The sequence below is a fragment of the Camellia sinensis genome, chromosome 3 (assembly GCF_055761805.1).
Source record: "Camellia sinensis isolate YWXY chromosome 3, ASM5576180v1, whole genome shotgun sequence".
Lineage (NCBI taxonomy): Eukaryota > Viridiplantae > Streptophyta > Magnoliopsida > Ericales > Theaceae > Camellia > Camellia sinensis.
The window spans coordinates 145797716-145941894 of NC_138963.1; the positions used below are offsets into that span (position 1 = coordinate 145797716).

Sequence of the window (144179 nt, forward strand, 5' to 3'; positions counted from 1 at the left end):
GAACCATTGTTAGGCAGAACAATGGAGGCTTACATCGACGACATGGTGGTCAAAAGCAAGGATGAGAATGACCATCTTAAAGACCTAGACGAGATGTTCCAGATCCTGAAGAAACACAAGTTGCGCCTCAATGCGTCCAAATGCGCATTCGGAGTTGGATCTGGCAAATTCTTGGGCTTCCTGGTGACCAACCGAGGTATAGAAGCAGACCCCTCTCAGATCAAAGCAATCCAGGAGTTGGAGAGACCAAACTCAGTCAAAGAAGTGCAGCATCTCACTGGTATGGCGGCTGCACTCAACCGGTTCATAAGCAGGTCATCAGACAGACTACGACCATTCTTCCAAGCTTTAAAAGCCAAGTTTGAGTGGGATGAAGAATGCGACCGAGCTCTGGAAAGCTTGAAGGAGTACATGTCTTCCCTACCACTACTTGTTACACCAGTACCTGGTGAAGAACTCTTTCTATACCTAGCAGTCTCTCCGCACGCAGTCAGCGCAGTGTTGGTTCGTGCAGAAGGAATACAGCACTTGCCCATCTTTTATGTCAGTAAGACATTGTTGGGAGCCGAAACAAGGTACTTGCCCTTGGAAAAACTAGCATTAGCGTTAATGATGGCATCCAGAAAATTGGCGCACTACTTTCACGCCCACACCATAGTCGTCCTCACAGCCTTTCCACTAAAAGCTCTGTTTGAAAGGGCGAACTTTAGTGGGCGAATTTTGAAATGAGCAGTAGAGTTGGGACAGTTCGACATAAAATTCCAACCCAAAACCGCAATAAAAGCCCAATCTTTGGCAGACTTCGTCGCAGAATTTACTCCTGGAAGTCATCATATCTGCCTAGTCGACCTAACTGACACAACCAAACTAGGGACGAAAGTTGACGCCGGAATAGCGCAACCCCTAGTAGAAGGTAGTCAATCAAGCACCAAGGCAGACCATACTAAGGACAACAAGGAAGAGACAAACAAAGGCTCACCAACAGTTCAAACAGAGGACGAAGGACAGACAGCCAACATGGACCTTGAAGAAAACACCATTCTTGACCTCACGACATCATCTGATCCTTCAACTTGCTGGAAACTATTCGTTGGAGAGATGTGGAAGCTCTTTGTGGATGGAGCATCCAACCGACATGGTGCAGGGCTTGGCATAGTCCTCATCTCTCCAGACGGCCTGGTTATAGAGCAAGCAATCAACCTTGGCTTCCCAGCATCCAACAATGAAGCGGAGTATGAGGCGCTTCTCGCAGGACTCAAGTCAGCACACTTCATGAAAGCAACCGAACTAATGGTATACAGTGACTCTCTGCTGGTGGTAAACCAAATTTCTGGCAAATACGAAGCAAAGGACGACAGAATGGCCAAGTACCAAGAGTTAGTCAGAACAGAGATCAAGAAGTTTGATGTGGTAAGGATAGAACAAATTGGCAGGGAGGAAAACTGCCGAGCAGACGAACTGGCAGGCCTGGCCTCAATGGCAGATACATCAATCCCTCATCCATTACTCATCGACTTCTTACCAAGACCAAGCATAGAAGACCCCGAAGCAGAAGAAGTATGTTGCACAGAATTAGGCCCTTCTTGGATGGATCCCATTATCCTGTTCCTAAAAGACAGCATCCTACCAGAAGAGAAAAAAGAAGCCAACAAAATAAGGGCAAAGTCGCAGCGATTTTGGCTATCTCCATCTTCAGCATTATACAAGAAGTCATTCTTTGGGCCTTACCTCAAGTGCGTTCATCCCAGCAAAGTAGAAGCATTCTTGTTCGAAATACACGAAGGGGTGTGTGGAAGTCATCAAGGGGGAAGGTCGCTCGCTTACAGGGCTATTTCGCAAGGATATTGGTGGCCATATATGCAAGCAGACTCAGAAAAATATGTGAAGAAGTGTGAGAAATGCCAAAAATTCGCGCACCAAATACATCAACCAGCAAGAGAACTCCTACCATTAACTAGCCCATGGCCTTTCGCAATGTGGGGCTTGGACATAGTAGGACCACTTCCAACAGCGCCCGGGGGTAGAAAATTCTTTCTCGCAGCAACAGACTACTTCACAAAGTGGGTGGAAGCAGAAGCATTGGCGTCAATCAAAGAAAAAGATGTGAAGAAGTTTGTTTGGCAGAATATCATCACTCGGTTTGGTATACCAAAAGCACTGATCTCAGACAATGGAACTCAGTTCGACGGCAGAATCTTTAGAAGCTTTTGTGAAGAATACAAGATCGAGTTCTGCAATTCTACACCGGCATATCCTCAAGCAAATGGGCAAGCTGAAGCATCAAATAAAGTTGTCTTGGATGGACTAAAGAAAAGGCTAGAGAAAGCAAAAGGCAAATGGGCAGATGAACTTCCTCACGTCTTATGGGCTTACCGCACCATGCCTCGGCGATCAACTGGAGAAACACCATTCTCCTTGGCCTATGGAATGGAAGTAGTGATCCCACTAGAAGTCGGCCTCCCCACAATCCGAAGCGAAAATTTTGATCCAAACTTAAATGGAGAAGCCATAGCCTTAGAACTCGACCTTGCAGAAGAAAGAAGAGAAAAAGCACTAGTCCACATCGCCTCATACCAACGAGAGTTAATAAGAAAATACAGCAAAAAAGTGCATCCAAGACAATTCAAGATTGGGGATTGGGTACTACGCAAAGTAATGGGAAACACCTTGATCCCAGGAGAAGGCAAGTTAGGCCCAAATTGGGAAGGTCCTTATAAGGTGGTTGGGTTAGCAGGCAAAGGGGCATACCACCTAGAAGACAAGGATGGCAAGGCAATCCCTAGGCCATGGAATACAGCCAATCTCAAGTTATTTTACTTTTAGCTTTTCTTCTTCAAACAAATGTAATTTCTTTTTTCCTTCAATAAAACAAGCAATTCTTTTTCAGCACAAGTTATTTTTTGTAAGAGTTAGCCTTAGTATAGATTAGGTTTAATACAAGCATTTTATTCTAAGTTAGCTGGAAAAACTAACTTATAGGTTGGCTGGAATAAACCAACTCTTGTTACTCTTCAGCCGAAGTAAGTGCAAGGCTGAAGAGTGGTTGGTTGGAATAAACCAACACTTGTTACTCTTCAGCCGAAGTAAGGGTAAGGCTGAAGAGTGGTTGGCTGGAATAAACCAACTCTTGTTACTCTTCAGCCGAAGTAAGTGCAAGGCTGAAGAGTGGTTGGCTGGAATAAACCAAACACTTGTTACTCTTCAGCCGAAGTAAGGGTAAGGCTGAAGAGTGGTTGGCTGGAATAAACCAACACTTGTTACTCTTCAGCCGAAGTAAGGGTAAGGCTGAAGAGTGGTTGGCTGGAATAAACCAACTCTTGTTACTCTTCAGCCGAAGTAAGTGTATGGCTGAAGAGTGGTTGGCTGGAATAAACCAACACTTGTTATTCTTCAGCCGAAGAAAGGGTATGGCTGAAGAGTGGTTGGCTGGAATAAACTAACTCTTGTTACTCTTCAGCCGAAGTAAGTGCAAGGCTGAAGAGTGGTTGGCTGGAATAAACCAACTCTTGTTACTCTTCAGCCGAAGTAACTGCATGACTGAAGAGTGGTTGGCTGGAATAAACCAACTCTTGTTACTCTTCAGCCTAAGTAAGGGTATGACTGAAACTGGATTGGCTAGATTAAAACACTTTGTACTCCTCAGCCGAAGTGATTATATCGGCTAAGGAGTGGTTGGCTAGTAAGCATATTTTAACCAGCCAAAACCGAAATAACAGTTGAAGTAATAGAAGACATTACAAAATACAGGCATACATATCACAACCGGAATAAGAGTTGCGTAAAATTTTCATTCAAAGAAAAGTCATTACAAAGGGGCATAGTTCGGTTACAAAGAAAAAAAAAAAAGTACAAAATCAGGAAAAAAGTTCTTCAATATCAGCATCAAAACCTGCATCACCACCGACTTGAAGACCGGTTTCTGGAGGGAGCTCATTCACAATGGGGAGAGTCGCTTCGGCTGGAACCACGGTTTCACTGGGAAGATCAACAGTTAGGTCTTCAACAGTGGGCACCGACCGAACTGGCTGGTCCACATTATCGACCGGAGTATCTTCAGAAGAGGAGTCATCGGAATCTGAGTCTTCCAGAAACTCTTGCTGCAGGGTATCGGCATACTCCGCAAGGGACTTCGGTATAAAGTAGTCTGGAGGGTTGAAGACCTCGGTCTGTTGATCATGACCGAGCTGCTCAACAGCCGCCCTCCAGCCACACTTGAAGAACAACTCCTTGGCAGCATCGCACTGTTTCACATAGGCTTCCTCTGCCTTCTTGTAGCCCTGCTTGTAACCCTCCTTTTCGGCCGCCTCCACGCTCTTTTTTAGTTCGCTTATTTCGGTGTCTTTTCTCTTCTCAAGCTTCACCAACTCCCGCAGATATTTGTCTTTCATAGCAATGGCCGCTTTCTGCCTTTCTGCCTCCGCCGAACTAACCAGATCGGCAAGACGGTCGTTCTCCGCTTGTAGCTCGGCCATTCTCTTTTCGGCTTCTTCTAGCTCAGCCGTCTTTGCCTCGGCTTCCGCCATTGCTTGCCTTGTGGTTTTTCTCAGTTCTTGGACTTTCTTGTAAGTAATATTGTTCTTTTGTAAGGCCTGGCAAAACAAAGATTTCCTATGAGCCGAAGTAAAAGTTGGAAAATTTAGGCAGAAAAAACAGACAGAGCTACTTACCAAGATCATGGACTTCGATGTGGACCGGATTGACTTCATCTCGGTGTTTAATTGCTTTAAGTGGTGCTCCATGTCCTTGGGGAGGCACACACTTTTGGCCAGGTTAAAGGCCAATTGGTGATCTTTTTCAGCCACGACCGAGTCAGTAGCTTTGATGTCTCGGTCGTTGAAGGTCAGCGGCGGAGCCCACTTCGGAGATTCAGGTCAGTCAGTTTACTCCGGTTGAGGGGAAGGTTGAGTACTTTGGGGGATGGATTCAACCTCATCGACAAGTTGCTGTTCGGTCGATGTAGATCGGGCACGTTTGGAAGGGCGAGATGAAGAAGGCCGTTGAGAAGGGAGGGCCACAATGGCAGGCTGCGCCTCAATAGTTGGTGGTACTTCGGCTCTGGTTGTTGCGGTCAGAAGGGCCCTAACTCTGCTTTTCTTTGCCATCTCTTCTTCAGCAGTTAATGGGACAAGTCGTATTTCGGGTAAGGTGGGGTCCGGTTCTGGTGCTTCCTCAAGAAGGAAATCGGTTACCCTTGCTTTTCGGCGACCGCTATACTGATAGGTCGGCTCAAAGTTTAGAAGCTTAGCCCAACTCCTTTCTTGACACCGTAGTGCGGCTCGCAAAATCGCAAGGTTGGGATAGCTATATAGGGAACAGAGGTGGGCGAAATCTGCAAAAGGAGAACTGTTAGTTCGGTTTTTTGACTAAAAAAATATACCGAAATAAAATACAAGGAAGAGGACCGAAGTCATATTACCGGGCTCCCCCTTTTTCCAATTTATAGGCCGACCAGGAATTTGGGCTTAAAAATCCTCAAAGTTCCCAGAGACCCAGAAAAAATCATCATCATTAAGGTCTTTGTCCGGTGTGTGCTTAACTATCTTCTCTCGGCGGCGGCGAATCCTAAGGTAATAGACCCACCCAGCATCTTTTGAGCCGATGGAGTATTGGTGGAAAATTTCGGCCAGACCAAGGTTTAGTCCGGTTTGATGGTTTAGTGCGGCTATTTCCATAATAATGCGGTATGTATTGGTGGACAGTTGGGTGGGGCATAACCTAGTCTGCCTAAGAAATTCGCAAATCAATGGTTGGAAAGGAAACCGTAGTCCGGTTTCTATTATGGATTGAAGGGTAAAAGGGACGAAGCCTTCTTTTTCCCACGGAATAACATCTTTTTTGGCCAACACCAGATGAACGTCATCAGGAATTTGGTAGTCTTTCCTAAATTCGGCCATGCCACCAGGGGTCTCAACTAGATACCTATACTTACCCATCTGATGTATAATTTACTTATAATTTATATCGGTGCAAAAATCGTGCTCAGTAGCTCGGTTGAGCGCACGCAGGAGTGCCTGGGTAACCTAAGTCTGCAAAGTAAAAAACAGAGGGGGTTAAAGCACTGATCAACGGACCGTGCTACAATTTAAAAGCAAGGTATAAAAGCCCTACTTCGGCCTCAAAAAAACTGGTTCTATCTCGGTTCATCAAAAGGTTTGGTAGCTCGGTTTGAGCAGTTTGCTCGGTAGATCGGTTTAACGTCTAGGGGCAGCTTTCTGAGTTCGGTCTAAAAAACTAAGAAAGCTGGTTTAGCCCCAAGGCCTAAATCGGTTGCAGTGTGAATAGAGTTACTTCGGTTAAGCCTCTAGGGGCGGCTTTCTGAGTTCGGTTTGGGAACCAAGAAAGCCGGCTTGGCCCCAAAAGCTTAGTTCGGTTGACAACCGAGGTTCCTAGTTTGCTATATTCAAAACTTGGTGATCTTATTTCGGCTAAAGTGAGTCAGGCTCTGGTAACCCTTTGAAACTTTCAAGTTCTAGTTCGGTTATTGACTACAGAGATCTACCTATTTGGGGCAAACATGATCCTAGTTCGGTTGCTATGTGATTTTGGATCTAAGACTGGTTTTTCTACATAATAGTTCATACACACATGAAGTTCTACTGGTTTTTTTCATAAAAATACGGAAGCAAAAGCAGCAAATGGAAGAAAGTGTTGGCAAAAAACATTCAAAACAAGATATACAGTTGCATAAAACGAATGTAAAAGCAAAAACATGAAGGGAAAGTGGATTTGCTTACCAGATTAAAGAAGAAGGGACTGAAGATGAAAACTGTTGCAGTAAAGAAAGAACACGAACAGCAAGAACACAGAGAGAGAAGATGAAGAAATGGCAAAAGTGAAGGGAACCAGCCTCAGGGAGTGTTTTTGTTAGAAAGCCCAAAATTTGGGCGGGACTGTTCAAAATTCACGAAGTACGAAAGACGGCGTGACAGCCGTCCTCAGCCTATCAGAATCTGCCACGTGTCATTGGAATGGGAAGCGTTACAGTCGCTGTGATTGAAGAGACGTTTTTGACCGAACAGAGTGAAGCCCGACGTCAAATTAGCTCGGCTGAAGAAGCTAAAGGGTTTTTAGCTCGGCTAGAAAGGCTTAATAAACTTCAGCTCGGTTGGTAGACTGGTAATCCCAATCACGCTGTGCAGATGGAATTAAGGGGCAATTGAGAGGGTAATTTTTGGAGAGAATTGGACTGAGCTGTAAGATGGGTTTTATGGCCCAAAGTGTGAAGGACTCAGTAAAAGGCCGTAATGATATTCCGGCCCAGAAGAAACATAGTTACTCCGGCCCGGGAGAGGTATGGTTACTCCGGTTAGGAGAGGTGTAATTGCTTCGGCCCAAGATGGTGTAAAGCTACTCCGGTCTGGAGGTAACTTGATATTATTCCGGTCTCAAAGTTAGTCCGGTTGCGGTGTATTGTGGTTAGATCGGCCAGAGCTTGCTACTCAGAAGCTTGGTCTAAACGCATCATGGTTGAACGGGGGAAAGTCGAGATAAGGAGTTGGAGGAGAAAACCGAGCTAAGGATAGTTCGGTCTTCTCTGTGGCTCAGCATAGCCAGTGTTACTTCGGTCAAATGGTAGTTCGGCCAAAGTGAAAACCATCCCACTTGGTTTAAGCAGTGGGGGAGGGTGTAAAAGGATAAGCATTATCCTTAGGAGTATGAATCCTAGGAGGACTCTGCATGGAGAAATAAAAGTCCTACTAGGATTATGCCACTCGAAACCTATAAAGGCTCACAAACAACACCTTGGAGGAGGTAATTGAACACAATTTTTTCTGAGAACATAGAGCTTTGTCTATTTGTCAAGTTTTCTGACTTAAGCATCGGAGAGGTTTCCGGCACACACCCGCTGGCTAGCTCACGTTTGTATTTTCAGGTAACAAAGCGACGTCGTACGGAGGAGCGTGAACTTGGTCAACAGGATTATACGAGGAGAATTATTTCCTCCCCGTACACTGTCTAATCATCATCAATAATTAAAAAAATCAATTACAAATTAAGTCAATTGATAATTAAAAAATACAATAATTTATTTTTCAAAAAACATAGTAAGTTAAAAAGATCAATTACAATTTTTTTTGGGTCAAAATACAATCTTATCATCATCAATAATTTATACATTATGTGACCCTAATGAGTACAATCCATTTTGTTTTTCAGAAAACACAGTAAGTTAAAAATCAAATAATAAATTAAGTGAATTGATAGTTAAAAAAATATAATAATTTTTTTTCAAAAAACACAGTAAGTTAAAAAAATCAATTACAATTTTTCTTTTCAAAATACAACCTAATCATTATCAATAATTGGTACTTTAAAAATCAAATCAGAAAAAAATCAAATCAAATCACAAATATTTTTATACTATCTAATTACAATCATATTTTTTTCCATAAATAATTGTAAAGAAAAACCATTAAAACAGTAAATGAAAGATTAAATCACATTAAAAAAAGAATCATTGAACAAACTACAATCACATCACATTTTTCCCATAATAAAATAAATAAATAAATAAATGAAAAAAAGAACCATTGACTAACAACAACCACATTAAAAAAAAAAAAAAACTATTGAGCTAACTACAATCACATTTTTTTTTTGTGAGTGTTTATATTTATCTAACTTCAATCATATTAAAAATAAAATAGTAAATAAAAAGATTAAATAACATTTAAAAAAAAAATCATTGAACTAACTACAAAATCATATTAAAAAAAAGAGCTATTAAACAAACTATAATCACATCACATTACAATCACATTTTTTTCTTTGTGAGTGTTTATGTTTAGGGTTTAGGGTTTAGTGTGTATTGGAGAAGTTAAAAGACTTGGAACAATTTAATAAGTGCTAAGTTTTTTTTTTTAAAAAAAAAAAAAATCAAGAAATTAAAGTTCAGATATTGGAACTCCCATAAAACTTGTGGGTTAGAGACAAATATAAATAAATAGATAGATATAGATATAGATATTTATATTTGTTTTAAATTTTTTTTAATATACAAATTATTTGTTTTGGAAAAGGTACTGCAGTAATTATGAGAGAAGTCAAAAAGTCTTGTGGGTTGAGAGAAGTTAATAAATGCTGAGGTTATTTTTTTAAAAAAAAAACAAAAAATTAGAAAATTAAGATTGACATATTGGAGCTCTCACAGGCCTTGAGGGTTAGAAACATCCTTTTGCTTAATATATAGTATAGAAGTATAGATTGTCATTTTTAATATATATATTTTTAAATGTCTTCTTTTTTTCTTTTTTTATATTATATTAAAGTTTATTATTTTGATAATAATAATATGTATTGGACTTTTCAAGGAATTAAATGTTTTTTTTATTATTATATTGTATTAAAGTTTATTATTTTGATAATAATAATTTGTGTTGGACTGAAGTTGAAAGTGTAGAAGTGAGAACTAAAGAAGGGGAAAGCAAAAAGGAAAATCACTGTTAATATTAAAACAGTAAACAAAAGAAAAAGTTAAGAAGGAGAAAACAAAAATAACACTTACTGTTTGTATACGTAGTCACTGAAGTTGAAAGTATGGAAGTGAGAACTCAAGAAGGAGAAAGCAAAAAGGAAAATCACTGTTTACAATAGGTATGTGAAAAGTTAAGAAAAATATGTGTATTGGAGAAGTTATAAAGATTTGAAAGAATTTAATAAGTGTTTATTTTTTTTTTTTCAAAAAACAAAACAAAAAAATTAAGAGGGAAAAAAATTAAGAGCCATTTACACAATAATTACATGGGTCTGTTGGGGATGCAAAAAGTAATGGCGTGTAAATACCTGGGGTTTGACCGAGGAGTTTGAAAGAATTTAATAAGTGTTTATTTATTTTTTTTTCAAAAAACAAAACAAAAAAATTAAGAGGGAAAAAAATTAAGAGCCATTTACACAATAATTACATGGGTCTCTTGGGGATGCAAACAGTAATGGCGTGTAAATACTTGGGGTTTGACCGAGGAGGTAGCCCCAAAGGCAAATGCCTTTTTTATTATCATACATATACACACGACATAGCCATATAGCCACTCTCTCTCAGTTATTGCTTTATTCTAGTCAGTCGTGCTTCCCCAATAGTGTAATTGTAATCTTTGAACCAATCAAAAAGTCAATTTTTTTTTAAAAAAAATAAAAAATCAAGAAATTAGGATTTCATTTATTGCGTTATTCTCTTCCCCATCCTCTATCTCCTCCATTTGTCAATAGCGTAATTATTATAATCTTTGAACCAATCACCAAGTCAATTTTTTTTTTTTAAAAACATAAAAAATCAGGAAATTAGGATTGACATATTGGAGTTTCCACAGGCCTTGGGGGTTAAAACCCCATTTTGCTTAATATATAGTATAGATAGATAGATAGATATAGATACTTTCCATTTGAAAGTTATAAATTTAGAGATATTAAATATATATATTGCTTGAATGAGAGCTATAGAGGATTTTTTTTAATTATTGAAAATTAAAAAATTAGAAATTTTATTTTGAGGTATTGGAGCTTACGTAAGACTTGTGGTTAAAAATCTGATTTTACTTATATAATAGATAGATAGATAAATTTAATAAGAATCCCATCACAAACCATAGTGTATAAGAGAAGTTGAAAATTGTGTAGCAGTAAGTATGTGAGAAGTCAAAAAGGTTTGTAGGTTGAGAGAAATTAATAAATGCTAAGATTTTCTTTTTAATTTTAAATCAAATAATTAAAAAATTAAAATTTAGATGTTGGAACTCTCATTAGACTTGTGGGTTAAAAATCACTCTTTTCTTTTTTTTTTTTTTTTTTTTTTTAAGAGATAGATAAATGGTACTGTTAGTGGGATAAGGTTGCTTGACCCGTGTGACACGGTAGGCATTGTGTGAACACCATACCGTGGAGACTTCTTATTGATTCCAAAAATAAACCCATAAAATAAAAATATTATAATCATTAAACTTACTTAATTTTTATTTTTTTAATTTTTTAATTTTTTAATTTTTTTTTATAAATGATATACATGGTAAAACTTACAAAATAAACATTTCAAATTATTAAAATAGGACAGATGATGAATCTCATACCAGTCAAGTTTAAATTTTGAACTTGAAATAATCTCCTTTCTTAATTAATTGGGTAGGAGTGGAATTGAATAAAATGATTATTCTATTATAATGTTCAAATAAAATTATCATTTAGTATATTATCAGTAAATGATATTTCTGTGTAGAGGTTTAGAAACAAAAATTCCAGTTCATTCTCCCTTTACTTCTAGCGCTATACTAGCATTTTTATTAGGGTAATTCCTTACATTAATAACTTTTAAGGTTTTGGAAAAAAAAAAATTATATTAAGCTTTATGAATATATTTCTTTAAAACTTTATTTCATACAACATTTTCTCTTTTTGCAGCAATATTTGTATTGACGAAAAAAATTAAGTTATCATATATTTTATACTAATATATATACATATAATTTTTTATTATCTATGTCTAAACACCAGTTGCACAAAATGTGGTTCGTGTTGTGAGCATGTGGAAGCATGTTTTGAATTTATTTTCATGATATGAATTGTTTATATTATAAGTTTTATTGAGTAAATTATCTGAGAAAGAAATTAGATTAATTAGAATCTTTAGCTCATAACCATACTGCATATATGTTTAAAAAAAAAAAAAAAATTAATATGATTTTGTTAATTTTTTAAAAACAATTAGGGTCTGATCCACGATCGTGGATTTACGCATGTCTAATTAATCTTATTTTAATATGGTTGATATATTCGATGAACATTATAGTATAAACAGTTCGAATTATTAAAATAAAATTGGCACTAACTGCACGAGGTGTTACAATATGGGTGTTGTGACAACACCCAACCCTTATCCCCATTTGTATTAGTTTAGCTATTTTAATTATAGAAACAGGAAGGTCAACATAGTTATGGGAAATACTATGGTGCACACCATTCAAAATATATGTACCATATGCACCTTTTTTTGATAACTGAGTGTCCGGGCCAGCTTTCGCGCACCTCGACTAATCTCAGGGCCCTGAAGTTAACGACCGGGCAAACCTCTAGTGGCCCCATATGCACCTTATAATTAAAGAAAAATAGTATAATTTAATACTTTCTCAGTCATAATTAAAATTTAAAAGAAAATGTCATAACCAAATAATATATGAGGCATAACCAAATATCTCATTAGTTATAACTAAAATAAAATTATAACAAAAAAAATTAATCATAATTAAACAAGAAAAGACACGAAATAAACAAACAAACAAACAAAGTTCTTGGTAAGTGTCTTGTAGATCAGATGGAAAATGACCATGCGGTGAATTAAGGCCTCGTTTGGGAACAAACTAATTTAGTAAATTTTTGATTTTTTGGCTAAAATATGTGCTAAAAAAACTAGTATGTTTAGGATGACTTTTTGACTTTTTATAAAAAGATGTGTAAAAAGTATAGAGAAAAGAGAATATTTGACTTTTTGATATGGATTGTTGACTTTTTAATTTTTTTAATAATTTTTTGACTTTTTGACTAAATTAACCTGTTGCCGAACGAGGCCTAAGTAGTTATAAAAGAACAACAACGAAAAAAGCCAACTATAAATTTTTTAGCATATGAGGAAGAAGTCAAGTCTGGCAAGCCGCTCGGTCAATTTTTTTTGTCAGGTGCGATACAAGTAAAATTTTTAAAAAATATTAATAATTTGAAGATTATTGGTTGGTAACGTAGAAAGTAGTTTAATCTTTTCCAACCTGGAAACCTAAGAAAGAAAATAATAAATTCATAATCATAGAGTCTCACATACCCTCTGGAAAATCGCAACCTTTTGCACAGAAAAGGATTAGGAAACTTTAGGAGGGAGACACAGAAAAGAGAGAGAGAGAGTTTTGCAAATTAGTGACAAAATCAAGCCAATCAACCATCCCTCCACCCTCTCGACCATATTATCATACACTTGGTGTGCCTTTTTTACCTCTATAGTTCAAGATAGTGCTCGACAAGGCAAACCCCAAAAGCAAGTCCAAATATATATATATTTCTCGGTATATCGGTTCAAAAGCAAGCTCTCCAACAAAAATGAAGCCAAGAAAATGTTTTATGGATTTTTGAGGTAGGCGGTATCTATACTCTTCCATTTATGTAATTATAGTTTTTGAATTTTTTGATTTTTTTAAATGTTTGAGTGATTTTGAAGCATTTTTATGGGAGTTTCTATTTCTAGATATCATTTTAAATTATATTCTTATTAAAATTTTATCCCTAAATAAAATTATTAATATAGACATTAGTATATACTCTTTACTTTATATCTAAATTTTTTCAATTCAAAACAACACATCTGTTGGAAGTACAATATTAAACATATTAAACCTTACTTCTGCTCTCCATTGTAACCTTATTTTAGTCCTTCCATTGCCGTCAAACTCTCTCATTAGCTTAGTATTTGAGTCAATTTTCTTCTCTCAAAAACCACCCTCATTCTTCATTTGTGTTTTGGGGATTTGTAAAATGAATTCTCTATTTTTGAAAATTATGTCATCATATCACTATGCTTGGTTATGCTTAGTTTTACTTTTCAATAAACACTTTTCAGAAAATTTTATTTTTTTTATTTTTCGTATTTTTTTGTTTTTATTGATTTTTTTTAATATTGTAAACAATTTTTAAAATTTTTAAACATATCTAACTTAGATGTATCTAAAAAGTAAAAAATTTGTGAAGAAAACCTTTTAAAAATTCACTAAATACCCAAAATATAAAAAAAATATGAGAATTCAGTACATTTTTTATATTTTTATGTATTTATTAATTTTTTAAAATATTTTTTTACAAAATTTTTACTTTTTAGATACATCTAACTAAGGTGCATCTAAAAAGTGAAAAAAATATTTAAAATTAAAAAAATATTCACTACAAACAAAAAAACACGAAAACTAAAAAATTTAATTTTTAAAAAACTTAATTTAAAAAACTCAAATCAAATACACTGATTTGTTTTTTTTTTTTTAATAAATAAAAAAGGATGTCATCATTTACGATAAAGTTATCAATGAAAATATCAGGTTCACAGCCGTCCTTTTTTCTTGGCGAATTTCGTCAAACTAGTGCTGAAACTAATCAATACTTTAAACATTCAACTTTCGAAATAATTAGAACTATGGATCCCAAATAATATATCTAATTTTTTATCAAATCTCTCACATAGGTATGAGACTAAGGTTTTGAAAAGTGATTGCGGTTTCCGTAATGGTGGCGGTGGCGCGGTTGCAGTTGCGGGCTGTAAAGGCCGCAACATAACGGTTGCGGTTACTGGAACTGTGATTTTTTTTATTTTTCGCACAATTTGTAAAAAACTTACCGATACGTATATATTTTTTTAGAATCATATTTATTGGGTTTTAAAATAAATTTTGATAAATTTTTCATAATTTTTAAGTATGATCCAATATATTTCATATTTTTAAATCACTAGAAAATGAATTTTTTTATATTTTATTTCAATAATTAATGACTTTATATGTCATAAATCCATATTACACTTGTGGCAAAATTTTCTTTTATTGGACTTAGATGTATAAAATTATTTTTAATTATTATACTTGTGGAAGCATATGTACATTTTAACTCAAATAGTTTTAAAAAAGTATACATCCTTAATAGAAGAACTTGACAAAGTACATAGCATCATAGCATAAATCACAAATAACAGAGAGTACATTTTACATAATGTTACTACTAAAATTACATAATGTCACCACCAAAATGAGTGACTTGGTGTATCTTGGGATTCAAATTGTTGAGCTTAATTGTTGTTGCTACCTTCACCCCATCAAAATGAGTGACGTGGTGCATCTTGAGAATCAGATTGTTGAGTTTGATTGCTACTACCTTCACCCCATCCAATAGGAAATATATTTTTAAAAAAAGAAAATTTTGCCATAAAAATTGTTGTCACAACAAATTTTGTCATTAAAAAAAAAATTGTTATCACAACACATTACAATAACAAAATAAAAAAATATTTATAATTAAATGTTAAATGAAATGATTATAAAAAAAATTCAACCATTATTTATACATTTGGATTTTACATGCTAATGTAATTAGGAATAAAGACATTTTTCATGGCATTGTTTGAGCTATTATTTTTATTTTTATTTTTTTATTTTATAGAAAGACATTTTTAAAAAAATAAATAAATTTGTGCTATCAAAATTGTTGTCACAACACATTATAATAACAAAATTTAAAAAAAAAAATTTCAAATTAAATACTAAATAAAATAGTTATAAAAAAATGTAACCACTATTTATACATTTCGATTTTAAATGCTAATGTAATCATATAAAAATTAAAAAATGAATTATAAAGAATTTTTTTTTAGGTATTGATTTTTTCTTAAAAGATATTTTTAAAATAAAATTGTGCCTTTAACAGTGTTGTAATAACAAAATAAAAAATATTTATAATTAAATATTAAATGAAATGATTATAAAAAAAAAATACAACCACTATGCAGCACGCGCCCGCGGAGGGGCCTTTCGCTACTACAGTTCGGACTCGCGATTTTTATTGTCACGGTTCTTAATCTGAACCAAAGAGTCCAAATCTGGCAAATCGTTTTGATAAACAGATTTTTGAAAAAGTAGTGCCAAACATGGACTGCTTTGCCAGATACAGAGTCGCCACCTAAATATTTTAAAATGGGGGAATTTAGGAAGCCCTGACTCGGTGCCGAAGGCCACATGTCCGTCATCACCGGAGTTGTCTCGGCTCGGGAGCTTGGGTACGATTGGGGAAGGTCAGCTATGAGCACCCTCTTTCGCCCGGTCCGAAGACCGGCCTCTACTAACCATGATATCCGTTTTTGAAAACGTTATGTGTTCTTATTCCAGTTATTAGCCTAGAATTACTATGTTATGCGCGCAGCAAATAAGTATAGACTAGATTGCCTAATTTGGAAAGAAACATTGCATATCCGTTTGTTTTGAAAATGCTTTGGAATTTGCTACTCGCAAGTAGGCTAAAACACGGATTTCAATGAGTTTTTCCAACTCAAACAATTCAACCTCCATCCACAGGCATTTCAAACAGTTTATCATATAAGCATTTAGCCGCATGGCAAGCATACTGTCATGGCAACATTCACACGCATGCGGGATGCTAAAGCATAAATACTTACATCGTACTCCGTGCCAAAACAGTAAACTAGTTAGCAAACATGCGTGTCCTAGTTCATGTTAAATTGCCTAATGCAACACATACAGGATGCAATTAGATAGGCTTGGCTAATCTAAGCATGGCATATGAAATGCGATCAACTATCACATATTCAATTTTTGAATTGAAGTACAAATGCAGTTAGCGTGATGTACCGAGCCTAATGCATGCAATACAAATGCATGGATGCACGCATGCATAGCATAAGGTATGCTAAATTAAACGTGCCCTAATCTACCATCATAAGCAGGTAAATAAAAGGGAAGAAAGACGTGAGGTTGGAAGACATACACACACTCACGCACACTTATTATAGATTTGCCCTCACTCGGAGGGATCAAATAAATATTACAAATTAATTAACTACGCAAGCTAATTAAATATTACAAATTACCTAATCAACTAAGCAAATTTACTAAAACTAAGAAAACAGGAAAATTGCCTCGGGAAACGCGCCGCCATGCATAGGCTGCCTCTGTTTTCCCTTCCTTCACTCCTTTGGAGGTTGCCAAAACCTCAGGATTGCTTCCTTGGATGCTGAGAGACATCACCGGCTACATGGAATTTCCACCGGCAGTGTGGTGGTGGCCACCGGCACAAAGTGAAGCTGTCGGCAGAGAAATGATTGCCGGTCGGCACCTTACACTGCCGGTCGGCAGAGTGTTCCTGTAGAATCTGCAAATGACAGCAACAGAGGGCAAGGCAAAGCATGGCAGCACAATTCAAGGCATATATGCACCAACTATGTCCCTTATCATGATAATGACTCAAAGGGGCATGTGCCTCGATTCTCGGACCACCAATCACGTATTTCCATGCATGATGGCCCAAAGAACCAAGTATGCAACTTTGATTTCAAATGCATGCAAACCAAATCAAACCAAAGTCCTAATCCCTATCACCAAATCAAGGGGCAAGGAATGCATGTTGATGCAATGCAACCTAAGCATGTTAGCTAAGGATGCAACATGGCATGGCGATACACTTATGCAAGCATGCAAGCAAACATGAGGCAATGCTAGCCAATGAAAAGGTGGTCTTAAACATGATTTGGGCAGCTCTAATAGGGCCCAAAACAGTAGCCAAAATGCTATAATATGGGGGGACCAAATACATACACACATGCACATAATTGAGGGCCAACACTTAAGCACAAATTGAACAACCCTCAAACACATTTGAAAGGGGGTAATCATGGACACATAGCATGCAACATAAGCATTAAAAATCATGTCATAAAATGATGCCAAGTCATGTTAAACAAGACAAGCAAATGCATGCAAGCATGGTCCAAGTACTTGAGGCAAGTCATGAAGCTTTGAAGCACGTTTATCACAACAAACATGGCATGCATTAAGCAACTAAAAATAGGTTTTTAGCATGTTAAAACAAGGCTAAAGGACTACTTAGATGGCATCTAAGTGGCTCAAATTTAGAGGCATGCACAAGTGCCAAAACAAGGAGCATTGTTACACAAGCTTATGAGGCATTAAAGATGCATTCAAGGCAAACACATAGGCTTGAAAATGGGACTGAAATAACATATAAGGTGACCCCAAATCACCAAATCAATGCAAAGATGTCATGCTATACATTCATATGCTTAAGGCCAACAAGCCCAAATATAAAGGAGCTATACCAAGCATGCCAAAATCAACCCAAACACTTATGGACAGACCTAAAACATGTCAAGATAAGCACAAAATCTTCACAAATGTAAGCCTAAAACATGCTAGAAACAAAGGCACACAACCTAAGACATGTTAAGGCATAACAAGGCATTACATGGCAACTATGCTAAGCATGCATGGAGTACCAAAACCAAGTAAAAACAGAGGCATAACATGACATATTAAGCATAAAAAGCAGCCAAGTCATGGTCAATACACCCTCTAACATGGTGCTCCCTCAAGAGGCCAAAACATGCCCTTTTTAAGGACAACAAGGAGAGGGGGTGACCCTCTCCTTCTTGGGACTTCAAGGCATCACCTTCACCATTGAAATCCCTCAAGATTTCAGTGGTGAAGAGCCCCCAACACCAAAATCCCGGAGTTCACACAAAAGGGCACAAAATGAGGCCTTTCAAGGCCTAAGGGTATTCAAACTTACCCAAACCACAAAACACTCTTAACAAACAACCAAGAGGGTCTAAAAACAGAACTTTTTTGTGTTATACAATAAGCACGAAAACAGCTCTAAGATAGGTAGAAAATCAATGCAAAAATGGGGAATAAAGGTGTAAGTTTCTTACCCTTGATGACCCCTTCCACAATGATGCTCCAATGGCCTTCCTTGGCTTGAATCCAACACCAAAACTTCAAAATCAGTCCCTTAGAACCTCAGTTCCAAGAGGAAGGTGAAACACTAGGTGCTTGTGTGCAATAGTATGGACTAAAACACACACAAGAGCACAAAAGAGAGGGAAAGAGAGATAGGATGTGTGTCTAACCTAACCCTAGAACTCAAACCCTAACAATGGCTGTCTAAGCTCTCAAAATATCTTAAGTGTCTAACCTCTCAAGCCAAGAGACAAGCCTTCTCTATATAGAAGCTTTTGTCTTGTAAAACTTACAAGACAAGCTTCCAAGAGAGAGATCCTTCCATACACGTGTATTGAGGGGAGCCAAAAGCAAGACAGCTGTCTTAAAATATTTGCAAAAGCAGATGCACAGTAGTCGGCCGGCCAAAAATGCCATCTTGGCAAAAAAGAGTGCCGGCCGGCACTAAAAAGTGCTGACCGGCAACAAATAGTGTCGGCCGGCAATACACATTGCCGGTGGCATCAAAAACCAGCCGGTGGCCTCTAGCCACTGCCAATGGTGGGTGGGGATGGTCTACAAGCCCTACCCTTCCTTTCCAAGGCAAAACACAAGTGTTTGGTGCAAATCCAGACACTAAACAGTCAAGTTCGGAGATCCTGAGACGAGGCGCGCGAGTCGAGACCTCCGGGAACTCCAAACGAACACAAACATGGATGATCACCGAGTGTTCCAACGGTGACGTCCAAGTCTTGAGGACGGTCGAAAATGGGGTGTCTACAGTTGCCCCTCTTTGACAGAACTCGAAAGTCATAACAATGACGGGGGTGAATGTTAAAGCCCAGAGACGACCCATTTTTGACAAGGCCGAAGACTTAGACAAACATGCAAGACAATCAAGATATGCGCCTGAAGGCAGGGGCAAAATGCAAGACAATGCACGAAACCGAGCATAACTTATGATCATGCAAAGAAAGCTGTAATGAAGCATACATGCGACAGTTTTAAGCTAGCATACACCGAACTACACTACAATTCAGAAAGGATGTAAGAGAATTATGCAATTCTCAATACGTCTCACTCGGGAGATACAATACCTGTGCGGCTCGTCTGGTTGCACCAGCTTCAAATGAACCGTACATACAATATCATGCCTGCAAAGAAAACAAACTTAACAGGTACAATATTGTTAGCAACATGCATGACAATGCAAATGTGGATGCAAAACGAAATGCAATATATACAAAACAATGTATAAACAATGTAAATGAAGATGCAATGTAATTGAAATAATACAAACTACATGCAAAGCATTTGAATCATGACCCAATCATGAGCAGTTCGAAACCACACCTATGTCAAATAGATTGATGGAGGTAACAAGTCTGTCTACCATAGAACGGTCAACTGAACTATGAGCATTGTAGACAGACACAAGAACAAGTATTGGGTGGAATGACACAAGTGGGGAAACGACCCGCTGGAGAAAGGACTACGATTCTAATGCCGGATGCAAAAATTACACTACAATGTAATATGTATGGATATGCTAGGAAGATAATGATGGATATGGCACGCGGGCCAAACCAAGTCTTGCCTAGGAGAGGCATGTACGCATACAGGCCATGTGTAACACAGAAAAGGTGCCGCAACCTTCAACCAACATATCAGCGTGGAATCGGCGCGATACACATGCAGAACTGTGTTTTAACATGAACAGTAAGGGCACATACCGGACCAAGCTCAACCTGGAAAGGCGCAAGCCATAGGCGGAAGGCGATGCAATGAATGCATGCAGGCTACAATGCAATATGTACAAATATGCAATGGAATGGATATGGATACAATGGATGTGGCACGCAAGCCAAACAAAATCTTGCCTAGGAAAGACATGTACACATACGAGCCATGTGTAACACAGAAAAGGTGCCGCAACCCTCAACCAACATATCAGCGTGGAATCAGCGCGATACACATGCAGAACTGTGTTTTAACATGAACAGTAAGGGCACATATCAGACCAAGCTCAACTTGGAAAGGTACAAACCATAGATGGAAGGTGATGCAATGAATGCATGCAAACTACAATGCAAATGCATGACAATGCACTATGATTGTTTTTTTTTTGTTTTTTGAGATGCACATGATGCAAGTGCGACGCGCATGCTATACGGAATGTAAGACGATACAAATGAGACACGCATGCCTCATAAGATGCAAAAATGATATGAAAGAAGATTTTGACAATTGGACTTATACGCTACGCGAAGCCGGCTTGTGTTCAAAACAATGCAATGTACCTACAAGTACAAGCGAGGTGCGCAAGATAGCGCGAGTGAAATACAATACACAAAATAGTGCGATGCGCTAAACAGCGCGATTGAAATGTAATGCACAAAACAGTGCGACGCGCTAAACAGCGCGAATGATTTGAAATGCACAAGACAGTGCGATACGCTAAACAGCGCGAGTGAAATACAATGCACAGAACAGTGCAATGCGCTAAACAGCGCGATTGAAATGCAATGCACAAAACAGTGCGACCGATTTGAAATGCACAAAACAGTGCGACGATTTGAAATGCACAAAACAGTGCGACGATTTGAAATGCACAAAACAGTGCGACGATTTGAAATGCACAAAACAGTGCGACGATTTCAAAAGCACAAAACAGTGCGACGATTTGAAATGCACAAAACAGTGCGACGATTTGAAATGCACAAAACAGTGCGCCGGTTTAAAATGCACAAAACAGTGCGATTGATATGCGATACACATGGGGCAACTTTTGGATCTTGTAAAAGTCAAAAGGATACGAAAAGGATACACCTTGTATGAATTGGAGTGCCACGCATGGAAGCTGCAGTCCGAGGTCAAAACGGAGGCCGGTTGAGCGTCGGAGATGCACTTTCTTGCACTTTCTTGAGCTATGAAGACCAAAAACTTCTCATATGGCCTAAACAAGGCTGTGGAAACACCACCGGCCGGAAGGGGAGGCCACCGGCTGAAAAATAAATCCATCGGCACAAAATAATGCCGGCCGGCACAAAATATTGCCGACCAGCAAACAGTCGCTGAGTCGGGGCAGATTCGACTTTTCACTTTGGGTGTTTTAAAATAGGGTTTCAAAACCCTATTTTCTCATTCCTCTTCCGCCGAAATCCTTCACACTCTCTCTCTAGAGCGTTTCCCTCTCCTCGTTTCTCCGTTTCTTCGCGTTCTACGCCCGTTTCGTCGTCGGATTCGCGATTTTCTTCGCGTTTCGGACATTTTCCACCGATCACATTTTTGTTTCGGTGCCTTGTTTGGCGTTCCCGCCTTTTCGGGGTTTGTTCCCCTTGTTTTACTCTTCATTCCCGTGCCTTTTCACATTTCGGCCTTCCCGGCCATTTCCGACCTTCTCGGGGGTTGACTTTCCGGTTGACTCTTCGTATTTCGGCCCGGTTTTCCTTCCTCCGGCCATTTTCACATCATTCCTGATATGGCGGACGACATTCCACGTGGCGGGACTCCCCCGGACCACGAGATGGATCCCGGGGTCGAGCTCCTACCGTTGAGCGAGCGCCCGTTCGACCCGGCGACCTACCGACCGGCGATCCATGCTCTGCCCCCCGACGGCCTGCGTCAGTTCCGGAGCTTCGAGAGGCATGTGGCGCCTGAGCTACTACTGCGTGAGCCTACCTCCCACCTTTCATTCGGCACTTCCGAGGTAACTCTCTTTCTTCTGCTTTACTTTCCGCAATGTAGGATACAAAACTGTCATAGTTAGCTGTATTCTTTAACTGCTTGAATTTGATATACCATAGACTGTAGTTGACTGTAGACGTACATACAACTGATATCTGCTCGAGACTGACACATGCACACACACTGCACTAGCCCTGAATCATTCAAACACACTGCACTCACTGTACTTCACTGTATATACACTGGCACCCAGTATTTGTCTGAATCTGTTAAATTTGCACACAATGCTATATCTGTTCTGAAACACCCAAACACGCTGACACATCACACGTATTTCACTGTAAGCACACCGGCACCTGGTATTTGCCTGAATCTGTCAAACTTGCACATATGCTTTATCTGCTTTTTCAAAACTGCATTTTGAATGTTGTCTTGCAATTGTTATTTTCTATTTACAGGAGGGTTCCCATACCATCCGCGGGTATGGGAACACTGGCGCTCGGGAGTGGTACGATGAGCTCCCTGACGCAGTTCGACGCATCGTGGATCGAGCGGGTTTCGGCGCCTTCTGCCGAGGACTCTCTAGGCTCTCCACATGCAGACCTCTCCTTGCCGCTTTGGCGGAGAGGTGGTGGGACACCACGGATTCTTTTCACTTTTCCGCTGCAGGGGACATGACGATGACCCCTTACGATTTCTCGATGCTCACTGGCATCGGGGTAGGGGGGGATCCGATCCCTTTCGACATCGACATGGATGAGTGGACCGCCACTCAGGTCCATCTACTGGGGGAGGCCCCACCTCTCGCTCGTCCAGGCTTTGTGCGGTACTCCTGGTTCGAGGTACAGTTTCGGGTTCAGCCTGTGTTGGAGGAGGAGGCGCAGATGACCCAGGAGGACGTGGAGAGGTATGCTCGCGGCTTCCTCATGTTCCTGTTCGGGACTACCATCTTCGCCGACCGGGCGAACACCGTGCCTCTCTGCTTACTCAGCACACTGGTGGACGTTCGGGACATTTTGCATTATGACTGGGGGGGCGCCGCTCTGGCCACTCTCTACGGGTACATGAGCTCGGCTTCTCGCGGCAGCGACCAGCTGCTTGGAGGTTACTGGCGGGCTTGGGAGGTACACTTCTTCTCTGCTTTTCATTTCTGCCCTATACTTTCTGTACTCTGTACACTGCACACACTGTAGTTTGCTCTATACTTGCTGTATACTGTACACACGGCACACACATACATTCTGCTTCACACTAACTGTACACGGCTCACACTGTACACTGCACACAATACACTGCACAACACACGGCTCTACCATTTCTGCTTTATTCTGCATATTCTGCTTTATCCGATAGTCATACTGACATCTGTTTTGCAGTTGTGGGTTTACGCCTACTTTCCTAGGCTTGCCCCCGTACCAGTCACAGAGACTCCCCTGGTCGTCCCCTTCTCACGGCGCTTTGACGGCAGATGCACCCGGCGGCCACGAGAGACTTTCGGCTTTTTCCGTCGATACTTCGACACCATCACCCCGACCGAGGTATGTTTTACTTGCAGTTCATTTAAGCTTCGCTTTCCCACTGCATATTTCAAATAACAGTAGATGACAAACTGTCTGTTACTTTCAGATCACTTGGCGGCCGTGGGCTCCGTTGCCAGCTGTGACTCGAGATCGGTTTGCCGGCGCCGATGAGACCTCACGTTTCCGGATCTTGCTAGAGGGCCCGGTCTGTCGGGCTTGGTACCTGGGGGAGCGTTTCTTACGCCAGACCCTGGGGTTACCTGAGCAGATAGTCCCGGTTCACCCTCCTGCGGATATGAGGGAGACCGAGAGGCTCACCAGCGAGCAGATGGACGACTACACCATTGGCTGGGAGGAGGCCGGCTTCAGAGGTACCGGTGACTATCGGGAGTACATGCAGACGTACCTGATGCGACCTCTGAGCGGCGTTCGTCGAGCAGAGGGGGCCAGGCCTGTGGCATCGGCAGCTGGGACCGGAGCGGAAGTTGGAGCAGGAGCTGCGAGGAGAGCCCGGGTCCGTGGCAGGGGCGGAGCTCAGGGAGGACGGGGGACTGGCTGGCCCGCCCTGCCTGCTGTACTGACTTTCCAGGGACAGGGTGGGGCGACCTATCAGATCCCCTTCGCCCCTCCGCCAGCTGATAACGAGTTCGTCGGTGTCCCCGACGTACCTCCGGTATGTATTACTGCACTTTTGTATAGTCATTCATTTTCAGTCTATTTGATATTCCACAGAATATTGATGCATCTGATACTTTTGCAGGCTTCTTCTGAGTACACCCGTCAGTCGTTGGAGATGAATGCCTCGATGATGGGGATGATTCAGTGGACATTTGACCTCCTAGCCCTCTACAGCATACCGGTATGTTCTTCTGACACTGGCCTCAACCATTCATACACTGTTTCACATAGTCTGATGCACGGCACAACACCTGATACACTGATCTCACAGTATCTGATACACTGCATACACTGCATTCTGTACCGTATTCTGCGATGATAAACTGCTCACGGCATTCTCATACTATACTCATATACTGCATTCTGCACTGATAAACTGCTCACGGCATACACACACTGTACTCATACACTGCATTCTGCACTGATAGACTGCTCACGGCATTCTCATACTGTACTTATATACTGCATTCTGCATCGTTAAACTGTCCACGGTATACTGATGCATTTCCCTTTTTATGTACTTTTTCAGCCTCCTTTCCAGATTCCTATGACAGGAGGTGCTCCAGCTGGACCTTCCGTCCCTGCCCGGGGGAGAGATGAGGAGGGCCGAGTATTCCCCCGCTCCAAGGCGGGGCCCGTTCATGTCGGGAGCAGCTCGCGAGCTCCAGTCCCGGATGATGATGACGACGAGGAGTCAGAGGCAGAGGCAGAGGCGGAGTCCGAGTCATCGGAGGAGGAGACCGGAGGCGGTTCTAGCTCGGGCTCTGACGACGATGCTGATGATGCTCCTGGACCCTCGTCCAGGAAGAGGATCAGGACAGACTGATGCCCCTTGGAGTGCTCGACACAGATGCAGATTTTTGTTATTTTTCTTCTTTCTTGTACTTTTCCTCTTTTCCTTGGTAGTTAGATTACCTTGTACTGCCGCAGGCAGATTTTGTTTTCTTCGAAACTTTGTACTTGAAAAAGATTATGAAATGAACAGATTTTTGCTTAAAAAGTGTCACATTTACATAACTCATGTATTGCATCGCATTCCATCATGTTATACCTCAATGTAAATGAAATTGGTTGGTTGTCTGAAAATTGAACACTTGCACTGTAATAATCAGATAATTAAAAAGCCAACAGCAAAATAACCCAAGCAACCCACTGCCTGATTCTTGGACACACAGCCCTTACTCTGTTGGGGATTAATCTGCATACAACCCATAACACAGCATTCGGTTCATTCTACACATAGCACACCCTGAACAAATAGCCCAATCTGACAAGACGGAGCTCAAAGATGGAACTGGTTGGAGTCGAAACACGTTCAAATGTAGAGAATGGCACAGCATTCCGAGTGTAAATGATTTTTGAAATCGAATGAGGGTTTTTCAAACCGGAATATCGAGCCTACAACTGAACACAGCGGGGAGGACTCAAATATAGGTGCACGACCTAAACACAACGAGACACGCTCGAAAAAGACCTAAAACAAAGGTTGAGGTAAATAAAACCGAAGACACGACATACAGACGCGCTGACGAAGACGGGGGACCTCAGATCACGAGGAGCCAGTTTCTCTAGGCATTGTTTCCCACCCTTTCTGATTTGTGATTCTCACATCACTCGGCTCTCGAGCTCGGATTTTCTCTCAAAACCCTTTTCTCACTTTTCTCTCAACTTGCACCTCTCTATTCTTCATTCTCTCATTTTTCATCCCTCCCCGGGGTGATTGATGGATAAATAGAAAGGTGTGGGTTCATGCTCAACACCGTTAGCTCACGGCCATTTCTTCTGACGGGTAGAGCGCTCTTCTGGCAAGTACGTCGATGACGGGGGAAAGACAGAACACCTGGCTCAACTGTGCCCCTAGTTCATCATTTTAACCATTCTTTGTTTTTGCTTTCTACTAAAACAGTTTTGATTAAAATGAGAGTCGGATTAACGTACTTGTTCGATTTTTGATTTGAAAAGTATGCGAGTCAGGCTGCAAGGACTGAAAATTTTCCTTTTTGGGTCCAAGACAATGGTCCAGTTTTGGAAAATGAAATGGTTTTCGAGAAAATAGTCAACCTCAGTAAAAATTTTCAAAAACTATTTTTCAAACAGTCAATGCTTAACGAGCATGGCACTTACTTTTCGAGACGCGCAACCTTGGATCGGAGGCAGTGGAAAATTGCCCCTGGTTTGAAAAAGGGGAGAGGGGAGAGGCAACGGAAAGTTGCCCCTGGTTTGAATGGCGTCTCACGCCGGCTTGCGGCAACGGAAAGCTGCCCCTTGTTTGGATGGTGCCGCAGCAATCCGCAGACAGTCTTCATTGGCGGTGGTCGAGCTCTTGGACACAGCGATGACGAAGACGGTCACAACAAATATATGGACACAGTCGCCTTTGGAAGCGTTGGCGACTAGACTTTGGGATAAAATCGAAACCATTGCATGGACTGAGACGCTATGAAAGCGTTGGGGGCTGGACTTCATGATGAAGTTGCCTACGTATCCCAAACATGGGAATCAAGCCTCACGTAGTTCCGGTTAAGGTACACTTGGGTATTTTAACCTTCACTTTTTTTTTAGGCTCTCACTTTTGCCAAGGCGCCCGATGCGGGTTTTCGACCTTGCGAGCTTCTTTTCATTTTCTTTGGTGCATTTCTTTTTTTTTTCTTTTTTGCATTTTTTTTCTTTTTCTTTTCTTTTGTATTTTTTCTCTTGCTCTAATTTTTGCCTGGGTCGCCCTTCCGGGTTTTCGGCCCAGCGAGCCTCTCAAAGTGTAAAAGTGCAGCAAGTCCATGCCAAATGGTTCCTGAAATTGAAGCCCCTCTGTGTCTAGGAGAACGGCTGTTGCAATGATTTGCGGAAGAATCCATCCCGGTTACTCCACGAGCTGCTTCCGGCGAGATCTACTCCTTCTGATTCGGCTTCAGCGCCTCTTGGTTGAAGGCTACTTCAAAACTGGCCACACGGGCCTTCTCTGACAGTCGGCCGTTTGAATGTTCTGAAAGGGTTCAATGGTTCGAAGCGGACGGGTTGAATCTTGAGGCTGAGAGCGATCCTAGGCTGCGCAATCTCAAGAGCGATCCCACACAGGTCTTCGCAGGGCTGCGTGAAACATTTGTTTTTGAAAGTTTTTAAGAAAACGACAAATCGCTCGCGCCGAAGATAGTGTGGAACCAATCTGGATCAGGCCAGGATCCTTCCCAGTACCCACGCCGACAAGCATGGTTTCATTCATAAAAAGGCTTAGCACGCCTCTCTTTCTCTCAAAATGATCAAAATTTTGCAAAACCCGAGGAATTCCTTCATCTTCGTTTTTATCACCGCAGTGTTCAAAAGGTTTTTTTTTTTTTGAAAAACTTAGGTTAATGCAATGAGTTTGGCGCGCAGGAGAGCAGGCGAGATGTACTGTCAGCCCAATCAAATTCTCTGGCACTTATGCTGAAAGCAAGCATGAAGTTGAGATAGCAACAGTTGTTTCATTCGGATTTGTTGGTGTAACTGGCCCCTCGGCAGAAACAGACTCAAAACAAAAACAGATAATTACAAAACAAAACGGTGTTCAAGGCAACAAACCCAGAATCACCTGGTATTATATACAAAGGGGACTGACTCGATACAACAAGACAGACCCTTAAGCAAAAAGACTGACTCAAGACAAAGAGACAGACTCAAAACAAAAGACTGACTCGATATCCAAGCCAGGATTTATAAAACTCGGTTTCATCAATGCTCAAAAATGCGTGCCAGACGCTACATCTAAAATATACCAAATGTCGCCCGCAGGCGGTTCACTTTACATACTCGCAGTATCTAAGCCCTCGAAATCCAACAACTGGGTGGTAACGGACTTGGCTGAGGTAGGTGGGAGGATAACCTTGTTGTCGATCAAATCTTGCACTTCATGACGAAGGCGGGAACAACCATCGGTACTGTGGCCGGACTGTTGGTGGTACGCGCAGTACAAGGTAGCATTATGCGTGGCGGGGAGATTCTTCGGGAGTGGCCGAGGCTCCAAAGGTTTAAGATGCCCATTCTTCGCCAATATTAGTAATGCCCTAGACAAAGGCATGTAGAGGTCGTGAAAGACCCTGTGCCCTCGGGGCAGGTACTTTGAAGTTTGAGGATTCTTTCCAGATGCGCTAGCGAAAGGGTCGGCTGGCACCGCCTTGGCTTTTTGACCCTTTCCCGGTGCAGGGTTGGGAATGACAGGAATTGTCTGGGCATGACGGGGCCCCTCCCGATTTTCTACTTAGCTTGAACTGCCTTTGATTGGAGTGGGGAAAGCATCATCCACAGCTTTGATCACGATCGCAGATGTTTGTTGCTTGTTCATCCCTCTGACTTTCAGAGCCTCGACTGCCCACAGCAGTTGTTCAATAGGATCGGCATCTACCTTTGCCTTGTCTTTTCCTCTAGCCTCAGCCTGATCAAGGGTCTGGGTCGGTGCTGGCATGTCGCGGCTGTAGCTGGAAGCCACCTCTGGCTGGCTGAGCTCTATCACAATCCGCCCCAGTAGCGGGGGCTCCTGTGGTATGAAATTCCCGGCATATGGCGCCGCTGGCGGTGAAGCCGACATTCCATAGGCCAGATCGGCCACGGACCTCTGGAGGTCACCTATCATTCCCATCAATTCAAAGGTGGTGGGCTCACGAGCCTGGTATAACTGGGGAGCCCAGACCGGGTGCACAACGGGCGACCTGGGTGGATGTGACATATTGATGTTGGCCTCACTCTGCGGAGCGGTTCCCTGCTCCAATGCAGCCGTCATAACCACAATTTCTTCTGAATTTTGTGCTGCCATAAATCCTGCCTCCCCTGGCTATTCTGTATCAACTCTGCAACTCTCTGAACTGAAAGGAAAAACAGACAGCATTTCAGCCCAAACTGATCAAACACGGGTGTAGCCAAACAACTGTACCCTACTGCTGATCACTGTTCCCAGAAATCACTGTTCCCGAAAACTGAACCTTGATACCCGCAGATAACTGATTCTCATAACTGATACTAATACTGGTGTCCTTAGGTCCGATACTCAAACTTGCAAACTGACATGTACTTTCCCTGTAGAAATACATTCTAGAAGCACATAGCAAGAAAAGAGAACAAAAACACCCCTATGTTGGGGTAGGGTTTCCCTGTCCTATTTTGTCAGGAGCTAGGGTTTCACTACGCACACAGCGGTTCTCAAACAACCTAACATTGGATAAGCAACCTGTCCTAACTTGGAATGGTCACTATGGATCCGAATACGCACTAGGTCGAATGGTCGAAAAGGGTGCCTCGGTAAAAACCAGGGTTTGTGTTCCCATACTGTCAGAGCCCATAGCCGGTCAGCCTTATGGTCATGCCTTGACAAGACAAGCCTTCGGCAAACCGTTCAGGAATGGCAGATGGCAAACACTGTGTTCCTAGGCGCACCAATGCACATGCAATGCAAAGAAACACATAAATGAGATCAAAACAGGATATCACGAGTTCGAGTCAAGCTCTCTAAAATCCCCAGCAGAGTCGCCAAAAACTGTAGCACGCGCCCGCGGAGGGGCCTTTCGCTACTACAGTTCGGACTCGCGATTTTTGTTGTCGCGGTTCTTAATCTGAACCAAAGAATCCAAATCTGGCAAATCGTTTTGAGAAACAGATTTTTGAAAAAGTAGTGCCAAACATGGACTGCTTTGCCAGATACAGAGTCGCCACCTAAATATTTTAAAATGGGGGAATTTAGGAAACCCTGACTCGGTGCCGAAGGCCACATGTCCGTCATCACTGGAGTTGTCTCGGCTCGGGAGCTTGGGTACGATCGGGGAAGGTCAGCTATGAGCACCCCCTTTCGCCCAGTCCGAAGACCGGCCTCTACTAACCATGATATCCGTTTTTGAAAACGTTATGTGTTCTTATTCCAGTTATTAGCCTAGAATTACTATGTTATGCGCGCAGCAAACAAGTATAGACTACATTGCCTAATTTGGAAAGAAACATTGCATATCCGTTTGTTTTGAAAATGCTTTGGAATTTGCTACTCGCAAGTAGGTTAAAACACGGATTTCAATGAGTTTTTCCAACTCAAACAATCCAACCTCCACCCACAGGCATTTCAAACAGTTTATCATATAAGCATTTAGCCGCATGGCAAGCATACTGTCATGGCAACATTCACACACATGCGGGATGCTAAAGCATAAATACTTACATCGTACTCCGTGTCAAAACAGTAAACTAGTTAGCAAACATGCGTGTCCTAGTTCATGTTAAATTGCCTAATGCAACACATACAGGATGCAATTAGATAGGCTCGGCTAATCTAAGCATGGCATATGAAATGCGATCAACTATCACATATTTAATTTTTGAATTGAAGTACAAATGCAGTTAGCGTGATGTACCGAGCCTAATGCATGCAATACAAATGCATGGATGCACGCATGCATAGCATAAGGTATGCTAAATTAAACGTGCCCTAATCTACCATCATAAGCAGGTAAATAAAAGGGAAGAAAGACGTGAGGTCGGAAGACATACACACACTCACGCACACTTATTACAGATTTGCCCTCACTCGGAGGGATCAAATAAATATTACAAATTAATTAACTACGCAAGCTAATTAAATATTACAAACTGCCTAATCAACTAAGCAAATTTACTAAAACTAAGAAAACAGGAAAATCGCCTCGGGAAATGCGCCGCCATGCATAGGCTGCCTCTGTTTTCCCTTCCTTCACTCCTCTGGAGGTTGCCAAAACCTCAGGACTGCTTCCTTGGATGCTGAGAGACATCATCGGCTGCATGGAATTTCCACCGGCAGTGTGGTGGTGGCCACCGGCACAAAGTGAAGCTGTCGGCAGAGAAATGATTGCCGGTCGGCACCTTACACTGCCGGTCGGCAGAGTGTTCCTGCAGAATCTGCAAATGACAGCAACAGAGGGCAAGGCAAAGCATGGCAGCACAATTCAAGGCATATATGCACCAACTATGTCCCTTATCATGATAATGACTCAAAGGGGCATGTTCCTCGATTCTCGGACCACCAATCACGCATTTCCATGCATGATGGCCCAAAGAACCAAGTATGCAACTTTGATTTCAAATGCATGCAAACCAAATCAAACCAAAGTCCTAATCCCTATCACTAAATCAAGGGGCAAGGAATGCATGTTGATGCAATGCAACCTAAGCATGTTAGCTAAGGATGCAACATGGCATGGTGATACACTTATGCAAGCATGCAAGCAAACATGAGGCAATGCTAGCCAATGAAAAGGTGGTCTTAAACATGATTTGGGCAGCTCTAATAGGGCCCAAAACAGTAGCCAAAATGCTATAATATGGGGGGACCAAATACATACACACATGCACATAATTGAGGGCCAACACTTAAGCACAAATTGAACAACCCTCAAACACATTTGAAAGGGGGTAATCATGGACACATAGCATGCAACATAAGCATTAAAAATCATGTCATAAAATGATGCCAAATCATGTTAAACAAGACAAGCAAATGCATGCAAGCATGGTCCAAGTACTTGAGGCAAGTCATGAAGCTTTGAAGCACGTTTATCACAACAAACATGGCATGCATTAAGCAACTAAAAAAAAGTTTTTAGCATGTTAAAACAAGGCTAAAGGACTACTTAGATGGCATCTAAGTGGCTCAAATTTAGAGGCATGCACAAGTGCCAAAACAAGGAGCATTGCTACACAAGCTTATGAGGCATTAAAGATGCATTCAAGGAAAACACATAGGCATGAAAATGGGACTGAAATAACATATAAGGTGACCCCAAATCACCAAATCAATGCAAAGATGTCATGCTATACATTCATATGCTCAAGGCCAACAAGCCCAAATACAAAGGAGCTATACCAAGCATGCCAAAATCAACCCAAACACTTATGGACAGACCTAAAACATGTCAAGATAAGCACAAAATCTTCACAAATGTAAGCCTAAAACATGCTAGAAACAAAGGCATACAACCTAAGACATGTTAAGGCATAACAATGCATTACATGGCAACTATGCTAAGCATGCATGGAGTACCAAAACCAAGTAAAAACAGAGGCATCACATGACATATTAAGCATAAAAAGCAGCCAAGTCATGGTCAATACACCCTCTAACATGGTGCTCCCTCAAGAGGCCAAAGCATGCCCTTTTCAAGGACAACAAGGAGAGGGGGTGGCCCTCTCCTTCTTGGGACTTCAAGGCATCACCTTCACCACTGAAATCCCTCAAGATTTCAGTGGTGAAGAGCCCCCAACACCAAAATCCCGGAGTTCACACAAAAGGTCACAAAATGAGGCCTTTCAAGGCCTAAGGGTATTCAAACTTACCCAAACCACAAAACACTCTTAACAAACAACCAAGAGGGTCTAAAAACAGAACTTTTTTGTGTTATACAATAAGCATGAAAATAGCTCTAAGATAGGTAGAAAATCAATGCAAAAATGGGGAATAAAGGTGTAAGTTTCTTACCCTTGATGACCCCTTCCACAATGATGCTCCAATGGCCTTCCTTGGCTTGAATCCAACACCAAAACTTCAAAATCAGTCCCTTAGAACCTCAGTTCCAAGAGGAAGGTGAAACACTAGGTGCTTGTGTGCAATAGTATGGACTAAAACACACACAAGAGCACAAAAGAGAGGGAAAGAGAGATAGGATGTGTATCTAACCCTAACCCTAGAACTCAAACCCTAACAATGGCTGTCTAAGCTCTCAAAATATCTTAAGTGTCTAAGCTCTCAAGCCAAGAGACAAGCCTTCTCTATATAGAAGCTTTTGTCTTGTAAAGCTTACAAGACAAGTTTCCAAGAGAGAGATCCCTCCATACACGTGTATGGAGGGGAGCCAAAAGCAAGACAGCTGTCTTAAAATATCTGCAAAAGTAGATGCACAGTAGTCGGCCGGCCAAAAATGCCATCTTGGCAAAAAAGAGTGCCGGCCGGCACTAAAAAGTGCTGACCGGCAACAAATAGTGCCGGCCGGCAATGGTGGCAGCAAAAACCAGCCGGTGGCCTCTAGCCACTGCCGGTGGTGGGTGGGGATGGTCTACATGCCCTACCCTGCCTTTCCAAGGCAAAACACAAGTGTTTGGTGCAAATCCAGACACCAAACAGTCAAGTTCGGAGATCCTGAGACGAGGCGTGCGAGCCGAGACCTCCGGGAACTCCAAACGAACACAAACATGGATGATCACCGAGTGTTCCAACGGTGACGTCCAAGTTTTGAGGACGGTCAAAAATGGGGTGTCTACACACTATTTATACATTTGGAGTTTACATGCTAGTATAATCATATAAAACTTAAAAAATAAATTATAAACAATTTTTTTTGAGGTATTGATTTTTTTTTCTTTTGAAAAGATATTTAAAAAAAAAAAATAGTGACTTCAACATTGTTGTCACAACACATTATATAAAATGTATTAATATAATTATAGGTGTTATGATTTTTAGATATTATAAAAAAAAATCAATCACTAATTATTATATATAAGATACTAAAAATAAATGCATAGCTCCATATATATATATATATATATATTTAAATTAAAATTGCTAAGTATATCACATAAATTTTGTAAGTTTTACAAAATTTAAAACCTGAAAATCATTGTTAAAAAAAAATAATAAAACAAAAAACAAATGCTAGTTGGAGACCATGGTGCACACACAAAATAAAAACAAATGCTATACCTTCTCAAGGTCAACAAATGTTGTGTATCTTTCCCAGCAAGCTGAACAAACAAAATAATAAAAAAAAGAAAACAAATCAAAGGCAGCACTTCGTCTTCAACACAAAGAAGCAGCACTTCGTCTTCAACACAAAGCTGAACACAAAACAGAGGCAGCTTGAAGATTCAACACAGGTTCATCTCCTCCCTCTTCCCTCTTCTCTCTTCTCTCTTCTCTCTCTCTATTTCTCACTCATCCGTATTTTAGATTTGAAAATTTGTGATGGAATCTCACCTCGAAGTGGTTCATGTGCTGTAAAGACAAAAGAGAAAAGCTCAATCATAATAAAGGTGTGTACCACATCTTCTTCAGCCTTTTCTTTTGTTTTTTTTTTTGAAAATAATCAGCGAAAAAAGCCCTGTAACGGGTGTAACGGGCCGTTACGGCCGTTACGCCACCGTTACGACCGCTATGTCGGCCGTAACGGCCGATACACTTGTGAATTTCAATCACACTTCAAAATCGGGGGTAACACGTGGTGCCTACCGCCGAAACCGTTATGTAACGGCCGAAACCGTTATGTAACGGCCGAAATCGTTACGTAACACCGCATTTTTAAACCTTGTATGAGACTCATACAAATTTACATGTGTGGAAGTTCCACACCTATGTGAAAGATTTGATAAAAAAATTTAATAGATTATTTGAAATCCCTAGCATCACTCTATTTTGACAATCTACTTCCTAATTAGACATTATTTCCACTATCATGTTCCAAACTGGAGATATTTTTTCCATTATCAACTTTGGAATGGTTCCATAATTCAAAAATGATTTTTTTTAAAAAAATAAAAATAAAATAAAAAACTGAAACTTTTGCAAAATTATATAAATACAAGTCTATAAAAAGAAAGAAAAAAGAGTAAACTAATTGCAAATTTATAGCATAGAAACTCCAATAGAGGTAATGGAGGTTCTTCAATTGAGGTCCTAACTTCTTCAACTAGTTTTGGGTATGGAGATATGAAAATGTAGGGTATATTAAAGAATAATAATACATCTCTCTAATTTTGAAATTCTGATTGAATTCTAATGATGTGGTAGAAAATAAAAAAAATTGAAAAAAATAAAATCAAGACCAAAACATCACATCCCAGTAGGGTCCACTCCTATTAGAGCTCTCAATCATTTTTCTATATTAAATAGAAAATGTTAAAATGGTTTTGGGTTTGGGTGTGCGTACACTGTTTAGGGTGTGTATACTTTTACATGTAGGCTATATTTGAAATAGAAAATGTGTGGACCAATATTAAATGTTTACAATTTTGTAGCCCCGTTTGGGAATCCTCCCATTTAGCCAAAAAGTCAAAACGTTACTAAAAAAGTCAAAAAGCCAACAACCCATACCAAAAAGTTAAAGATTTTCTTTTCTTTCTACTTTTTGCACATCTTTTCGTAAAAAGCTAAAAAGTCATCCCAAACATACTAGTTTTTTTTAGCTCATATTTTAGCCAAATAGCCAAAAAGTTACTAAATTAACCTGTTCTCAAACGAGGCGTTAGTGTGCGAATTGAGAGGAATGTGCACAAACAGGAAATAGTACGTGGAAATAGAAACTCCCATCTTTATTCCCTAAACAATAGCTATTTTTCCTATTTCATTCTTCTATCATCGTTTTGGTCTATTTGGTTCCTAAAGTTTTGATTTAGAATAAAGTTATATGTATCAATTAGTATATCAATTAGTGTACTAACAAATGTTGTGGTATAATTTATTGGTTTTGAGTCTTTGTAATTTATATAATGTGTAGGGTCCATAGTTTTGAAATTGCAATACTATTGCATGCGTTAGTACACTAATTAGTATACCAATTTGTGCGTGTAGCATCATTGTTATTGATTCAATGATGCATACAAATCAATAATTATGAAGCTAATTTGTAATTTGTATGATGTGGAGGGGCTGATGAGTAGTTATGTGGGCAGTATTACACTAAGGGTGTTTGCCTATTTGTTTCAATGAAGTTATTTTCATGGAATAGAGACTAAAGACAAGGACAGTAACGCCCCAAAATAAATCACAATAATCCAACTCATAATATTATTTACAATCGATCAACAACATTACATCTTCTATTCCATTCATAACCTTGACCAATACAAAAGATTATACATTCATAAATTCTAAATTTTGAATTTATAACACATGACATGGGTATATGAATTAAAATAAAAGTAGAACCAAATAATTATATGCTGTAATGGCTACAACTTTTCAAGTCGATGCTTGGGTACAATAAAATGAGTTTAACTCAATACAGGTAAAGCCTGAGACTTAAACAAAAATAATTACATCAATAAACATAAAATGAAGCCCTAAGCTCCAAGTGCTCTCCAGCTACGTCCTTGGTGGAGGCATATCATCAACACCTAAAAGTTGTTTTCCACGTAGGGTGAGCCAAAACCAAGTAGAGATACTCTAACATAATATACGAATCTTAACAAAGTTATAAGGTGAATGCATATGCATGCCATTTGTCAAACATTCCTTCATTTTCATCTCAAAACAATGTCATGCCAGATTATAAATCAATTCATGAAAATAATCATTTTATAACAGAAAACAGGGCAGTGGATACAAAACACTGGGAATATCTAGGTGTCTACCAGTAGGCTATACAAGCACTACCAAAGTCATTTTACTGGTACTAACTAGAAGGATTGACACCTAACTGCATGGGTTTCTAGACTGTCACTAAGGACACACATGCCAACTTCATAACCACAACCACACCCTTTAACCAGATTCACCAAGGTATTCACCATTTGTTTTTCTCAAAATCAATACATTTACAATGTTTAATAAGAAATGATGCTCAATGCATAATGTATGAGAAATTAGTTGCAATTTAATATAATCCTCATGCAATGTCTACAACAATCAAGACTATCTTTCACCGATAGCCCAAAATAGATATTTCTATTCAACAGATAATTTCCAATCAAAAGATATAATTTCATTATTCACAATGACAGTTATATTACATATCCAACTCCACCATCATCATCAGCAAAAGCATTTTTCCAATCTTACAAAACTCAACATCATTTTTCATTTCCTTTCACAATTCTAAATATCCAACATTTTAGAATAAAATCTTATTTTCTTAAAAAATTAATTTTAAGAAAGGAGATCCACCATTTTAACATATCTCAACCATAAACACACCCTCACAACCATTTTCAAGAACCCATTTGGAAAACCCCTTTTTTTATTTCAAAATCAAACCCTAGGTTTTCCCAAAAAATTCTGAAATCACTAGCCCATTTCAAAGAGCAAATAACTAAGCTAAAAACCATATTGAATTTCAAAGAAATCCCTACCTCAAATAGAAGACAAGGGAAAGCAAAAGGTAGAACTTGGCGGAGCCGAAAATAATAACTCGTCTAATTAGAACGAAGCCCTCGACGTGCTCTATCTTTTACTCTAAAGGGCGAGGGTAGAAAACCAATGGATTAATCTCAAAACACGTTTACAACTAGTTTCTAATCCTCCTAGGGTAGCCATACGTCCTCAAATGCTTTAGTTTTGCCTTTGGCTGGCCTAATAGTCTTTAATACCTGGCATGAAACGCCATGAGCTTTGAATGCCCAGCAAATGCATACACACCCCGTCCATTTTTTCCCAATCCAATACACCATCATAATTATAACAAACAAGTAATGAAGCATGATAATCATTCAATAATAAAGGATTACAAGGTTAGGTGTTAGTAATCTAGAAATCCTCCAAAGAGATTTCATCCTCTCAACCACAAGAATTGGACAATAGATTATTCGGAACTCCCCCTTTTGCTGCTTTGTTGCAGAACTTACTTCGGATGCCTACCAACGATTATATACTGCGTAGCACCAACCACAGGGCCTCAAAAGGGACAGTGAGAAGAAAAGGTTTTATCACCCTGGATCCAACCTTATCCTTCCAAAAAAAGTTTTATCCTTTTGAATGTCCTATCTAGACCCAACCTTATCTCACCAATCAAACCATCGCAAAGAGTCTGAATACGTCTGTTCCATTCTAGGGTTTACGCGATAACTACTTGCGTACGACTTAACCTTCAATTAGGGAGCATATCCCATCAATCCATACATAACACATTATCATCTTTTCATTATCCAAGTGATCGAATACCAAATACCACCCCAATTAAGGTTTCCGTTGAGTTAGATGTCTTAAAATAAAGTTAGCACAACTTACAAGATAGTAATATCCACATAAACATGAACATCATCAATTGAAGAAGATAATGAACATAATCATAACACATGCAATATCACGCTTGTAATGCCTCAAAATTTACATAATAAAAATGCACCAACAACCAATCCTTATGGTAAACATAAGTAATTTCCAATATCCACTTCGACCCCAAAATCTCTAACATTTCATTCGTAATCATAAGAGGTTTACAAAAGGAGGTCCATATGTGAATGTACATTCAACTACCTTAGTACATGAATCTATAGCATGTGAAATAACCAATCAAGAGTAAATAAATGCCCTCAAGGGGCTACAAAGTCCAAGGCTTAAGCCCGGTAACACAAAATGGTTGCTCGAACCCACACATATATAGCCCTTGGCTTACAAAAATAATCACAACAAAAACAAGAGCCTTGTGCTCTCAAGATACACTCCACGCCCTTAATTTGGCAGAACCACCACATCTTTTCCTGCACAAAATCCCAGAGGGTGAGCATAAAACCCAGTAGGAAATTCTTAACAAAGTATATACATTTTATACAATTCTCATAAGGTGAAATGCATATGCCATTCTATGCCTTTAAAAGAAAGTCGCATCTCCATCCTTTTGAAAACCATCATGCACAATGAGATCTTGAAAATTTAACAATCCAATAATCTTAAATCAAGTTCAAGGGGCGGTAAATACAACTCAGGTAATCCCTAGGTTGGTGTCTGCAAGTAGGCATAACCAGCATTACCAAATCCTCACTTTACCAGTAGCTAATCAGAAGGCACGTGGTACCTACTCCTCGCGTGTTTTCGGTCTTTCACCTTGGACACTTAGGCCAACTTAATCAATTTCATTGACACCCCCCTGTCCGGACTTATTAACGTATTTACCCCAAAAACAAATTAATGAGATCTTGTTTAACAAATATTTCCTTTCTCAATGCAAAAGTTTTTAAATCCCAATTCAAATTTGTAACAACCAAAAGAATTTGAAATGCCAATGCAACATATATAAATGCGATATAATATTCTTCCATTTTCAACTCTTTCACACAATTTTTCCATTGTGATCAAAATTCTCATTTCTCTTTCCAATGTAATTTCACAAGATAAACATATATTCATTTACATCTATCAAAAGAGTAGTACATTTCTACATTTCATGCATTCTCAACAATTTAGTCATTTCATGACTATGCCCACATTTTGAACAATAAACTTCAAAACCAACTATTTTTCATATTCCATGGAATTTCTCATATATATATATAACAATATGAAATTCCCAATCATTTATTCATTTTAACACTATAATAGGTAAACACCCATGAATTCTCAACATCTCTTCCAAAAATCTCAAAGTTCTAGGTTTTCACCAAAACTAGACATTTCCTCATCTTTTTGAAAGAAGCTCTCCAAAGCATTTTTTCCTCACAATATAGTTCAAACTCTCAAGAAATTTTTGAAAACAAGGTGTAAACCTGCTTTTAAAATCATCAACACACTTGAGCCAAAAATCAAATTTCAATAACACCAAAGAGAGTTCCAAAATCAACATAATCTTGTAAATATATATATATATATATATATAATTTCAAGAAAATCCCTACCTCAAGTTCTAGAAGGAAAGAGAGAGAGAGAGAGATGCCCCAAAATCAACTGTACCGAAACTCGATCTCCACCGCACAAAACGTAGCCCTCGAAGGGTTTTCCAACTTTGATGAAAGAGCTATGATCAAAACTCTAATGGATTTGAAGAAATCAATGATTTGATCTAATTTGGTGTAGGTAAATGTAGAAAGAAGGAAGAGAAATGGGTTTTTAGAGAGAGAGAGAGATATACAAAAAGTGAGATACACTCATCACAAAGTGAAGAAAAAGCAGAAATTTCAGACTTAGCGTTTTCCCGCACGTGCGTGGCTATCCCCGCATGTGTGGCACGCCTTCACCGCACGTGCAGCCTCTATCCCTACACGTGTGGCCCTCCTTCCTTGCACCTGCAATTTCATGTGCAATAATTTCAGTGTTGCACCCTGTCAACCCCTTCTTTCCATAGGTGCGGCCTCACTTCCCGCGCGTGCGACCCCTCTTTTGCACGTGTGGCCCAAGCCTCCGCACATGTGGCTCTACCTCCCAGCTAGAAATTTCACCAGCTAGACTAAGATCTTCCGAATCCAACCTCATGCCTCTCAAAACATGTGAAACACGACACTAAAAAAAATAAGAACGAGAATTTTGAGAAAAGTTTTTAAAAACGATAAACCCAAACGGTTGACAAGGCCTCAAGTTAAAACCGACACTCTAACAAGAGTAATCCCAACACAAAACAAAGAAGAACAAGATAGGTTACGTACCCGGTCATCATAATACCAATATATGATCATGTACAAATAAGCATATTCATGAACACAAGAGCATAAAACACTCATGCAAAACTAAATTTCCAGATTCAGTACCATTTAAAGATTAAAATCCAAAGGGCTATTTCAGATTTTTCTCGAACTCGGACTTCCTATGGTTTGTAGAGAATTTAATCTAGTTTTTAGAATATATTTCGGAAATGGAATAGCTTTTCTAGATTTTTAGTTATTTAAGAAACACTCCAGCGCTGTCCAGATTCGTCGACCGTTACGAAAATTAGATTTTCTTACAAACCGCTCACTCTTTTTCAATGAAACAAATTTTCCTCGAAAGCTAACTCCTTATTTTGATGTAAAAATGAGGTCCAGAAGACTTTTCTAATTTTTCTAGAAGTTTCGAAAGTTGGCTGTAAAATAGTTTTTTCATGCACAATACTCAAAATAAGAAGATTGGTGAGAAAAGAGGCCAACTAAGAGAAAATTTTCACTTCTTTTGTGATGAAAATATACTAAATAATGTATCAATAACTCATATTTTTAAGGTGATGGTATGCCTTTGGAAATAATATTAGATATGGGAAGTGTGGGGATGTATTTTCTGAATACCAACATGTGGCATGGTGACGCCGACGTGTCAGCCGAGGTGCCACGTGTCCTGGTAGTTATGCCGAGGTTACCTAGGCAAGGCCGAGGTTACCTAGGCAAGGCCGAGGTGATCTCCGAAGATATCGGGATCCGAGATAAGCGGAAAAGGGACAAGAGTCCTAGAGTAAAGAGAAGACTTTGCTAAAGATAAGGATAGAACTCTTAGGGAGTTTATCTTTATCTCTTAAGGAGTCCAAAGTCAATATTGAATTGGAGTCCATAGAAGTCAGGCTTCTAGTAGGACTTGGATTGAGTAAACTATAAAAGAGAGGCACCCCCGTGGGTCTAAGGTACACAGTTTTATACTCAAGCTTGTGAGTTTAGCACTTGATTATCTTTAAGAGATATACTGACTTGATCGTCAGAGTGCCCCCGGGTGGAAGAGCCACCGCCGGAGCCTTTTCTTTCTGTTACAGGTTTGCTGAAGCCATCTATTCTGTCGGTGCTCTCTAGCTGATTACTAGGCGGGCAGTGTGGTTAGAAAATTACCCACACAATTTGGCGCCGTCTGTGGGAATCTTAGAAGAATAGATGGCCAGTAACGGACAGAAGGAAAACATTGGGGGCGACACTCTTGCTGGGAGTGGCAGACCAATTGACCTTGATGTTGAAGGAGACAACCACAATGCAGAAACTCATGACCAAGGCTACGTCGAGAAAGACGTCGGCCAGGAGGGCAACACTTCAAAAAAGACAGACCAAGGCCAGTACTATAATGAAGATTACCTTCAGGTATGGAGGGATAGGTGCCTACGGAGGGATGAGGAAGTAAAAGACTTGGCAAACAAGTTGGTGGACCTACAGTCGGTCGTCAACTTCATGATGCAAAATAATGTCATGCAGCCACCATACCCGCTGCAGGATACACCGATGCCAGCAACCAATGCCCAGAAGGGAGGAAGAAGAATAATCCCCGAAGTCCCTCAGCACACCGGGAGCGGAAGGCACTCTCACCGACCTTCCAGGGAAGGTGGATGAGAGGAACCGAGACGAGAAGAGTCCCGAAGGACGTATCACACGAAGGATCCAAAGCCCAAAGAACATCGCCATGTTCAAGGGCAGGCACTTTGCTTTGACACAACACATGGAGAGAGATCAAAACGATCCCACCACGAGGCCGAAAGTAGTGTGTCGAAAAGATTGAAATCAAAAGATAGCCGAGCTCCAGGAAGGAGTAAAGAAGATTTGAGAGATTACCTCAAGAGGAGGCAACATAATGTTGAAGCCGAGGTAACTTCCCCAGTTAAGTCGAGGACACCATTCTCGGTGGAACTAGACAAATTTGAAGCACCAAAGAGATTCAGTATGCCGAGATTCCAAATTTATGATGGTAAGTCAGATCCCAACTTTCATGTTGGACTATACCTGAACTCAATGGCATTATATATTGGGAACGAGCCATTGCTCTGCAAAGTATTCCCCTCATCCTTTGGGAAAATTGCATCCGATTGGTTCCATAAACTACCGAAGGGAAGCGTAAAGACATGGGAAGGCCTGGCCGAGATGTTTGTGGCCAGGTTTGTGACGAACAAACTACAGCCCTTGAGGGTCGATGCCTTGATGGCTTTAAAAATCACCAAGGAAGAAGGCCTTAGGGCCTACGCGAAGAGGTACTACGAGGTGTTCAATCGAATACCTGAATGTAACCAAGAAGTGGCGATCGTGTCTTTCAAGAATGACCTGAAAGATGACTGCCCACTACGGAAGTCTTTGGCAAAAACACTGCCAAAAAGCATGGAAGAACTCATGGCAAGAATCGAGAAGTACGCCAGAGCCGAGGAAGATACATTGGGAAACAAAGAGATAAAGCAGGAGAAAGGAAACGGCTCGCCGAAGCGAGGCCGAGTTAACAACGGACCGACCAAAAAAGAAACAGAATTGAAGGGTAAACAGGCAGTGACGACGGTGTTCCGAATCCCTATCCATAAAGTCTTGAATCAAATACGAAACCAACCCTATTTCAGAACTCCAGCAAGAGCACCAGGGGAATTCATGGGAAGAAACGTTGGTAGGCGTTGTGCTTACCACAATGAAGAAGGGCACCCAACTCAGGGTTGCAGAGCCCTAAAAGCACACTTAGAAGACTTGGTAAGGCAAGGCCATTTGAGGGACCTTATTGATGAGGCCAGGACAAGAGAAGAACAGGCAAGATTGCCTCAAGCACCTGCAGCTCCGCCTCCCCCAGCACAACAACCACAGGCAGGAGGACCACGGGTGGTTAATGTAATTCACTCAAAGGTGAACGAAAGCGACATTCGGGGAGAAACCCAAAGAGTAAAACACCTACAACACGTGAACCAGGTCGGACACAAAAGACCTCGGCCTGAAGAATGCCAAGTACCATTGATAACTTTCACTGAAGCCGACCTAGAGATGGTCCAGCATCCGCATAACGATGCCTTGGTAGTATCCCTCCAGGTTGGGGAATGCCAAGTAAAACGCATCCTAATAGATCAAGGCAGCTCTTGTGACATCATGTACGTCAGATGTTACAAGGAGCTGGGCCTTCATCCTGACGACCTGGAACAATCCAGCAACCCCATGGTCGGCTTCAATGGAACGCCGACATGGCCACTGGGCGCAGCAAGCGTGGAAGTACAAGCTGGTACTAAGAAGATCAAGACAGAATTTATGGTGATTGACACACCCTCGCCATATAACAGCATCTTGGGAAGACCATGGTTGCATGCAATGGGGGCAGTTCCCTCAACATTGCATCAACTACTACGGTTCCCCACAGAGCACGGGATTGAAGAAGTCAGAGGAGATCAACTGCAGGCAAAAAGTTATTCCATGGCAGCAACGAAGTCTACTTACAGCATTCGAGAGCCAAAAGAGGCAGAGATTGAAGACGAGGACATGGAGGTCCTAGATGATGTCGACAAGGAGCCAACCGAAAAGAGTGAAGAGACACTAAAGAAAATCCTTGTCCAGGAGGGCGACGAAGAACGCTTCTTTCTTCTCGGTTTAGGCTTAGCCGAAGAAGAGGAAAGAGAACTGGAAGATTTTTTGAGAGCCAACATTGAGGTGTTCGCCTGGACACCTTATGAAATGCCTGGCATTGACCCTGAGGTCACTTGCCACAGACTAAATGTCGATAGGTCCGCAAAACCTGTGATTCAACGAGCCAGAAGACCGACGTTGATGCACGTCGAAGGAGTAGAAGAAGAAGTAGACAAACTTCTGGAGGCCAGGGCCATCCGAGAAGTTCACTACTCGACATGGCTGTCCAACACAGTAGTAATGAAAAAAAAGAACGGCAAATGGAGGGTCTGTGTAGACTTTACCAGCCTCAACAAAGCCTGCCCTAAAGACAGCTTTCCTCTGCCCAAGATTGACCAGCTAGTAGATGCAACTTCAGGGCACGAAAGGATGAGTTTTTTGAATGCATACAGAGGGTACCACCAGATTGCCATGTACCCTCCAGACGAGGAGAAGACCGCGTTCATCACCCCTAAAGGCTTGTACTGTTACAAGGTAATGCCTTTTGGGTTGAAAAACGCAGGAGCAACTTACCAAAGGTTAGTAACAAAGATGTTCAAACACCTGATTGGCAAAACGGTAGAAGTCTACATCGATGACATGGTCGTGAAGACCAAGGAATCTAAGGGCCATCTTGCTGACCTAAAAGAAGTCTTTGATATACTTAAAACATACCGGCTCCGACTCAACGCATCAAAGTACGCGTTTGGAGTTAGATCAGGTAAGTTTTTAGGGTATCTGGTAACAAGAAAAGGCATTGAGGCCAACCCAGACCAAATCAAGGCCATCATAGAGCTGAAAAGCCCAACGTCGGCAAAACAGGTTCAGATGCTTACTGGAAGGGCCGCAGCCCTAAACAGATTCATCAGCAGAAGCTCAGATAAATGCAGACCCTTCTTCAACTTGGTGAAAAAAGCCACAGACTTTCTGTGGACAGAAGAATGCGAAGCTGCTTTAACCGACCTAAAGAAGTACTTGACCACAACTCCGGTTCTTTCCAATCCAGAACCAGGGGAAGAACTGTTTTTGTACTTGGTAGTTTCAGAATACGCAGTCAGTGCAGTACTAATCCGAGAAGAAAAAGGAGAGCAAAAGGCTGTTTATTATGTAAGTAAAACCTTGGCCGATGCAGAAACATGGTATCTACCACTGGAGAACTTAATGCTAGCCTTAGTAATGGCTTCAAAGAAGTTGAACCATTACTTTCAAGCGCACAAGATTGTGGTCTTAACAGAGCATCCACTGAAGTCCTTGTTGCAATAAGGAGACTTAACAGGAAGGATAGCAAGATGGGCCGTAGCCCTAGGTCAGTATGACCTGGAGTTCAGGCCGAGAACAGCAGTTAAAGGACAAGTTTTGGCCGACTTCGTGGCAGAATTCACCCCCGAAACCATCGAACATCGAGCTCCGTTGAGCCAGGATGATCATTGTCCCAGCAAGCAAGGAGAATCCCAGCCAAAGGCAAAAGAGCAAAGGAAGGAAAAGCTCAGACCCTGCAGCATCTACATCGGCGACTCATTTAGACTATTCGTCGATGGAAGTTCAAACCGACAAGGAGCAGGGGCAGGAGTACTGCTGATATCTCCAGATAGAGAAATAATAGAACAGTCCATCCGTTTGGGGTTCAAGGCCTCAAATAATGAAGCGGAATACGAAGCATTAATTGCAGGGCTAAAATTGGCAGCAGCAGCAGAGTAGATGAGGTAATAGTTTTTGTGATTCACAACTTATTGTTAACCAGTCAACAGGTGAATTTGCAGCCAGGGACGAAAGGATGTCGGCATATGCAAAAGAGGTCATCAGATTGGCAGCCTTATTTCAGAACTGCCGACTACTCCAAGTTAGCCGAGATGACAACACCCACGCCGACGCGTTGGCTAACCTAGCAAGTTCAATGCAGATTGGAAAAACAAAGACAATTATGATCGACTATATGTCGAGCCCGAGCATAGAACCAGACAACACAGAGCAGTAAGCAATGTGTGTGGACATGGGGCCAAGCTGGATGGATGCAATTGTTGCATTCCTGAAAGAAGGAAAGCTGCCAGAAGATCGTAAGGAGGCACACAAAGTCAGATTGAAATTTGCAAGATTCAGTCTGACAGAAGATGGACATCTTTACAGAAGGTCCTTCACTGGACCCCTTTTAAGGTGCGTACACCCTTTGTAGGTTGAAGATTTCCTATATGAAATTCATGAAGGAATTTGTGGAAGCCATGCTGGGGGTAGATCGTTAGCCCACAGGGCCATTACCCAGGGGTATTGGTGGCCCTACATGCAAAAGGATGCTGAAGCCTACGTAAAGAAGTGTGAACAATGCCAAAGGTTTGCACCTTTGATACATCAGCCAGCTGCTGACCTGAACCCAGTATCCAGCCCTTGGCCGTTTGCCCAATGGGGCATGGATCTTGTTGGGCAACTTCCCCAGGCAACTGGGCAGAGAAAATACTTGCTGGTAGCAACGGATTAATTTACAAAGTGGATAGAGGCAGAACCTCTTGTCAAAATTCGAGATGTGGATGTCAAGAACTTTATATGGAGAAACATCATCACCAGATTTGAGATTCCAAGAGCAATAGTTGCCGACAACGGAACACAATTTGACAGAAAACTCATCAAGAACTTTTGTGCGAAATTTAAGATCAAGAATTACTTTTCAACACCAAGTTTTTCCCAAAGTAATGGTCAAGCAGAAGCATCCAACAAAGTAATTTTGGATGGAACAAAGAAGAGGCTGCAGGCAGCAAAAGGAAAGTGGGCAGACGAATTGCCCAACGTGCTTTGGGCATATCGAACTACGCCGAAAAGATCAATAGGGGAATCCCCCTTTGCCATGGCTTATGGCACAGAAGCAGTCATCCCATTAGAGATCGGCATCCCAGGGATCAGGACCCAGGGAGTAGAGAATGGCACCAATGACATACTCTTAGCCTGAGATCTGGATCTTCTGGAAGAACGAAGAGAGAAAGCTGCAATACAGCTCGCAGTATACCAGCAACAGCTTGCCAGAGCTTACAACAAGAAGGTCAATCCAAGAGATTTTCAAGTCGGCGACCTAGTCCTGAGAAAAGTCGTCGGCAACAAGAAGGATCCCAGAGAGGGCAAGCTTGGCCCAAACTGGGAAGGACCATACAGAATTACTTCGGTATTAGGCAATGGAGCTTATCGGCTTGAAGATAACGAGGGCAAAGCACTGTCAAGACCTTGGAACACTTGTAATTTGAAATTCTTCTATCATTAGATGTGCACTATTTTTGGCTGATATCATCAATAAAATCTTGTCCCTTTTCTTTAAAACACATATGATGGATAAAGTTACATATTGGTATTTTTGGAAGACATGAGTAATGAGAACCCAAGTAGAACTCAGGGGCAGAGAGAAGACAGAGAAATTTAATTCACTTGTTGAAATTTGTAGCAATTTACAAGTTGGAATTAAGCTGATTCCTTATCTTCACTTGTTGAAATTTGTAGCAATTTACAAGTCGAAGTTAAGCCGAGATTATTCCTTAATTCACTTGTTGAAATTTGTAGCAATTTACAAGTTGGAATTAAGCTGATTCCTTATCTTCACTTGTTGAAATTTGTAGCAATTACAAGTTGAAGTTAAGCCGAGATTATTCCTTAATTCACTTGTTGAAATTTGTAGCAATTTACAAGTTGGAATTAAGCTAATTCCTTATCTTCACTTGTTGAAATTTGTAGCAATTTACAAGTTGAAGTTAAGCCGAGATTATTCCTTATCTTCGCTTGTTGAAATTTGTAGCAATTTACAAGTTGAAGTAAAGCCGAGATTACTGTTTCTCTTCACTTGTTGAAATTTGTAGCAATTTACAAGTCGAAGTAAAGCTGAGGTTATAGTTTGCACACCTATAGCAATCTACAGGTTGATCCAAACCAAAGAAGATGCTTAACACTTGTTGAAATTTGTAGCAATTTACAAGATAATGTTAAGCCGACATATGATCATCTGTTGAAATTTGCAGCAATTTACAGGTTGAGGTAAAAGCTAAGTATATTATTTAAACACTTGTTGAAATTTGTAGCAATTTACAAGTAGATCATTGTTATAACTTGAGAAAAATTTACAGTATCTGATTAACACTTGTTGAAATTTGTAGCAATTTACAAGTAGGTTAGACCAAGATCACTGTTTAAATACTTGTTGAAACTTGAGAAAAGGTTTGCAAAAGTTAAACATCGAATAGTATATGTTTCATACTTGTTAAAATTTATGAAAAGATTGCAGGTCAGTATCTTGCCGAAGTAAAGCTTATAGTTATTACACCCGAGATATGTAACCCCGAGAAGATTGCATAAAGATGGCAAAGTATGAAAGGCATACAAAATATTCTAAGTATAGAACTATGCAGAAGCAAATCAAGAGAAATTAAAACATCCATAGAAAAACTTGCAGTTGTGTACAAAAGAAAGGCACATCGGCCATGAAAGGAAGCTTACATTGTCCAGAAAATAAAACAAAGTACAAAGGTACAAAAGAAAAGGCATAAAAGCTAAGACTCTTCAGCATCAGCAACTGGCTGGATCTGAACCTGAGAAGTCTCCTGAAGAGATACCTCGACTTCATTATCTGCAGCAATCTCGGCGTCGATCTCAGCAAGGGTTTCATCAACGCTCTTGCTGACTGGAGGAACATCAGATGACGCTTGCTCAGGAGTGGTCTCCGCGATAACCTCCTCATCCTCCTTATGAGTCAAGTCTAGGACTTGATCATCCTGAGGAGGGGCCTTGATCTCACCAGCCTCCTTGGACCTCCTTACTAAAGCCTCGTCCTCACCTTCCTCCTCACCTTCCTCCTCACCTTCAGATTCAGATTCAGACTCTTCTTCAGGTTGACTTGATGGAGGGGGTGGGGGGAACGGCAGAGGAATAGCGTCGGCTTTGCGCAGTGGCGAATCGTCAGGAATGTTAAGCTTCTTGGCAAGGGCCATCCAACCAAGAGAGAAGACCCTGTTGCATGCCTGCCTGACTTGAAGTTTATATTCCTTAGTGACGTCGGCTATGCCCTGGGCATAAGCCTTCTCATCAGCTTCCTTGATTTCGGCTTTTTTGGTGGCCAGAGCCTTCTGAAACTCTTTTTCGGCTTGGGCCTTTTCTACCTCGGCCTCTTTTTTCTCGGCCTCGGCAACTTTTCTGATAGCCTCAGCAGACTCCGCTTTTTCTTCGGCCATCTGTTGGGCCTTAGTGGCAGCCTCGGCTTGATCCTCCAGCTTCTTCATCTTTGTCAAAACAGTTTTGTTTTCCTTTTTCAAGGCAGAAACCTCCCGCCTCATATCGGCCAACTTCTCCCTTGTTTCAAAAGCTTGCATGGAGAGAGAGTGCGCATGTTGAATGGCCTAAAAGAACCCAAGGGAAAAGTTATTACACAAACCTTGCAAGTATAGAAAAAGGGACAGAAAGACAAGTTACCAAATGGGGGAACTTACTTGTACAGAGCGTTGTAGCATGAGGGCATAGTTCTTGTACTCGTTCATCTTGGCATTTCGCTCAAGATCACCAGGAAGGAGAACAACAGTACTGAGTGCCACGCCGACGTTTATGTCTTCGGCACTGTCAGAAGCTAGAACAGGCTTGTCCTCCAGGGTGATTTTAGGCACCTAGGAGACTCTTGGTATTTTGGAACCCGAGGTCGTCGCAGACGATGACCTCGGCTTCTTCGATTGAGTGGACTCTGACGGCTGGGTCTCAGCAGACCTCTTGGCAGAAGCAGAAGCACTCTTTTTACTCTCAGCCAATTGTGAAATGGGCAGAGCATCCTCAGTCTCAACCTCAGTAGCTTTGGCCTTGGGCTGTGCTTTTTTGATTCTTTTTGGCTTTGGTGGGGGCATGGATTGAGCTGGAACAACATCAACATCAGCAGGTAGGTCTGCTAACAGATCAATAGCGACAGGCTTCGGGCGACCCATCTCAGCAGTCTTGACAAGTCGTCGCCGACGTTTTCTTTCTGGTATTGGGATTAAGTATGGGGCTGAAGTAGATGGCAGATCAGCTGGGTCCGATGTTGACTCTTGATCTGTTCGTGATGAAGAGGCGGTTTGAGTTGTGGCAGTAGGAGGAGAAAGGCTTTTCTTCTTTCGTTTGGGAACGTCGGGCAAAGTCGACTTGTACGTCGGAATAAAATTTAGTACTAGTGGGGCCTTGCGCTTTTGGATTGGCAGATCTAGGAGCTTCTTTAAGTCTCTGCTAGGAACGTAAGATTGGCGAAAGTCTTTTGGTAACTTACGAACGTCTGCAAGAAGAGACAAACATTAGAAACAGATAAAATATTGAAGACTTGAACAGAAACAACTAAAGTATTGACATTGGGCTCTTACCCTTGCCCTCTTTAATAGATCGGGAAAGAGGGTAGAGATGGGCATCCTCGTTTGGGCCAAACTCCCAATTTCCCGAAGCAATAACATAGTCATCTCCAGCCCCCTTGTTGGAGTCTGGGAGGTCAGTTACGATTTTGTATTCTGTCGACCTCGGCTTAAGATAATAAACGAAGCCTTTTTCCTTTAGGCTAAGGGGGCACATGGTATAACAGTACTGAATATCGGCCAGGGTAATCCTAGCGTTCTCCTGCCTAGCTAAACCTATGATGCTATTGATCACTCGATAAGAGGTTATGGCAAGTTGCATAGGGTTCAATTTGTAAAAGTAAAGAATTTCGCGAAAGAGTATGTTAAGTGGGAGCCGGAGTCCGCACTCAGTAAAAGCTACTATAGGAAAGGGCATTGAATCATCTGTGGGCATGATAGAGTCATTATCTTTAGCTAGCCTCAGATGGACATCGGCAGGAATACAGAACTCCCGCCTAAAGTACTCAAGTTTGGTCGGGGTATCTACCCTATGTCTCCACATACCCATAACGTCGGCCTAAAGACAGAGGGCTAGGTTTCAGAAAGAAAGGTGTTCTTAAGGGGTTATCGGGACCTCGGCGAAACCCTAGGTATATGCTGGTAAGGATTGTTTCAGTTTTCCCTAAAAATTGAAGGTTCTATAGACAAAGCCCAAGCCTAAATCTATGAAGGCAAAGAATGAAAGAAAGCAGAGATCTGGCAAAGACAGAAAAAAAACAGAAAACAAAGGCGAAATTTCAGAAACAAGAACCAGGATGGGCTATCAAGAACATGAAGAATATAGAAGTAAAAGGTCAAGAACAGTGGCAAGAAAAGTGTTGAAACAATGCAAATATTCAAAATATGAGTGAAATCATGGAATAGACGCATCCAGATAAATAGTTCAACAAATCAAAGGTTTGAACAGAGCAAAAATGGCAGTAAGTAAACGAAAGCACATAGAAGAAATTGGGAATGAGAGGAACAGAGGCTTACTAAAACAACCGAAGCCGGGATGAGAGTCGCCGAAGTAAGGCAACGACTGTAGACACGACAAAACGGCGAAACCCTCGCTGAAATGAAAGAATGAAGACGGTTGCAAAGCTTGAAGCCAGAGCAATGACGGATTTGGGAGAGAGAGAGAAAGCCAGAGAATCAAATGCAAAAGTAAAGAAACGAAGAAAGAAAATAAAGTTTTGTAAAAAACTTGAAACGGCGGCAAAACAGTGCATTTATTGCGCCTGGAGGAACGTATGCGTTAGACGGCGCAGACAGGTGAAAGACGGCTTACAAGCGCGTCGCAGACACGGGCCAATGAAGATAGAACACATAAGGGGAACGGTTGAGTAGAGGTGCATGACAGCTCATGCGCGTGGGGGAGTTCGTTTGAGCTCTTATTCTCTGATGAAGTCAGTCGGCCTAAAATGAATGATCTCGGCCGAAGAGTTCTCACGCCGAGGTACTGGAAGAAAATACAGATGTAGGTTCCATCACCTCAGAATGCCGAGGTAATAGAACCTAAGGGGCAGTTGTGGGGATGTATTTTTTGAATACCAACATGTGGCATGGTGACGCCGATGTGTCAGCCGAGGTGCCACGTGTCCTGGTAGTTATGCCGAGGTTACCTAGGCAAGGCCGAGGTGATCTCCGAAGATATCGGGATCTGAGATAAGCGGAAAAGGGACAAGAGTCCTAGAGTAAAGAGAAGACTTTGCTAAAGATAAGGATAGAACTCTTAGGGAGTTTATCTTTATCTCTTGAGGAGTCCAAAGTCAGTATTGAATTGGAGTCCATAGAAGTCAGGCTTCTAGTAGAACTTGGATTGAGTAAACTATAAAAGAGAGGCACCCCCATGGGTCTAAGGTACACAGTTTTATATTCGAGCTTGTGAGTTTAGCACTTGATTATCTTTGAGAGATATACTGACTTGATCGTCGGAGTGCCCCCGAGTGGAAGAGCCACCGCCGGAGCCTTTTCTTTCTGTTACAGGTCTGCTGAAGCCATCTATTCTGCCGGTGCTCTCCAGCTGATTACTAGGCGGGCAGTGTGGTCAGAAAATTACCCACACAGGAAGAAAAAGGTAGTTTTGCATTTGTTAAGAGGAAATATGAGAAGAAGAAGGATCGAAGCCCAATTCATCAACTTTGAATACATGAACACCATTATAACACATCTGAAAATATGATTTTAAACCTCTGATAACATGTATTTGACAAAAGGAAATAGAAGGAGAGATTGTGATGTGGCTTACTTTGTGCTTAGATAGGTTGATTGCACAATTATTCCTCTCATCTTATACCAAGCTCTCTCCCTCTTTCTTTTTCTTCTCTCCACCGCGGGTTGAGTGTGTGAGTGTGTATGTCTGTTAAAAAAGTGGAGATGAGTGGTATATTTATAGAGAAAAAAAAAATGATAAAAAGCCTATTTTGCCCATGGTTCCAATTCAATTGAATAGTTCTTTAATTTAGCTTCAATGTACTGGAATGAGGGGTGATTAGGAACTTAATTATGTACTTAAATATGATCTAGTTAGGCTTAGGTCTAATTTAATTTAATCTAGTTGCAAGTACAAATCTTATATGTACAAACTGGTACCAAAGTCAAAGAAATATCCCATGATTGTAGCAATTTATCCCTTTTAGTACATTACATATATGTAGCTTCTAGGGTGGCTGGCCATGTGGGTGATTTGAGGAACTTTTCTCATCTATTTATGTATATACATACTGTAGATATTTTGAAAAAAAAAAGATTATAATATTAGGGGTGTGCTTTTATATGTATAAAGAATGATTTGGGCTCAAAATGAAATTAAAATAGAATGTGTGGGTTTGGAATTGATTAGAATAGCTATTTCAAGTGTAGTATTAATTAAAATAATGTTAGGAAAAATAATTTGATTTGAATGATCTTGCTTTGAATTAAAAGACATACAACCGAATGAAAATGATAAAAATGATACTAATCTAAAATTTGAGAATTAAATAATTAATACTAGAGCATTAGAAATTATTTTTAAGTTACTGGGATCGATTAGGGTTTGTACGGGTTCATCCATGATATGTTTTTAGTTCTAAGGTTAATTTTGCGAATAAACGGGGAACTAAGGGTTTTTATTATAGTAATTCAAACGTAAGGGTCTTACTAGGATTTACAAAATTTAGGGGTCTCACAAAAAATCTTCTTCTCGAACTAATATACGCGCAGACCGCTCAACTGGCCAAAATACCGCTCGAGTGACAGATACAATAAATGACACTGCTCAAGCGACCAAAACCCCCTCTTGAGCGCACAAAGACCCCCTCTTAGAAGTTCAGACCTTCAAACGACTGCTCGAGCGTAAGAAGGACTGCTCGAGTGAAGATATCAAATTTCCAGTAGTTTTTGTAGACTGTAAAAGACCGCTCGACCACAAGAAAGACCGCTCGAGCTAACAAGAAAACATCTGGGCAACAACTCATTAAAATTTAACTTCCTTACCTGTTTCAAATGCAACCAAAACTCCCAATAGTCAAACTCAATAAGCAACAAGATGAAAATGAGATAGACAACAATTAAGTACATCGATTCTCGGATTCAAAAGAAAGAAATGGGTCGGGTCTAAGCCATAATCGTTATAATCTCCCCTTCTTGAGGAATTTCGTCCCCAAAATTTAAAATCAACTAACATTCATTGAAAGTAAAACAAATCACATTTCATCTAGACTTGTAACAAGGATACACCGAGTTTTTCAACACCAACTATTATAGTTCAATTTTTCAAAACATACACAATGTTTATATATTACAATATAAATAAAATTATCAACACAAGTCTCAAATACCAACGAGTAGGTCCGGATAATTCTCACGAACTTCTGCCTTCTGCTCCCAAGTCGCCTCCTCAACCCCGTGATGTCGCTACAATATCTTAACCAATGGAATAGTCTTGCCTCGCAAGACTTAGTCCCGAGAGACTACAACCTGTATTGGTCTCTTCTCATATGAGACATCCCCATCTACCTATAATTCGGTCCAATCCAATGCATGTAAAGGATCAGGCTCTTCCCGAGCGTATAGATATGGAACACGTCATGAATCCCGAAAAGTTGGGGCGGCAAGGCCAAATGATAAGCTACCTCCCCAATTCGCTCTAGAATCTCAAAAGGCCCAATAAATCTAGGGGACAACTTCCCGCTTCTTCCAAATCTCATTAAACCTCGTCTCAATTATATTTTCAGAAATACATGATTTCCTACCTCAAAAGATAAAGGTCTCCTCCTACGGTTGGCATAGCTGAAACCAACCTTTTACGAATAAGCAAGACATTCTCTGTCGTTTCCTGGACTAATTCAAGACCTAACATAGGTGCGTCACCCACCTCAACCTAACACACTGGAGATCTACACAATCGGCCATACAAGGCCTCAAACGGCGCATACCAATACTCACCTGAAAGCTGTTATTATAGGCAAACTCTACTAAAGGTAAATGTCTCTCCCACGATCCCTTAAAATCCGAAACACAACCCCGAAGCATATCCTCTAAGATCTAAATCGTTCACTCAGACTACCCGTTAATTTGAGGATGATAAGTAGTGCTAAATGTCAATCTAGTGCCCAAGACATTCTGTAGGCTCTGCCACAACTGAGCCGTGAAACAAGGATCTCTATTCGAAACGATAGTCACAAGGACACCATGAAGTCGAACTATGTCCCTAATATAAAGGTCGGCAAGATAATCTACTAGGTCATTCGTTTGCATATGTATAAAGTGTGCTGATTTAGTTAATCGATCGACTATCACCCACATGGCATCAATATCCCATTGAGTCCTTAGAAGACCCACAACAAAATCCATCATGACATGCTCCCATTTCCACTCTGCTATAGGTAAGGGTTGTAACAAACCTCCTGGTCACTGGTGCTCGACCTTTACTTGTTGACAAGTAAGGCACCTTGAGATAAACAAAGCTACGTCTCTCTTCATCCCCCTCCACCAAAACTGGCAACTAAGGTTGTGGTACATCTTTGTGCCTTCCGGGTGTACTGCAAAGGGTGAATGGTGGAACTCTCGGAGTATGTCATCTCTACAAGATTCTGGCACAAAAAGACAGTCCAAATACCTCACACTTGAGTCAGAATACATGTTGAATCCCTTCTCCACCTTTCCATTAGCTATCTTTCCTATGATGACCTCTACTTCGTGATCGCCCATCTGTGCTTCTATGACTCGACTCACTATTGTAGGTTGTGTAACTACAGTGTACAAAACAACTGTAACGACTCAGAAACAATTCCCTATGAACAATTTAAAACATACAACATACATCCACACAACCCAATTCAATTTCAAAGTTTCTCTTTCTCATTGAACTATAGGTTTTGAATTACATGATTACATGTTACATCTCACAGTTCAATAAGTTAGAGAAAATGACAAAATACATTGTGCCACTTAATACAAAAGATACGAGGTTTCGTAATAGTAAAAATAAAGAAATTCAACAATTATATTACAACTTCCAAGTTCACAAAAATTTAAAATCCAAAAAAAATAGTCATCATATTCCTCATTGACGGGGTTGGTGCTCTTCTTGTCCTGAAATGTTAGTAAATAGGAATGAGCAATTGCCTAGTAGAGAATATATTTAACCAAGTATATGTATATTTAATTTACTCTATGCATGATCTATACTCATTCCCATGACTTTCATTATTTCACATTTTGTAACACAACACACACAATTCAACATTCAATCTCCCCATTTTTCCGTTCTCACACAAATGGCCAGTAGACACCTCAAACCTTCCACTTTTGTCGTCCTCACATGATCCGGCAAGTGAACACCTCCTAACATTCCCATATTTGTTGTCCTCACAAGGACCGGGCAAGTGGGCACCTCAACACATTCCAAAAATAATACATCGTAAACATATCATAAGGAATCACAATGAGCCTCAAATTTTACTTATCAATTACCCTTTAAATCAAAATCCAAAAACACTCTTTAGGGTTACACATCATATTTTAGAGCTTCACCTTCCCCTTAATTCAAGTCTCTTTATGCAATTTTCCATGTTTGATTTCCCAATCCTTTATCAATTTCACACAAACCACATCACAAAATCCATGTGTCTATATATATATATATATCTATGTCATCCATCTCCATAATCACCCACACCTTAAGATTCACACAAATTTAAACTAAGATATAAATATACAAGGGTAAAGATATTCTTACCTCAATAGTTGTAAGTGAAGGATGAATATCTACGCGATAAACTTCTGAAAAAGCACGATCCAATCGGTTCAAAACGTAGCGTTTGGCAAAAGCAACAAATTTAATGATGGCCCAAAGATAGATTCTTGCTCTTGCTAGATGAAATCTAGGGTTTTAAGCTAGGGTTTTAGGAAAAGGCTATTAGAGAGAGAGAAAGGGTGTAAGCTGAAAATGTGTTTGGTTCGTATTTAACTCTGTTGTCCTGACCAAACCACTCGAGCGAACTTTCCATCGCTTGAGCGAAGTGCTAAAATACAAAGAGACTGCTCAAGCGAACTTTCCATCGCTCAAGCAGTAAACACAAGGTCTCAGAAGTTTGCAGAGCTACAGTAAAAATATTGAGAACTCGAATTGTACGCTCGGGTAACCGATCAATTGCTTGAGCGGTCTCGCCTGCAAACATGCAAGATATTGGAAGTTGCGAATCTCCGCTCGAGCGACCAAATGACCACTCGAGTGATCACCCCAAAACAGTTGTTACAACGGCTGACTCAACGAACTTGCTAAGATGCAAGTCAAACTCACCAATAACACCTAACATCTCTCATTCCCGAATAGCAATACTAGCTACACTGCTTATAATTTTCCTACTCAAGGCGTTAGCCACTACATTGGCCTATCTTGGATGATAGTGCAACTTAAAATCATAATCCTCTATAAACTCCATCCAACTTCTCTGTCTCAAATTCAAATCTTTATGTGAGATCAGATATTTCAAACTCTTGTGATCGGAAAACACTTTGAATCTTTCGCCATATAAATAAATATTGCCTCCAGATTTTTAAGGCAAAAATCACCACCGCTAGCTCTAAGTCGTGAGTAATTTAAATTTCTCTCATGTGTTTTCAAATGTTGCGAACTATATGCCACCACTTTCCCTTTTTACATCAATACACCACCCAACCCTTCTCGAGACACATCACAATAAATTGAATAGCCCAAACCCTTATCTGGAATAATCAATACTGGAGTAGTGGTGAGTCTAACCTTAAGCTCTTAAAACGACTTTTCACAAGTCTTACTTCACACAAACTTCACCCCCTTCCTCGGTAATCTAGTCAATGGTGAGGCCAACCTAGAGAAGTCTCTCACACAACGTCGTTAATACCCGACTAAGCCCAAGAAACTCCAAATCTCAAAGGCATTCTTAGGTTGTTCCAAATCTTGCACTACCTCTACCTTAGAAGAGTCTACCATCACCCCTTCCTCGGATACTACATGGCCTAAGAACTTAACTTCTTTTAACCAGAATTTGCACTTCTCGAACTTAGCATATAAACAGTGGGTTCTAAGCAACTCAAGTACAACATGCAAGTGTTCTTCGAGCTCCTCCTCGGAGGGTGAGTAGATCAAGATGTTATCAACAAAGACAACCACGAAACGATCTAGGAACTCATGGAAGATTTGATTCATCAAATCCATAATCGAAGTCAGTGCATTGGTCAGCCTAAAAGGCATCACTAAGAACTCATAGTGGCCATACCGCGTATGAAATGTCGATTTCTGAATATCCTCCTCTTTTACCCTCAACTGGTGATAACCTGATTTGAAGTCAATCTTAGAAAAGCAACAAGACCCCTTTAGTTGGTCAAACAAATCATCTATACAAGGTCATGGGTACTTGTTCTTAACAGTTACCCGATTCAACTTCCGGTAATCGATGCACAGTTGTAAAGTGCCATCCTTCTTCTTAGCAAAGAGAGTCAGTGCTTCCCAAGGAAATGTACTAGAGAAAATGAAGCCATTATCTAACAACTCTTGGAGTTGAATCTTCAACTCATACAACTCGGCAGGTGCAAATCTGTAACGCCCTGACAAATGAGCCTGTCTATTTCCTGTTTTCATCTGTGCAGTACCAATACAAGATTGACAACAAAAATGAAACAAAATAGTAATGATAGAACATTAACAACATTCCTTTCCTTTTTAACTATTTCCAAGCTTTATAACATTGTCTCATTACATTTACAAACAAAATAAAATAGTTCAACAAGTAAGGAATGATACAACAAAATCAGATAGCGTTCATCTTTTCCTCAAAGTTTGTTCCTTGTTACATCAAAATACATGTCTACACATAGTCACCCAAAAACTGCCCTTGGCATACTGCAGACGTCCCTGAATGCCCCGGGAGGAGATCCCGTTTTGCTCGTTTGTGGGTCACTACAGTTTGGACTCAAATTGTCACGGTCCTGCATTTGATCTCGCAGAGTGCAATGCAAGACCGATGAATCATCAAAGAGTCCCAAATTTGGCAAATCGTTTTGGAAAACAGATTTTTAGAAAGAAGTGCCAAACATGGACTGCTTCGCCAGATACAAAGCCGCCACCTAAATATTTTTATGGGGGAATTTAGGAAACCCTAACTCGTTTGCCTAAGGCCACGTGTCCGTCATCACCAAAGTTGCCTCGGCTCGGGAACTTGGGTACGATTGGGGAAGGTCAGCTATGAGCACCCCCGCTCGTCCGATCAAAGATCGGCCTCTACTAACCATGATATCTAGTTTTGAAAACATTATGCATTCTTATTCCGATTAATTAGCTAATCTTACTATGTGATGCGCACAACACAAAAGTATAGACTAGATCGCCTAATTTGGAACAAAGCATCGCATATCCGTTTGTTTGGAAATGATTTGAGGTTTGCTACTCGCAAGTAGGCTAAAATACGGATTTCAATGAATTATTCCAATTCAAACAATCCAACCTTCACCCACAGGCATTCAGGCAGTAAATCAACTAAGCATTTAGCCTCATGGCAAGCATGCTGTCATGTTAACACTCACATACATGCAAGATGCCAAAGCATAAAAACACTTACAGTGTACTCCGAGCCAAAACAAGAAACTAGTTAGTAATCATGCATGATCCTAGTTCATGTTAAGATGACTAATGTAACACATACAGAATGTCACTAGAATAGGCTTGGCTAATCTATGGATGGCATGTGAAATGCACAGATAACATGTATTCAAGTTAGATTTGAAATACTATGCAATTAGTATGATGCGCCGAGCCCGGTGCATGCAATACAAATGAATGAATGCACACATGCATATCATAAGGATGCTAATTGAAATATGCCCTAATACTAACCATCAAAAGCAGGTAAGTAAAAGGGAGAAAGAAGTGGGGATTGGAAGACATGCATCACACACACGCACGCTTATTACACAATTCGCCCTCTCTCGGAGGAACCAAAAGAATAATACAAATTTAACTAACTATCAAGCTAATTAAATAATTACAGACCACTTAACTAGTTAAGCAAATTAACTAAGCTAATAAAGCGGTAAAACAGCCTCGGGAAGAGGGTCCAATGCATGCGTGCTCGGTTCCGCTCGAAAATCCACCACCATGCACAAGCTGCCTCTGTTTACACTGCTTTGTGCCTCTGAAAATTGCACAAGTCCTAAGGATGCTTCAGCATCACTTCCTGATCATTGTAGGATGCCACCGGCCATAAGGAGTGGTCACCGACCATGGTAAAGTGGTCGTCGACTAGTTGTATAGCTCTCGGCCAAAGATATTTAGTTGGCCGGCACTGAGAATGGTCGGTCGACCATATCTTCTTGCAGAACCCTGTTTTGACAGCAGCAGAGGGCAAACAAGGCATGGCAATGCATTTTAAAGCAAATGTCTACAGCACCACACTCCTTATCATGTTTGTGACTCAAAATAGTTTGGTACTCGACCCTCGGGCCATCAATCACGCATTTCAATGCATGATGGCCAAAGAGGCCAAGTGTGCCATTCCAATGTCAAATGAAATGCACATAAACAAATAATGGACCTAACCTCTATCATGGTGATTCAAGAGGCAAGGTATACATGCAAAATGCAACCTAAGCATGCGAGCTAAGTATGCAATATGAGCATGCAAATAAACAATGTGTACTAGGCATACAACCTAAGCAAACAAGCATGCTAGACATGTAACAATAATGCTAACGACCAACATGTAACAACATGTGAGGGGGACTTAGCATAGGAACATGTAAAGTAACTTAACACAAGATGCATGCCAAATGCAACACCACTTAAACATGCAACAACATGTTAATAGGCTAAGCATCTAAACATACAAACATGTATAGCATGCAACAACATGCCAAACGCCAAGTGTGTAACAACATACAAGGCAAGCATGCAACAACACGCGAATGATGGACTTACACCAAGATGGACGGCTCTCTACTAGGCCCAAAACAGTGGCCAAATGTTATGGAAATGAGGTCAAATTTACATACAAACATGCATGCAAACATGGTCCAACACTTAAGCATAAAAGAGGGACTTTTAAGCACACTTAAAAGGAAACAAATATGGACAAATGGTAAGCATGATAAACGCTGAAAATCATGTTAAGGATGGTGCCAAACCAACTAAACAAAGCAAGCAAAGCATGCAACCAAGCCCAAAACTTGAAAACTAGCCACGGGACTCAAACCAAGGCTAAATGAAGCAAGCCCCAAAGGGCCATGGGGACCTAAAACAGTCCCAATGCAGGTCTAAACAAGACCAAAAACACACTTAAATGGCATTCCAAATGCCTAAGTCTAAAGGCATGCACAATGACCCAAACATGGAGCACAAAACACAAACCTTTTGAAACATCAAAGAAGCCATAAATGCAAGTATACAAGCATGCTATATGGACTGAAATGACATGACTAATGGTGCCAAACCACTAAAATGATGCAAGTAGAGCATGCTAGAGGATCTAATACTCAAGGCCTACAAGGGAGATTGCATGGTAGCTATACAAAGCAAGTTATGGATGACCCAAATGACCAAAATCAGACCTCAAGCACATCAAAACATGCATAAAAGCTTCACAAAGCTAAGCCAAAATCATGCTAAAAACAAGGCTCAAAGCACAAAGCATGTTGAGGCAATTTCATGGCATTACAAGACAAGTATGCTAAGCATGCATGGTGTGTCTAAACCAATTAAAAACAGTGCTATATCATGGCAAAATAAGCATAAATACTACTTAAGACATGGCCAACATGAACTCAAGAAAGGTGCTCACACATGAGGCTAAAATGGCAAGTATTGAAGACAACAAGGAGAGGGGATGGCCCTCTCCTTCTTAGGACCTCAAAACACCATCCTCAAGTGGTGAGGAGGCCAACACAAGGTGGTCCCGGAGCTCACAAAAAATGCACAAAAATGAGGCCAAACAAGGCCTAAGAGGGGTCAAACAACCCCAAACCTCAAAGAGACCTTAAACAACTATTTTAAGCACTCAAAATCAGAACTTTTATTAGTTATAGACTAAGCTTAAAAATAGATGCAAGGATGGCTAAAAACCTATGCAAAAATGGGGAATAAATGGGTAAAGTTTTTACCCTTGAAGACCTCTTTCAAGAACAATGCTCCAGTAGCCTCTCCAAGCATAGATCAACTCAAGAACTTTGAAAATAACTCCTTAGTACCTCAGTAGCTAAAGGAAAGTGTAGCACTAGGTGTTTGTATGCAAAACTATGAACAAAACACCTTAAACACACACAAAATGGAAGGAGAAGAAGATATAGAGATAGAATAGATACACAATCCTCTAACCCTAATCTTAGAGCTTTGGAACTTCTTGGAACCCTTGAGGAGGGAGGAGGAGCCCTCCCTTTATAGAGATTCACTCTTGCAAAGCTTACAAAACAAGCTAAGTAAAAGGGAAATCCCTCCATACACATGTATGGAGGAGGTGCATTGTGGATGCCAGCTATCACAGCTGGCATAAAATATCTGCCAAAAGCAAATGAACAGTGATCGGCCAGCCAAAAATGACAAATTGACCAAAACAATGGTCGGCCGACCATAAAGAGTGCCGGCCGGCCATTACCAATGGCCGGTGGAAACAAAACATGACCGGTGGCCTCAAGCCATGGCCGGTGAGGTGTGGGGATGGCCAAAGAGCCATTCCCTACCCTCAGAAGCAAAACAACAAGTGTTTGGTGCAAAACCAAACACAAAACAGGCAAATCGAGAGATCTTGAGGCATGGTGCGTGGCCGAGACCTCCGAGAACTCAGGACAAACACAAACATGGATGATCACTGAGTGTTCAAACGGTGACGTCTAAGTCCTGAGGACGGTCAAAAATGGGGTGTCTACACATACGCATAATATGATTTCAAACATTAGCTTTCACATCCCAAAAGTTTTCTTCAACTCAAAACATTTACTTAGGAGGCACTTTATTGTCATTTCCTGAAATTAGTTAGCTTTGTGGTGAGCGAAAGCTCAGTAGGTAATGCACTTAACAAGTTATAACATTAATTGAAAAACACATGATCATGCAAAGCAACATTTGGTAAATTTTATTATGTATGTGTATGGATGCCTTATGCATGAGTATAGAATGACAAAGTTAAGATTTTTCATAGGCAGTAAATATACTATGACATCCCTAATAAGAGCTGTAATTCAAAATACATACATAGTTATAGATTTTGTGTACTGAAAATAGTCTTACAGTTGCCAACTCCAGAAACTACGAGGCGATGGGCACTCAAAAACATTTTTCCATTCCACATTTGCCGACTCTAGAAACGGTGGGGACATGGACACCCAAAACCATGTTTTTCCACATTTACCGACTCTAGAAACAGCGGGCTCGTGGACACCCAAAAACATTTTCCCACATTCGTCCGACGATATGCGCAGACAGTGCAATTAGGCACATTGACTCCCTACACGGGTACTAAATACAATACACAACTCAAATCAACCCGACTCACTACCCGAACTCATAGACTATTTACCCCCTTTCAACTTTCCACGGTTCATACCATTATTATATCATAAAAGAAATTTAACAATGCATGTGATGCATGAATTTGTAAATTCTCGTTTTCCCCTAAAATGATTCCAATGCACAAAATTCACTATTTCACTTTTCAATAATAACCATTGTTCATTTAACAATCATCACCAACACAAGATATATGTAGAAAAACATTTCAAATCATACATTTCAACCTCAAAGTTAAGTAATTACCTTCAATTTCATGTTTTTTAAATCAATTAAGAAAAATCCCTTTTTATTGAACAATTTTCAAAACTGGGGTTTATACAGAATTTATGGATTTCCCCCCCTTTCATGAAATTGAAGCTAGTGTTCATCACAAACAATATTAATCATCAATATTAAACACAAATCCTTCCAAAACCTTGAAACATTTCTCACTCTTCTCCAATCCCTTCACTAACACAAAATAATATATATACATATATATGATGAATATCTAATGAAATTATCACATAAGAGTTTCAAATTAAAGGTATAACAAGTTAAAGACACCCCTACCTCAAGAGTGGAAGCTAAAGACGAGAATCCACGACAAACTTCGACAAAAAAGTGAAACAATCGGTAGATATCTTGGACTTGACTTACTCTTCAATTTTTTTGGAGGATCTAAGGTGGATTTAAGGCAAAAATTGAAGAAATGAAGTGTTTAGGGTGTTAGGGTTTCGAAATGGGTGAGAGAGAGAGAGAGAGAGAGAGAGAGAGAGAGAACAAGTGGATAAACTAAGAAGAAAATGAGTTAGATGGATTTTTAAGTGAGCTGTCCTAAACAGATCGCTCGAGCGAACTTTTCTTCACTCAAGCAACCATTGAAATTTCAAAGAGATAGCTCGAGCGATACTTCCACCACTCGAGCGGTAAATGCGAGGTCCCAGAAGTTTTGCAGAGCTACAGTGAAAATATTGAGAGCATGAAATCTACACTTGAGCGACCACTTCACCGCTCAAGCAGTCTCACCTGCAACATGGCAAACTACTGAGAGCTAAGAATCTTCGCTCGACTGACAAAATGGCAAACAACTATCACAACCTACCCTCCTTACAGAATTTCGTCCCCGAAATTATCATAATCCCTGTCCAAACAACTCCAACAATTCTCAAGTAAGATGATTACTATTCTTACAACATCTCTATTCATCATAACATCAACACAATATATAGATTTAAATTCTCAATGATCAAAATTCACATGTCGCTTATAATGACCACACATAACATTAACACAAGACTTGTTTATGTTCCACCAACCACAACATAATGTCACTTATATAAAGGGTAGCAAAATCGTACATCATTAAACAAATCAAGGTATTTATCACGAACTTCAACTTCTCTCTCCCAAGTGGCTTATTCTACTCCATGATGGTGGAGGGACTCTATTTGACCCCAAAATATATTTCAGTACGCCTAATTTAAATTCATAAATTTTAATTCCTAATATATCCTAATATGAATTTACTAATAAGGACAACACATATTAAACCCCAAAATAAATATTTTTTTCTTCTCATAGTACACCCTTATCAATTATTCCTATTCCTATTCAATCTCTATATCTTTTTCCCCAAGTGATCAAAGTTTTTTCTTCTTCTTTTTCTTTTTCTTCTTTTTCATCCTCCCTTCAAAACTCCAATCCACCCTACCAAAACTCACCATCATCATCAACATCATGGTTTTTTTATTATTTTGAAACCCTAAACCCTAGGAGAAAGTTTGAACAAAATCAAATAATGGATGAGAGTAATAATCAAAATAGTTTTTTTTGAAACAACCCATCAAAAAGGAGCTAAGTATTCATATAAAGGGGTTTCACAATTTTTGTAGAGCACCATCAATTATTCTCTATATTGTTTTTTTACAAAAATTAAAGGGCCTAGTAATTAAATTAACAATAACATATTATTGGAGTTGTTCTTATTTTATCATTTAAATAGTACATTATTTGAGAATTACTCTTTCTTGTTAGTGCTGAATGCTTATATGCTTATAAGTTTGGTTTTTACTTTTCCACGAGCATTCTTGTAGATAATTTATAATGTAAAAGTTTTATAATGCTTATGTAAAAGTTTTTTTTCCCCTATATTTATAATGTTTATGTACTTATAAGATTGGTTCTCTCTCTCTGTCTCTCTCTCTGTATTTGAGAATTATTTTTTTGTATTGAAAATATTTAAAATAATTTAGTTTTTTTAGTTTGTCTTTTATTTATTATTTGGGTTTACCTTGAGGGTAATTTGACAAAAATAATAGGGTGTAATGAGAGTAAAATAGTATTTTAAATAATTAAATAAGGTGTACTTAGAAATTGTGAGTACTTAATGATTTTTTTGGGTGTAAATAGAATCCCCCATGATGGTGCCGTAGTACTTTGACTAGAGGTACATTTTTACCTCTCAAGACTTGCTCTCAAGAATCTAGAATCTTCATTGGTCTCTCGTCGTAGGATACACTTTTATTTATTCAAGATCCGTCTAGTCTAAGAAATGAGATAGGTTGGGCTCATACTTGAGAAGCATTGAGATATGAAACACGTCATGTATCCCAGATAATTATGGGGGCAAAGCAAGGCGATAAGCAACTTCTCCCACTCGTTCAATGATATCAAAGGGACCGATGAACCTAGGTGATAGCTTTCCGCTCTAGCCAAATCTCATCAAACCTTTTCAAGGTGATATCTTCAAAAACACATGGTCACCTACTTCAAAACACAATGGCTGTCTTCTCTTATTTGCATAGCTTTGCGTCGTGATTAACCTCTTCCGAATGATAGCTACTTTTTTCGTGGTTTTACAAACCAAATCTGGTCCAAGCATGGGTGAATCTCCTACCTCAGCCCAACACACCGATGACCTACAAGGACACCCATATAGGGCTTCAAAAGGCACCATCCCAATACTGGCCTAAAAGCTATTGCTGTAGGCAAACTCGGCTAACGACAAATATTTCTCCCATGACCCTTTGAAATCCAATACACACGCTCTCAACATGTCTTCCAAGACTCAGACTAACCATCGGTTTGAGGGTGGGAAGCAGTACTAAAACTCAACTAAGTCCCCATAACGGTTTGTAAGCTCTGCCATAACTGCACGGTGAAGCAAGGGTCGCTATTTGAGACAATGCTCACCAGAACCCCATGAAGCCAAACAATCTCCTTAATATAGAGTTTTGCTAGGTAATCCACTGTGTCGCCCATACTCATTGCCAGAAAATGTGCCGACTTAGTTAGTTGGTCTACTATGACCCAAACGGCGTCATTACCTATCTGTGTTCTAGGAAGACAAACAAAATCCATTGTGACGTGTTCCCACTTTCATTTGGCTACCAGTAAGGGTTGTAACAACCCTGCTGGCCTTTGATGCTCTGCTTTGACTTGTTGACAAGTTAGGGATTTAGACACAAATAAGGCTACATTCTTCTTTATGCCCTTCCACCAGAATTGTCGGCTTAAATCACGATACATTTTCGTACCTCCTGGATGGATCCCAAGATAGGAGTGATGAAACTCTTGAAGTACGTTATCTCTACAAGATTTTGGCACAAAAAGGCAATCTATATAATGGATACTTGAGTCAGAATGCACCCTCAGCCCTTTCTTTTCTTTCCCTTACAAGATTTTCTTTCTAAGTGCTTTTACCTCCAAATCATTTTGTTGTGCTTCTAAAACTCGTGTGACTAGGGTTGGCTATGCTAAAATTGAAAACAAGGTATCTTGACTTGATAACTCACCAAGTTGTACATCAAACTCACTTAGATCACCCAATATCTTTCACTCCCTCATGGTAAGGTTAGCAACCGAACTCATCGACTTTCTACTCAAGGCACCGACCACCATATTGGCCTTCCTAGGATGATAATGCAATTTGAAATGATAATCTTCCATGTATTCCATCCACCTTCTTTGAGGCAAATTCAAATCTTTCTGGGAAAATAAATACTTGAGACTCTTATGGTCTGAGAATACATCAAAATTTTCTCCGTAAAGGTAGTGTCTCCAAAGCTTTAGAGCAAAAATGATTGCAACTAATTGAAGATCATGAGTGGGGTAGTTTCTTTCATGGGTTTTTAATTGACGTGAACCGTATGCCACAACTTTACCTTCTTGCATTAAGACACATCCCAATCCCTCTCTAGAAGCATGACAATAAACTGTATAATCCAACCCTCTATCCGGAATAATTAAGATTGGTGCTGAGGTCAATCTAGTCTTCAATTCTAAGAAAGAATTTTCACATGATTCATTCCAAATGAATCTCACCCCTTTCTAGTCAACTTGGTTAGTGGTGCCACCAGAATGGAAAAATCCTTCACAAACTGTCTATAATACCCAGCAAGACCCAAGAAGTTACGAATCTCGAAAACGTTCTTAGGTTGTTCCTACTTCAACACTGCTTTAATTTTTGAAGAATCTACCATGGCTCCCTCTCTTAAGACAACATGGCCCAAAATCTTCACTTCCGAAGGCCAAAACTCACATTTTTCAAATTTAGCATACAATTGGTGTTCCCAAAGAAATTATAAAACAACATAAAGATATTTCTTGTGCTCCTCTTTAGATGGTGAATAAATAAGTATATCGTCCACGAAGACTACCACGAGCTTATCAAGATAATCTTGGAAAATGCTATTCATTAAATCCATAAATGTGGCGGGAGCATTAGTTAGACCAAATGGCATCACCAGGAATTCGTAGTGGCCATATCGTGTGTGAAATGTCGTTTTAGGGATATCCTCCTTCTTCACTCGCAATTGGTGATAACCCAATCTTAGATATATTTTTGACAAACAGCGAGAACCCTTAAATTGGTCAAAGAGATCATCTATCCGGGGCAAGGGATATTTGTTTTTTATCGTGGCTCTATTTAACTTACGATAGTTGATACATAGTCGCAACAAAAAAAGTGCTGGTGCTCCCCATGGTGAGGTACTAGAGCGTATAAAGCCCTTGTCTAACAATTCTTGCAATTGCTCATTTAGGACAAGTAGCTCTACTGGGGCAAATTTATATGGCGACATAGAGATGGGCGTCGTACCAGGCACTAGATCTAGAAAATTCTACCTCATGATGAGGTGGTAACTTGGTGAAATCCTCAGGAAAAACATCTGGATACTCACAAACCACCTTAGGAAATATCCCTCGAACTGTACTACCCTCATCATCGGCAATAGTCGTAAGAACAAAACTAAGTTTTCCTTGATTTCGCGGGTCATACAATGGTGGAAACCCTCCATCGACTTTATCTCCTAGAAAATAAAAACAATCTCCACTAGAGGTACATATTGTAACCCTTCTCCGGTAACAATCTATAACAGCACGATAAGAGGACAACCACTCCATACCAAGAATGGCATCAAATCTCCACATCTGCAATAGCACCAAATTAAAAGGAAGTTGATGTTCAGCTACCTCGATTACACACCCTCGACACGCCTGATTTAGAATAGCTTAACCCCCGATTGGTGACTCAACCATGAGTGAAGACTCTAGTTATTCCACTTTTAAGTCCAACATGAATGCAAATGCAAATGCGATAAATAAATGTGATGCTCTAGTGTCTATTAATACGTTGGCCCAAGTGTTGCAGATAAGATAAGTACCTTTTATCACTGATGGTCCAGATGATTGCTCAAAAGTAGTGACTGTATAAACTGACCCTTGGGGCCTCTATTCACCCCGATCTCCTCTCAAAATGTTGGCCAGTTGTGTTGACTATGCTAATGTGGCACCTTGTACTGCCCTTGATGTCTGTCCAAACTAAACCGATTGATAATTTTACCATTGACCTTGGCCCACCTGATAACTCCCAGAATTTCAGGATCCAAAAGCAATCTCCATCCTGATTAGTTGTGGACAAGACCTCTTCACGTGCCCCGATTGCTTACAATGGTAACATGTAGGCAACTATTCCCTTCTCTGGCTTGGCTTTGAGAACGAGGTGGGTGTTAGTGACTAGGTTTATGTTTGCACTCGGCTGCTTTGTGACCTTGCTGACCACATCTGAAACAAGTAACATTGATAGGACCAGTCCTTCCAGAACTTCTCACAGAAACAGACCCCAATGACTTAGCTTGTTAGGGCACAGATGGGAAAGAAGAAGAAGAACCCTAAGATTTCTTGAAAGATCCGTTATCACCCTTAGATTCGACATAACTCGGCCTCTTATGTCTCTGCCTAGCTTCCTCAGCCTCTAACATAATCTCCATATGGTCTGCGGCCTCCACAGTCTATCATACTCCCTATACATATTACTCATCGCCTTCATTAGAATCTTGGGTCTTAATCCCTTCTCAAATTCTAAAAACCGACGCTCCTTGGTCGCCACAAGCTCAGGCACAAAACGTGCTAGACTAGTAAAAGTGGCCTCAAATTATGCCATGGGGGTGTCCAACTGCCTTAGCTCCTCAAATTATTTCCTCAACCTCTCCCTAGACGTGGGCAGCAAGAACTTCTCTTGGAAGGTGTGGGTGAAGGCCTCTCAAGTATGCTCTACACTATGTTTAACGGACTTCCACCATTGGCCGCCCTCCCCTTTTAACTGATAAGCCACCAACATCACCCAAAGTTCTCTGTCACGGATGTCTAGGATCTCAAATGACCTAATAATCTATTTTAGCCATTCATCCGCTTTCATTGGATCAGGTCCACCACTAAACTCGGCGGGGTTAGAACGGAAACATTTCTTCTTCAAGAAGGAGACTCAAGTTTCCCCCTCAATTGTCCTCGCCGCTTGCTTGGCTCGGAGTATTTCCATGTCCTCGCGAAGAGCCCCCACGTTCTCTCGGGCTAATGCCCCCATTGCATCTTGTGCTGGAGGAACAGCCGTATCATTTTGTCCTATCCCTTCTTCTTGGAAAGGTAAATCTTGCTGAGCCAGCATATCCTGACTACCTCTGTCTGGCTTGCCACGACCTTTACCGCGTCCAAACATCCTATATAGAAGTAGGAAGGAAAGATTTAACTCACAATCCATACATTACATGTTGACTCACATGTCACACACGAGTTAGACACACGCTTATACAGATACCTAGGTCACATAAAGCACACCACATAATCATAGAAACACATAGAGCACACACGAGTTACTCCCTCAAGATCATGACTAGTCCTATGGCACTCAAGGACCTCCTAGTGAAAAAAGTATTGATCAGGTGCCTTTCCAAAAGGATTTCATTGACTGCAATAGACACAAGTCATATCCCAAGAGATTAACTCCATACCCACATAATCACACAAATAGGTAAAACTCTCAAAACAAACTAACATCCCTTGCTAACATGATAACCCTATGCGGTAAAGCCACTTCCTACGAGCTCCAGGTGTTCTAACCCGGTTTGCTCTGATACCAATTTGTAACACCCTGACAAATGAGCCTCCTAGTTCCCCCTTTTCATCCGGGCATTACCAATGCATGATCGGCAACAAAAACAAAACAAAATAGTAATGCTATAACATTAACAGCATTCCTTCCCTTTTGAACTATTTCCAAGCTTTACAACATTGTCTCATTTACAAACAAAATAAAATAGTTCAACAAGTAAGGAATGATACAACAAAATTAGTTATCGTTCATCTTTTCCTCAAAATTTGTTCCTTGTTACATCAAAATACATGTCTACACATAGTCACCCAAAAACTGCGCTTGGCATATGCATAATATGATTTCAAACATTAGCTTTCACATCTCAAAAGTTTTCTTCAACTCAAAACATTTGCTTATGAGGCACTTCATCGTCATTTCCTAAAATTGGTTAGCTTTGGGGTGAGCGAAAACTCATTAGGTAACGCATTTTACAAGTTATAACATTAATTGAAAAACACATGATCATGTAATGCAACATTTTGTAAATTCTATCATGTATGTGTATGAATGCCTTGTGCATGAGTATGGAATGACAAAGTTAAGGTTTTTCATGGGCGGTAAATTAATTATGATTTATATATATAAATCATTTATATATATAAATCATATATATAATTCACTTCAGAAATTGGGAAAATTCATGCTGCCTTTAGAATTGCTCTTACTGAATATTGGCAATCAGTAATTGCTTTCAAGACTCCATTCAATTTGGGCTAGACAAACATCCATACCCGACTGGAATCCAAAGTCAGCTAGATTTTAAATCCACACATCAATACTTTTCCATCAAATGACTCAGTCAGCTATTGCAGCATCAATAACCAACGGTAATTGGAAGTTTTCTCTATCAAAATAAAGGGAAACTAAGAAAAGAAAATAAATAAAGGAAAGAAAAAAGAAAGTTCTAGGTGAGTGTCTAGTAGTAGGTGACATCCTGAGAAGGAAAATAGTGAGTAGCTCAAAGAAAAGTGACTATCTTGTGAAGGAAATGATTAACTATAGAAGAACCAAAGTAGATTGAGAAGACATATACCTGTTGGTGAAAACCAATTATGGTTAATTTCCGTTGCAGTGACAGTGAAGTTTTGCTCTAGAAATGGGAAGAAGTCAGATGTCTACTAGCCTGTGGTCTTTTCTATCTTTTGCAAACCAGCTACAGACACCGGAGAAAATGATAACATCCTCCATGGGTGCGGATGCTGTATTTTTATTCAGTGAAATGACGTCTCTAATTTCTATATCTTCTTCTTTGTCATCTTTTGTAATTTCTTGAATCTAAAAGACTCATTATTAATTGTTGTAAGGTATTGCAGAAAGTTATTAAAATTACAAGTCATTTCCTAAGTAAGAAAAGTAAGAGATTCTTAAATGTACAGTCACAGAACCTCTGGATTCACAAGCATTCTAAGCCTATAAAGAGGAGTCAAAGTAAAGGATTAGGAAATTAAACAAGAGAGCGCAGCGAAGATAGTCTTGAAAATTATTGAGAAAACCTAGCCCACTCCCATCTTCCAATTATGCACCATCAGAACACCATCTTAAAACCTTCTCTACCATATTAGTCGTTTACCGTTTTAAAAACCTCTATGCATCCTTCGAGAGTGTTGATCAAGAAGGCAAACCGAAGCAAATCCAAACATAACGGTTCAAAAAACAATTGCCAAGAAGAATGTTTTAAAGGTTTTTTCGAGGCAGACATCTATACTATTCCATCTACCTAATTCTAGTGTTTGCATTACATTGTGTGACATCTTTGAGTTTGATTGGTTTTGGTTGCATGCTCTCTACTATTATCTTTGGCTTGCTGGAAACATCGTTCTGTCATGAGTGCATATGATTGCCTTTTAAACGGAAGTTGTATGCTTTGGTTAAGAGTAGTTTAGAATGCAGGCTTAACATACAGTTTTATTTAGGCATGTTTTAGACACTTTTTTGATTTACTGGATTTTCTGCTATGGATATATGTTTTCGCTTATTAGAGTTGTTCTGTGTACATTTTTGTTTCATATTTTCAATTCTTGTTTTCATTTACTTTGAAAATTTGGTAACAAAAGCTTATTTGGTTCGTATATTTTGGTTTTTATGAAGGTAGAATTGAATAGAGAGAAGCGTTTGCCAAGAAGCTAGAAAGAAGCAAGCAAGCCATGGCTTCCTCACAAGGAATGCAATTGCAGCTACATCCCATCATCACCATGCTAGTACTAGTACAAGTAGTAGTGGTGGTGGTATTGTCATTATCAGCAGCAATAATTGCAGCACCACCAACAGAGCAAGATTTGAAAAATCTTGGCTGCTTGAACCATTGCGGGAATGTAAAAATTTCATACCCATTTGGTGTGAAAGAGAAATGTTATATTAATGAACATTTTTTGATTAATTGCACAGACTCCAAACCATATTTACGGAAAAGTGACATCCCTGTTACAAATATTTCGCTTGAGGAGGGAGAGTTAGGCATTATGAATCCTGTAACTTGTGCTTGTTATAGCGGGTCTGTGTCAAATTGTTATCAGCCACCAGAGCTTGGGTTAATTGCATTCTCCATATCTAATACCAAAAACAAGTTCACTGCTATTGGTTACGACACCCATGCAACTATCAAAGTATTTGGAGAGAATTATTTCGTTGCAACTGGGTGTGAGTCCCAATGTAGCAGGATCAATTACATTCCTGATAGACCTTGCTCTGGAATTGGCTACTGCCAGACCTCCATCCCTAAAGGAGTCGGCTATATGAACATTCTTCTACAGAGCTACAGTAATCATGAAAACGTATCAAAATTCAATCCTTGCAACTATGCTTTTGTTGTTGAAGAAGGTGCTTTTAATTTCTCCAAAAGCTACCTGAGAAATTTTACAGAGGAAATGATGCCGATATTGCTTGATTGGGCGGTAGGGAATAACAAGATGTGTAGAGACTCTCAAAGAAATCTGGAAAGTTATGAATGTGGAGAAAATAGTGATTGTTATGATTCAAAAAATGGACGTGGGTATTTCTGCAAGTGCAGGATTGGTTACAAAGGGAACTCGTACCTCTTAGATGGTTGCCAAGGTTCGTATTCAATTAGTTTCATCATATTGGATTCATTTGCTTTTGTTATTAGATATTGCTTATGATGTGATGCTTAATTTTCATATAGTCTTCTTCTCTGTTTTTTTTTTTTTTATTTTTATAATTGTTTTGCAGACATAAAGGAGTGTGAAGATCCAAAGCTCAACACGTGTGAACAAAAAAATAAATGTGTTGACATGCCACCTGGGAATTATACTTGTTCTTGCCCCAAAGGATACCACGGTGATGGAAGAACAGATGGAACAGGTTGCATTGCTAATCAATTTCTAGCGATTCAGATTGCGGTTGGTAAGTGTATATACGTCTATGCCAAAATATCCTCTTCACAAATTTTCCAACTTAACTTGAGGAAAAAGTTTAGGTGAAGAGAAGGTTTCAAACACAGAATGCATAGAATGTGACACATTTGTGCATTATGTGTTTGAAACCTTTTGTGCACATAGCACATTTGTAACTTGAGTGGTGATGGCATTTATGTTTTCCTTATGGCAAATTTAGGTAAATATAAAATGGCATTTTTGTTTTCCTTATGGCAAATTTAAGTAAATATACAAGTAAAACACATTTTATTCTTGAGTTGCGTTATACATAATGTAATTTCTTGTATCATTTTTTTATTCCAAGACATGGTAATGGAGTCCACATTAATAAATGCATATAAGGTCCATTCACTTGTCTGAAGTGAGAAAATGATGTAAGCAATATGATTATATGTAGTAATTTTCTATATTCTTTGAAGAAGAATATTTAGAATTACTAATTGAATAATGTTATACAAAGTAATAAATCATACAACTTTTCCATATTATTTAAATGAGTCATGTTATTTATAAGTTTCATTATTACATGTCACATCATTAATAAAAAAAATTATAAAATTTGTTTGTTTGTATAACATTTTTTGTACTAATAATTGTGAATTGATACCGCATAATTTTATTTTTTTCTTAATGAATTGTACCCGTGTATTGAATAAAGAGTAGTGTTACTCTACTCTAAAAATTAGATCTATTTTTCAAACACAATAGTGTGACAGTATATTAGAATATCTAAAGCAACTCTCTCTCTCTCTCTCTCTCTCTCTCTCGTCTTCTCTAATTATCAATTAATTATCTCATTTACATATTATTGGGTTTAGAAAAGTAAGCTTGTATATCGTTTTCCTTGAATAAAAGCTATGAAAAAGTTGCATCCTTGTGCAAAATCTCTTAATTTAGTTAATATAATATTCTTGATTAATTAATTTAGACTTTGTCTGAATCTTATATTTCTGAAAGAATTAGTGGAGAAAAAATAAAAAATTTATTGTACTTCATTACTCTTCCAGCACTTTTTTTTTTTCCTTCGCAAATTCAAATTCAAAATCTAAATATAGGGTTGATAGAAAGTAACGATTTCTAGTGTACACTTAATTATAGTTGGAAATTTATGAAATATTTGGATTGTGTATAGCTTTAATGTGTAAACAAATAATGTCATTGTCAGTTTGGATTATATATGCATATTTGGTGAACAGTGTAGCATCCCATACTTTATTCTCCTGCTGTCATGGGTGCAATTTCTTGATTATCAATACTAGAAACACACCAAAATAATAATAATAATAATAATAATAATAATAATAATAATAATAAATAAAGGGGCTTGGAAGTTAGCGCAAGAAATGTGGGGGGGGGGGGGGGGGGAAGGCTCATTCAAGTTGATATGTATTTCTACACTGATTCACAAGTCAGTTCTCAAGATGAAATTATCAAATTGAATGTCTTATTGAGCTAAAAATTTGATCTTTAACATATAGATGCAGTCTAATTCATCATACAATTGAGATGTTTCTATAACTAATTGTTGCTTTCCTCGAGTATAAAATTCTTTCTATGCTTAATTTTGAATCAATATGTTGGCAAGATGTTTATATTAGTTGTTACTTATGACTTATTTGAAATGCAGGTTTTGCCATTGGTGCTTTAGCTGTTTTGGTGAGTAGCTCCTGGTTGTACTGGATTTTCAAGAAAAGAAAGCTCATCGTGCTTAAAGAAAAGTTCTTTAGGCAGAATGGTGGATTAATGTTGAAACAACAACTCTCTAGACTAGAGAGATCAACTGAGGATTTGATCAAAATATTTGATTCAGAAGAGCTCAAGCGGGCTACCAATAACTATGATGAGAGTAGAATTGTTGGCCGAGGAGGTTTTGGAACAGTTTACAAGGGAATTCTACCCGAGAACAAGATAGTGGCTATTAAGAAATCCCAAATGGTGGATGAAAATCAAATAGAGCAATTCATCAACGAGGTGGTCGTGCTTTCACAGATCAATCATAGGAATGTGGTCAAACTCTTAGGTTGTTGTTTGGAAACTCAAGTCCCTTTACTTGTTTATGAATTCATCACCAATGGCACTCTCTTTGCGCATATAAATAACCAAAGTAAGGCATCTAATATATCATGGGAAAATCGTTTGCAAATTGCTGCTGAAACTGCTGGAGTGTTGTCATATTTGCACTCTGCAGCATCAATTCCTATCATCCATAGAGATGTTAAGTCTACAAATATACTCTTAGACGATAATTACATAGCAAAAGTGTCGGACTTTGGAGCATCAAGGTTTGTTCCCCTAGGCCAAAATCAATTAGCCATAGTGGTACAAGGAACTCTTGGATACTTAGATCCTGAATACATGTTCACAAGCCAGTTGACTGAGAAAATTGATGTTTACAGCTTCGGAGTAGTCCTTGTAGAGTTAATCACTGGGAAGAAGGCGTTGTCATTTGACAAGCCAGAAGAGTACAGATGCCTGGCTATGTATTTTATTTCTTGTATGAACAATGATTGCTTGAACCAAATTATTGATGAACACATGGTAATTGAAGGAAACATCGAGGAGCTCAAAGAAGTTGCTAATCTTGCAAAGAGATGCTTGAGAGTAAAAGGGGAGGAAAGGCCTTATATGAAGGAAGTAGCAATGGAATTGGAGGGGTTGATCAGGAAAAAGACATCTAGAAATGATTTGAATTCTTCAGAGATTGAGTACTTGCTTGATAAGGCGTCAACTGGATATGTAGTTGGAGGTTATAGAAGCAACACAACAACAGCTAGGGTTGATAGCATGGCGGAAGATATGTTATTGCATGGTGGGAGGTGATTTGATTGTTTTGTGCTTGTCCATGATGGTAAAAACTTCATTGATGGATTGTTACACCTGCATACAGGTGATTACTTCTTTTAAATTTCTTGTACTTTCTTATGTAAAAATTTGTTAGTGACTTGGTCACTTTTCATTAATCTTGTCTGTTCATATCATTTTGTATCATGTTTTTATTTTTGTATATCTAGACTTATCAAAATACTTATAAACAAATAAAATTTATAGAATTTGTTAGTGGGACTCGGTTATGAAATTCTTATCCATCCATTTGAATTCAATATCATTTTGTGACATCAGTTTTGTATTTCTAAAAATCAATTATTCAGATAATTCATGATATGTAAGGAGAATTTCATATATAAATGACAAATAGGAAAAGTAATTATAAATTCATATAATGGAAGTGAAAATTGTGCCTCCCAAAAAAAATTTAGGATTCAAAATAACATAAAACTATAGACCATTGATATTAAATTTTAATGACATGTTGTAATCATATGCATTGTAATGAGAATCTCCATTGTAATCATGCATAGGGAGGATCTAAATCCTTCATGAAAGTGTAAGTTTATCAGGTTTAATGTGTAATATTTTTAGGCAATTTATAGATGGTGGTAGGAAATGATTGGTTGGTGCCCATATATGCTCCAACTTGGTCTAATATATATATATATATATATATATATATATATATTATGGTAAGGTATTCTATATAAGGCAAGAATAATGAATTTACAATAAAATTAAGATGCAGCCACTTCTACCAGGAAAAAATATATATATCTATCTAATAAGGTAGGAGGGTTTTTTAATTTTGTCTAATGTGGCAAATTTGTCCTACATGTCATTTACTATCAATGGCTGAGAAATATGGCTGAAGATTCAACAGTTCAAATTTGCTTCACCCAGACAAATTCCCTCCCACTGCTTCTTCTCTCACTATCCTACTTATAATCTCTCTCACCATTGGCACCAAACCTCCTCTCTTTAGTTTCTTCCTTTCTCTTAGATCTACTTTTCCTCCCTCTTAACCTCTCTCCCACCGCAGCTCACCTACGACCTTCCCGACTTCGGCAGCTACAAGCCCTCTCTCCCATTTCACCACCTCACTACCCATTCCTAATCACCATAATTCTCTCCTTTGACTCATTCTAGGCACACCACCCATCTCTGATTGCCTAAGGGTTTCGTTCTCACTCTTGAAGTTAGATTTTAAAGAAGGTTAGTTTAGTTCTACTTTACGTCTATCTCTCTTCTCTTTAATTTCATAACCCTAACATCTCTACCAACAACCTCTCTCTCTTCTCCACTTGTGAAATTTTTAGAATTCGAGTTTAAAAGTTTTTGAATCTTTTTCATGCACAAAATTTCAATTCTTGATTTGGATATATTATCAAAACTCTGTATATGTGTCATACAATCTGAAAATTCCAAAAGTGAAATATCTTTGTTCTTTTTTTAGTAGTCAATTATATTATAACAATCATTTTGTTGTTATAATGGAAGCTTTTACAAACAGTGTGTTGTCGAAGAGATGGATGAGATCGGCGACAAAGCCCATAAGATCATTAATGAACCAAAGTGGTAATCAACGACAAACAGTGGCTTTGTTTTGGTGGTGGCAATAGTAGCACATACTAGAGATGGGTAGATTGGTAAAAAAACTACCTAATCGGACATGTTTCAATCAAAAATAAAGAACTAAACAAAACACTAACTAGTCTCTCCTCAACGCTTTTACCAACAGAATCATATTGCCTCGCAGGACTTGGTCTCGAGTATCTAAAACTCTAATTGGTCTCTCCTTATACGAGGCATCCTCGTCTACCTCTAATTCCATCCAATCCAACACGTGTGATGGATCCATCTCATACTTCCGGAGCATACAGATATGGAACACGTCATGAACCCCGGAAAGCTGTGGTGGCAAGGCCAAATGATAAGCTACCTCCCCAATCTACTCTAGGATCTCAAAAGATCCAATAAATCTAGGAGACAACTTCCTACTCTTCCCAAATCTCATCAATACCCGTCTAGGCGATATTTTTAAGAAAACATGATCTCCCACCTCAAAGGATAACGGTCTCCTCCTAGGATCGGCATAGCTCTTCTAACGACTCTGAGCTATGACCAACCTCTTACGGATAAGTGTAACTTTCTCTGTCATTTTCTGAACTAACTTTGGATCTATCATAGGTGCATCACCCACCTCAGCCTAACACACAAGAGATCTACACGGTCAGCCGTACAAGGCCTCAAACGGTGCCATGCCAATACTCAACTGGAAGCTATTGTTGTAGGCAAACTCCACTAAAGGTAAATACCTCTTCCACGACCCCTTAAAGTCGATGACGCAACCTCGAAGCATATCCTCAAGGATCTGAATAGTACGCTCTGACTGCCCTCAGTCTGAGGATGATAGGTAGTACTAAAAGTCAACCTAGTGCCCAAGGCATTCTATAGGCTCTGCCACAACCGAGCCGTAAAACGTGGATCTCTATCCAAAACAATAGTCACAAAGACCCCATGAAGTCAAACAATGTCCCTAATGTAAAGGTTGGCTAGAAATCTACCTTGTCACTTGTTCGCATAGGTACAAAGTGCGCTGACTTGGTCAATCGGTCAACTACCACCCAAATGGCGTCATTATCCCATTGAGTCCTCAGAAGACCCACAACAAAATCCCATCATGACATGCTCCCACTTCCACTTGGCTATAGGCAAGGGTTGCAACAAACCCGCTGGCCTCTGATGCTCGGCCTTCATTTATTCACAAAGAAGGCACTTCGACGCAAACACGACTATGTCTTTCTTCATTCCCTTCCACCAAAACTGACGACTAAGGTCGTGATACATCTTTGTGTCTCCCGGGTGCATCGTAAGGTGTGAACAGTGAAACTCTCAAAGTACCTCCTCTCGACAAAACTCCAGCACGAAAGATGGTTAAGGTATCTAACACTCGAGTCAGAGTGCACGTTCAAGCCTCTTTCTACCTTCCTACTGGAGATCTTCTCTCGAAGGGTTGCTACCTCGAGGTCATCCCTCTGTGCTTTTATAACTCGGCTCACAAGTGTAGGTTGTGTAACCACCGAAAACAAAGTTGCCGACTCAACGGACTCGCTAAGATGTAAGGCAAACTCACCAACAGCACCCAACATTCTTGGATGGCAATACTCGCTACACTACTAAAGGACTTTCTACTCAAGGCATTAGCCACTACATTGGCTTTTCTTGGATGATAGTACAACTCAAAATCGTAATCCTCCATAAATTCCATCCACCTTATTTGCCTCAAATTCAGGTCTTTCTGTGAGAATAGATATTTTAAATTCTTATTATCATAAAGCACCTCAAACTTCTCACCATAAAGGTAATGCCTCCAAATTTTCAAAACGAAGATCACAGCTGCTAATTCTAAATTGTGGGTAGGGTAGTTCCTCTTATATGTTTTCAATTGACGTGAGTCATAAGCTACTACCTTTCCCTCTTACATCAAAACACAACCCAAACCTCCCCGTGAAGCATCACAATAAACAGAATAGCCCAAACCCCTCTCCGGAATAATCAACACTAGAGCAATGGTAAGTCTAACCTTAAACTCTTGAAAAGACTTCTCACAAGTCACATTCCACGTAAACTTGATTTCCTTTCTTGTTAGTCTAGTCAAATGTGAGGTTAACTTAGAGAAATCCTTCACAAACTGACAATAATACCTAGCCAACCCCAAGAAACTACGAATCTCAAAGGCATTCCTGGGTTGTTCCCAATATTGCACTGCTTCTATCTTAGAAGAGTCTATAGTCAATCATTCCCTGGATACTACGTGGCCTAAGAACTTAACTTCTTTCAACCAGAATTCACACTTCCCAAACTTAGCATACAACTCGTGGGCTCTAAGCAACTCAAGCACAACTTGCAAGTGTTCTTCGTGCTCTGCCTCAAATGGTGAGTAAATCAAGATGTCGTCCACAAAGACGACTACAAAGTGGTCTAAGAACTCACGGAAGATTCGGTTCATCAAATCCATAAACATGGCCGGTGTGTTGGTTAACCCAAAAGGCATCACTAGAAACTCATAATGGCCATACTATGCACGGAATGCCGTCTTCTGGATATCTTCCTCCTTTACCCTCAACTAGTGATAACCCGACCTCAAGTTTATCTGAGAGAAACAACAAGATCCCTTCAACTGGTCAAACAAATCATCTATACAAGGCATTGGGTATTTGTTCTCAACAGTTACCCGGTTTAATTTATGATAATCTATACAAAGTCGCAATGTGTCATCCTTCTTCCTGGCAAAGAGAGCCAGTGTTCCCCAAGGCGATGTACTGGGGTGAATAAAACCCTTATCTAGCAATTCTTAGAATTGAATCTTCAACTCACTCAACTCGGTAGGTGCAAATCTATATGGTGCTATAGAAATTGGTGTCGTGCCGGCACTAAGTCAATAGAGAACTTAATCTCACGATGAGGTGGTAAACTAGTGAGATCCTTAGGAAAAACATCCGGATATTCACAAATTACCCTTGGCAAATCAATTCAAACTTCATCTCACTACCCAAGAAGTTTTCAAGAAGACAACTAAGCTCACTCCAACCTTGCGGATCACATACTGGTGATGAAGCTGTATCGGCTCTGTCCCCAATGAAATAAAAACAATCACTGCTCAAGGTACGTACAGTAACCCTCTAATGGTAACAATCTATGATAGCTCGATACGATGACAACCAATCCATACCCAATTTAGCATCAAAACTCGACATGTCAATCAACACAAATGCAAAAGGAAATCGGGGACCGACAACCTCTATCTCACTACCTTGACACCCCTGTTCCAAAACAATCTCCCTACCAATAGGTGACTTTACACTGAGTGCAGATGCTAACTGAGCCAATTCTAACCCCAATGCTGATGTAAATGCAAACAAAATAAAATAATGGGATGCACAACACATTGGCAATAGAATTGCATAACAAGAAAGTACCCTTCATAACTGAAGGCGTTGGCACTACGTTTGGTGAGGTAACAGCATACACACGCCCTATAGGTCTCTGTTCCACCTGCTCACCCCTTGGAGTATAAGTCCGATGCATTGACTAAGCCGAAGAGGCTCCATAATTGGCCTTCGAGGCCTGTGCTGACTGTGCGGACTGGTGGCTTTGTGTCTGCCTCGAACCAGACGCACCAGGTGTGCTACCTGACTGAGGGTAAAACCTCCTCACATGCCTTGACTGCCCACATTGGTAACAGGTAGGCGGTTGTCCTCTCCACTGACTCTAGCTTTGAGAATGAGCCACTATCGGTGCGGACTGTTGCCCTCCTCTCTGCGGGTAAGCTAGAGATTTGTGACCCAACTGGCCACATTTGAAACAATTATCTAGTATTTCACAGATAAAGTGTTCTAATTTTATTTTTATTGATTAAAATAATAAATTTATGTTTATTTTTGAGTGATCACATGATACATATAATGAAGTGAATGGTGTAAAATATATTAAATAATCTCTCGAAAAACATATTGGGGTTAGGGGTGAGCAACGGATATATCGATCCACCCAACCCGATCGAATCCAACTGATCCGTCCGCATTTTGGACGGATGCGTGATGACGAGCAGACGGTTACAGATTAATTTTTTCTAATCTGCCTAGTTTTGGACGGATGGCGGATTTGAGGTTCATTTGGTTGCAACCAAACCGCCAAACCGCGAGCACCTCTAGTAATTTGTAAGACTTTGTGTTTTCAAAGCCTCCATGATTACCTCTCCCTGAACCCAAACTCGACACAGGAAAGGTGGATCTAGATTGTGCAGCCTGGGACTGCTATAGAGCGGGACCTCCCTGCCTCTTACTATACCGACTCTCCCCCTGAACCTCCTGACTCTTTCTGGAGCCCCTCATCCACTCCTCCTTTTCCTGAACTAGGATCTTAAGATGAGCCGCCGCCTCCACAAGGCGTCCGTAGTCCCTAATCATTGACCCAGCTACTTTGAAAAGAAGTCAGATCCTCAATCTCTTCTCGAACTCGATACAACGGCATTCCTCTGTCACCACGAGTTTCGATGCAAATCTAGAGAGGCTTGTGAAAGCTGCCTCAAACTTAGCTACTGGCAAGCTAAGTTGCTTGAGCTTCAAAAACTAATCTCTCAACTTCTCCCTAGTAGTGGAGGGTAAGAACTTATCTTGGAAGGCGTTGACAAAAGCCTCCCAAGTCACCTCAATGCTCCTATGCGCGTACTTCCACTATTAATCCGCATCTCTTGTTAGTTGGAAGGATGCCAAGGTCACTCTTAGCCCATCGTCTTTGATGCCAAGCATCTCAAATGTCTTCACTATTTGTTCTATCCACTTATCTGCTTTCAGTGGCTCCTTAAGATCACCCAAAAACTCGTCCGGATTAGACCGAAGGAATTCCCTCTTCAAGAATGACGGCCCTGCCTCAACTACTTGGGCCTGGACTTGATTCTCAGCCTTGAGAATGTCCATGGATTCCCGCTAGGCTTTGGCCATTTCATAGGCCAAAGCGCCCATGGCTTGCTGACCAACTGGTTCAGCCACATTTGCCTAACCAACTCCTTTCTCTTGTCTCAGAATTTCATCCGGTAACGGCACCTCATGCCGTCTAAGCCTACCACACCTACCACCACCATGTCCACGTCCACATCCTGACATCCTAATGAAGATAACAAATGAGATTAGCACATTTACAAATGTGCCGAAGCTAACTCACTCGCATCCTAAAGCGATAGACAACAATTAATTCACTCCACATAAGCACATAATCACATAAACACATATGAATTTTCTTTCTAGATAATGATTGTCCCGCGACATTATCAGAGTTCCAATTAGAAATAGCAATGATCAAATGCTCTTCTAATAGGACTTTTAGAAATCCGTAGACCCAATCAATATCTTGAAAATTAAATCCCATACCCATATAGCCACATAAGCATATTATCACATAGCATACCATACCATACATGCAAATATCTTTATCAAGCGAGACAAACCCATTGTGCTAATAATGACTTCCCACGTACCAAAAGTACTCAAACCCAGTACACTCTAATACCCAAGTTGTAATGCCCTGAAATAATAGGCAATAGACCATCCATTATATACATTAAATAACTGAACTGACATGAGTAATTATCTTTCATTAATTTTAGTTGAGTTTACAAAAGAGTGACATATGCAGACATACATTCATAAGCATATCCCTGAATCTATAGCATACGTTACAACAAGGGATAAGATATGAAAACAAAATAGATAATAAATGCCCTAAAGGCTTACGACTTTCCAAGACAGAGTTTGGTTACAACAAAAGTGGACTTAAGCCCAATACAGTTAAAACCCTTGGCTTGTACAAAAACAAATATAGTAAATACACAAAAGAAGCTTTAGCTCCAAGTCCTCCCAAGTTATTGCCTTGGCGGAGGCATATCATCAGTACTAGAAATGTTTTTCCCACATAGGGTGAGTCAAAACCTAGTAAAAATAAACCAACACAGTGTACGAATCTTAACAAAGCTATAAGGTGGATGCATATGCAATTCATGTACCGAAAACATTTTATATCTCTTTCAAAATCATACAATTCTGGGATAATATCATGATTCATAAAACACTCTTCTTTCAATGGAAACACAGGGCAGTTAATCATATCTCGAGGAATCTCTAAAGTAAGGATCACATTTCACGGAAATTTTGTCTGCGGGAAATCGTAAACCGGCACCCATATAAACGTAGGCTATACAAGCACTACTATTGCCATTTTACAGATATTTCATCCGCGGGATCAGTATCCAGGTATACACGCGGTTTTCGGGACTTTCACCCTGGATACACAAGCCAACGTATTTGATGTAACAACCACTCATTTCTAGATTCACCCATTCCTCAAAACAATATACAGTTACAATGTATAATTATAAAATAATGGCCAATGCAAATGAATAAGAAATAGTTTCAATTCCCCTAATTCTCATGCAATTTCTACAACAATCATAACTATCCTCCACCGATAGCCCAAAACCGATATTTCTAAACAGATAATTAACATTCCATAAAGATAAACTTTCCAAATTTCAAGAGGTGAGTGATAATACATATCTAACTCTACCATCATCATCAATACTAATCCAATTTCATAATTTCAACCTCAATTTCATTATTTATACAAGATCAATATTTGAGGCATTTAGGATAAAATTCCTTTTCTTTCCAAAATCAATCCTAAGTATCAAAATCAACCATTTCTTCCCAACTCAACATTATTTCCAACATCAAAATCATTTCCAAGAATCCATGTGAAAAACTCCTCTTTTGTTTTTTTCCCAAAACCCTAGATTTGTTCTAAATCTTGCAAAATCTCAATATTGATTAGAAATAACAAATAGCCAAGTTAAAACTCATAAAAAGAGTAGGACATGAGAGAGAGAGAGAGAGAGAGAGAGAGAGAGAGAGAGAGAGAAGGTGAGTCTTAGAGAGAGAGGGTCTCAACTTAGGGTTTTGAAATATTTAGAGAGAGAGAGAGATGAAAGAGTGATATAAAAAATGACTTTTATGAACTGATATACGCGTAGACCGCTCGAGCGCAAGAAGTGATGTTCGAGCGTATAGACACAAAAGATGTGACCACTCAAGCGCAAGAAGTTTTTGTTCGAGCATGAAATATAAACTCCTAGTAGTTTTACAGATAGAAAGCCAACTCTCGAGTGCAATAAGGGCCGCTCGAGCCAAGATCGCTCAAGTGTAAGAAGTTTTGCTCAAGTGAAGAATACCACTTCCTAGTAGTTTTACAAACTTGTAAAAGTATTAAGAGTTCACAAAGATCGCTTGAGCGCTAGCTCGAGCGCAAGAAGTGACGATTGAGCGTAGGAGCAAAATTCTAGGCAACGACAGTTTGAAAAAAAAATAAGCTACCAACTTGTTCCAAACACGACCAACACAACCCAAAATCCAAACTCAAAGGGGTATAAGGGGGAACAAGACATGAATAACTATATAAGACAATGAAATCCGAATCCAAAATGTACAATGGGTCTAGTCTAAATCAGAGACGCTATAGACACACATCCATCCAAACAACACTACACAGGATTCCAAAGTTAGCAAGATATTTTTAACTCTCCACATCAATAATAATTTCACATCAACTCAAATAAACTCAGTCATCCAAACCAACTAAAAAATAAAATAAAAAAATAAAAATAAATAGCTATCATGAAAAATGATTTTACCAACATACTCATAAGTGTGTGATTTGTCCCAATGAAATAAACTAAAATTCTAATGTGTATTGTCTCTATTCAAACTCATGAACCAATTACTTTGGACATTATAATTTTAAAGTGTATGAACAAAATTTCACTTGCTATCTTTGTGAAAGAACTAGGAAGTATGCAAAAAATCCAAAGAACAGCCACAACAATTCACCAACAATTGACGACAATATGTGATTTAAGAAAAACAAAAGTGTTAGGTTTTTATTCTTGGAAATCCCGTTTGACAAAACTCCTTTCAGTTGTACTTGTTTTCGTACTTTTTATTTCAGTGAGACTATGAGTGTTTAGATGCGAATCCAACCCAAATTGTGCCTTGCAGAGAAATTTGTGATGTTAATTCTTTCAAGATTGCCACTTCGCTAATTATGACGGGGGTCGAGCTGCCCGGTCAGCTCGCAGGGTCGAGGGGCAGCGTCTCCGAAGCAAAATGCAAAAATGCATTCAAAGTTGCGTGTTCGCTCGAGCGGACATTCCCCCGCTCAAGCGGAGAATGCTGAGTTCCAGAAGTTTGGTGAGTCTGCAAATATACTGTGATCTGTGTTTTCACGCTCGAGCGTCCATTTCCCCGCTCGAGCGTACATTCTGGTTTGGAACACATCATATAGTGTCCCCACTCGAGCGTCCATTTCCCCGCTCGAGCGTACACCCTAGTGCGGAACACGCAATGTAGAGTCCCCTCTCGAGCGTCCATTCCCACACTCGAGCAGACCTCACGATTTTAGATTCTTTAAATTCACAAGTTGCTCCAAATCTAGGATTATGCCTCCAGATCTTCTTTTTGGGTTCTAGGGTTTATATCTGGGGATATTTTGCTAGTTTTCTTTGATGTTTTGATTGAGTATTTAACTCATGGTTTAAAGAGTATACATCAAAGGATTATTTGTTTGTTTTACACAAAAGAGAGAGTTGTTCTTCAGTGGATTTTGAAGAATTCGAGCCTGAAGCTTTGGTGGATTCTGGAGTGGCTCATTGTCAAGACAATTCTGAGGTGAAGACGGGGTTGGAAGAGGCACATAGGGGCTGGTTCAATTCGGGAGTGGATTTGCTAGGTAATTGAGAGTATACCTGTGTAATTCCTTTATATCTTCTTAGTGGATTGTTTTGTGGCTGTTGCCCGTGATTTTTTATCACAATTGGAGGTGTCCAATTGTGGTTTTTCCACGTAAAATCGTTGTGCCGATTTATCTTGATTGTTTGATTGGGATTGTTATATACTGCTTAAGTTGATACATAATCACAAATCAACATCTAGGGGATTTCTAGATTTTTCAATTAGTATCAGAGCAGGTCGTTCTATTTTTTTTAAAAAAAATTCGTTTAGAACGAGATCTTGTTTGATTTGTGATAATGGATACAATTCGTGAGGGAAATTCTATGGTTCGACCACCCCTACTTGACGGATCCAATTATTCTTTTTGGAAAGCTCGGATGAGATTGTTTTTAAAATCTATTGATGAAAAAGTTTGGCAATCTGTCATGTATGGGTGGACTGAACCAACGATTTCCGTTGATGGAGTAACTTTCCCCAAACCAATTGATAAGTGGGACACAATTGATTACAAAAATAGTAGCTGGAATAGTAAAGCTATCAATTCTCTCTTTTGTGCTGTCACACCTGAAGAGTTTAGTTGTATTTGTAATTGTCAAGTCACAAAAGAGGCTTGGGATATCTTACAAACAATTCATGAGGGCACTCCTTCTGGTAAACGCTCAAAACTTTAAAGGCTCACGTCTAGTTTCAAAAACCTTTCAATGAAAGATGGTGAGACCTTTGATGAATTTTATGCAAAGTTGAGTGACATTGTTAATTCCAGCTTCAATTTAGGTGAAAAAAAATACCAGAATCCAAAGTTGTGGGAAAAATTTTGAGATCCTTGCCCGATCGGTTCCAACCAAAAGTTACGGCTATTGAGGAGGGTCAAGATGTTGACAACCTCAAGCTGGATCATCTGGTTGGAAATCTCCAAACTTATGAGGCACATAGGAATTTTAAAAAGAAACAAAAAGATACTATTGCTTTTAGTAGTGCTCATAGAGTTGGAGAGGATTCTGATGAGGATTGTGAAATAGATTCTAAGATTACGGCTGCTTTTGTTAAACAATTTAAAAAATCTTTTTTGAAAAAGAATCCTAATCTTTTGGAATCTTCTCATACTCATAAATCTAAAGGCAAAGATAAACTCAAAATTAATTCTATAGCCAAGATGGAGAAAGGAAAGATACAAGGGAACTCTGAAAGAGTCCAATGCTATGAATGCCAAAGATTTGGCCACTTTGCTTCAGAATGCCCCACTCGTTTGAAGAAGAAGAAAGCCCTCGCTATCACTTGGGATGATGAATCAGAATCTGATGAAGATGAAAATGACAACGAAGATCAAGGCGAAGAGGGACATAAACAATTCCTTGCTTTCATGGCGGTTTCCGAAACTGAAGGACGAACAAAGTATCTGAAGAAGCCGGTTGAGAATGCCACTGATGATGAATCCTTAGGGAGTGATGATGAAGAGCTTAAGCAAGCTTATCAAAAGTTGTATAAGGAATCTCTTAACCTATCCAAATTGAATGACAAACTCACTACGAAACTCAAAGCATGTGAAAGTGAGAATGTCAAATTAAAGAAAGAGATTTCCGAGGCTAGGAATGATGCCCTTAAGATTTCTAATGATCGACAAACTCTTGTGCAAAACTCTTGACTTGTGAGACAGAGAGGAATGAGTTACAACAAATCTATGCAACATATGAAGAAAAAATGAAAACCCTCGAGATGTCTCAAGTTGCTTTGGAAGAACTAATGATCAAGAAAGAGGAAGAACTCAAGTGTGCTATGGCTACCATTGGTCTTTGGAACAGAGGATCAAAGACTTTGGACAATATCATTGGATCTTAACAAATTTGTTCTGACAAGAGTGGCATTGGCTTTGGTGGTAAGAAAGAGAAAAAACAGAGTGCTTCCACATCTCATGATACAAGAACTCAAGGAAAGAGAGAACAAAAAATTCCACATGTGGATGGACTTCTCAATCTTCCTAGAGTTGATAAGGTCAAAGAAAAGAAGGTACACTCTGTTTTTATTTGTCATCATTGTGGTATGCATGGTCATATTCGCTCTTATTGTTATGAGTTGCATGGGAGAGTGTCTCATAGAGATGGAAGAAATTTCAACATCTCGTGGGATATGAGACACTTCATTGGTCGTAATGAGGTTAAGTGCCATAATATACCTTGCTATTTTGATGTGCTTGAGACCAAACATGGAGCGAGTTTGTATTTGCCTAGACCTAGAAATAGGAAGTTGGAAACCAAGTCGAGACAGGTTCCCATTGAAAGGGAAGGGAACCACAATGTCAAGACACCACCCAAGAACTGCCATCCTCACAACTTTGTTCATACTAAAGCGGTTTAGGTGAGAAAACTTGACTTGTGTAAATTTGTTTATTAGTTTTAGTTTTTGGGGTTCTGTATGTTTTTTTTGAGTCATGTAGTGTGTGCGTGTTCGTTTTCTGTATTACTTTGTTTAGAAAAAAAAATTAAAAAAAAATCCAAAAAAATTGTCTTAGTATGGTTTTGCAAGCTTGAAATTTTTGAGTGGTCCTTGGTGCATATTGGAATTGATAAGAATATCCATTACATGTTAATATGTGTGTGTTTTCCATGGTCATTACTCATTTTGGAGTGTGTGTTTTTGATTAATATGTCTCATTCTATACACATTCTTGGATTAGCAAATTTTGGAGTCTTCCGCCTTAGTGATCTTTTTTTTCTATGGACTTCTGGCATGGTATCTTTTGTTTTTCTAGAGGAATTGATCGATACTAGCATATCTTGGGTGATGTTGAGTCTCTTAACCACCTTCCATCTTTTTGCATCTCCACGACTTTCCCTTCTGTTCTTTGTAGTCCAGCCATGAGGAAAAGGCTACCTCAGAGTCACCAACCAGGCCATCCTTATTATATCCATGCTTATCTGCTTCGGTTTCCATACTCTTGAGCGTGTCAGCCGCCAATGAGTGTGCAAAAGAATAAGAAAAAGAAAAAGGGAAAGAAAAAAAATGTGCAAAAGAAAGAAAAGAAAAAAAATGTGCAAAAGAAAGAAAAAAATAGGATTCATTGATTGAGGAGGAGCCTCCGCTTTTACTCACCAAATACCCTTTGATTCCTAGTGGTTTGGCTTTCCTTAGTTGTGCTTAGATTCTCTTGCTGGAGGTCCCGCTATCAGATCACAACTAGGATTTGAATCTTGTGTTTGTTGAACTCCAAGAGTCACACACACACTTTTATCATGGGTCTATGCTTTTCACATAATGCATCACTTTCTTCTATGAGGAATCTTCTAGAGGCTGTGCACATTGTATTTTCAAGTAATTATGCTTCTTGGATAATCTTGTGTGTTCTAAGGTACAAATATGACATTTCTTGCTTGCTCCACCGTATTATTTTTGTCGGTTTCTTCTTGTTCATTGTTTTCTGTTTTCAGTGCTTGTGGTTAGTTTTAGTAAGGGGGAGTTTGGTTTATCTTTACAAGAGATAGTTAGCATGAACACTTTGATTTGTTTGGTAAGGGAGATTGGCTTTAGTTGTTTTGCATGTTGCTTTGCATTGGCTTCTTTATTGTTTCCTTCCTGCATGCTACTGTTATTTAGATCATCATATCATTACTTGTGTGGTTTATGCTCTTGGTTTCGTTGTTTGAGTTTTCTTTGTCAATTCGTGACAAAAAGGGAGAGTACTGTCATGTGTCCTTGTGTCCTTGGATTTCATGTTTTCATGCCATGGGTCGGACGGGTGCATGCGTCTTAGTTTTCATCTATTCATGCGACATGTTCTTAAAATCTCCAATTTATATCTATTTATATTTTCATCTCATGCTTCAAGATAATCTTGTCATATGTCTATTGCTTTTTCATATACTCTTGTGGGACTAATAGTTGTTTTGGAGATTGTGACACTAATAACTATTTTGCAGATCATGACCTTGAGAAAGAAGTTGGCTTTTGTTGGCTGCTATGGGTTGGGGTGTTTAGGATTTTATTTGTTAGGTGTGTTTTGTCACGGCATTGCCAAAGGGGGAGATTGTTAGGTTTTTATTCTAGGCAATCCCGTTTGACAAAACTCCTTTCAGTTGTACTTGGTTTTGCCCTTTTTATTTCAGTGAGACTATGAGTGTTTAGATGTGAATCCAACCCGAATTGTGCCTTGCAGAGAAGTTTGTGATGTAAATTCTTTCAAAATTGTCACTTTGCTGATTATGACGGGGGTTGAGCTGCCCGGTCAGCTCGCGGGGTCGAGGGGCAACGCCCCCGAAGAAAAATGCAAAAATGCATTCAAAGTTGCCTGTCCGCTCGAGCGGACATTCCCCCGCTCGAGCGGAGAATGTTGAGTTCCAGAAGTTTGGTGAGTCTGCAAATATACTGTGATCCACGTTTTCACGCTCGAGCGTCCATTTCCCTACTCGAGCGTACATCCTGGTTTGGAACACGTGATATAGTGTCCCCGCTCGCGCGTCCATTTCCCCGCTCGAGTGTACACCCTAGTGCGGAACAGGCAATGTAGAGTCCCCGCTCGAGCATCCATTCCCACGCTCGAGCGGACCTCGCGATTTCAGATTCTATAAATTCACAAGTTGCTCTAAATCTAGGATTACGCCTCCAGATCTTCTTTTTGGGTTCTAGGGTTTATATCTGAGGATATTTTGCTAGTTTTCTTTGATGTTTTGATTGAGTATTCAACTCATGGTTTAAAGAGTATACATTAAAGGATTATTTGTTTATTCTACACAAAAGAGAGAGTTGTTCTTTGGTGGATTCTGAAGAATTCGAGCCTGAACCTTTGGTGGATTCTGGAGTGGCTCATCGTCAAGACAATTCCGGGGTGAAGACGGGGTTGGAAGAGGCACATAGGGGTTGGTTCAATTCGAGCGTGGATTCGCTATGTAATTGAGAGTATACTTGTGTAATTCTTTTATATCTTCTTAGTGGATTGTTTTGTGACTGTTGTCCGTGGTTTTTTTTTATCACAATTGGAGGTGTCCAATTGTGATTTTTTCATGTAAAATCGTTGTGTCGTTTTATCTTGATTGTTTGATTTGGATTATTATATATTGCTTAAAATTGATACATAATCACAAATGAACATCTAGGAAATTTCTAGATTTTTCAAAAAGTATGACAAAGTTTAAATTAAACAAAAATTAACAAAATTATTGCCAAAAAAAAATTAGATAAAAATTTAGGACACTAAAATTAGATTTAAAGCACAAGTCAAAATTAAACAAAGTCTTCAAATCAAAAAAGAGCAATGAGTTCGAAAATATATAAAGAAATAATAATTAATAAATAAATAAATAAATAAACAAGGAATTTTAAAATTTAATTAGAGCACAAAAAATAGATTTAGGGCAGAGAGAGAGGACTCACCGTCGGTGATACAATACCGCACCATTACTTCGTCGCGGGTAGAATTGAACTCGCCGCCCGCTCCTTTTGCTTCCCAGCTAAGAGTTGTATTTGTAATGTGGAATAGTTAAGGGGAAAATACAAGTTAGTGGGATTTTTCAAAATTAATTACATATTAATGATAAACTTTATAAATATTAATAATTAATATTATAAATTTTTCAATATATTTGAATTATTATTATTGTTATTTTTAAACCTTCTGGACTGTAGATTACCTGATCGATGATGCACTGGAAATAAAATTGATAGGATTTTATTATTTACAAACTTCACCCATTATATTTTATAATTAAATTTGTACCCCTAAATTTTTTTGGGCCTTTTGTGTTGTGTGTTGAAACTAAAGAATATTGGGCTGGACTTCGATTTGGGGAACTTACAGATAAGTTTCATACACAAAGTTCATAATCAATTTAGTCCCAAAATAAAATATTTGTACCAATTAGTCCTACATATTTTTAATTGTTACCAAAAAAATCCTTTTTTGAAATTTTTGTTTTTTTTAAAGACGCTTGCATCCCACCACCGTCGGATTTCCGTTAGACGATCATCGGAGACTTGCCAACATCATTGGGAAGTCACTGGAATATCCCCGAAAATTTGCCGGAGTATCGCTGGAATATTCTGAATATCACCGGAAGTCGTCGGAATATCTAGAATATTTGTTGGATGTCAAGAATATCATTGGAGACTCACCGAAATGTCCAGAATATTGCCAAAAAATGAATAAACTAACAGATTAAAGCGAAAAAATATAGCAAAATATGCTAAATATTGATAAACTGAAAGAAGAAGAAAAAATCTAAGAACAAGAAGCAGCAATAATGGAGAAATATATATGTCAGTTTCAATTTTTGTAAGGTTCAAGTAAATAATCTCCAATATTGATAAAACTGCAAAAGTAAGTTTTGAAATTGTAAAATGTTACAATTTCAAAGTATGATTCAATTAAACATTTATTCTTATTAATCAAACTGAAAAATATGTTACGAAACTGCAAAATTTTACAGTTTTAAAGAATGATTCATTTCAGCACCAAAAAAACTAAAATTGTAAAATTTTACAATTTTTACTACTTGTAACTAAAATTCGAAAATAAGTTGTTCAAAACGTGAAGATTTTCTCTATTATAACAGGAAAATAGAAGTGTGTAGTACAAAAAAAGTAAAAAAATTAAGAGATCAAATGAAAGAGACATATAAAAAGATGTTTTTACTCTGACAACCAATTTTTAGTTTAGATATAGCCGGATCTAATGTAGATCTACTCAGATCTAATGTAGATTTACATTAGACTTGAGTAGATCTACTCATCTTCTTCTTCGGAAATTCATCTCTTTCGCTGTCGGTGAATGCGAAGTAAAGAGTTGATACTCGATGGTTGTCGGTGAATCCTAATCAATGGTGGTTGCCCCGATGACTGTAGATTAGAAAGAGAAAGAAAAGAAGGAAAGTGTGGTCATGGTCATGGTCGTGGTTGTCGTCGATACCAAAGAAAGAGAGATAAAGAGAAGAAGTAATGTGTAGGGAAAGAGAAGAAGATAAATGAATATAGGACTTTTGGATCTATACAAAAGATTTTGGGATTAACTAGAATATACACTTTTTGAAAAGGACTTATGGGTAATCTGCCCCTTCAATTTTAGGCTACTAATATTACATGGGTAATTCTATTTGTACTCAAATATTAACTCAGTACATCCAACAAAAATTTTAAAATTTTACTTCCTATTATATCTTAATGTAAATTTACTAATAAAAATAATACACATTAAACCTTAAAATAATTTTTTTTTTCTCATGGTACGCCCTAATTACTTATGTATATTTTTCATATTCAAGTCTCTTCATCTTCTTTTCAAAACTTTAATTATTATTTTGTTTTTTTTTTTGTTGTTGATAAATCAAAGTTTTAATTATTTTTTATTCATCTTCTTCTTCACCATTATCATCAAGTAATGTTAGAGATCCCAAATATTTTATCAACATTTTTACCAAATGTCTCATATTGGTGTGGGACCCACATGGAACCCACATGGTATGGTCCCACACCTATGTGAGATATTTGGTAGAAATATTGGTAAAATATTTGGGGTCCCTAACATTTCTCTATTTCTTATTGTGTTTTTATTTACAAATAGAATAAAATTTAAATAAAATCAAACAATAAATGTGAATAATAATAATTTTTTTTAAGCAATCCATCACTCAATTATGTGTGTACTCAACACTTTATATCACCCGAGACAAAACGTGATCGAATTTCATGTCGCTGAACACAGACATTCTCTTGAACATCTCTTCTCTGCTCAAATTTTCATTTACAGCCACTTGCAATATCAAATCTAACACCCCCTAGAAATTAATGTTCATCCACAATTCCATACGCCTTACAATCTCAAATCTTCGATATAAAATCGTCTCCTTCAACTATATAAAGCTTTGGATTTTTGCTAAATGTAATGAGTTTCCCTTTCCGTGGCTCTTCACTTGGTTCTGAAACCAACGCACCAAGAGCAACAAAGACCTCTATTACTACTCAATACATCACAGACAACTAGATAATTTTTTAACTTACCCTTGTTCAATATATCATCCACCATTCTCTTCCACTGAAGCTCTGCAACTTGCCCTACATCATCAAACATGGAAGATATTGTTTAAGAAATCTGTTTAAGAGTTTTTAAATGGTGGAATTTAATATTTTTGATTTATTTATTATTTTGGTATATTATAAACTATTATTTTATCTTGAAGGGTAATTTGTAAAAAGACATAAAATATATTAAGAATAAATTATAATTTTAAATAATTTAATAAGAAACACTAAGAAATTAAGCGTATTGAATAATTTTTTAAGTGTGAATAGAAAATATTTGGAGATCTAATTTTTGTAAGAATTTGCGGGCCCAAGATGGCCGGCCTTTAATGCTTCAAACGTAGGTCAACCTGACTGCTAGAGCAAACTAATGGCTCCAATGAACCCAAAAAATTCCAACAGTGATGTAATGGTTATCTTTCATTCGAGCTTTAATTTCCTGCCCCCACCTCCCAAAAAAGAAATCTATAATTTGAATCCATTTTTATTTGGTGTAAAAAAAAAAAAAAAATGACATGTTGAATAAATTGTTTAAGAAATGTTCAATATTGCATAAAAAGAAAGGTGTCGTAGTACGCTTTGACTTTCATATCATTATTATGCCATTTCCATCATAATCTCATGAAAAATATTTTCGATAAAATCAATTGAATATAAATAAATAATAAAATAAAATATAAGAAATTTCTTATGAAAATTTTATAAAATTAATATAGATTGTGACCGAGGCCTATGTTTAAAAACTGTATTTTTAAGATTGAATTTCGCTCTCACCTCTAGTGCTTGCAATTAATGGACATCTTACCTTTAGGATACAACGATCACCCCACACAGAAATTGTACAACTTGTTGTGTATGCAACGAACCAATTTGTGTCATGCACTCTCTCTTATATACTCGACTAGACATAATGTATAAATCCTAAACAAACCTTAACTTATTCATCAAAGTTATAGAATGTGATGGTATTTATAGAAGTACTCGTGACCTTTAAAATGGTTATATCTCTTGGGTTCATATCCTTTCATACGAATAGACACCATGAAGGATTGCATCCTTTCATTCAAATGGAGTCAATTCTCATTTGCTTCTAAAATTTTCCAATAATCCCCCACATGAATGAAATTGATGGCACAATGAAAATGAAATGCAGATACTAACAAAAAGAGTACAAAATGGAAATTTCCAACATTAGGATAGGTAATTTTTGGCTTTAAACCTTCCTTAGTGAAAGACTATTGGACTTATTAACTAACCAGTGGACGTGATGCCTTGAACTGTTCAGTCGTTTATGTAAACCAAGACAATAGAATTCATACAAAATATCTCCAAAAATAGCTTGGTTCGTTCGGTTGTGCCCATTTTGGCCTTGGGTAATTCTTGGTTTTCATGAGTGCTTTAGAGAATTCAATCTTATCAATTCTCCTAGAAGTGGCCCCTTCACAATCAAACAGGTGATTCTTATTTCGAGTCTCTTAAATACTTTGCTTGAAAAATACCTCTCTAGGTTTTTCAAGATATAAGTAATCATAAAAGCATAACTTATCCTAAGTCTCCTGCATACAACACATGTTGCAGATATCACTCTCATCATAGGAATGGATAGGAGATAGACTCCCTTATGCTGTGTTTGGTTGGTGGATTTAGAAATAGATTTGGAAAGGGAAAGGGAAAAGATATGTAAAACTAGGTGAAATTTAGGTATATTTTATTCACATTTCACCTACCTTTTCCATTTTTCTTTCCAAATTCCTCCTCAAATCCCCCAACCAAATACAACGTTAGTGATTTCTAGTGAGTCATCAATAATTTGGATGTCTCTGTGAACCTAGATTTTGGGATCTCTAGTCAGGTAAGTTGGGTTGCCATTATGGCGACTCAAAATTAACAGGTTTCAATCACATACCCCTCAATGAACTTTCTCTCATTTATTCTCTGGTCAAACCTTTTATTTAGCGGCCACTATTTTCTGTTTGACTTTCTTTGTATATCATTGGGTAAGTTAGTGGATCCACTTATATTGTTTTCAAACAATACTCAGAGAGAAAATGTCTTACGATATTAAGTCTTTGAATATATCAAGACTTATCGTTATTCTATGCAACTCTCATAGTTAAAATTAATTAATGGACATAGAGATGTTCCCTAAGAGTTAACAAAGTCATTTTTGTTTTAACTCTAGCTTTGTCCTATAGAAAGAATTAGGATGGGTAATACTAGAGATATCAAATTTTCTACCAAATAAATTACCAAATGTCTCACATGGGTGTGAGGTCCGCAATTTGGTGGATCGCACACTCATGTGAGACATTTGGTAATTTATTTGGTAGACAATTTGCTATCTATATCATTTTCCAATTAGGATTCTTTGTGGACCTACCATTGGAACTATTATTTTAGTAAAATCGTCCAAGCACCCCCACATTTCAAGTACTCTAAGAAAAATTAATTTCCTTGCTAGGATATTTACCACACGAAAATATCAATACACTCCCATAATTCTGATATAAATCAAAACATAATATCCATGACTTATTCACTATGATGTGCTCGAATAATAAAATTCTAAATCAAAATTTATGAAATAGAAAACCCAGAATAATTATGAAGTCAGAATTAATGCTTAAACAAAATCATATCCTCATAAAGATTTTGCTCAAGAACCAAACAATTCAAAAACTTCATTTGATTGTATAAATCCCTACAATGTATTTAAGAAAAAATATTTGTACAATGCATTCACGAAAAAATACTTGTACTGTGACGCCCCAAAATTTTGGGACATCATAATAAGGTTTAAAACTTAAAATCAATTTTCTTAATTAAGAATCCCCATCAATGTTGCCACCAAATTTACCATCATCCATTAATTACAACACCAAAACTAAAAGTTCTTAAATTACAACTCCAGCCAAACTTAAAACTTTGTCTTAGTACACAAATAAAAAAAAAAAAAAACTAGAGAAAAACTAGAAAACTCAGAAAAATGGTTCATGGAACTTTGGCATGCTTCAAGCTAATCAGAGCTGAATGTTGCCTTCCAACACCTCGGTGTTTCCTTTGGTTTCTTCGGTACCTGGCATGAAATGCCAGGGCAACGAGGATGCCAATGAGCGACGAGCTCAATAAGATACTACAACCCGAAATACCCACCCCGATAATAATACCCACAATGAATAATGCGTAGTAACAGAATAACATGTAGCATTTAATAAGCATGATAGGAATGCCATCAGTTGAAATAATAACAATAGATAATGAATAAATAAAAAATGACAAACAGAGGTAGCATTTCATCATAGGGAAAAAGGCCCACTTTTTTTTTTATTTTTTTAAATTCTCATAGATTTAGTTTATCAGATAAGTTTAAGTAACTCCCCGCGGAGCACTATTTCCATTCAACCACTAAGCAATGGCCACGGGCAATTCTGACTCCCCCTTGGTCAAATATTCAAATGTTACTTACAGTAACTACCAATGATGCCCACACACGGTTTGCCCTAAGGGAACGATCTATGTTGTGACGCCCGCACCACCAACCTTATATCACCTACACCGATAAGAGCCGAAATACCTTCCCGTGCCATGTTAGGGTTCGCAACTCACTTGCGCAAGATTCTAGACCGGGTTCACCCCATCACTTTTATATGTTAATGTATCATTGGTTAAATTTCGTGTCTCTTTACTCGTTGAGATATTTACAATAATTCAAAATTTAATTACCAATAATGTTATACCAACTCATTAAAATCCGAACATAAAATATTACACATGTCACACAATAATAAACAATTGTACGAAATTTAAATAAATAATTTATACAGTTCTAAAATTCGTGAAAATGTACAAAATATTCAATAAATATGTTTAGGTCATTTTTCAGAAAGAATTTCCCAAAAATAAGTTATAAATAAACAATTGAAGAGATAATTTTTGATTCCTCCTTAATCTGTCAAAATTTTCAAAATGTATATCTTGCAATTAAAATTATAAATAAATTACTTATACAACGCTAAAATTCATATAAATCTACAGAATACTCAATAAACATGTCATGGTCATTTTTCAGAAAGCATTTTCCAAAAATAAATTATAAATAATTCTTAAAAATTTCAAGAGTGTTTATGACACAGATTTATCACATTTTCTTAAATTAATTCCATACTTAACTTTATAAATCAATTCCATGATCTAAAAATTTATTATGAAACTAAACTTCTCAAATTTCATTTTTTGCTTAGAAATTATCAGATTTGGTCTAATATAAAATTTTTAATGATTTTTCAAACACATAATAAAATCTGCCTATAGCTCCAGATTTGGTTAAAAATTTATATAAATTTGTATAAAACTCAATAATTGTTGAAAACTTTTGTGGATGAACTAAACATCATTATCAACAACTTTGTAGAAGAAATCATCTTCAAATTTTGAGTATAAAATTTTCTAAAAATTTGTACAACTTTCTGGCAGATTTAAAGGGCCAAATAACATCTTCAATAATCTTTTTAATGGCATAAACTACACATGCAAGTCCAAATTTCACAATATTATCAGGATTTTCAGATTACCAATATTTAATATACCATCATAAAATTTTTATACAATTATAAATAAAATCTTATCTACAAAAAAAAAAAGAAGAGGATTGAGTGGGTTTTCTTACTATGTTAGGTTGCCAACGATTTATTGTCCGAATTTGATTTATGATTCTGATCGTAAGATATGACCGTCCTGGCCCCATGATCGTCTTGCTGAAATTTCACATTAATCGGACGTGATCTCACCGTTGATCTCCCATTGGATTCTCTTAGAACTTTTAGTTGTTGACCATCATCTTAGACTTAGAATTTGCAAGATCTAACCCCAAAAATGGATTCTACATGTTGAAAAACCTAAGGGTGGTCATCCCCAAAGTCATAGGACCACTCGATTAACCTAAAGTTACTAGGATGCACCGTAGCACCATGGGCCGAGAAATGCTGGATAAAATTCAATTATCTTCTCCAACAGCCATAGCATGCACGAACAGAAAGACCAAAAATAAGATTTTTCCTCCCGTCTCCGACTTTTCTTCGAGCCATTTTTCAGACTCCATAACTTTCTTAATTCTTAACGGTTTTACTTCATTCTTTCGTCAATCTCTTCAACTTACTTCGTACTTCATCTTACATAACCTATTTTTTTCACTTCTTTTCCGGAATGAATGGTTTTGGCATACCGAAAGTAAGCCGAAAACCAAGTTTTGAAATTCAAAATAAACTTCTCTAACTTTGTTTCTTTCTCCTCCATCTTCCTTCTTCTTCTCTTTCTTCACCTACAACACTTTGTGAATGGTGGTTCTAGATGATAATGGAAATAGGTGATGGTGGTGGTGGCGGTCCGACGGTGCGCCAATGGTAGTGAAGTTCGCGGGTTGGTTGTTCGGATGGTGATAGTATGGGTTGAGGCCATGGCTATGGAGGTCGGGGGAGGAGGAAAAACATAGATAAAGAAGGAGAAAGAGAGTTTTGAGAATGAGAGGTGGAGGGAGAGGGAGAACCGAGAGGGAGAGATATATGAAACGGATAGAGAGAGATATCAAATTGGAAGAGAAGCACAATGAGGAAGATGAAAAGAAATTAAAAAAAAGGAGAAATTGAACACTTGGTGGTATGGCATCAGCATGTTCACCACGTTTTGTTTTCGTAATGAGAATGATAGCACGTGGAAGGTAGGGGGTGAGAAAACATGGGGAGCAAGCCCATGGTTTTTGATTGGGTTTTAGTATAGAAAATATTAGGTTCCAGTGTAATTTGATTACAAAAAAATATAGAGAAAAATATAATAAAAATATCATACGGTTCAGAAATTAATATTGAGTAATAATATAAAGTCAAATATATTTTATTTTATTTTATTTTATTTTGAATAAATTTTCAGTATAAAAATATACAGACTATTAAATTCAAAATATTGTGAATAATTATTTAAGAAAATTAAAAAAATATATATTATTTTTATTATATAAAAATACGGGGTTTCACATGTACCTCCAAATTAATATTCAAACTCTTAATTTTGAGTACTTCTTGTTCGAGTTTCTGTGGCTAACTTGTCATAAATCTTGATTAGCAGATAATTTTGCTTCTCTTCCCCACATTTGTGATAATACAAAAATTAACACAAAAAATAGGGGTATAAATTTGGCCTGGCCCGGCCTATGTCGGGCCTCGTGGGCTCTCGCCAAAATTTGAGCCGGGCTGGGCCGGCCGACGGGCTAGAAAATTAGGCTCAAGCCCCGGCCCAAGGGGTATTTGGGCCTTGGGTGGGCGGGGCCGGTGGGCTCAGGCTTGGGCTGGGCTAGAACTTATTTTAAAATTTTTTTTCTTTTCTTTTCACCAAAATTTTATTTTTTTCCACTAAAAATGACACTAGGCCTCAGGTGGGCCGAGCGGGCTAGGCCTTGAGCCGGGCTTTGAGTGGGCCATGAGCGGGTCGATGGGTCGGGCCACAGTCCGGCCTAGGTGGGTTGGTCCGAGCTTCAAAATGATGGCCCAGGCCCAGGCCTAGGGTCTTGGGTTGGGCTTTGGCCTAACCGAGCCTAATTAGGGTAGGCCCACTCTGGGCCTCGGACGGGCTTCAGGCCGCCCACAGGTCGCGAGCCATTTTTACACTCCTAACAAAAAACATAACTAATTTTCAAACAAGTATCACTGTTACAACTATCAACACACACTCATGACAAATGTGTATTTGACGCAAGACATATATCATACATCATTCCATCAGTTTTATCACGCATAAATAAACCCCACGAAGACTAACTACTCACTCTTAAATTACGGGTTTATACTAAACACAATATGCGCTTTTTATGCTGTCAAAACAATTGGATACCTATTAAAGCATATAAAAGTAATTTTCAAATTGATTATTAACAAAATAATAATCAAAAACAAAAGTTTCATCAATCCACTTCTAATTAAATGGAATGACATCACTATTTAAACCATCATGTTTAACCTTTTCTAGTGTCAATGATCACTTTGACGTTGCAAGAATACAATTACCACAAGTAAACGAAAGGTTATTTATAAAGGAAATATACTTATCCATACTCTAGAGAAAATTCAACGGTAATGTCATCTTCATAATCACAAATTAATTAAAAATTTCATAAACTTTTAAATAAGATTTTATTTAAATCCCAAACATAGCATTGAAATAAAATTGGTCATATTTTTTTTTTAAAATTTTAAAAACGCCATAGCAACATGATGTCGTAAAAACTAATTCCAAATTAATTGAAAATACTCAAATTAATACACGCTCATTTACAGAGCCCACATATCAATTTATCATTCTCAATAATATGAAGTTAATTTAACAAAAATAACATGAATTCACATCTGGACATACATATAATACGCATCACACAAAAGAATGGGTCACATGAATAGATTAACATATATAAATTTATCACGTACAATACCACAAATTAAGATAAAAAAGTTCTCAAACCACAAACAAATTTGAGTGTAACTAAAATAACACAATTGTTTTTAATTTAAAACCAAAGAAGACAAAACACCATGAAATGGATTTAAAAGAAATTCGAAATTTGAAATTCCAAACACCACAAACAAAAAGTCACTTCCTCGTGTGTATTAACCATTGCCTACTGTTCGTAAAAGCATTACTTGTGACTTTATACTTTGTTCATAGTTGCAAATCAACAATACTCAAATCGATTACAGCAAATCATTTAATCAGAAAAAGACTAGATCAACACACAATTAGAATTTTTGTTTCAAAGAAAACTGTTTTTATAATATAAAATAATTAGAAATTTGTATAACAAATTACACAGATGAAAACCAAATAAATTATACCCATTCATTCTAAAATTGTTCACAACTGATTAAAAAAAATACAGAATACAAAGACTGTTTCACTCTCTCATGTAAGTAAACAATTGAACACAAACATTAGAAGATATCAGGATATCACAATTAAAAACCTGTATAAAACTTTATACAGACATACTAAATAAATAAACAGTTTTAGACACAAACGGATTTAAACATAATATCGCAAGACGAAATAAAATGATGCATAAAGCAGAAAATCAATGTCTTAAAAGACAAGAAATCGATTCGGAAAGAATAACAACCGAATTACTTCTATAGGTTTTCCTTTTGGCCTATTGGTCTCTTAGTAAGGAAAAGAAAGAACAAGGTCCTATCTACAGCACATAATATGAAAGAAGAGTATCATACACACAATAGAAATAAATTCTATTTCGAATAAATACTAGTAATCTTTAAAAATATGAAGAATATAAACACAGATTTAGTATTAATCATAACACTGATAAAGAAACAAATTCCATAAAATAATACCATATCAAGAGAACCAATATCCAGAGAACCAGAAATACTGACAAACAAATTATATAAATCTAGAAACGAAAACAAATTTGATCGAGATTTGTGTTAGACACAATTTCAGATAAAAACCATCAACATTTATGGATTCTATTACTAGTGAATAAAATCAGACAATACTAAAAGTTTTACTCTAAACAAGAAACATATTATAATAATCTCCCTAACCCAAGTTTGCTTAGAAAACCAGTCTTGGAAAGGTAATCCTCTGAGTCATGCAGAAAAACGATTTGCAAAAAATTAATTTAACCAAAAGAATTAATCGGTATCACTACATATAGGGAAAATTATATCTTAAAATTGTAGGAAAAATATTTTCGGTAAAATCAATTTAATGCAAATAAATAATCAAATAAAACACAAGACATTTCTTACAAAAATTTTGTAAATTTAATACACATTGTGACTGAGGCCAATGTTTGAACTCTGTGTCTTGAAGACAGAATTCCGCCCTCGCCTCTGGTGCTTGCAATATTAATGGACATCCTGCCTCCAGGACACAACGATCAATCCACACAGAAATTACACAACTTTCTATGTGTACAACGAATCAATTTGTGCCATGCACTCTTTCTTATATACCCGACTAGACATAATGTATGAATCCTAAAACAAACCTTAATTTATGCATCAAAGCCATGGAATGAGATGGTATTTATAGAAGTACTTTCCAACACCTATATTCCAAATGTTTATCCAAATCAACCTAAAACAAAAGAATCTATTATTTTTTTAGAAATATTTAAAGTTTCAAAAAAAATTTTAAAAAAAAATCATAAAACTAGTAGAATTTTTTAATATAATTTTTTTAAAAAAATACTTTTTGCAAATTTAGTCTTACAATGTTTTTGTTCAAATTCATCAACTTCACATTTAAACCAACTTCAAACCAATGTGTTGAGATGGAAAATGGAGCTGCTTGTATTAATGTCCAGAAAATGATTTTTGGGTTAGTAAGCACCATAGATTGTTTCTTGGATTAGCGCACCGACAATACCAAGTCTGACAAATCATTTCACAAATGAAATTTAGAATTGTGGCTAATACATGACCATGTGTTAACTTTAAACAATTGAATTATAAGACTGAGTAACCTTGAAAATTGTCGTCGTTGGTAGGTATGCTTCTCACATAGGATTCAACTTTTGAGATGAGGCCGCAAAAAAGAAATTTCTTCGTAGTCTCGGCGTGACCTAGGAGGGGACTAGTCGATGTGCATGTAAGTTGTGTGAATGTCCAAGTAGATGAGAAGGAAAATATTGACGAGTACTTCAAAGAAAAGTGGCCATCTCATGAAGGTCCTAGGATATATCTATCGAAGAATAAAAGCAAAGAAGGCTTTTAGCACTCGCAAAAAAGTACATATATGATTAATTTTCGTGGTGACAGTGACCTGAAGTACATTGTCAAGCCCATCCTGTAACTTTCATCATGTGTTGAATCAGAAAGCTTGTCATTAGTGATTATTATATGAGGCAGGTAGAAACTTGCTTAACCAAAGTATGAAAATCATTTCCTAACTTGAGAAAATTAAGATATTCTTAATGTGGCATTGTCAACAGGTTGTTAATAAAGACTAGACCTACTTCAATGATGTCATTGTTTATTTTTCAAACACAGCCTACAGAGTTTTCTTGTTCTTCCTACATTGCTCCTGCAGCTTAGAATGATATATAAACCAAACCAAACAAAACCAAACCTTAAGTCCCATCAAATGGGATAGCCCAGAATGATATATACAACCGCAAAACTATCTCATTCCTAGAAAGCTGACTCTACGCATATATTTACCTAGGATGCTTCTGCAGCCTATGTTAGCATGGGTTTTGGGAGCAGCTGTTCTTGCTGCTGCTACTGTTGCTGCCGCCGCTGAAACCTCATCTGGTTGCCCAACTAGTTGTGGTGCCATTAACATCACGTACCCATTTGGCACAAAGGAAGGATGCTACATGGAAGAACATTTTCATGTTTTTTGTGACCACTGCTCCGACCCTCACAAGCTGTATTTAAATACAAGTGAGGGTAGCATAGAGATCACAGACATACTTCTTTCTGGTGAATTACACATATCATCCTCGATAGCTCTTGATTGCTAAAACAAACAGGGTCTTCAGGTTTCCAACAACCAAATCTCAGTCAGATCCGGCAAATTCCCCATCTCAGTCACCCGAAATAAGTTCATAGCCATAGGCTGTGACACCTACGGTGTTATTGAGGGTTTTGAGGGACGAAACTATAGCACGGGTTGCTTGTCACAATGTGACAGTATCGACAACGTGATCAACGGCTCTTGTTCTGGCATTGGCTGCTGTGAGAAAAGTATCCCAATGGAAGTGACAAGTTTCAAATTCAATGTCAGTAGCCATGACAACCATACTCGTGTTTGGGAGTTCAATCTGTGCAGTTATGCTTTTGTAGCCGAGGAAATGAATTATACCTTCTCTTCTATAGATCTTGCAAACTTACAAAATAGATCAATGGTTCCAGTGGTGCTTGATTGGGCAGTAGGGAACCAAAGATGTGATGAAGCCAAAAAAAATCTAACTAGTTTTGCTTGCAAGGCTAATAGCAACTGTTATGACTTTGACAATGGTCCTGGGTATCGCTGCAATTGCTCCCAGGGATATGAAGGGAACCCTTATTCTCCTGATGGTTGTACAGGTAACAACAACTATGTTGAAAGCTTTCAATTTCTTCTTAGCATTGATGCTATGATTTATATACTGTATCTATTGAATTTGACATCAAAGATCAAACTTGGTGGTTCTTCGCTTCAGATATTGATGAATGCGTTATTTCAAGCCCAAGTCCCTGCAACATCATATGCCACAATTTACCTGGTACATACAGTTGTTCTTGTCCAGAGGGCTATGAAGGTGATGGAAGAACAGATGGATTAGGTTGCAGTCCAATTCCAGATTCCAACAACATCCTTCCCTTGATTAAGATTGAACTGGGTAGGTACACCTACACCCACATGCTTTTAATTATATTATTGTCAGAAGATTAAATTTTCATCAATGTTCAACCCATCAATGCTTGTGATTTGGACTCTCATCTTTAGTTTGAAGTTTACAGTCCCCAATTATTGATGCAAAGATAAGAAGCACTTTGAACATGATATATCTCCAGTTTCATGGCATCTTCATTTCAGCAAACTAACGTTTAAGTAGAAAGCTGAACAACCAATTCTCTCATCTTATTTTTCCATTTTCATGTATTGGTTGTGTTTGGTAAGTCAAAGAAGAATGGAATTGCAAAAAAAAAAAAAAAAAAATTGTCATCCAAATATGGCTGAACACTACAAGAATTTACACATTTGGCGACCACTTTTGCCGACCAAAAAAATTTTGGTCGCAAACAAATGACATTTGGCAACCAAATTTTAATTAGTCGCGAATGATCATTATTTTTGGCGACCAAAAAATGAGTTGGTCGCAGAAAGTGGTATGCATTTGCCGACCAACTATAAATTTGGTCGCGGAAGGTCACATAATTTTTGGCGACCAAAAACTTATTTTCAGCAACCAAAAAAAATTAGTCGCCAAATTTATACTTTTTGCGACTAATATTTTAGTCACTGTTGATTGAGATTTGGCGACTAAAAAAATTTGTTGGCGAAGGTACCTTTTCTGCGACTAATATGGTCTTTTGGTCGCCAAAAGTTTGGGAGGGAGATTTGACTTTTATAGAGGCGGGAATTGAAAATTTTTGGCGACAAAAAAATTTGGTCGCCATTACTAAAACGACGTCGTTTTAAAAATACGCATTCACCTTCACATGCTCTCTCTCTCTCTCTCATTTCCTTTTGTTTGCATCGCTCTTCTACTACTGATTACCCCAACCCACTCCATCCACCAGCTCCAGCTATGAAAAAGCATATACATACACTTTCAAAACCCATATCATAAATTTCTAGGGTTTGAATTTTCAAATGCAAATCCATTCTTCTTCTTCTTCTTCTTCATAGATTAGAGAGAGAGAGAGAGGGTGTGATAAATTGAAATTGATAATGCCAAGGCAGAATCGGGTTGTGGAGGGTTTGATTCCCGGATCCTGCAAGATCCGAAAGAGGGGTTGCTCTTCGTCTTCGTCCTCTGTGTTGCAGAATTACCAATTCAAGCGGGCCATTTTGGTGGGTAAGCCTCCGGGATCCAGATTGAGCACTCCGGTTCCGTCTTGGAGGACGACGGCGGCGGCTTTGGATTCTCGCAAGTACGCGCCGTCGCAGAGCGGTGGTGGGAGGTCGAGGCCGGTGTCTGCGAGGAAGCTGGTCTGTTCTGTTCTGTTCTTACATATATATGTATTTGCATTAGTTATATGGATTCATGATGTTTGAATGTGAATATTTTGTGATGTATGTGTAGAGATTTCGACGTTTCTTCATGCTTGCGAGGGCGATGCAGTGACTAAGCTCACCAATGAGAAAATACCTTACTTTAATGCTCCAATTTATCTTCAAAACAAGACCCAGATTGGCAAAGTTGAAGAAATTTTTGGTCCCATCAATGAATCCGTGAGTCCTTATTTTGCCATTCATTCTTTTTTGTGGTTTGAAGTTTTTTGTTGTTTTTAGTTTTGGAATCAGATCAGACATGATTTCTGTTTTGCATTTCTGTTAATGGTAGTACTTTTTAGTTAAAATATTAGCTGAATCCCCCCATTTTAAAGTCTGGAGCAAAGTTCCAGTTTGTTTGGGGAAATGGTTCTCAAACTTCAATAGCAAAATTTAACTAGTCAAGAATACAGTTTTAAAACTACAAAATTAGTGTGATAAAGTATTTTATCGATGCAATTGAAAGAAAAAAGTGTGTTATTGATGGGGGAGAAATATCCTGTTTTGCTTAGAATAAAATTTGGGCTGTTAATATTAACTTTCTGAAATGTGAAAATGTGGGTTAGAATGCTAGGTATTTGCTTGTCCAGCTTGATAACTTGTTCTGTGGCTCTTTTCTCTTTTGGTAGGTTTTATAAACAGAGTGAGGCCCAGTTTTATAGGCTTATTCCTCACCCAGTTGTGCTATTTACATTAGAAAATTTCTCATTTTGCATATGTGATATCTAGCCATACTATTAATTTTCCATTAGATCAACTAATTGTCATCAATTTACATTTTATCTTTTCCTTCTCAAGGAGTTGTCTATTTAGTTCTTGACTTCCTAACCTGTCTGTTATGTGGTTGGCGGCTCTGTTGGGTGATGCCTTGATTACAATGCAAGATGCTAAGCTTCCTTGGTGGAAGAAACTCATGTTTCTCCCAGACTTAAAATATTCATAATAAATGGGCATTTGAATGTGCTATGTAAGTATTTTACCGGCCTTTGCTAAAGTTCTTTTGTCAAACGCAATTGGTACACATTTCAGCATAGCTTATAATGTTTGCCTTGATGTTGATGTTTCTGATACAACCATGGCAGTACTTGGTCAAATTAATATACGTTTCTTTTTTACATCCAATAAAAAAAGGTCCGGCAATCTGTCATGTGTATGGTTCTATATCCCACATCAATTGGCCAAATTAATTTTAACCATGGGCTATGGAATAACACCAAGTATGGGTGGGCTTTTGAATGGCCAGCCCCTTGAGTTAAGTGGTCTAAAGCATTAAATCTTTTTATAAATAAAGATCGCTATGTTGTTGAATTGGCCCGGTTTGCTAAGGAATTGATAATTTATCCAGTTCAAGTCAATGTGTTGTAAAATGGTTGGTTCACATGTGATTTTTTATCCCAATGGTGTACCGGGGTGAAGGGCCAAAAACCAATTCAAACCAGCTGGCGTGCTACATACCAGCTGGTATTCTAAGCCTTAGAACCTGATGATTAGTGTTGCACATGATGTTGCTCAAATTAGGTTGTTTTGAATGCCTTAGAACCTTCTTTATAGTTAATTGATCATGCTTTATAGTGTCAATGGGTGATCTGATAAAATTGTTTATTTATTCCCTGAAACAAATGTTGTGACTGGCAGGACATGCTTCCAATTTTAACGGAACTTCGTCATGCATTGGATATGCAAGTAGCGCTTGAAAACCATGTTGAGGAAGGAAGCTTCTTTAAGGTTGGATGTCGGTTTTGGTGTTATTTTGTGGAATATTGCACTTTAACTCTCCACTTCTTTACTTAGTTTGCATGTATTTTATTGGTAATGTGCATGTCTCATAATTTCCTTTTTCCTTTTTCTTTACCAAATACTATTTTAATTGTGATCACTATTTTAATTGAACCAATACAGGCTGGATAATTATGTAATAGGCTATGGAATTAAGATTGCCCCCTTCTCCTTCTCTCTGTCTTTTGTTTTTTGTTTTCTAATCTTAAAGTCATATATATATATATACATATATTTGTATGGTATATGATTCTTGATTTTCTAGTTCAATTTATCTCACTGCTGGTAATTCTACCTTGGTTGTATTAAAGAATAGATTGAAACAACAATATCAATATCAATCTTCTACTTGCATACTGTTATATAAGTTATATGACTGCAATTACGGCAATTGAAAGTTTGGACTTTTCATAAAATATTAAAAGATAATTTAATCATTACAACTAGATGAGTTGGAAAGAATTACTGCAATTGAAAGTCTGGACTCTTCATAAAATTGAAGGATCATTTAATCATTACAACTAGATGAGGAAGTGAAAAGACATAAATTTCTCATGGGGTGGTATGAAAGTTAGAAAGTTGAATTAGGAAGGGGAATTGCAACGAGCTTGAGTGGATAATATCCCTATCTGATATTATTTGGCAAATTTTAGTATTAGATATTTTAACGATTAAATATGTGATGATTCCTTCTGTCTGTCTGTCTGTCTCTCTCTCTCTCATTTATTTAATTAACTGGTTTTGAATTGTGAGGCTTGTTTTCTCAATTGTGTTAGGAACCTATCAACTTTATTGATTTTTTTTTCTGCATTGGGTTAATAAAGATGTGACATGATTTATCCAATACTAGAGATCTGTGGAATGCTCCAATTATTCTTATTGCAATAAACCATAACAAGTACTTAATCATAAGATGATCTTGAAGGCAAACAACTTAGTTCTACCATCACCTATATAGTTTTTGAATCATATTAAATCAATTCTTCACCGTAGTGTGGCTAAGGTCGGGCATTTGAAGAGTATGACAAGAAATTATGGAGATGGACATCTTCACATTATTTGTCTCTAATTTTAATTTTGATTTCTTTTGCTATGTAGTTAGTCATGCTATAAATTTTTATTTTATTGTCTCTTTTTCCTCCTTTTTTGGATATATCCACCAACATTTACACATCTCTTGCCAAATTGAATTATATATTATATGATTAATGTGCAGATCTTGAGAGAGTACATGGATTTACTTTTGGGGACAGTCTTGATGATAGTAAGAAAAGCAAGTGGCGTCACTTCAGAGCAAGGCTTAACAGGGTAGTGAACTCTCAAATATGATGTTTTCAATTTTTTGCGAACTAAATAGCCATCATGATCCCAAAAAAGGAGCGGAGAATAAATGACAAAGGAAAGCTACCATCTGTCATATGCCTGTAGCATTTCCTGAACCTTAAATTTTTTCCCTTCAATTATCAGATCAGTTCTGCAAATCCTTTACTGTGGCATTTCTCAAACCCTTGTCTCTCTCTTTCTCTCTCTCTCTCCCCACCACCCCACCACCCAAAAGAGATTATTGTAGTTGGTGTAGAAAATGATATTGTTTCTCAATTCAGAATTGCAAAAAACACGCACACACAAGATACACAGATATTGCATCGTGTAGACAATTTTCAAGTGACTCATTTATTATTGTCAGTTCATTTTTTCTCAATGTTGAAGATTGCACACGAAATGCATGTCCATGTTGACTCTCTCTTACCATTTGAATGTGTCCAATGGATAGTGAAATGGACTGCTGTACATTCCCATTTATGTAGCATCTTCTCCACCTGGGCATTAAATGTATGTTATTGGTGATTTGTCTAACTGTTTAAACTATCTATGTTCCCCATGTTAGTATGTTTACACCAATCTCTCAAAAACTTCCAGTGAAAGACTCGTGAAGCAGGCTCAACCCGTTGTTGTTTGTGTTGTTTAAGTTGCTTCTACAACAAATTACTTCTTTTCTTTTTTTTAGGTGGTCATTTGTGTACTGTTTTTTTGTCATTTTGAATAAGATTTTGAAGTCTTGTTTTATTGGTTGGATGAACAAAAACTGTTACTTGTTCATGAATTTCGGTAGTTGAACTTGTGTTGTAACCTTTCTTGCTTGAATTTATATTTATGCCAGGTCTCGATGTGGTTCGCACTGATAGGACTCTAGTTTTCTATGAAAAGCAAGAAAACTTGTCAAAACTTTGGGACATTCTTGCTGTCTATGCATGGTTTGATATAGATGTAGGCTACTGTCATGGTAGGTAGTCAAATGATGACTTCAATAAAATGTAGAAAATGATCAATTATGATAATAGTGGCACTAGAAGACATACTATTCAAGATTTCTGGAATAAACAAAAGCTGTCAACTGCTGACAAAACAGAGCCTGAAATAGAATTATATACCAAGTTTTCATATAATCTAGTTGAACATAATGGCGAAAACAATTAATATACAACAACTTGTGTACCAATACGATTGTTCTAAAGATGTAAATTGTTATGCTCTGAGAAATTTAGTCAAAATTGTTCCATTTTTAGTGTTTAAGCAATTTCTCTGTCCTATTACTGATGAGATTCTTGAGCAGGTTCGAAGTCGGTTTTATCTTTAAAATCTTCCAGCTCTTTTGGGATGTAGTTGCATACTGTTTCTCTCTGTATATTATCAATTGTATTCGACTGTAAAAATTTTAATATGCATACTATCAGTTATAGCTATTGTAGTTTGTATTTGAATGACATGTGTTGTAATTTCCAGTTACTTATGACATGTGTTGTTATTTGAAATTTTAAAGCGAGCAAATTTCAGATGCACTGAGAGCTCTGTTGGGGTGGAGACACAACTTAATAATTTGGCGTCAGTTACCCAAGTTATTGATCCAAAGCTTCATTTTTGTTAGTCAATAAAAATTTGCTCCAAATGTATAACGTTAGTTGGTGGCAACTTTTTTAAATTGGGTCGGTAACTAATGAATAAATTACCAAGACATAGAAACAAGGTTTTAGAGTTGAGAAAACATAAGAGATAAAGTCATAGGTAATTCTGGTAGGTTTTAGAGTTGTATGGATGCAATTAGGACACTTATACTTGATGTATTAAAAATAAATTTCAGAAAGACTCAATTTCAGTATGTACAGGGAAATGATTCATTGGCATTATGAGTTTAATCTGTCTTCCAACACTGCAGGCTTATTTCAATGTACCTGACGGAGATGAGCCTCTGGCTTTGGACATGGGGAGTATGGGAAAAGGTCAAGTATGGATTAATGGTCAGAGCATTGGAAGATATTGGACAGCGTTCGCAACTGGTAATTGCAATGGACATGGGGAGTATGGGACAGGGTCTCTTTGCTTGATCAAGCACAAGGCTGATGCTTGGTGAAAAGAACATGCTTGGTAAAAAGAACGATCAAGCACAAGGCTGATGCTTCAAAACCATATATATTCCTTCCTGTTTTCATGGCATCTTTATTGTATAGAAAATATTTGGTAGACTACTAGTTATTTTTTTCGGTTGATGTACATGGATAAAAATTTTAAACATAATAACAAGTATTTATTATGTCTTAAATTTTTATGCTAGATGAAATATGTAGTTTGGAATTATTTGTGGATGAAAACTTATAATAGTTGCTGATTTTAATTAAACAGGTTCAGAAATGGTTGATCTATGTATTTTGTTGAATGTTCATGATTCAATTTATTTGTTGGTTTGAATGATTTTTTCAAATTACAGATTATATTGAATAAATTGGATGGATTATTATAAATTACAGGTTTATTTTGTTGGATGTTAGTCGCAAAATGTCACAATTGGCGACCAAAATTTTTAGTCGCGGAATGTGACAATTGGCGACCAAACTAATTTTGGTCGCAGAATGTCACAATTGGCGACCAAAATTTTTGGTCGCGAAATGTCACAATTGCTGACCAAACTAATTTTGGTCGCAGAATGTCACAATTGACGACCAAAATTTTTGGTCGCGAAATGTCACAATTGGCGACCAAACTAATTTTGGTCGTGGAATGTGACAATTACCGACCAAGAAATTTGGTCCGCAAAAGGCGACTTTTCGTGACCAAAGTGTTTTAGCGACAAAACGGATTAGTCGCAGTAAATAAATATTTAGCGACCAAAAATTTAGTCGGCAAATGCAACTTTTCCCGACCAACGAAAATTTTGGTCGCGAATTACTTTTGCCGACCCTCAATTAGCGACCAAACTAGTGACAAAAAAAATTGGTCGCAGATAATTTTTGCCGACCAAAAATAGACTTTTAGCGACCAATTTTTTTGTTGCCAAAAGTGTTAATTCTTGTAGTGGAAATTGCACCCAGAAAATGAAATGTATAAACTAGATTCATTCTAGGTGTTGTGCATTCCACACCAAATTTAAATCTATGATACACTTCATTCTTGGGGCTTAGTAGCTTTTTCGTTTGATCATAAACGAATTTGAAACTTGAATTCTCAATATTGACATCTCCATTCCAATCCCTACAGGCATAAGCATAAGCATATCATTGCTACTTTTTGGTGGCTCCTGGCTATATTGGGGGTATAGGCAAAGGAATATCATCAATCTCAGAGAGAAGTTCTTTCAGAAAAATGGTGGGATCATGTTACAACAACAACTTTCCATACGTGAAGGATCAGTACAGTCCGCTAAAATCTTTACTGCAGAGACCCTTAAGAAGGCAACAAACAACTACCATGAAAGTAGAATCCTGGGCCAAGGTGGCCAAGGAACAGTCTACAAGGGAGTATTACCAGATAACACCGTAGTTGCCATTAAGAAGTCCAAAGTAGCAGAACAAAGCCAGTCCAGATTGAGCAATTCATTAATGAAGTCATAATTCTCTCCCAAGTCAACCATAGGAATGTTGTGAAACTCCTAGGGTGTTGTTTGGAGACGCAAGTTCCTTTACTAGTCTATGAATTTATTACCAATGGGACTCTCTATGACCACATACACACTGTAGGTGGCACATCCTCAATAACATGGGAGAATCGTTTAAGGATAGCAACAGAAACTGCAACGGCCCTTTCATATTTGCACTCTGCCGCTAGCACTCCTATCATTCATAGAGATGTTAAGTCCACTAACATACTATTAGACAACAATTACATTGCAAAAGTATCCGATTTTGGCTCTTTGAGGTTGATCCCCGTGGACCAAACTCAATTAACCACATTGGTTCAAGGTACACTTGGTTACTTGGACCCAGAGTACTTCCAAACAAGCCAATTGACTGAAAGGAGTGATGTTTACAGCTTTGGGGTTGTCCTTGTGGAATTGCTAACCGGCAAGAAAGCAATTTCTTTTGACAGGCCTGAAGCAGATAGAAATTTAGCAATGTATTTTATTTCATCAATGAAAGAAGATCACTTGCTTGAAATTGTTGATGAACAGGTGATAAATGATGCAACGACTGACCAACTAAAGGAAGTCGCTATTTTAACAAAGAGATGCTTAAGAGTGAAAGGTGATGAAAGGCCAACCATGAAGGAAGTGGCCATGGAGATAGAGGGATTGAGAATGATGGAGAAAAACTCATGGTTAAATGACAAGAAAAATTTAGAAGAGACTCAGTATTTGCTTGGAGATCAACTTTCAGATGCTTATAGTGGTGGCACTAGTATGAGCAATTCAGCAGCTTGTGATAGCATAGAAAAACATGTCATGTCACCATTTCATAGTGGACAATAAGGTGTTACTTATGATGGTCTATGTTCATTAGATGTTTTGTAATATTTTTATTTCAGCCAATTTGTCAAATAACCCTGTGAATTGTTTGGAATATTTGGTTATATATGCTGAGGTTGAATTTGTTTGATTTTATACTTTGAGCATCAAATGTTTTTCTTGAAAGGTAGTTATTGATGCAAATCCTGTCTTTATGTATCAGACGAATAATGAATAATAAAACTTTGCAGTTTGGAGCACATCTACACACTCTATAAATGAAGCACCATCAGTACCACTTTACCTTTTCATTTCATCGTCACAAACAAATGATTTTATCGTCGTTTAAAAGTCCAGCTGATGCAGTATGGTTAGATAACAAGTTGATGGATCAATTTAACAGTTTGAATCAAATTTGATAACTTAGGAGAATTTCCAAATGTTGGATCAGCCCTAAAGGACCCATACTCGATATGAAACAACCTAATTCCAAAACTTTTACATCATTTGCTTTTTTTTTATCAATTTTAAATTACTTCAAGATCATTAAGGGCTTAATGAACTGGGATTAGGTCAGATGGGACAAAATCCTAACACTTTATTGGGATGTTAAAATTTGAGTATTGCCACAGACAACTACTTTTCATGTTACAGCCAATGTACCCACAAGAAAAATGACTAAAGGGCTTTGTTGGTCAAGTGGTACCAATTGGCCTTTCAATTTGTCAGCCCCTCAAATCCTCATATTATCTTGATGATCCTAAAGTGGGCTCATCAAAGCAAGATGAACCCAAATTTTTCTACTTTTCTGATGCTTACGACAATTAACTTTCAAGTCTATAATTGATTAGATGTTATTGTTGGAAAAATAATGGTTTTTTGGTGACTTTAATGCAATATTAAAGTGGGTGCCAAACCTCAATTGAGGTGGATTAAAGTGGATTTAGATTCTTTGTAATGAAATATTTACACCACAAAAAGAATGACCAAAAACCATTGGGATTTGAATGAGAAATTGACTCATTAAGTTGGTCTCATGAAAGAGGTGTTGGGAAAGGTGTAAAACCTTGTATCCCACATTGATTGTAGAGGAGAACATTGATGGATATTTAAATCCCATTTTTTGCCTAAGGGTGTGAGTTCTTTGGGGTGTCCAAATTTTCCAAAGGAAGGGAGTTATGGATGCTTCAAGGATGGACTTCGGCTAAGACTATGGTCCAAGTTGGTTATGCAGAAATTGCCGCCTGCCCGGACCGAACCGGTCCGGGTCTGTGAGGCTTGGGGGTTGGGCTTGGCCTACCCATCTTAATCCTTTTGGGCTAAGCCAGATCTGTGGACTGCAGAAATATATACACAAAACCTATGTGATGGATTTAATCCATCAGTTTTGCAGGCTAATACAAAATTGAATCCTGCATTTGTTGCAGGAGAGCCTCATCCTCTCTCCCTCCATGTGTATAAAAGGAGGCCCTCTCCCTCAGCTTTCTACACCAGAAATTGGTCTTCCTGTCTTCAAAAGTTTTATATTATATTCTTCCTGTGAGAGAGTGCTGCAAAGTTCTGTTTGCCGAAGCTACTCAGTCGGTGAATTGGTGTAGCTGGTCCAACCGTCGTATCCTAGGAGACAGACGTCGAATAACCTCTAGCACCCAATCAGTGAGGCGGTGAATCTATTTTAAGGAAACTGTCTAGTGCAGGCTTCGGTTTGCTTCCTTTTGCTAGTTTTATTTTATTATGAATTTCTGTAAATTCCAATATGTTCTTGTTCTGAAATTCAAAATGGTTGTTCAATATAAATCTATTTTTTTTTTATTTAATTACACAATATGTACAACAAACTTAAAACAGATTAGTATTTTTCATGAAATTAGAACAAATAAATTCATATGTAATTGGACTAGTTATTTTTCGTAGGATTGTACACTGTTATAAGATTGCTTACTATTTCATTAATAGGAATTTTGTCTTATGTAATTGGACAAATATGTAGTTCATTGTCCTTATGTACATCTCTTCATGTGGGTAGTAAATAAGTACTACACTGTCCCCATAAATCTGCTTCTATTGCACAGATTCATTTTTTTTTAATTAAGGTTACTGTTTCTTTTATATCACTGGACATGATTGTAAATCAATTTGACTTGCATGCTGCTCTGTCGTTTCTATGAGTTCCTATATTGCATGGTATAAGGCTTAATGAATTGGAAAAAAAGACCAACATTTGTTTGCTACAGTTTTGTCTAGAAATTCGGTACCTATTTTTTCGCTAATAGTTCACTGTTTTTCCCTGGAAATACAAGATTGTAAATTATGCAATGTTATCCTCTAATTGCTTAGTTCAATTAGAATGCTCTAGCATAATTTGCATACTTAATTGTTTTAGTATGATTTTATTTTATGAGTATGGTTCATAATTCCCTACCATGATTTGCATGACTTTTAATTTTATAATATAATTTGCTTGCTTATGGGTGTTGCAATTTTTGTCACGCCTATTATTTTCTTGATTTTAGTATACCTTACATGATTTAATTTCTAGAATTATTTGCATGTTAATTGCTAAATGGTTATTGTATAAATTAATTTTTAAATTTAAGGTTTTAGAGTTATCAATTTTTTGTAACTTGTCTATGTTTATTTACATATTTATTGTGTAATAATTTTGTATATATATAACTCATGGGTGTTACCTTTTAATTTAATTCTTAGAGTTATAGGTTTATTTTTGTAACCCATCTATCTTTTGATTCATTAGTGACTTTTGCCATTAACTAGGGTACTAGAAGGTTTAGATTAATTTATTGTTTTTACAGTTTTTTGTTTTTTCCTCCAATTATCTGCTTTGTATTTTTTTGTGGTTTTGTGCTAACTTTATTTACAGGCAATACCTATGCAAAATGGAATGGAAAAAAAAATATATAAATCCAAATGAATAGGATTTGGAACTGCAAAACAAAATTATGGACTACTAACCTTTGTGTTGAACAGGAATACCTAAGCGGGGAAAGAAATTTTTGGACTAAATGAAATCCTTATGGATTGGTTACTGTCTTTATCATTGAAGCAATTTTTTGCTTGAGATTTAGTAGTGATTACTTAGCAATGTATTTAAGCAACTTTTATTTGCTTGTAATTGTTGTAGCAATTTTTCCATTGCTTATAATTTCGTTAGCAATTTTTAAATTGCTTGTAACTTTGGAACTTGGTTTGTTTTAACCTAGTCAATCCCTTGGAAAATTTAATTCTAAAAATTGTCTTCCATGAACTAGGAGTCAACATACTCTTGAAAGTTTTATCAAAAGGTTAACTGAGTTTTAAGTGGGACCGATGTGACCCCTCCAGTCTTCTTGGGAATATTCCTGACCATGTTCGATTCTAGGTCAAGTGGTGAGACTAGTTTTGAATTGAATTTCCAACTATGAGATTTTCTAGTGTTAATAATTTCTGGAAACACAGAAAGTGAAATTATGTTGTATTTTTTTAGAAATGGCAATGGTTATCGATGCTATTGCTGCTGCTAATGTTGGTGGGGATCAGAAGCCCGGGGCAACTGGCTTGCCAACCCCTACTGCTGTGACCTCTATGGTCAACACGGTTGTTGTGACCTTTGTGGTCAACCCTGTTGTTGCTCCTGCTATTTCGGGAGGCCAGCTCAACCATCATGAGCACCCACAGAAGTTCACGGGATTGAATTTGAAGAGGTGGCAGCATAAAATGTTGTTCTACCTGACTACTCTAAGCCTTGCGAGATTTTTGAGTGAGGATTCACCAACTGTGGCAGAGAATGAGCAAGACAAGCAGAAGCTCATGGCTCTAGATGCTTGGAAGCAGTCAGACTTCCTTTGCCGAAACTATGTTCTGAATGGCTTGGCAGATTCACTTTCAACGTGTTTATGCCAAAAAGTCAGCAAAGGAACTGTGGGATGCTTTGAACAAGAAGTACAAGGCCGAGGATGCTAGGGCCAAGAAATTTGTTGCTGGCCGGTTTCTGGACTTCAAAATGGTGGACTCAAAAACTGTCATTAGTCAAGTCCAAGAGTTTCAAGTAATTGTGCACGAGATTTATGCAGAGGGAATGTTCTTGAGTGAATCATTCTAGGCAGCTGTGCTAATTGAGAAGTTGTCTAACGGCTGGAAAGACTTCAAGAACTACTTGAAGCATAAGCGAAAGGAGATGACAATCGAAGAGCTCGTTGTCAGGCTCTGTATTAAGGAAGACAACAGAAAGAAAGGAGGGAGTACCTCCACGGTGAAAGCAAACGTGGTTGAGCATGGCTAGTCCTCGGGGGTGAGAAAAAAATCACCAACAAGCAAAAGCTCGAAGTTGGGGGTGAGAGGCGGTGTCTCCAAAAGGCCAGTCTACAAGCCATATGGACCTACTTTTAGGTTCAATAAAAAGTGCTTTAACTGTGGAAGCAATGGGCATCGGGTGGTTGACTGCTGCAAGAAGAAGAAGCCTTACAAGAAGTACCCTCCACAGAACAAAAGGTGGGCTCACATGGCTGAGATGGAAGATCTATCACAAGATGTCGACGACATGCATCTGGCAGCCGTTGTCTTAGAAGTGAATATGGTGTGGTCTAACCGGAAGGAATGGTGGGTGGAGATTGGGGCCACTCCCCACATCTGTGCTGAGAAGAAGATGTTCACAATCTTTGAACCAGTTTCAAATGGTGAGAAGTTGTTCATGGGGAACATGCCACCTCGACTATTAAGGGAAATGGCAAGGTGGTCCTGAAGATGATTTCAGGAAAAGAGTTGACTCTGAACGATGTTCTATTTCTGCCGGACATTCATAAGAACCTCGTTTTCGGGTTGTTCTTGAGTAAGCATGGCTTCAAAATGGTGTTTGAGGCTGATAAGGTCGTATTGACCAAGAGCGAGGTCTATGTGGGGAAAGGGTATATGTCGGGCGGTATGTTTAAGCTCAATGTAATGACTCTTGTCCCGGAAATTAATGAGAAAGCTTCTTTGCATTATAATTTATACAGGATATACACATGTATGCATGTAACAAGGAGCATACATATTTAGGTAATTTGCAATGCAAGTAATTCACAACTTATAACTTACAATTGTTCATATCAAAACATTTAAGCATATAATCAATGCTTCCAAATTCATATTTATCACATGAATGCATCCTAGATCTTATCTGGACGCTTATTGCTCTTTTTTGGACAAGTGTGTGAGTTATTAACTCATGCTCTGATACCACTCTGTCATGACCCGAACCCACCCCTATGGGTTAAGGACATAACCGGCCAGTAATCCTGAGATTACCTATGGCCTCAAACTAAAACAAACGTAACTCATCAGAGTAAAGGGGCCAAACGGAAGCACAAATTTAAAACTTTGTCCACAGAGCCGTGCTTATATGCACATCAAAACAAACCACTTATATATACGTTAATAACCCACATCAAAAGTACAACACCATAGAATCCTTTACAGACAGGATCATCCAAACTGAGTCAACCCATAATAAAACCATGTATGGATATACAAAAAGTCCTTGCCAACAAGACAAAATATAAATAAATAACAAAATGGCAAGGATGGGTCTCGTGCGTGAGACACAAGGCTGACTCTCCAAAACTTATGTTGTTCCTGACAGACTTCACTGGGGCTGGGTTTGGACTTCCCTTGGCTCACCTACAAACACATGAATGAGCATGAGCGATAGCCCAGTGAATAATATCAAATCAAATACAGAAGTTACATAACAATGTAGAACAACATGTTCCAAACGGTCTTGGGCCCAATTCATACTTCTGTTTAACAGATATATAACTATACAAAATTCAAATCAAGTGACTGTAGTTCCAAACATTCTGGCCTTTGGCCCATTCAGGTTTCCATTCATTTCAAAACGGCCTTCGGCCCATTCATTTATGTCAAAACGGCCTTCGGCCCATGCATTCGTGTCAAAACGGCCTTCAGCCCACCCATTCATGTCAAAGCGACCTTAGGTCCATTCATATATGTCAAAACGACCTTAGGTCCATTCATATATGTCAAAATGACCTTTGGTCCACTCACGTTTACCAAAACGACCTTCGGTCTATTCATTTCTTTGAAAATGCCCTTCGGTCCATTCGTTTACGTCAAAACAGCCTTCGGCCCATACATTCGTATCAAAACGGCCTTCGGCCCATGCATTCGTATCAAAACGGCCTTCGGCCTATGCATTCATACCAAAATGGCCTTCGGCCCATACATTCATGTCAAAACAACCTTAGGTCCATCTATTCACATCAAAACGACTTTCGGTCCATTCATTCGTTCATGTTAGACTTTTGTCCACAATCCCAATTAGCAACTCATAAAGCTTATAAGGGAATAAACAATTGGACATTGCTAAGCTTTCAAATATCGATATTACTCATAGTGATCGGCTTGTGGATTTGCCCTGGAGCTTGACCCTACATATTTCATGAACACGAAAGCGTCACTAACAGTTCAATCCATTCTTTAATTCACATATCCCTCTTTAGGCTTTATTCTTATGTCATTAACTCATTTACAATGCTTAACATATGCCTAAGAGTGATCACAAGTGAAAGAGAATGAAAAACGAAACACAGAACGTATGAACAAAATTTCAGAAAAAAGGGTCCCCGCTCGAGCGTGGCCTTGCCCGCTCGAGCAGACCCAAGAGGCCTGCAAAAGTACTGGTTACCTCAAAATTATGCTCGAGCGTGAGTTAGGGCGCTCGAGCGGAAGGCCTGTCTACAAAAGCTCCCCGCTCGAGCGTGAAGATCACCGCTCGAGCGGACACCAACTCTGCAAAAAGTGCTGGGAGCACGATTTTCCCGCTCGAGCGGCGATCACCCCGCTCGAGCGGACATAAAAAATTTGGGTTTTCGAGATTGAGTTCTTGAGCTCCAATTCGATTTCTAACCAAAAAAACATGCATGTTATGGCTCAATTCTCAATTATGATTATACCAACATGATGTAAACCTCAAATCACAACCCAATGGAGCTCAACTCACAATTAATTCACATGCATGCCCCAATCTCCCATCAAACTCATCCCAACACAACAAATTCATACATTCAAGTTCATATCTTCATAATTTGTACATGCATGTGATGAATTAGCCACATTCTCAACTTAAATGCACAATTGGTGATCAAAACATGAGTTTCAACTACAATTTACATGGATTGTACCCTTTGAGCTCAAAACATGCAATATTCAAGACAATTACACACATGCATGCATATATGGGTCTCCATTACAACAAATTCAACTCAATTTCCTCATGATCAAACAAATCCATGCTCTAGACCCTCTTTCAAACTTGAATTCACAAAGTGATAGTTAAAATTTACATGAACTACTTACCAAGGAGTTTAATCTTCACAATCTATGGCAATTCTTGTGCTATCTTCAAGGCATTCAAGGATCAAGAGCAAAACTTAGATTTTTCTCCCCTCCCTCTCTCTAATAGCCGACCCTCCTCTTTTTCTCTTAGAGTTGATCAGCCAAAATCAATGCAAAGGGAAGGAATTGCTTTTAACAAGGCTTATAATAGCCCCACTCACATATTATTTCAACATAAAATAATTGGGTACTCAATTCACCAATTTAATCAGTTTAATCTGACCTGAATCAATTTTCAATTAAATTTCACCGTAAGTTCTAAAAATTATATCAATCACAATGACATAATCAATTTCAGGTTTTGTGGCCGATAGGGCCCTCAATTTAATTTCCAAAGCAAATTATTCGAACAGATACTCCTACGGTGAACAAATAAAACTTCAAAATCACATATATTCACATAATGGCACATAAAATCATGCTAAACACATAATCATACTCAATTTAAGGACCAATTAACATACTAAGGAACGGGGGTATCACAGTGTTCTTCAAGGGTGAGTTAACTTGCTTTTGATACCCCATTTTGGCTTAAGCTTTTAGACCTACTTGCATATTGTTTTAAGCTTAGCTATAAACTGTAAAAAGTTCTGATTTTGTATGCTTGTTATTGTTGCTTAAGGTCACTTTTTGGTTGGGGGTTGTCTACCTCCTTCTTAGGCCTTGTTTGGCCTCATTTTGTGCCTTTCTTCTTGAGTTTTGGAACCATCTTATTTTGACCTTCTCACCATTGAAATCCAGAGGATTTTCAGTGGTGGAGAAGTTGTTTTGAAGTCTTGAATGGGAGAGGGACACACCCCTCTCCTTGTCTCTCATTTGCTAGCATAAGTGGCTCATAATCATAGCATGTTTGCTTAGCTTGCTTTAACTCCATTTCAGCGAGTATTTGGTTTTATTTTTCCATGTTGTACCTCTCTTTCATGATTGTTTGATAGCCTCTTACATGTACCATGCACTTGTCTTGCAATCCTCTCTATTGCCTTAACATGTATCATGCATTTGGACCACCATGCTTGTCTATTTTGGCTCAACCCAAAGGAACTTTTAGCCATGTTTTATCATGTTTAAGCTCTGTTTGGTGTTGTTTTGATCATGTGTGCAATGTTTTGTATAGCCTTAGTTTATCCTAGCTTGTTAAGCTTTGTGCATCAAGTCACTAGCATGCATTGCTTAGACCATTTTCATGATTTGGTATCATTTCACATGAGATTTCAGTCCATATAATGTGGCCATGCATTCACATTTATAACATTTTCCATGCATTGGAAGGTTTGTGTTTTATGCCTCAAGAATCGATCATTGTGCATGCCATTATGCTTAGGCCTTTGGGATGCCATCTCAGCGGGTTTTTGGGCTTATTTTGACATGCCATAGCTTTGATTTTCATTGGATAATTCATGCCATCTTTGGTTTTAATAGGTGTAGTGTAATACCTCTTTGTTGCCTCTTCATGCTTCATGCTTTTGATCCTTTGTTTTAGCTCGTGATGGCTAGGTTCATGCATGTTCTAGCCTTATTTTAGTCCACCTTGGATTGTTTTGGTTCACCTTGGCCCTTTGAGGCTTGATTCTTGTAGCCTTGGTACAAGCCCCTTACTAACCTTGAGCTTTGGGCTTTTTTGACATGCTATGCTTGACTAGTGTACATGATTTGGCATCATTCCTCACCTGATTTCAGAGCTTATTGCATTGTCACATTCTCATGTTTATCACATCTCACCCATGTTTGAGGATTGTGCATTGTTGCATAGTTTTTCGACCAATGTGTGTACATGTGTGTTTTGCCCTTTTGGTGCCTTGGTTTTGGTGTCTTGGCCACTGACTTGGGCATGGCCAAGGCCTGTCCTTTTGGTCTAAGTCCGTTAAATATGTTTGCTTTCATGATATTTGCATGCCTTGCATTACATGGTCCATTACTATCGCATGCTTATCCCTTTGTATTTGAGATTGCATGTTTGAGATGTTTGCATGGTTCTTGACATGATCATGTCGCACTAACTTAGCTTGTACGTTTAGGCTGCATGACATTGCTTTTCCATGTTACATTGTATTTGGCATACATTTATGGCATTGTGTTTGGTTTGGGGTGTCGAACCAAACACGAGGACCGAGGGACGTTTCGTACTTGAAGTGACAAAACGTGCCTCAATCCTTAGTCGCCAACGCTCTTGATCCTACATGATAAAGTGTGAGGCATTCATGTGTTGTGTGCATTCATTCTATACTGAATTGTACACTTGGCCTCTTTGGCCATCATGCATCAAGAGGCGTGATTGGTGGCCCGAGGGTTGAGCACTACACACCTTTGAGCCTTAGACATGATAAGGGGTGTAGTTGCGTACATCTTTTCTTGCAAATGTATCGCCATGCTCTGTTTGTCCTCTGCTATAGCAAAACAACATTCTGCAGGAAGAAATGGCCGGTCGGCTACTTTTAGTGCCGATCGGCTAACCATGGTTGGCCGACAGCTTCATAATTGGTCGATGGCATCTTTCTATTGGCCGATGGCCTTACCACTTGGTCGATGACCTCACAGCATGCCCACAAGGTGGTTCAGAAGTGTCACCGAAGTTGGCACAATTTTCAGAGGTACAGAGCAGTGCAAACAGAGGCAATAGGAAGCATGGTGATGCATTTCTGAGCGAAGCCGTCCGAGCATGCATTCATCCCTCGTCTCGAGGCCATTTCAGTATTTTAATAACTTAGAATAGTTATTTATTTCGATTTGGTTGTGTAATTAATTAATTAGCTTGTTAGTTGATGAATTAGTTGACTTGTATTATTTATTCGGACCCTCCGTCGCGAGGGAAAATTTTGTAATAAGTGTGCGTGCGTGTGTGAATGTCTTACAACCCCACGTCTTTCTCCCTTTTACTTACCTGCTTTCGATGGTTAGTTCTAGGTCATGTTTCAATTAGCATTCCTATGCGCACATGTTTGCATCCATTTCATCTGTATTGCATGCACCGGGCTCGGCGCATCATACAAACTGCATTGTATTTCAATATCGATTTGAATACATGACTATCAAGTTGCATCTCATATGCCATTTTAGAATAGCCGAGCCTATTTCTAGTTGCATTTTGCATGTGTTGCATTAACCATCTTAACATAGCTACGATCATGCATTTATTACTAGCTAGCTATTGTTTTGGCTCGGAGTACACTGTAAGTGTTTACGCTTTAGCATCTTGCATGAGTGTGAGTATTGCCATGATAGCATGCTTGCCATGAGGCTATTTGCTTATGTGATATAACTGCCCATATGCCTGTGGGTGAAGGTTGGGTTACTTGAATTGGAACAATTCATCAAATGTTCGTTTTAAGCCCACTTTGCGGAGTGGCAAAATCATATTTTATAAGCCCACTTGAGGGTGGAAAATCCACGTCTTAGCCTACTTGCGAGTAGCACTTTCAAACCATTTTTCGAACAAATGTATATGCGATGTTTTGCTCCAACTTAGGCGATGTAGTCTATACTTGTGTGTTGTGCGCATCACATAGTAATTCTAGGCTAATGAACCGGAATAAGAACACATGTGTTTTCAAAAACAAAATATCACGCTTAGTACCGGCCAATCTTTGATCAGGCGAACGGGAGTGCTCATAGATGACCTTCCCCAATCATACCCAAGTTCCCGAGCCGAGGCAACTTTGGTGACGACGGACACGTGGCCTTAGGCAACGAGTCAGGATTTCCTAAATTCCCCCAAAAATAAAACATTTAGGTGGCGACTCTGTATCTGGCAAAGCAGTCCATGTTTGGTACTTCTTTCTTAAAAATCAATTTTCCAAAACGATTTGCCGGATTTAGGACTCTTTGGTGATTTATCAATCTTACATTGCATATTGTGAGATCAGATTAAGAACCGTGACATTTGAGTCCGAACTGTAGCATGAGGCCCTCGGGGCGCGTCTACACATTGTATATGGATTCACCTTATATCTTTGTTAAGATTTATATACTGTGTTAGATTATTTTTACTGGGCTTTGGCTTGCCTTATGTAGGAAAACCATTTTCAGGTGCTGATGATATGCGTCTGCCAAGGCAATAGCTTGTGAGGACTTAGAGCAAGAGCCTCGTTTTTCTTATATGTGTATTTATTTTTGAACAAGCCAAGGGCTTAAACTATATTGGATTTCAATCCATTTTGTTGTAACCGAGTACTATCTTGGAAAGTTATAAGCCTTTAGGGCATTACCTTAATTGTTTATCTTTCATTCTACTTGTCTGTTATGTAACTTATGCTTTAGATTCAATGTTAGACTTGTGAATGTATATCTGCATATGCTACTCTTTTGAATACTTTGGGTACGTAGTAGTGGTTTTTACCACAATGGGTTTATCTCGCTTGATAGGGATATTTATGTGTATGGTGTGCTATGTGATAACATGCTTATGTGATTATACGGGTGTGGGATTTAATTTCTAAGATATTGATTGGGTCTACGAGTTTCTAGAAGTCCTATTAAAAGGGCACTTAATCACTGCTATTTCTAATTGGAACTCTATCAATGTTGTGGGACGATCATTATCTAGGAAGGAAATTCGTATGTGTTTATGTGACTACGTGCTTATGTGGAGTGAATTACTATTGCCCATTCCCTTAGGATGCAAGTGAGTTAGCTTTGACACATTTGTAAATGTGCTAATCTCTTGTGTTACCTTCATTACGATGTCAGGACGTGGGCGTGGTAGGCCTAGATGGTAGGAAGTGTAGTTATTGGATGAGATTCCGACGTAAGAAGAAGGGGTTGGTCAAGCCAATGTGACCGAACCAGTGGGTCAGCAAGCCATGGGTGCTTTGGCCCGTGAAATGGTGGGAGCTTTGTGGAATCTATGGACATTCTCAGGGTTGAAAATCAAGTCCAGGCCCAAGTTGCTGAAGCAGGCTGTCATTCTTGAAGAGGGAGTTCTTCCGGTCTAATCCAGATGAGTTTTTGGGTGATCTGAAGGAGCCATTGAAGGCGGATAAGTGGTTAGACCAGATGGTGAAGACATTTGAGATGCTTGGCATCGAAGGCAATGGGCTGAGAGTGACCTTGGCGCCCTTCCAACTAAAGTGAGATATGGGTCAGTGGTGAAAGTATGCACGTGGGTGCATTGGGGTGACTTGGGAGCCCTTTATCAACGCCTTCGAGGACAAGTTCTTGCCTCCCACTGCTAGGACGAAGTTGAGGGATTAGTATCTGAAGCTCAAGCAACTTAGTTACTTGTAGTCGAGTTTGAGGCAGCTTTTACTAGCTTTTCTAGATTTACACTGGAGCTTGTGGCAACGGAGGAACGTCGGTGTATTGAGTTCAAGAAGAGGTTGAGGACTGGGCTTCTTTTCAAAGTAGCTGGGTGAATGATTAAGGACTACGAACACCTTTTGGAAGCGGTGGTTCATCTAGAGAATGTGGATTAGACGGAGGAAGAGCGGATGAGGGGATCTAAGAGGAGTCAGGAGGTTTAGGGGGGAATCAGGACAGTAAGAGGTAGAGGGGTTCCACCCCACAGCAGTCTCAGGCTGCACAATCTAGATCCACTTTTCCAGTGCTGAGTACGGGTTCAGGGAGAGGTAATCACGGAGTTTTCTCTTGTTTTAAGTGTGCCTAGTTGGGTCACAAATCTCCAGCTTGCCCGCAGAGAGGAGGCTATCAGTCTACACCATCTTCGGCTCATCCTCAGAGCTAGAGTCAGGAGAAAGGGTAGCCGTTGACTTGTTATCAGTGTGGGCAGACGGGCACTTGAGGAGGTTTTTCCCTCAGTTGGGTGGCACGCCTAGTGCGTTCGGCTCGAGATAGTCACAGAGCCATCAGCCTACCTGGTCAGTATAGGCCTCGGGGGCCAATCAGGGAGCCTCTTCAGTTTAGTCAGTGCATCAGACATATGCTCTGAGGGGTGAGCATGTGGAACAGAGACCTGCGAGGCATGTGTATGTTGTTACCACACCAGACTTAGTGCCAGCACCTTCAGTTGTGAGAGGTACTTTGTTGTTATGAAATTCTATTGCCAAGGTGTTGATTGATACGGGTGCATCCTATTCTTTTATCTCATTTGCATTTGCATCGACATTGGGGTTAGAAGTGGATCAGTTAGCTTCTGCACTCAGGGTAGAGTCACCTGTTAGTGGTGAAGTTGTTTTGGACTAGGGGTGTCGGGGTTGTGATATAAAGGTTGTCGGTCGCCGACTTCCTTTTTCATTTGCATTGATTAATATGTCAAGTTTTGATGCCATCTTGGGCATGGATTGGTTGTCCTTGTACCAGGCCATTATAGATTGTTACCATCAGAGGATCACTGTATATACTTCGAGTGGTGATTGTTTTGATTTTCTAGGGGACTGAGCTGATAGAGTCTTGTCGCCAGTGTATGATTTGCGTGGTTGGAGTGAGCTTAGTTGTCTTCTTGCAACCTTGTTGGGTAGTGCCAAGGGTAGTTTGTGAATACCCGGATGTCTTTCCTGAGGATCTCACTAGTTTACCACCTCACCGTGAGATAGAGTTCTCTACTGACTTAGTGCCTGGCACAACACTGATTTGTATTGCACCGTATAGATTTGCACCTTCCGAGTTGAGTGAGTAGAAGATTCAACTCCAAGAATTGTTAGATAAGGGTTTTATTCACCCTAGTACATCACCTTGGGGAGCACCAGCTCTCTTTGCTAAGAAGAAGGATGGCGCATGGTGACTTTGTATAGACTACCTAAAGTTGAACTGAGTAACTGTTAAGAACAAGTACTCATTGCCTCGCACAGATGATTTGTTTGACCAGTTGAAGGGGTCATGTTGTTTTTCTAAGATAAACTTGAGATCGCGGTCATCACCAATTGAGGGTAAGGGAGAAGGACATCTAGAAAACAACATTCTGTACGCGGTATGGCCATTATAAGTTCCTAGTGATACCTTTTGCGTTAACAAATGCACCGGCCTTGTTTATGGATCTGATGAACTGAATCTTCCGTGAGTTGCTAGACCGTTTCGTGGTTGTCTTTGTTGATGATTTCTTGATTACTCACCCTTTGAGGAGGAACACAAGGAACACTTGCGATTTGTGCTTGAGTTGCTTAAAGCCCACAAGTTGTATGCCAAGTTAAGTTCTGGTTAAAAGAAGTTAAGTTCTTAGGCCATGTAATATCCGGAGAAGGAGTGACTGTAAACTCTTCTAAGATAGAAGCAATTCAAGATTGGGAACAACCTAAGAATGCCTTTGACATTCGTAGTTTCTTCGGGTTGGCTGGGTATTACTGTCGATTTGTGAAGGATTTCTTTAGATTAGCCTCACCTTTGACTAGACTAACAAGGAAGGGAATCAAGTTTGTGTAGAATAAGACTTGTAAGAAGTCATTCCAAGAGCTTAAGGTCAGGCTTACCACTGCTCCAGTGTTGATTATTCCGGGGATGGGTTTGGGCTATTCGGTGTATTGTGATGCGTCGCATGAAGGTTTGGGTTGTGTTTTGATGCAAGAAGGGGATGTAGTAGCTTATGGCTCACGTCAATTGAAAACACATGAGAGGAACTATCCTACCCATGACTTAAAACTAGCAACTATGATCTTTGCTTTGAAATTTGGAGGCATTACCTTTATGGTGAGAAGTTTGAGGTGATACTTAGGGAGAAGTTTGAGGTGCTACTTGAAACTTTGGAGACATTACCTTTATGCATTTGGGTAAGCTGTTATGGAGTACCTCTGAATTTATGGAGCGTTGATACATTTAGAAGCATAGGTGCTACTTGGGGAGAGGTAGTACCGTTTGATGATGATATTACCAAAGGCGCTTCCTTCAAATGTGGGAAAGTTAGAATTTTAATAAATGTTATGGTGTCTGTTAATAAGGTTGTGAGATTGAATTTTAATGGAAGGGTATATCTAGTTAGGGTCTGTGAGAATCATGAGCTAACAAAATGCAAAAGTGGGAAACAGATGGAGGAAGCAACTGAGGTTGGAGATGGGGAGGATCAATGTTCTAAGGTTGGAATTGTTCGAAGAAGAACAGATGAGGTGGCAATAACTAATGGTGAGGTGGAATAATTTGACAATGAGATGGAGGATAAAACAGTAGAAGAGGGTGAGGTGGCAAGAGAAAGAAAAGGTATTGATCTGACCAGAATTAATGATGTAGTTGTAGTGGAGAGCTCAAGGTCTGACATAGTGGTACCAAACACTGACAGTGGTGGCTTGGAGAAACCAAACGGTGAAAGCAGTCATAAGGGAGAGATATGCATGCTTGAAAAGGAATTAAGTAGAGAGAGAGTAGGGAGAGATGAAACGGTTGATGACAATATTTTCACTCTTGGGTTTACTAGACACTACAACAAAAAATGTCTTTGGTGACGAAAAAGCATGACAAAAAAAATTTCGTCTCCAAATATACATGCTTTAGAGATAAAAGTAAGATTTCATCTCCAATTGTAGTATTTTTAGAGAGAAAAACCAAATTTCCTCACCAAATGCTTAAAATCAACAAAACAATAGGAGACTAAAATTTTATTCGTCTCTATATTTTATTTTTCGTCACAAAAAAAATTTCCGCCCTTGGAAAAGTGCGCAGAATATTTGGGCGCCATTTTAGAGACAAAAATTTTCGTCACCATTGTACAAATTTTTCCACGAAGAAATAATTTCGTCTCCTATAATTTTATTATGCAAAACGGCTTCATTTCATGCTATAATTGAGAAACACTCTTTGTTTGCCCAAATCAGTCCCTATTTTGCAAAGCCCTCTTTGGGTTAGACATGAATACCTGTTTAAATGGATTTTTCTACCACCATTGCCACCACTCCAACACCACCACCATCTCTGTCGCCATGGATCCATTACCGCCATCGCTACTACTACCACCACTCCACCACCACCTCTCTTCCACTTCCATGTCGCCATTACTTCACCACTGTTGTCACTCTACTACTACTATCACTACTACCACCACATATCTTCCAACACTACCATCACCACTATACCACTACCACCACTAACTCTCTTCCACCACCACTCCTACCGCTGCCACTTTACCACCACTACCATCACCTTTATACTACCACCGCTACTACTTCACCACCACCATTACCACCATTGCCACTACTTCACCACTGCTGCCCCCGCCACTGCATCACCACCGCTACCATCATCACCTCTCCACTACCTCCACTACCACTGCCACACCACTACCATTACCACCGATGTCGCTACCATTTTTCTTCCATCACCACGGCTTTACTTTACCACTACCGTTGTCGCCACTCCACTTCCACCGCTGCCGCTCCACTACTACCACCACTAGCACTCCACCTCAACCGAAACCATTTAAATCCCTTTATTAAATAGATGAGTTTGAATCGATTTCGTTTGGTTTAAATTTTGAAAACTAATTTTCAAGTTTCAATCCTTATTTTTTAAAATTTTTAGTAAACTTTTTAAATATTTTAATCATTTTTTTAATTGATTAAAATATTGAAAATCTCACGAAAAAAAAATATTAATTAAAAACTCAAAAAACAATTTTAAAAAATTGAAATAAATTTTTAATACAAAACTTATTTTAACTCGTTCAAACTGCACCCATTTTCCATGTCTGATGAAAAAAAAAAAACTAAAAAATTATTCCCAAAACCCAAAATTTGGCCCCGCCGTTTTTCTTTTCCTTCTCTTGCTCGCAGTCACTCATCTGTCTCTCAGTCGTGCTCAACGGTGTAGGGCAAGGGAGGCAGCCACGTGCAGCGGCGTCCAGCAGCGGCATCGTCTCTCTTAGTCGCTCATCTCTCTCTCTCTCTCTCTCTCTCTCTCACAGAAGCGTCTCTATTTCTCTCTCACAATCTACATCCGACTATGGACTGATCTCCTCTGTTCTCTATTCACCTCGCCTTCTAGCGATCAATATTTCTCTCTGCTCTCATCCCTATTGCGTCTCTCTTGTGTGAGCTAAGTCGAGGAGGAGATGGACCCTCGATCGACTGAGAATGTGTAGTCGTCCTACCGAGGGTTGGTGTAGTCGATTCGAGAGTGATGCCAAAGGAAAATTGATGGCTGGATGAAAATCGAGGGCTACACCAACCACCACCACCACCACCACCACTATATCCACCACCATTACATGATGGTAAGCCCTCTTCCATTCTCTCTCTCTCTCTCTCTCTCCCTATATATATATATATATATATCTTCAGTTTCTTGGTCACTCTCTTTCTCATCTCATTCCCTCTTTCTTTCTCTATGTTGGAACTTTTAACTTCATATTTAGAATGTGAAGGTGTTGATTATTGCCAGAGTTTGAATTTTATTTTGTGCCCATCAGTATGCTTACATGTGGATGTAAAAAACAAAAAATTCAAACAGAGCAATCAAATTAAGGAAGATCAGATTTTCTAGAGGAATACAGAACTCTTCTAGGACATAATTTAGCTCTACCCTAAGATTGGGTTTATGTAACCTCCTCCATCAAATTGAATTTTGATCTCATCTCAGATCTTCACCTTGTATGACATTTGTTTAGTGGGTTTGTTGTTTTGTTCTTTGGATTTGTTTCCTTTTCTGTTTGCTCTGTATACATGATGTATATATAATATATATGTACAAGGTTAATTACATTTGTAATCTCTAAATATGAGATTTGTGTATTTTGATCCCCTATGTTTAAACTGTGTCAATTTAGTCCCGAATACATAAAAAGAGTTTAAATTTGGTCTATATGTGTAATTTAGATATTAAAATGAGACAGATTGCATACTTTGCTGTCAAAACCCTAGGTTAGATCTCCCTCTTTGTATTTCTTAAAATCTAGAGATGATGATACCAGGTTTGAGTGCCCCAATTTAAAAAAAAAAATTCATATATATATATATATATATATTCCTACATATACCATAAGGTGTATGTGTGCTTACGATGAATTTCTATATGATCTGCTTCTTCAATCTTTATGTCTCATTTTGCTTATCTACATATTGTGATCTGCTCATCATTTTTCTTTCAATCACTTTAGTTGTTTTTAATTGCCATCTAGTTGATGTCCCTCATCACAAACCCTCATCAGTATGATTCTATTTGTATGTTTATGTATAATTGCCTCAACTATGTGAAAAATGTGTACAATAGTATATGTGTCTCTGTGTGTGTGTTGAGGAATGGTGCTGTAAAGCTTTATGTATATCAAAACTTGGTTGGTTCCACAAGATATAAATCCAAATTTGTAGACCAAAACTTATTGCACCATTCGTCTATAGAGCTTTACATATATACATAAATATATATACACACAAATGTACGCACCTTAGTTCCACAATGTTTTCAAGTTTGTATTGAATTATACAGCCCACTTGAGTTAGTGGGTTCAGCTAAATTTCTCTGGACTTCGAAAAAAAGTTTTAAAATGTATGAGATTTTACCATGCTAAATAGGTGTTGGGCAAATATGAACGCTATTACGGAACTTTATGGTAATAGGAAGAGATCAGATGTAGATTGTGTATGACTATTATTGCTGCTAACCAACTCTGAGCTTGGGTTTGTACTTTTTTTTTTTTTTTTTGAGTGGAGAGAATAAGAGATTTGTTTAATAATACTAAAGTTGGGAAAAGAGCTCTATTATTGTAATCTGAATATAGCCTTTTTGAGTTTTAATTTGCTTTTATGAACAGTTCTGATAAAGAGGAGCCTAATGCTGAAACAGTTACATCCATGTTGGGTTTCCAAAGTTATTGGGATGCCACTTATGCAGATAAATTGGCGAATTTTCGTGAGCATGGCCATGCTGGTGAAGTTTGGTAAGGTTTTCTCTGACTATTGTCACTTCTCTTTGATCTTCTTCTTTAGGGATTGTAAGTGGTACTTTACTGTCTTTACACAATTATTAAGGTCATTGTCTTGTACCTGGAGGAAAAGGAGTATCCTTGGTAGTTGTTATTAACCATATATTCACACATTAGAATTCTTTTTCTTCTTTTTGGTTTGTTTTTGTTTGAGAGAGGAAGTTCAACTCAGTTATCACTATAATGTAGTAATAAATTATTTGACGATGGTATCAATTTGTAAGTATGAGAATAAGGTTCTTGTTGTTATTGGCTTGGAGCTAAAGGGTAATCATAGGGCTCTCACTGAATACTCTAATAGCATGATTGTTGTTCTGAGCTTTTGTCATCTCTGATCTGGACTCATAAACAACTTGAAAGTTATTGGTTTTAGAATTCCTAAAATAAAAAATTCTAAAGTAGAGAGATTAATAGGTATAAATTATAGTAATTTTTTTTCAAAAAATTATCAGTACATCCCAAATTATATTCTTCAAACTTTCAATGTGTTTGAGTGATAACCATGTGTGTCCCCCAATTGTTGGAGGCATGTTTGACACAAACGAGACACCTTAGAATTGTCTTGTGTGTTCGCTTTGTTAAACATTATTTGTTTCTATATATAATGGGGAATGTTGGATTTAATTTTTCTGGCAGCCCAATACTTGTACAAAATACCCTAAATATGGAAAATAATTTCAGTACTTTCATGTGAAATGATTTGAGCAGGCTTTTGGACAGCAACCAACTCAGTGGCAACATCCCTTTAACGCTCGGGTCAGTATAGAATTTGGAGGCACTGCAAGTGTCTCCATGCCATACCCAATTAAAATCATAAAGCCGTGAATTTCCATGAAAGTTTTGAATTGAGTATATCTTGTGTTGTTACAAACGTCTTGATAGAAACTTATTAAGTGGGTCTGTACCACCGAACCTCAACAACCTTGTAAATGTCCGAGAGCTATAAGCAAACAAAACAAATATTTTTTCTGATTTAAGCATCTATACTTGTTTTCAGGTAGTCAACTTAATTTGCATTCGATTTTCAGCTAAGTATTACAGACTTTTGATTTTCTACTTTCAGGTTCTTGTCAAACAATCAACTGTCTGGCTTCTTGCCCAATCTTACGGGCATAGCCACTCTCAACTACATGTAAGTAGTTACCATGTTGTTTACTTAGAAAAAAGCATCATGATTCTCAACCACTTTTCTAATGGATATCTTATTATTTCCTTGTTTTTTCCTTCCTAAGAAAATTTACTTTTCTTGCCATCACCTTGTTTTTGTTGTTATATTCCATACGTGATACATACCAATTCATTTATTGACTAAAATGTGACTTGCAGGTCTATTAGCAATAATTCTTTTAACAAGTCAGATGATACCGCATGGTTTTCAACCTTATAATCTTTGACAACATTGTACGTCTCTCTCTCTCTCTCTCTCTCTCTCTCTCTCTCTCTCTCTCTCTCTCTCTCTCTTAACAAACATGCATGCATGCTGTCACATACAAACAAACAACTTAACAAGATTTCTTTGAACTATTTAAGGTATGCTACAAGGGTTCTTTTCCACGATTTAGCTTTATCTAGGGCCTTATGTTTTGTTGCATCATAGTGATCACACCTCTTCGCACAATCGTAATCATCTGTTTTTGCCTTCTTTTTGTCTTTGGAATATTTTCAACTTAAAATATTTCACTCCTTGCTAGTGTACTCTTCGGATTTGCTACAGATAACTGAACAATTACAGCCAATTTTCTTATATTTTTCTCAATTTTGGGTGATACAGCGTAGGAATTCGATTTTTGGACCAATTATTGATTGGTAGTGGACATGGTTGTAGGGCCTCTGGTAGAGTTTTAAAAGTACTAACAACGGCCTGAAGTTTAAAATCCTGATACATAGCATCCGATATTTAAAACCTTTCTTTTGCACGGGAGCATCACAAAATAAATATTATATCGTTGAACAGTATAATACCTTATATCCAACACATACAAATAATTGTATGTCTACTACCTGCAGTTCAGATAAAATTGGCAGTCCCAAGTGTGTATGTGAATATTCGTACATGGGTACCATAGTCTTTAGAGCTCTTTCCTTTTTTAAACTAAGTCCAAAAATGCACTTTTCCAATACTTAGGCTTGAAAATAGGCCATCGGGGGCTAAAATTGTGAAAAATCCCTGAGAAGGCCCGGGAACACCCTTAAGACCTTGGGAGGAACCAATGTAATTTGTGGAAACTTACGAAACTAGCACGGGACTCCCAGTTTGAAAACTAAGTCAAAAAATGCATTTTTTCACATTTAAGCTTGAAAATAGGCCATCAGAGGCCAAAATCGTGCAACAGCCACGAGATGGTGGGGGGAACACCTCAAACACCTCGGGAGGGACAAATCTGAGTTGTGGAAACTTACTGAACTAGCACGGGACTCCTGGTTTAAAAACCAAGTCCAAAAAGGCAGTTTTTCACACTTAAGCTTGAAAATAGGCCACCGGAGGCCAAACTCATGCAACAACCACGAGACGGCCCAGGGAACACGTCAAACACGTCGGGAGGGACCAATGTAAGTTGTGAAAACTTACGGAACTAGCACGGGACTCCCGGTTTGAAAACTAAGTCCAAAAAGGCACTTTTCGACACTTAAGCTTGAAAATAGGCCATCGGAGGCCAAAATCGCGCAACATCCACGAGACGGCTAGGGGAACACCTCAAACACCTCGGGAGGGACCAATGTGAGTTGTGGAAACTTACGGAACTAGCACGGGACTCCCGGTTTGAAAACTAAGTCCAAAATTGTACTTTTTCACACTTAAGCTTGAAAATAGGCCACCGGATGCCAAAATCATGCAACACTCATGAGACGGCCCAAGGAAAACCTCAAGCACCTTGGGAGGGACCAATGTGAGTTGTGAAAACTTACAGAACTAGCACGGGACTCCTGGTTTGAAAACCAAGTCCAAAATTGCACTTTTTCACACTTAAGCTTGAAAATAGGCCACTAGATGCCAAAATTGTGCAACAGCCACAAGACGGCTCGGGGAACTCCTCAAACATCTCGGGAGGGACTAATGTGAGTTGTGGAAACTTATGGAACTAGCACGGGACTCCCGGTTTGAAAACAAAGTCCAAAAAGGCACTTTTTCATACTTAAGCTTGAAAATAGGCCACCGGAGGCCAAAGTCGCGCAACAGCCACGGGACGGCCCGGGGAACACCTCAAAAACGTCGGGAGGGACCAATGTAAGTTGTGGAAACTTACGAAACTAGCACAGGACTCCCAATTTGAAAACTAAGTCCAAAAAGGTACCTTTTCACACTTAAGCTTGAAAATAGGCCACCGGAGGCCAAAATCGTGCAACAGCCATGAGACGGCCCGGGGAACACCTCAAACACTTACGAGGGACCAATGTGAGTTATGGAAACTTACGGAATTAGCACGAGCCTTGCGGTTTGAAAACTAAGTCCAAAATTGTACTTTTTTACATTGAAGCTTGAAAATAGACCTTCGGGGGCCAAAATCGTGCAACAGCCACGGGACGGCCCAAGGAACACCTAAAAAACGCCAGGAGGGACCAATGTAAGTTGTGGAAACTTACGAAACTAGCACAAGACTCCGGTTTGAAAACTAAGTCCAAAAAGGCACTTTTTCACACTTAAGCTTAAAAATAGGCCACTGGATGCCAAAATCGTGCAACAGGCCCGAGACGGCCCAGGGAACACCTCAAACACCTCAGGAGGGACCAATGTGATTTGTGAAAACTTACGGAACTACCACGAGACTCCCGGTTTGAAAACTAAGTCCAAAAAGGCACTTTTTCACACTTAAGCTTGAAAATAGGCCACCGAAGGCCATAATCGCGCAACAACCATGAGACGGCCCAAGGAACACCTCAAACACCTCGGGAGGGACCAATGTGAGTTGTGGAAACTTACGGAACTAGCGCGGGACTCCCGGTTTGAAAACTAAGCCCATAATTGCACTTTTTCACACTTAAGCTTGAAAATAGAACTTCGGGGGCCAAAATCGTGCAACAGCCTTGGGACGGCACAGGGAACACCTCAAACACGTCGGGAGGGACCAATGTAAGTTGTGGAAACTTACAGAACTTGCACCTGACTCTCGATTTGAAAACTAATTCAAAAAATGCATGTTAAATTGTATATTTTGTGGATAAGGTAATAATTGTCTAACTTGCATTTGTTTTTTTTTTTTTTGTGTTTCATTTTTTTTGCAGATTCGAAATTTGATATGGACATGTTTGGTAATTTGGAGGGCAGATGGTAGCTCATTTTGTGTTTTTGTTCATATTACCTTACATGTATTTTGGTTGCGTTGTAAATTTTCTATTTTTGTTGGTATTACAGGGCATGTTGGGTAATCCACCCTTGATATTTTATTTTTGTTGATATTAGTAGACATGTTTTTTGTTGGCTATTAGGAGATGTGTTTGGTAATCCACATGCGGTTGATATTATATTTTTGTGGCTATTAGTAGATGTTTTTTGTGGATATTAGGAGACATGTTTATAATCCGCAGGCAGTTCATATTATATTTTTGTGGATAGTGCTGAAATTCGATTATGATGTTTATGAAAATGAACAGATTTATGTATTAATTTGTGAGATATTTTATTGAACAGGTTATTGAAATGCGCAGGGAATTGTTACTAAAAAGAAAAAATTTCAGAAGAAAATAGTACCCCCATTTTCAAATCTTTTAATTTTTAGTGACGAAATAAAAAATGTCGGTATTAGTTTTCAAAAAACATGATGAATAATTTTGTCACTAATGATATAATACCAAACAAATAATTTTGTCACATTTGCTGAATATTTCGTTGCTAAATTTTGTCATTGAAGAATTTTCTTTTCTGCTCATTTTAGTGACGAATTTTTTTGTCACCTTAATCCATATCGTTGGTGAGGAAAACTTTTGTCACTAAAATCTATTTGGTGACGAAATATTTCGTCGCGAAAAATAATTAAAATAAAATATTATTTAGTTTTAGCGACGAAATTGATGTTATAGAGGACGAAAAATTCAACATTCAGAGACGAAACATTTTGTCGCCAAAAATCAAAAATAGACGACGAAATTGTTTTTCGTCACTAGGTACTTTCAGCGACAACGTATAGGTCACGAACATGGTGACAAATTTTTTTCGTCGCAGATCACTTTAGTGAGGAAAATTTGATGTTTGGAGACAAAATCAGTCTGTCACGAAAGGCCTTTTTTGTTGTAGTGAGAAGTATAAATGGGTCTGAGAAGATTGGGCCTAGTATAAATTTAGAGGTGGTACTTGAAGGGGCCCAAATGGGATGTAACAAAGGCGGGCCAGTTGATGGAGTAAATGATAACTGTTTACATCAATCCCAGGTGAATAATCTCAATTGATCAAGCCCATTTGAGGAGTAGGAATCAGACTCAGACTCATGTCCAGATGAAGATGAAAAACATTGTTTAGCTAGAGGAGGGAGTTCGGCTATTAGTGTAAAAGTCCATAGATTCAATAAAGGAACAAAAGGTGGAGGTAGGGGTAGAGGGGGGAAATGTCAAAATTATAAGATGTTTTCAAAGAGTTGCGATTTTCTGAGTTGCAGTAGCAACTTGCTCTGCATCTACCTCACAGAATAGTTGATCGAGTGAAACAAAAAGAAGGAAGGTCATTGAAGAAACTCAAGCCATAGTCCAGTTGAGGAAAGTGTTGGGAGTTAATTTTGAAGGGAAGGAAAGTGAGGCTATTAACAAAATTGTCAAAATGGAAACCAATGATGAGGAGAGGCTTGCCAAAATTGCAAGTGGTGATGGAGAAGGTCGGTCGGGCGGGCTTAGAGAGCTATGATTTGGGGAGGTTAAGGTGCTAAATGAAGATAACTTCATGGAATGTGAGAGGTATGGGTAGAGTTAAGAAAAGAAGAAGAATTAAAAGTATTTTTTTAGAAATAAAAGTAGATGTGGTGCTGATTCAAGAAATGAAGAAGAGCAATATTAATAAGGGCCTAATGAGATCAATATGGCCTTAGGATAGCATGGAATTCATGAGTGTTGATTCAGTTCGGTTAGCGGGAGGATTATTGTGTATTTGGAATCCAGATATGTTCAAATTAAAGGAGTGCAGCTGCAACATGAATTTCGCACTGTTATCAGGTACTTACCTTGATTCTTTTGAATGTGTAATTGTAAATGTGTATACTCACAAGGATGTAAATAGAAGGTGGAAGCTATGGAAAACATTAGTGAGGATCAAAACGTCTTTTCCTAAGCCGTGGTGCATAAGGAGGAGGGGAGAGGAGAGATAGAGGAATGATTGAGTTTAATCGATTTATTGATCTATTAGAATTGGTTACACGCCTATGTTGGGAGAAGATTCATCTGGTGTAACTCAGAGGAGGAAGATAGGTGGAGTTGAATTGATAGGTTCTTGTTTGATCTTGCTTGGCTTGTAAAGTTTAAATTTAAGTTGTGGGGTTTGCCTGGAAAGGTGTCAGATCATTGCCCATTGCTACTAAGTAAGGATGAAAGGGATTGGGGTCCAAGGCCATTTAGATTTCTAAATGCTTGGACTCTTTACTCTAATTTCTATTCAGTAGTTAAGAAATCCTGAGCTAAAACACTAGTATTTGGGTAGGTTGGTTACAGATTTAAGGTGAAGCTTAAAGTTGTAAAGGGTGTTATGAGGAAATGGAATAAAGATGTATTTGAAAATATTGAAAATCAGTTAAGGAAAGTAGAGGATGAGTTGCATAAGCTTGATATGTTAGATGAGTAAAAACCTCTTGATACTCAAGAGACGATTATAAGGAGGGGGAGTAGGAGCTTGGTTTGGAATTTGAGAAGAAAGAAGGATTGGATATGGTTCCAAAAATCAAGAATGGAGACAAAAATACTAATTTTTTTTTACACGTAATTGCAAGCAAAAGACAAGAAAGGAACATGGCTGATTCTTTTTTGGTGGATGGTAGTAGAGTTGAAGAACCTAAGTTGGTGAAATAAGAAGTGTTAAGGCATTTTAAGAAAGCCTTTTCTGAACATTGGCATCATAGACAAAAATCAACTGGGTCTTTTGTAACAGTCCATAGAAAAAAGTTGGTTAAAATTTTGGAAGCTGAGTTCACAACAAACTAAATTTCGAATATTCTGAAAGACTACAATGGTAACACGACACCTCGACTAGATGGCTTATTTTTCATGTGTAATAGGGGTTTGTAAATAATCGAATCATCTGAAAAAACCGACTAAATCCAATCGATCCGACATTGTTACGGACGATTTCAAATTACATTAGGTCGGCAGCGAGTTAGATTGTTAAAACATGTTGTATATTTGGTCGAGTAATGATTATAAAAGTGTATAATTCTCTGAAACTGAACTGACCGATAGATTTTTAAAATGTGTGGACTTTTGATTAGCTCCTTGAATTATCTTACCAATACCCTTTGTCTTCTCTTAATACTAAGGTAGTCTGCTTTATCTACTTCCAAGATAGAACTTTCTCATGCCTTTTCAATATGTCTCTGTCACGCTACTTTTTTTTTTTTTTGAACAGTCTGTCATGCTACTTGATTTCCCCCCTTCTCTCTCTCTCTCTCTCTCTCTTTCACCTTTCTTTCTCTCATGCCTTTTCAGTCTCATCTCTCATCCATGTTTCTCTTTTACAGTCTATCTCTTACCCTTCTCGTCTCCTTCCCGAAAACCATTCTCTTTTTCTTCTCTCTCGGCAACAATGGTGATCTTTCATACTCTCGTCTCACCCTCGTCTCCCTCTCACAGTGACACAATCCCTTTCACTGGAAACCACTTTCTGCTTTAATCTCTATCTCTAGTGGCAATGGTGCAAATCAACGACGACAATTATGCTAAGATCTATGAGACAATGCCGATGATGCTTAGATTTACTCCGACGGTGATGAATGTTGCTCAGATTGAGGGGATGGTGAGTATATCTGTACCATTCCACTCTCTATTCTTTCTCAAATTTCTTTGCATTTTTAGTATATTTGTTTCAATCTCTTTTACTCTATTTAAACATGTTTGAATTTGATTTTTGTTTGAATTACAACCTGGAGAAAGAGTTTGAAGTAGATTGATTTCTGTTTGTGTCTCGCCGACTGAACCGACAGCCAATCCGAATGGTGGGCCACGGTCTATTTCGAATATGCTTACGGTCAACAGTAGGTGGCAATTTCTCTAACCTAACTCATTCGTTTTGGTTGACAGGCTTAGGGTAAACCTGATCCGAATTGACCCATGCAAAGTTATGGGCTACTTAGCTTGGTAGGTGTGGCTTATAAAGTATTAGCAAAGTTATTGTCCTAAAGGTTGAAGAAAGTGTTACCTAGGGTGATTAGTGAGCTGCAAACTGCTTTCCGAGAAGTGAGGAATATTTTTGATGGGATAATGGTTGCAAATGAAATTGTTGACTGGTAGAAGAAGGGAGTTATTCTAAACTTGATTTTGAGAAGGCCTATGACACAATAAATTGGGAGTACTTATTTCTATGGTGGCCAACTTTGGATTTGAGGAGAGGTGGATAGGGTGGATGAAGACTTGTGTAATCATAGCTAGGATTTCAATTCTTGTTAATGGTTCTCCTACGGTTGAGTTTAGTCCAATGAAGGGTCTAAGACAAGGGGACCCTTTGTCCACATTTCCTTTTAATATAGTCATACAAGGGCTAAATATGATGCTGGAAAGAGCAAAGAATCTTAATCTAATAAAAGGGGCTATGGTAGGGCAATCAGGGTTGAGGGTGTCACACTTTCAATTTGCAGATGATGCAATAATATTCTGTGAAGTAGAAGAGAAGGAAATTTCAACTATTAAAAGAATTCTAAGATGCTTTGAAGTGATATCTGGGTTGAAGATAAATTTTCATAAGAGTGTGGCTTGTGGAGTGAGGATAAGGGATGAAGTAATTCAGGGGTGTGCATCTAAGTTATATTGTCTGAGTAAGAAGCTACATATTAAATACCTGGTTCTTCCACTAGGAGCTAACCCTAGAAGAAGGAAGACTTGGCGACCTGTGTTGGAGAAAATAAAGAAAAAATTTGCAATGTGGAAAAGGAGGTTGTTGTCATTTGCAAGTAGGCTCACCTTGATTAAGTCTGTGTTATCTAGCTTGCCTTGCTACTATATGTCTATTTTCAAAGTACCTAAGAGTGTAGC

General features: G+C 38.6%; 2 protein-coding genes, 1 long non-coding RNA gene and 1 pseudogene across 5 annotated transcripts; all 4 read left to right on the forward strand.

Annotated features, from left to right (window-relative positions):
- Positions 1-12703: 12703 nt before the first annotated feature.
- LOC114298186 (putative wall-associated receptor kinase-like 16) lies at positions 12704-77492 on the forward strand. 2 transcript variants are annotated; one of them, XM_082921102.1, is made up of 4 exons: positions 12704-13105; positions 73119-74081; positions 74217-74390; positions 76050-77492. In XM_082921102.1, exons 2-4 carry the CDS (start codon positions 73175-73177, stop codon positions 77240-77242), a joined length of 2274 nt encoding a protein of 757 aa, XP_082777228.1. In that variant the 5' UTR covers positions 12704-13105; positions 73119-73174; the 3' UTR covers positions 77243-77492. The 2 variants fall into 2 exon arrangements, with proteins under 2 accessions (XP_082777228.1, XP_082777229.1); XM_082921103.1 differs by lacking the exon at positions 12704-13105 and adding an exon at positions 71650-72220 and having other exon boundaries at positions 73123-74081.
- LOC145822824 (uncharacterized) lies at positions 13848-25375 on the forward strand. Its single transcript, XM_082921104.1, has 6 exons — positions 13848-22182; positions 22619-23284; positions 23537-23698; positions 23787-24353; positions 24441-24539; positions 24888-25375. The coding sequence occupies exons 1-6, from the start codon at positions 21955-21957 to the stop codon at positions 25182-25184; spliced, it is 2019 nt and encodes a 672-aa protein (XP_082777230.1). The 5' UTR covers positions 13848-21954; the 3' UTR covers positions 25185-25375.
- Positions 77493-105817: 28325 nt separating the features above from the next.
- LOC145821899 (wall-associated receptor kinase 2-like) lies at positions 105818-115977 on the forward strand (annotated as a pseudogene). The gene is made up of 4 exons (XR_014363358.1): positions 105818-105988; positions 106127-106682; positions 106799-106978; positions 114664-115977. The product of XR_014363358.1 is annotated as a wall-associated receptor kinase 2-like (transcript).
- A 17011-nt stretch (positions 115978-132988) lies between these two features.
- LOC145821151 (uncharacterized) lies at positions 132989-135807 on the forward strand. Its single transcript, XR_014363185.1, has 3 exons — positions 132989-133319; positions 134888-134981; positions 135735-135807. It is a non-coding gene; the product is annotated as an uncharacterized LOC145821151 (long non-coding RNA).
- Positions 135808-144179: the final 8372 nt, after the last annotated feature.

Excerpts from the sequence above, each read along its gene's own strand:
- LOC145822824 (XM_082921104.1), top strand. The coding sequence starts at position 21,955 with ATGGCGGACGACATTCCACGTGGCGGGACTCCCCCGGACCACGAGATG. Across the intron at positions 23,699-23,786 it reads ACACCATCACCCCGACCGAG|ATCACTTGGCGGCCGTGGGC; the intron begins GTATGTTTTACT and ends TGTTACTTTCAG. Across the intron at positions 24,540-24,887 it reads TAGCCCTCTACAGCATACCG|CCTCCTTTCCAGATTCCTAT; the intron begins GTATGTTCTTCT and ends GTACTTTTTCAG.
- LOC114298186 (XM_082921102.1), top strand. The coding sequence starts at position 73,175 with ATGGCTTCCTCACAAGGAATGCAATTGCAGCTACATCCCATCATCACC. Across the intron at positions 74,082-74,216 it reads CCTCTTAGATGGTTGCCAAG|ACATAAAGGAGTGTGAAGAT; the intron begins GTTCGTATTCAA and ends ATTGTTTTGCAG. Across the intron at positions 74,391-76,049 it reads AGCGATTCAGATTGCGGTTG|GTTTTGCCATTGGTGCTTTA; the intron begins GTAAGTGTATAT and ends TTTGAAATGCAG.